General features: G+C 32.8%; 9 protein-coding genes and 1 long non-coding RNA gene across 13 annotated transcripts; 9 read left to right on the top strand and 1 right to left on the bottom strand.

Moving 5' to 3' along the window:
* Positions 1-14,264: 14,264 nt before the first annotated feature.
* LOC110717760 lies at positions 14,265-20,812 on the top strand. The gene is made up of 7 exons (XM_021896524.1): positions 14,265-14,788; positions 15,679-15,778; positions 17,152-17,211; positions 19,232-19,349; positions 19,687-19,769; positions 20,073-20,137; positions 20,312-20,812. The coding sequence occupies exons 1-7, from the start codon at positions 14,580-14,582 to the stop codon at positions 20,424-20,426; spliced, it is 750 nt and encodes a 249-aa protein (XP_021752216.1). The 5' UTR covers positions 14,265-14,579; the 3' UTR covers positions 20,427-20,812.
* Positions 20,813-29,313: 8,501 nt separating this feature from the next.
* On the top strand, positions 29,314-33,294 carry LOC110717728. The gene is made up of 11 exons (XM_021896488.1): positions 29,314-29,942; positions 30,029-30,176; positions 30,457-30,593; positions 30,686-30,888; positions 31,002-31,322; positions 31,424-31,482; positions 31,616-31,652; positions 31,746-31,817; positions 31,926-32,076; positions 32,227-32,370; positions 32,455-33,294. The coding sequence occupies exons 2-11, from the start codon at positions 30,053-30,055 to the stop codon at positions 32,860-32,862; spliced, it is 1,656 nt and encodes a 551-aa protein (XP_021752180.1). The 5' UTR covers positions 29,314-29,942; positions 30,029-30,052; the 3' UTR covers positions 32,863-33,294.
* Positions 33,295-39,356: 6,062 nt separating this feature from the next.
* Positions 39,357-44,757, top strand: LOC110717901. 2 transcript variants are annotated; one of them, XM_021896689.1, is made up of 11 exons: positions 39,357-39,629; positions 39,899-40,092; positions 40,180-40,240; positions 40,344-40,392; positions 40,654-40,708; positions 40,793-40,880; positions 41,854-41,972; positions 42,725-42,850; positions 43,354-43,422; positions 43,763-43,917; positions 44,539-44,757. In XM_021896689.1, exons 1-9 carry the CDS (start codon positions 39,401-39,403, stop codon positions 43,366-43,368), a joined length of 936 nt encoding a protein of 311 aa, XP_021752381.1. In that variant the 5' UTR covers positions 39,357-39,400; the 3' UTR covers positions 43,369-43,422; positions 43,763-43,917; positions 44,539-44,757. The 2 variants fall into 2 exon arrangements, with proteins under 2 accessions (XP_021752381.1, XP_021752382.1); XM_021896690.1 differs by having other exon boundaries at positions 43,336-43,422.
* Positions 44,758-51,460: 6,703 nt separating this feature from the next.
* Positions 51,461-53,221, top strand: LOC110717890 (protein SHORT-ROOT-like). The gene has a single exon (XM_021896674.1). The coding sequence runs from the start codon at positions 51,673-51,675 to the stop codon at positions 52,993-52,995; it is 1,323 nt and encodes a 440-aa protein (XP_021752366.1). The 5' UTR covers positions 51,461-51,672; the 3' UTR covers positions 52,996-53,221.
* A 5,417-nt stretch (positions 53,222-58,638) lies between these two features.
* On the top strand, positions 58,639-60,500 carry LOC110717896. The gene is made up of 3 exons (XR_002510818.1): positions 58,639-58,789; positions 59,376-59,559; positions 60,276-60,500. It is a non-coding gene; the product is annotated as an uncharacterized LOC110717896 (long non-coding RNA).
* A 12,913-nt stretch (positions 60,501-73,413) lies between these two features.
* On the top strand, positions 73,414-79,180 carry LOC110717447. The gene is made up of 5 exons (XM_021896147.1): positions 73,414-74,173; positions 74,693-75,712; positions 76,064-76,375; positions 76,896-76,987; positions 77,838-79,180. Exons 2-5 carry the CDS (start codon positions 74,741-74,743, stop codon positions 78,733-78,735), a joined length of 2,274 nt encoding a protein of 757 aa, XP_021751839.1. The 5' UTR covers positions 73,414-74,173; positions 74,693-74,740; the 3' UTR covers positions 78,736-79,180.
* Positions 79,181-84,084: 4,904 nt separating this feature from the next.
* Positions 84,085-91,567, top strand: LOC110718082 (calreticulin-3-like). Of its 2 annotated transcripts, XM_021896881.1 has the most exons (14): positions 84,086-84,292; positions 84,842-84,949; positions 85,891-86,083; positions 86,999-87,257; positions 87,543-87,599; positions 87,713-87,760; positions 87,994-88,080; positions 88,191-88,248; positions 88,423-88,490; positions 88,959-89,054; positions 89,861-89,917; positions 90,016-90,099; positions 90,708-90,740; positions 91,182-91,567. In XM_021896881.1, exons 1-14 carry the CDS (start codon positions 84,190-84,192, stop codon positions 91,191-91,193), a joined length of 1,263 nt encoding a protein of 420 aa, XP_021752573.1. In that variant the 5' UTR covers positions 84,086-84,189; the 3' UTR covers positions 91,194-91,567. The 2 variants fall into 2 exon arrangements, with proteins under 2 accessions (XP_021752574.1, XP_021752573.1); XM_021896882.1 differs by lacking the exons at positions 90,016-90,099; positions 90,708-90,740; positions 91,182-91,567 and having other exon boundaries at positions 84,085-84,292; positions 89,843-89,917.
* A 230-nt stretch (positions 91,568-91,797) lies between these two features.
* LOC110718083 (hydroxyacylglutathione hydrolase 2, mitochondrial-like) lies at positions 91,798-98,198 on the bottom strand. 2 transcript variants are annotated; one of them, XM_021896884.1, is made up of 9 exons: positions 98,044-98,196; positions 97,291-97,326; positions 96,921-97,106; positions 95,294-95,497; positions 94,066-94,189; positions 93,185-93,285; positions 92,786-92,860; positions 92,610-92,708; positions 91,798-92,195 (listed from the first exon to the last, which is right to left on the bottom strand). In XM_021896884.1, the coding sequence occupies exons 1-9, from the start codon at positions 98,089-98,091 to the stop codon at positions 92,049-92,051; spliced, it is 1,020 nt and encodes a 339-aa protein (XP_021752576.1). In that variant the 5' UTR covers positions 98,092-98,196; the 3' UTR covers positions 91,798-92,048. The 2 variants fall into 2 exon arrangements, with proteins under 2 accessions (XP_021752576.1, XP_021752577.1); XM_021896885.1 differs by lacking the exon at positions 97,291-97,326 and having other exon boundaries at positions 98,044-98,198.
* Positions 98,199-103,468: 5,270 nt separating this feature from the next.
* On the top strand, positions 103,469-103,999 carry LOC110717986. The gene is made up of 2 exons (XM_021896787.1): positions 103,469-103,607; positions 103,713-103,999. The coding sequence occupies exons 1-2, from the start codon at positions 103,469-103,471 to the stop codon at positions 103,997-103,999; spliced, it is 426 nt and encodes a 141-aa protein (XP_021752479.1).
* A 28-nt stretch (positions 104,000-104,027) lies between these two features.
* Positions 104,028-104,567, top strand: LOC110717985. The gene has a single exon (XM_021896786.1). The coding sequence runs from the start codon at positions 104,028-104,030 to the stop codon at positions 104,565-104,567; it is 540 nt and encodes a 179-aa protein (XP_021752478.1).
* Positions 104,568-109,301: the final 4,734 nt, after the last annotated feature.

Raw genomic sequence — 109,301 nt, 5'->3', positions numbered from 1 at the left:
TAATTATTTGAACTTAATTATCTTAATTTATTTGAACTTACTATAACTTATTTTAATTGTAAATTGAAGTAGAGTAACCCTTATTAATCTTTATCTAAACTGGTCATAACTTATTTTTCCCGAATAAGTGAAACTAAGACGAAAATATAACCGTACAAATTATCCATGTATATATATTTTTCGTAAGATATTTTTTCAAATTATTATTATATATTACGTAGCTTTATTAATGAAACTAATTATTTATCCAACGATCCAATCAAATAAGGCCTAACTTTTGCTTGAACGTTTTAATCCCATAAGTGGGGTCGGCTACATGAACTAACATGAGAACCTCTCAAGAGGCCATCCATCCTAGTATTACTCTCAATTATCGTTGTTCATGTCAAGCGATGTGACAAAGCTTTACACTAGTTGTCACTGGCCTACCATAACTCTCCTCCTTTATCCTGGGTTGGGACTGGCAGCGGAAAACCCACTGACGGAGTTAAATAAGGCCTAAACAAAAACAAAATTTCAGTTAATGGAACAAAAGGTTTTCTAAAAAGTTGATTGAATTAAGGATCCAGCTTGGTGTCTCCGATTTGCCATACTTTTTGAGAGATAAGATCCTATTTGCCATCTTTGCGCAGTACATCTATTATTGTATTAGATTATACAAGTATTCCCTCCTTCCCTTAACTATGTGAGTATGTGTTTATTTCTCTTTATTATGTGAGTAATAAATATTAGAAATAGGCACGTAGTACGTTAAGGGACGGAGAGAGTAATTTTTTTTATTTGCATAAAAATGTGAACATAATTATTATTATTGTTCCTTAATTAATTACACCAATAGTATATTAGTATCGGAACTTGGAAAAAATGAGAGATTACTTGTACGAAAGGTATTCACATTGGCCACTGTGTTTTTAACACTCTCCTGAGACGCCATGTATGTTCAGCTAACGTGCATAGCACGGGCTATTCACATGAAATTTTAATTACTTGTATTTTCATTATTATTATTATTATAGTTTCATATGCATTTAATCCTATTTTATTTTTGGGATTTGTTATTCTAGTTTTGTTTGCTTGGCTAGTTGGCTTTAAATTACATGATATATATGTACAATATGTACATATTTACAATGACACGGTTGCTTGGTTATATAAAGGTAGTGGGAAACGAACAATTAAATTACTTGTCATTTGTTTTTCTTTTTTCCCTTTTCTTTTATGAATTATATATTAGCCAAGAAAGTGATGTGGTGGCTCGATAATTACATATTAAGCCAAAGAAAGGCAGGTTTTATATATTGGAGTAAATTTTAGAAGAACTCAAGTGGGTAGTAAATAATGCGATTTCAATGGAATGGAGTAGAGAGAATGAGAGAAAATGTTCAAGAACATGCATGAAATTACTCTCAAGTGTAAAATGGGTCTACACGCATGACTGACATGAACAAGCGAGATTTTTAAATCAGACGGTGCTAATTACAAGATAATTACACTTGATTGTATAATGAAAATTAAAGTGTATTAGTACTATATAACTTGTGAGCTGAGTCAATTAGCAAGCCAACATTCTTATGGCTTCAATTATATCATATATATGCATGCCTTACAAATGAAAACAAAAATTAAAGATTACATGTTTTAAGAATCTATGCATAACAATAACTAGAGTCAAAAAATAATTGTGTGCCCAATATAAGACATATGATTTACATGGTCCAATAATTCAAATATATATGTCCAGAATCTTCTACCTAGAAAATCTGCTTACATTGTAAACTAATTAATCATCAAAAAATATTAATTTCTTTCTAATCAATTTCATTCAGTTTCTTAATTAAAGCTCAAAATATTTCCTACAAGTTCCCACCGTCGTCATTAGACTTACATTAAAGAACCAAAAAAGGTGTAAAATAACTTGTATTATAAAGAAATTAAGTTTCAAGCTACGACTACATGTCTAAGTTAAGCTTAATATGCCTAACATGCCTTATTTTTTTCCCCTTATTGCTAAGTCAAACTGGAAATCTAGTATCTCCCATGACGAGTCATAGACAACTAGATTTTGATATCATAAGGTTCCCATCAAAAAGTGGATATAAAACGAGCATAAGGAAAATATTATGTACAATGTGTGTATTGCGTGCATGCATTGCAGTATACTTTATTTTTTTTTGTTGATGAGGAGAATGTGTCCTATCGGAATTGGAGTTTCAAACGGGTAAGCAAAGCCCTTTAATTTGGGTGTGGATTGGAGGGAGAAAGGTAAGGAAAGTCCCACCCAAGTTACCCCTAGACGGCTCTAGCTAGTAGGGATTGCAATACACATACCATTATGTACTTCGTATAATAGAGATAATTAATCACATATACGTCAATGTTATAAAGGACGCTCTGACTTTAATGTGATTTGGGTGTGAATGTGTGATAACTAAATTTGTTTTACAAGATTCATCCGTTGTATACAACGGATACAGAATAAAGAGACACCAAGCGGTATAAAATCCACCTCTAAACTATGCTGCGCAGTTTGCTTACCATGCACAATCCCTGTTTGCTAGTTGTTATGCAAGAATAATTTGACCAATTGGTTGTCAAAAAAATAAGTTTGACCAATTTTATATCTTCATTATCAATTCATGAACGAAAGAAAAAGTCGTCTTTGTCTTAAATTTTAGCAGAAAATTTTCACCTGATTTTTAATTGTTCTCTGAATTTTAGAGTAAATGAGGGGAATCATATATCGTACATTCGTACACGTAGTAAACTAGTACTCGTAATAATATCATATAGTTGATCTTTAAGGAAAAATTAATCCTTTGTTTGAGCTAATTTTCTTTAAAAAATATTAGTTTCTTTTTTCCCGGAAATTTAACAGACTTTTGTCAACGTAATTCATAGTGCATAGCGGCATACGTTTATAAATCTATTCCTAGTATATAAATCTATTCCTAGTATAGAAATAGAACAAAACCCAGTTAATACCCTATATTAATAAAAGTACTTCTTTATATCATCAAATTTTCTCACATTATCCCCTTCTATGGACACTATTTTCTTCTCTCTGCTCCCTCCGGCTCTCATGGCCATATCGGCGATCGACCACCTTCGCGGCTTTAAACTGATCGGTCGGTCGAATACAAGACACTCTAATAGCAAAGTATGTAAAGTGGGCCTATACTAATAACCCGTTAGAGAAAGACATTTGCTCGCACTAAAACAGCTGATTTTCGACGGATCAGTTCCAACGGATGCGTAATTCCGTCGAAAAATTCGGTATTTCCTATGGATTTTTATTCTGTTAGATATTTCCGACGAATTCAAACAATAATTTTCGACGGATTTTTCGTCGGAAATTACATTACTAAAAAAAAAAAAAGGTGTCCAAAAAAGGGGTTGGAAACTAATTAAAGAATTTTTTAAAAAAGGCATAAACCCTAATTACCAAATCCGCCACACCCCGCTTCATTTCCCTTTGTCCTCTCTTTCTCTCTCCTCTTCCTTTCTCCTCTTTTTCTCTCACGATTCTCTTTCTCTCTCCTCGCTTCTCCTTTTTCTCTTTCCTCTCATCTTCTTCTATGGATCTCGCCTCCCCTCACTTCTCCTATGTTCTTCTCACTTCCTTTCTTTCTCCTCAATTCCACTTTCAATTGGACCGCCATCGCACACAACTCTCATTTCCTTTTCTCCTCACTTCCCATGAAATTCGAGTATAAATTAAAATGAAGTATGGTTTTTTTGTTCAAATTCGCCCATAAAAACACTAGATCTAGAGTTTTCATGGTTGAATTTGACCTTGTAAACCCAAAGTACATGATGGAAGGAAAGGTATGTTGTTTTTCTTCGTTTTTCTGGGTTTATGTTGATAAATTTATGTGGTTTTCTCGTTTTTTTAGGTTTTATTTTCAATTTTTGAGGGTTTTATTTTCGAGTTTTGGGGGTTTTATTGTTTTTGATTTTTTGGGTTTTTATTTTCGATTTTTGAGGGTTTTTATTTCCGATGTTTTATGGTTTTTATTTTCGATTTTCAATGTTCTGTGTTCGATTGTCTGCATTTTGGGTTAAGGTAGGGATGGTTAATTAGGGATTTTATTTTCTGGGTTTAAATTTCGATTTTCTGGGTTTTGGTTTAAGGTAGTGGTGGTAAGGGGTTTTATTTTCGATAATCTGGGTTTAGGTGGTGGTGGTTTTGGGCTAAGGTGGTGGTTTTGGGTGGGGAGGGGTTACGAGTTAGGGGGTTGCTGGGTTTTTTTTTTTACAGCTTTTTCCGACAGAATTTCCATCGGAAATCTCCGGCGGAAAAAAACTGTCAGAAATTTCCGACGGACTATTCCGAGCCGGAAAATAAATTTTTGTTGGAAAAACTTTTCTGACGGAATTTCTGTCGAAAAAGGTCGATTTTTCTATAAATACGCTTACGACAACAGTTTCCGACGGAAAAAAGGGCGTTTCCGACAGAATTTTTCCTTCGAAAATCGCTTGTTTTCTAGTAGTGTTGTGCGGGTGGTGCGACGGTCGAATGGTGGTGCTAAATAGCTAATGGTCGTGCGGCGGTCAGCTAGTGATCATGCGCCTGTGCGGTGGTCGGCTGGTGATGCTAGTGGTCGTGTAGTGGTCGACTGGTGGTGCTAATGGTCGTACGCTGGTGTGACGAGTGATACTTGTGGTCATGCGGTGGTGATAGAAGAAAGATAAAGGAGATACAGTGTGGCTGCTGAATTTACAAAATAACCCTTGATATAAACAAGTTTTGCTAGAATTTACAAAATAACCCTTAATACAAACAAGTTTTGTTGATATAGGATATTAACTTGTATTATTCTCTATAAACACTAGCTATATATATACCACATGTCATTCTTTCTTTCTTCACCATTTGATCATGAATTTATTTTATTATTTTTTTTATGAGAAAATTTTATAATTCTTCTTACCTTAACCCTCCATCTTTCCCATTGATCTTTTCTTCACCCTCTCCTTTATTAATTGATATATTTTCAATTGCACAACGGTTACAATATTTTCCTAAAGCACCCATTAAGATTCCAAATTAGCAAAATATTGTTTTTCTTTCCAATGTTCGTTTCTATATAATATAGACCGTGTATGGCACAAGCCAAAAATATAGTTTAATATTAAATGAATCAATATTCTTAAATTATATTAGGTCGATCAAACACAAGGTAGCTTTTTTTTTTTTTTTTTTTTTTTTTGTTTGTTTAGAAAGCCACAAGGGTGGGAGTGAAAATCGAATCGATCCTAAGATCCTATTCAACTCCTCACTCTCAAAACAATTAGATCGATAACTATTTGTGATTATTGATTGAATATTTTACTTTATAAAAATTACCTGGTCCGAATTAACTTACATTGATGGAAATAACTCAGCATGTACCCAAAATTAAATGACTCGAATTCATTCCTAACATCACGTAATAGATATGTGGATTATTCGATGTTAACATTACTAGAATTGACCCTATTACTCTTTTTTTTTATTCATGTGGTCTAAATAAATTCATTTGACCATATATTTTTATTTTATTTTTACTTATTATTATTTGCTTCATTTCTCCATGTACGGAGTTTTAAGAGATATAATAGAAAGTAATAAAATCGGAAGAAAGTGGAGTTGGTGGGAAAATAAAATATGATAGTTAGGAGGAGAAAGAATATGGATATATTAAAATATGATAGTTGTGGACTTGTGAAGAGAAGAAATTAGTAAAATATTATGAAAGGTTTCCAAAAAAAGAAAATGAAGCAAGTAATAAAATACAGCCGTAAAAGGAAAATGGAGCAAATAATAAAATATGGAAGGAGTATAAAACAAAGTACTTTAGCATGTGAATATATTGTTTCATTCAACTCAATGTAATTTATCATATTATTAGCTTTTTAAATTTTAACTTATATTGTTATACACCATCAAAGATATTAATGGTAAACAAGTGAGTTGAAAATTCAAGAACATAGGGACTTAGGGATCGGGGTAATGAGTGTATGCAACCGCAATTTCTACCTTACTCCTGTATGGTACTCCGGAGTAATAAAAATACACATTTTGTTTTTCCTCATTTTCATTGCTACTATGCTTCCCTCTATTTTCTCTCAATTTCAATTTTGTTTCTTCAAATTTGTGAATTCAATCAATTTTCTCTTCCAATTGCAACAATTTCGTTCTGCTTAATCCAATCATCCATTCTTCTTCATATCAATTTATGTGTCATTTAAGAATAACATTAGTTTAAAACATAATAACATTATATGTGAATAAACAACATAGGTTTTAAAACGTAACTATCATAAAATATGAATAAAATATCATAATTATATAACATAATAACATAAAATACACATAAAATATCAAAGGATTAAAACAAAATCACAATAAGATCAACTTTGTGACAAATAACATGAAGTTTAATATGAAATAACACAAAGTTTAATATGAAATAACATAATCTTAAACTCATTAACCAAATAGCAAAACAAAAGTCATATAAATAACACCACAAAATTGAATAACAGAAACCTAAGAAGCAAAATAACATTAGGTTTTAAGTAAAATAATTTCAATTACAAATTAATATTCACCTCCACTACTTTCAAAGACTAAGATGACACAGATTAAACACAAAATAACATAAGATCTAAAAAACAGTAACATCATCTTGAGATAACAGTAACCTAAAATCAAAATATACTGTAGCCTAAAATCAAAATATAGAAGTGAAATTTGTTTATCTCCTTTTTCATCTTCATCTACTACATCATATCTCCATGTATTAATTGCATATTAAATGTTTTTTTTAAAAAAAAAATTAGCACAAATTCAACACTAATTAGCAAAATAATTTACAATTATTCAAAAAACTTTCTTCTCTTGATGCTTTTGAAAGTATTTTATGTTAGCTTTGGGCTTGCTTGAGTAGAAATTTTGTGTTCAATGGATGCAGTTGAAAATTTTTCACTCCATTTTAAATGGAGAAACTATAATTTCAAACGGAGAGAGAAAAAAGAAAAGTGAGTAGAGAGAGAAATAAAATGGTTTGATTTTTGGTCCGCCTTTCTTTTATATAATTTAAGTTATTTCGTTTTCTTTATCTGTTATTTCATTAAATGAAATCTCGCACGCGCTTCTTTTAGTTGGATTTTTAGCCCATTAATTTAGATAAGCCCTGGAGTATAATATTAGGTACTCTAAGAGTACCCTATACTAATTCGTACGCAGCATTCATGACATCAGTACTTGTTATATTTATAGTTTGCCTTTTTATTAAAGTCTGCTGAATTTTTAGGATATTATTGTTAGTTTTCATGAATTTTATCTTTTATGTTGTTATCTTAAGATAGAGTTGTATCAAGTAGGATAGAATTATTACTAGGCTAGGAGATCTTTAAGATTTTATTAGCTTATTTTAATCCATTACTAAGTTAGTTTTGATTTTTTTGAACGTCATTGTTATTAGCTTATTTATAGTCCATTACTAGTAATTAGTTTTATTCATTGATGATAATTAATAAAAAAATTAAATAAAAATTTGACCCAATACGAAAAATTGGGCACTATACTATGGAAAGTGGAAGATTGGAAATTGATTAGGTTAAATTTTCCATTTTGGCAATAAGTCTTAGGTGCAGCTAGAGTAGATGCACCACGGCCTATAAAATGAAAATGTAGTAAAAAAAAATATGAACACGTAAAAAAAATGCACATCTAATAATAAAAATTGAACACGTAAAAAAATGAAAAATTAGTACGAAGTATTAAAAAGTGAATACGTTTAAAAAATGATCATATAGTATATTAAAACTAAGCATGATTACTATATAATCATAGAATTACTAGACCACGGTCTTAAAAATGAACATTAAGTAAAAAAAAAATATTATGAACACGTTAAAAAAATGAACATTTAGTAACAAAAAATGAACAAGTAAAAAAAATGAACATTTAGTATATTAAAAATGAACATTTATCATGCAATCATAGAATAGCTGGACCATATACATAATAAAATGAACATTCCATAAATATATGAACTTTAAAAAAAATGAACACGTAAAAAAATGAACATGTAAACAAAAGTTATGAACATTTAGTATATTAAAAATGAAAATAATTTTCATATATTCATACAGGTTCAAATTCCCGAAAATAAAGATAAAATAAATCGTTAAAATATGTTCATATTTTCTGTACTAAATGCTCATTTTTAGTGTACTATATGTTCATTTTGTACTACATGGTCATTTTTAAAGTACTACGTGTTCATTTTTTTTTACGGAAATTATACTCAAGTTCGATTGTAATTATTTTAAATCTAAAAATTTAAATATCCACCCTAAATCTTATATTGGTTCATCGTGGAGAAAATAATTATTAATCTATAAAATGATAGATTATGAATCACAAATGCAAAAATTTATAGAAATCAACAATTTTATAACATTCACTTACTTATAAACCAAAAAAAATAAAATTCAAAATTACCTCACGATTTACGATCGCGATGAAGATGATGATGATGGAGGATGCTACAATAGTGACAAATTGGAGAATGCTCGAAGTAGAAGGACAAAGGAGAATAATGATTGAAGGGAAGTGAGGTATTCACATGTTCATTTTTTTATAGAGGTAATAAAAGAGAGAGAAAGTTTCAAAATGAGAAGAAAACATAGGAGAGAGAAAATTAATAGAGGTAAGAAAAGAGAAGAAAGAAGGAGTTAAGAAATAAGGAAAGAAAAATAAACGTATGTTCATTTTTGAACTACTATATGTTCATATATATGCTGGTGGTGCAGCTAGCTAATTTGCGCCATTTTGGTGAGCAAATACTACAGATCTACAGTACTCCGTATAAGGTTGGCAATCTCGGCATAATCATACTAAATAACTAGGCCACTTGGGATTTTCAAGCCCTAGGCCCAATGATGGCTACATACGAATCATGATGAAAAATTTAAAACTACAACGTATTTTAAAGTTAAGTTTCTAATGACCCCTTAAGGCCTAAAATGAGGCATTTACAGTTCTTTTTTTTTTTTTTTTTTTTTTGTTAATTTCAAGTTCAATTATAACCTTAAGTGCTAAAATGACCCCTAAAATCTTACCCGAGCAACATTGTGGCAAAAAGTTATACGCAAATCGATATATTTTTGACACGCAAAGCGAGACACTTACGTTATTGTTTATGCCAATTCCGAGCTCAATTTGGTTTTTTAAGAGCTTGAATGACCCCCTAAATCCTTAACGGAATATTTTTCGACACGCAAATCAAGAAAGAAATTTAATGATTGACTATTAACGGAACCCTAACAGAAACAGTTAAGTGGTAGCAAAAAAAAAAAAAAAAAAAAAATTGTGTGTTTTTGGTGGTAGTAAAATAAAGTAAAATTTTTAATAGGTAGCAAACTAGCAAAAATCAAAGTGATGCTTTACGGCTATTTCATGAAATGCCACTGAGTAATTGCGAAATTCACCAAATGCCATCCAACTTTTCAAAATTCACCAAATGCCACCGAGTTTTAAGAAAATTCACGAAGTGCCATTAATGACTAACGGTTGTTAGTTGACCGTCAGTTCACCCACCACTTGCCACGTGTCACTTTTTGATTAGTCTTTTTTTAAAAAAAAAAAATTAAAGCCATCACCCCTTCCACCCACCCGAAACCCTGCCCCTCCCCTTACCTTACCGGAAAACGGTCAGCCTCCTTCTTAACCAGCAAAAATCAGCCGGCCAGTCCTTTAGCACCCCACCTGACCCACCGCCAACCCCCAAAACCACCTACCCAACCCACCTCGACCCTAAAACCACCAACTAATCTCTCGAAATCAAGCGCCCTCTCCTTCCTCTACCGCAAAAAATCGAACACCGACGAATTTGTGGGTTTCGAAATCTAAGGTTTAACGTCCTCAGTGGGTCGCGACGGGAAAGAGGGGGAGAAGGGGATGGGGGTTGCTTCGGCGGTCACCACCATTATACCTAACCTGTCGCTATCATCGCCTAGCTTGCAACAACTTCAGCCGGTGACCGATTTTGGTTCAGGTGGGGGCAAGTGAGGGCGTCTTTGGTTCACGTGGAGGCGAGTGAGGGCGTTTTCGGTTTAGGTTGGGGCGCGTTAGGTGGTTTTGATTCAGGTAGCTTAGAGGTTAGGGTTCCGGGTGGGTGTAAGGTTTCGGAGGTGGGGGTGGGGTGGTGGTTTCAATTTCTGGTGGAGTGATGGGGGTGGTGGTTTCAATTTCTGGTGGAGTGATGGGGGTGGTGGTTTCAGATTAGTTGGCACGGTTGGTGGAGGCAATGGTTTTGGTTGGGGTAATAAGGGTGGTGCTGTTGAGGTGATTTTTTTAATTTTTTTCTGTTTTTTTTTTTTTTTTGGTTTTTGTTTAATTTTTTTTATTTTTGTTTAATTATTTTTTTTAAAAAACGGACCAATCAGAAGGTGACACGTGGCAAGTGTTGGGGTCAATTAACGGTCAAGTAACGACCGTTAGTCATTTATGGCAATCGGTGAATTTTGTTAAAACTCGGTGGCATTTGGTGAAGTTTGAAAAGTTGGATGGCGTTTGGTGAATTTCGCAATTAGTTAGTGGCATTTCATGAAATAGCCGGATGCTTTATAGTGGTAGTAAAAGTCAAAATTTCCTAAACCAAATAGCGAATTATACACTATTATTGTGTTAATTTTTAAGTTTTATTTGTTTTAAGTTGTTAATACTCGTAGTTTTTTTTAGATAATACATAATTATGACTCATGTAAGGTTGAAAACGATGCATGTATGTTATCATTCTATTATGTTTAGGACTTTAAACCTATATGTTAATATGTAATATAGTATCTTATTGTGTTTTAGGATGTAAAATCATTACAAATTTAAGTATGTTAACAATAATAGGAATCCAAAAAATTTAGAAAATTAATTTTCTTCAAATTTCTGTTCTATTAAATTGACATAATGTATTCATAATTGGTTAAAATATATATGAAGAATATGGATCGTGTTTAAAATCATTTTAAAATGAAGTTTACAAAAAATTAGTCCCTCTGTTTCAATAATAATCGCAACACTTTTTATTTACATCCGTTTTATAATGATATCAGCACTTTCTAATTTGGTAAGGACCCACAACTATATTTTATTATTTCATTCTCCTTCTAACCCCACTTGTATAAATATTTGATCATTTCTCTCTCCTACAAACCCCACTTAATTTCTCTCTCCTACTAACAATAAATATATCTCCATTAACTATACTTTATATTTCGTATAAAATTCATCCTATGATTCCTTACCCTATAAATTCCTACAACTTTGTGCAAGGCCTACTATTGCAATTATTATAAAACGAATGGAGTACAATTTTATAGAATATGTATTGAAAGTTACGGAGTATATATATTATTTTATGTATGTGAAAGATTAAAGTTTATCGAAAATTAAACTCAAATTACCTTTTTATCCAAAAAAAATCTACTGTCTTTGATATTGCTTACATGTCATCTAATGTGGTCTGTTTATACATTACCGCAACACTTGACGAAAAGGTGGAATGTCAATTGTTAATGTCTCGTGGTCTGACTACAGGACTCGGCTTTATTTATTAGTGATATGATACATTATAGATATCAAAATTATTGTATGTGTGTTGAAGATGGAAGAAAAGTAAAAGTCAATATTTTAAATTATTAGGTCTTTTGGATTGAAAGGAAAGTAATCAAAATCCTGATACCATACCATATATATATATATATATTGAAATATTATTGGTTCAATAAGAACTTGAATTTATTTTTGAAATAGTTAGTTAAAATTGAAAAAGTTTAATCTTCAAAAAGTCCAAAAAAAAATAAAAAAATATTGGATTTAGATCTGGAATGGAAAGTAATCATCAATCTTGAATTCTTGATTCCACACCATATAGATTATAGAGTATAATATATGAAATAAGTGTCTAACACAACTACAATCGGATAAATTTAGTAAGAATCTGTTCTCTTCATCTTAATTTTTTTTACAGTAAAAACAATTTCAGTTAAGTAAAAATAATTTCACTTTAGTATCAATAAGTTCGATTAAGTATGAATAAGTTCAATTCAAAATAAGTTCAGTTTAGTAAAAATAATTATATCCAGTAAATCAGTAACTTTATAGAAGAAATATAATAGATAATCAGTAAAAATAATTTTAGTTTCTTCATAAAAAAAAATAGTTTAGTAAAATTAATTTTATTTCATTAAGATTAATTTCAATTCAGTAAAAGTAATTTATATTCAGCAGAAGTAATTTCAACTCACTAAAATAATTTCAGCTTGCCAATAATAAGATGAAGATAACAAGACCTAAATCTAGAAAAAACTTTAGTTTAAGGGGAATACATCTATAAAAAAAATAATTTTTATCACTTTAGAAAACTTCAAAAACCAAATATAACTAAGATTTCAGTAAAGTAAAAAAAAAAAAAATATTAAGTGAAAATAATTTTAGTTTAAGGGGAATATATCGGTAAAAATAATATTAGTTTGGTAAAAATACTTTCATTTTAGTGAAAATAATTTAAGTTTGATAAAATAATTTCAAGTCAATAATAACATAGAAATCTATTTACAAACAAAATTACAAAAAATACATTATTATACAAATATAAGCCATATGATATCCTACGTCTAAAAATCCTACACTATCCGAACGGTTATTTGACTGTATTTAAAATTTTATCAACCATCTGGGCATCTCCCGGACGCAAAACTAATATCATTCCCTAATAAATAGAGCCGGTCTCGCACCCAGACCATGAGACATCGACACTTGACATTCCAGTTTTTCGCCAAGTGTCAAGCCACGTAGGCAAAAATTAGGTATTATTGTGACACATATGATGCTAAGTAAGCGAATTTTGGATAGATTTTTTAAGATAAAATTGTTGTATGGAGTTTTATTGTCGATATACTTCTAATATTTCATATATACACATTTAATCATATCTTTTAATAAAAATCTAATAACTCGGTTCTATTTGCATCATAAAATTCGTTTTAAAAAGTTATTTAAAATAAGATACATTTATAATATATTTAAAACAAAAGAGAATTAGTAAAAATAAGTTTTAATCGGTAAAAATCCTTTCAGTTTAATAAAAATAATTTAAGTATGATATCGCATGTCTAAATATCATGCATTATCAAAAGTAATTATATAATCGTATTTAACATTTAAGCCAAAAATTTATCCTAAAATTCAATAAACAACCTAGGCATCGCCCGGGGAACAAAACTAGTATATATAAAGGGGAGTTTTTTCCCGAGTTTTTAGAGAGCTAGGATTTAATTTTCTTAGCGTGCCATGTATGATTATAAATTTTAGTGGCAGCCAATTAAATAAGAGATTATTAATTTCTTTTACAATTAAATAGTTCAAATGTCACGTCAGTAAAATTAGTAAATGAGATTTTTAAGTTTAAATTAATTAAATATAAAATATTATCTTTTGATATTAGGAATTTTATCTAAATATGTAACAAATTTTAGCACATAATAATACAAATAAAAAAAAATTGTTTTTTTAAAAAATTAAACAAATCGTGCATCGCACGGGTTTCATCTAGCAGGTATTAATACAGAGTATTGAGTTTTGTCTAATCAACTTATTTTTTTTTTTACAAATATTTAATTATACGTATATATATTTAATGCCAAACTAGTGTAATCCATGTCACATCATGCGTGTCAAATTTGAATACTCGTATGTCACTTATATTGAGACAGAGAGAGTAAAATAAAAATGTTAACCACATGCTTTCAAAATCACTTATTGTAAAAAAAAATCAACTATTCCATTAACTTTTTCAATATATTTTTTTCCCTAAAAAACCCTAATACGGTATTTAAAATTGTTTTTCGTCTCACTAATTTTGTTAGCACGGATATGTTAAAGCCCTTAAAGGGCAAATTAATATCGGAGTCGAGTTCGAAGTAGAATAGGATAGCTAAAATTCAGGTAGCTTCCATCCATCCGCGAGTTAGCCAGCAATTCCAGGTTAACTAAAACACACAAAAATCAATCATTTAATCTCGTTAAAAAACAAAAGAATCTTTTTATAATACTGTATGAGTTTGATTTTGATTCCAACTAAATCACTCTCTTCTACATCTGTTTTTATTAGCCCCTTTTCCTTAATCACAACAATTATTTACTTTTAATTAACAAAAACAAACCTTTGATTTCTTTTTAATTTAATTATTTATTTTCATTTAACAAAAACAAAAACAAATCCCAAATGAATTGAAACTCTCTCTTCCTCCTTTTCTTCTTCTTCCTCTTTCTTCCGTACAATCCCTTAATTTTCTACTCTCTTTCAATCTCTTCCAAAAACTTTGTGAATTTCCCTCACTTTTTCCACCCCTTTTCAATCTTCTCCCAAATTCATCGATTTTTTCTGCAAAATTGCAAAACCCCATTTGAAGAAATCAAGAAATTTGACATTTTTATCATCTGGGTATTCGATTTTATGGCGGGAAATCGAGTTTTTGGGTGATTATAAAGTGGGAATTTGTTGAAATTTGTCTTGAATTTGGTGGGAATGGCAGCAAGTGCAAACCCATCTGGGAATCAACACCACCAAGAACAATCCTCTTTCAATGGTGGTGGTCCCGCTGCATCCACAAGTAATGGTAATTCGGGTCCGGGTCATGATAATTCGGGCACGGGTTCTGCTATGAAGCATAATCCTGGAATTGCTACAGATTGGACTGCTGAGGAGCAAGCAATCTTGGAAAATGGACTCACCCGGTTAGTTAATTCGTTCAATTTTTTGTTTTTAATTTTAATTTTTAATGAATTTTAATAATATATTTGGTTGAATTATTATTCTTGGTTGTGAGAATCTTTGAAAGGCTATATTTTGAAAACGGTGCTTTAAATGTTTAGTGTGTTTTTAGTAAAGATTCTGAATTGAGTTGGGGAATTTTGGTGCCACTTAGATTCTTTTAGTCTTGAATTCTTGGTGGAATTTTTGTTTTTGATGAATTTAATTATAATTTGCTATAGATTCGGATTTGGGTTGAGATTTTTTTATCTTCTTTTTGGGTGTCCTTTGGTTTAAGAATTGTAGTGCCACTAATGAACAAAATATTTTCTAATGAGCATACTGTTTGAAATGTAGTAAAGAATTAGCTCCATAGTTGTGTTTTTTATGATATTTGAGTTGGGGTTTGGAGGCGGAATTGTAACAAATGTTTAGTTTGCTGAGTAGTGATTTGAATTCGCAGCGGCAATGTGTTGGAACCTAGTTTCTTGGTGAATTTGTATTTTAGTGTGTTAGACTTACAATACATAGTCTATAGAGTGGAAGTAACTAGGTCTTTGGAGCTAGTTATGATGAAAAGGAGGATGGTTGGTTGGTTGTCTGGTAACTATATGAGGTTGTTCAATTGGTCTGTTTTCGTATATTTGTGAAGCTAATTTGCAATCATTGGTGTCCTAAATTTCCATGCCTCTTGTACTGGTGGTAATGTTTCTGTGGAGGAACTACGAAAATTTGATATTTGTTAAGCCTTTGTCTCGTTTTTGAAGTACAGAGGCTGTAAATCCCTTGTGCGTATTAATTTTTAATGCTAGGTGCTGTGCACAAACTTGCTTCTCTATATGATATTTAATCCTCCTTTGCTTTATGCGTGCAGATATGCTTCAGTATCAAGCATTATTCGCTATGCTAAGGTTGCTATGGATCTTCCAAATAAGACGGTCCGTGATGTGGCACTACGCGCTAGATGGATGAATGTAAGCCCTTAACATCTGTTTTAGAGCGAGATGGTAGATCTTGTAATTTGATTTTGTCTCAATATTTAAAGCTTTTAGATGCTGGTAGTTTCTATCTGCTCTTGATGCTGATATGAGCTTTCAGTAGTATAGTTGGAGGAAGGATGGCCTGTTTATCAATATTGTCTGGATCAATTTCAATTGGGAGTGAGGATAAGAATACATACTGACTTACTGAGGCATCATCACTTTCCAGTTAACACCCTGATGCTGCCTTTGTTCCACTGTTACATTATGGTTAATATAATACCTTATCCCTTCTATAATAGTATGGTGGGTTGGATTTGTGTTTTTCAAACCTAGATCTGCAGATTTGGCACTACAAGAAATATTAGAAGAACTTGGATTGAATAGCTTTCCTATAGGATCTGCTTGTAATCCAGTGCCAACTGTAGGAGAGGTGGAAACAGCTATCTTTTGTAGTTGTCTAGGACCTGTATTTGAATATAGTGGATGTTAAGTAATGGCCAGCCACTTTTTCTTATTAAGTTTGGGAAGAGACCATAATATATCTTTAGGGGGAGCAGGGAGCTAATTGTTACCTTTACTGAACAAAGTATCACTTGCTGCCTTTGTATTGGTTCTTATATATTTGTAGAGATTAGAGAAAAGTTACATGTTTATATACAGAGTAACTTTTTTATTTTTCTCTCTATTATCTAAGATTCAGTGAATCACACAACTTTAATCGCTTTATGTCAACTGTGAAGATTTTTGATCATGAGTTGGCTCAACTCTATGCTCCATCATTGCCGCCTATTTTGTGAAGGATATTTAATCTGTTTCTAAAGCTTGAATTGGTTTGTATGATATATTTCTTTAGTCTTTCAAACCTAAGGGAATGCTAACCTAATATAAACAATATGAAGCTATGAACAACTGACTGGCATCAATACTCCCTCCCCACTCCCTTTTCTGCATATGTATAGGAAGTTGTGAATGCGTGTATCATGAATTCGAGTGGGTGAGGGTGTGAGGCTAATAAATTTTTTTAATTTCCAAGGATTGTGTTAGTGACTTGATATGTAGACAGTGCTATGATATGGTTTGGACTTCTCATACTGAATTTTCATTGTGGATTTGTCCCATACTCCTTAGTTAAAATTGATAATATTATAAATATCTTTCTAGTTTATGTGAGATGATCTCACAAAAGTTATTGAAGAAAGCAAGATATTGGTTATCAGATCAATGCCATTGAAGTACACAATTTTAGGAAGTAGATTTCATTTGGGGAAGAGGTTTGGGGGAGGGAGGGTTATGGATTAAGTTATCTGGATCAATGGTGACTTGACTTTTCTTGCTGACTTGACTTTTTAAATTTTGATGTCCAGAAAAAGGAGATGAGCAAGAGAAGAAAAGATGATCATTCAAGGAAAAACAAAGATAAAAGGGTATGTTAGTTTAGATCTTGTTAGAATCAATAACTAATGATCCACGGTTTTTGCTGCATGCTCATACTTTGTAACTTCTGTCTTTCACAAACATTATTCCAAAATCTAGAAGAATAGATTACTTATTCCGTCTATGCATGAAATATGCAAAACCCTTTCCTCTTGGGAAAAGCCCTTGTATCAGTAAAATTCTTTCCGTGCTATTAAATGCTGCTTTCTTTTAACCTTAAACTCTGTATTAGTTTTTTCTTTTCTTCTATTAATTTTATTTTCAAGTTTTTGGTGCTATAACTCCTTTTATGTTAAAGTTGACTGCTGTGCATAGTGCTCCGCCATTTACAAGGGAACACGGCACCGGATTTGTTCTTCCGCTTGCAGTTATACATTTAGGGTGTAAAATAAGATTTAAAATGTAAACTAAATCCTGAATATTTCCAATGAAACATCGCCATTCAGTATCTTTTAGAATAAACTCTTCTTATACAGGAGACATAATTGTTACTGAAAGTGTTGACTATAAGAAATTTTGAGAATGCTGATTGAACATAATGGCATTGCTGTTGTGTTGCGGCCTTGCAGGGTGAAGGTGAGGCTGTGTAATTTCTGATTTACGTAGGACTTGCCTTAGGTGGGAGTTGAACTAGTTTGATTTCTATTCTGTTCTGATTGTACCACATAGAAGTGCTGGAGCTCCCTAAATCTCTATTGTTATATATGCCAAGAGATAGAAAGAATAAAAGATAGGCACACATGTGATGAGAAGAGAGATAGAGCGAATGTATGTGCAAATAGGGAAATGTTGGAATATTTGTAAAACTTCCTAAAATAGTTATTGTTGCAATATTTGAGGACCGGATGAAGTATCTTTTTAGGTATCTTTATCTACCTTGTTAGTTTGCTAGTATAATTAGGGCTCTCATTATAATCCTATAAATAATAATCAATGAAAATCACTCTATTAGGGAGATTTACACAATCATACATAGTATCATTCTCAAACTTCACCTAAAAACACAATTTTTATTATATAGCTTTCGCAATTACATGTTGCTTGCTGCCTTATTTAACAACAAATCTGATATGTGGAGAATAGCTTTGCCTTTACCTTCCTTCTTTTGGGTTGATTACTACCCCCTCCCCCCTCTTTTAGTTTATAATGAAGACAGGAGAATTTATTTGTTTGAGAGATGAAAAGTATGATTGTAAATGTAATTGAGTTCTCTTTCTCGGGTCTAATTCTTAACAATCTTGTTGCATTTCCTGAGCTGTAGAGTGCTAAAAACCTTTGTCATTAGCTATTTTTGAATTGTTGGAAGCTCCTAATGGTGCTATTTCTGTCTTTGTTGATAATTAAACTCCTTGTGTCTTGTTTACTATTTGCAACTTCCATCTTCTTGGTGGCTTAATGGGTATTTGGATTATTTCTTTCTTATTAGTGGCTCATTTAGAGTCTTAGACTGCAATCTACTTGGTACTGTTAATATTTATTTTCTTTATCTTCATGTTTCTCGTACTTTATTAATTGATTATATTCTATGAGTGATGCTACTTGATATTTATGCTTTTAATTGTTTTTTCTTTCCCTTATGTTTCCTTTTCACTGAACTGTGTTTTGCACTTTTCTCTGTTTGATTTGTCTGAGTTAATTTGCACTTTCAATACTATGCAATTTGGTGGGGAAGCAAACATGCAGGCTGGCGACAAAAATGTTTATATTGTTTTGTTCCATAGTTTTTTTTTTCTTGTAAAAAAAATAAAAATAAAATAAAAAAATCTTACAAACAATTATGAAGTCTATTTACCAATAATTGGTTTATGATATTCTTATCGCATGGTTGCCAATTTGGTTTTTAACATGTCCTGAAAATAATACTGTTTTCTCTATATCCTGTCTGTACATGGTCGCCCTGTCCAGCTCTTCTGCTTTTGCATTTTTCCTTTCCCATCAATTTTTGCTTTGAAATATGCATAACCTGTTTTGTCTATACTATAACTTGGATGAGTATTACATTATATCCAGGAGAAAGTTACTGAATCTTCGTCAAAGTCATCTCAGTTGCATGCATCAAGGCCTGGTGGTCATACTTATCCTGTGCCAGCAGTTCCGTTAGATGATGAGGATGGTATATCTTACAAAGGTAAAGTTATCTATTTTGGCCTCTACACGCATTGCTTACTGATGAATGTATTATTTAGAATACTATACATCACTCGTCTCCTCTATTTTTACTAGAATCTATGCGATATAGGCATACTGGTAACATATATCTTCTTTATGCGAAAGATACGAGTATCTTGGGATGATTTTTATGTTAAGTTTTTTGTTCTAACTTGAGTTTATTATGATGCTGACCTAGGGCTTTTTTTATAGATTTATTTCCTTCTACTAGTCAATCTCCATGCTTATGGCATGGACATTGGGCTAACTAAGATTATTTTCCTTTTAACTCTAATTTATGTGGCCGACCCTTGCAGCAATTGGTGGCCATGTTGGGGAGCTACTTGAGCAAAATAAACAGTTCTTCCAACAAATATCTGCCAACTTTTCATCGTATCAGGTACACGTTTTACAATAAATACTTTATGTTAGGATAACCTTGCACACACATGCTGTTTACACTGATGAAGGCTATTAATCTCATTTATGGCTTAGATCAATCTCTTATATAGGATGCAAGTTATTGTATTCAAATCCTCAGGTTTTGGGTTGGGGTTTTGGTTGTTAATTTTGTATACTGATGTGGGATATTTATGTTATTTTCTTAAGAAGAACAACGCTTTAACAACCACCCGTTACACATTATACTGTTGGTGGCTAAGCTTGACTTTATTTTATTTGCCTTGTGCCTTTTCTGTCTCAGATACAGGAGAACATCAGCCTCTTTCGCCAGGCGTATGACAATATTAAAAAGCTCCTGAATAATAAGTAAGGCTTCAACCTGTTTTGTGCTTCTGCAGCTACTTACTTTTGTATGTACTATGCAGTATACTTTCTTACACTGTTTTAAACCGCTTGAGTAATGGTCAAATAATTGAAGGTAGTATTCTTTCTTTTCTATACTTGGATCTAATCAACTCATCTGTGCCTCTTTGAATCTAGTGGCAACGTGGACGATACTCCAGAAATAATGAGACAAATGCCTCAGTTGCCGGTGAAGCTGAATGAAGAACTTACAATGGCCATCATCCCTGCTTCGAATCACTCAAAGCATTAATGATTGTTTATCAGCTCGCCAAATGTAGCCAGTTAAACCAGTTAGCAGATTACATCATCTTCCAGCCTCAATGAAGGGGAAATAGGAAGCAAGCTAGCAAATCAAGTAGATGCTTTCTTCTGTTCATTACAATTTTACAAATGTGAAAATTTATAAGATTTTTAGTTTTTTTTTTTTTTTTTTTTTTTTTTTTTTCTTTTACAACTTTCATTCTCAGTTTACATAGTTTGTGTAGTTGCCAATAGTAATATTATTGGATATTCTTGGAAGTTAGAAGCTAGTAAAATAATAAATTATCATGTAGGTCAATTTTTAGCCTATTATGTAATGTTAATTTTTTTTGGTAATTGTCTATTTTGAAATGTTAATAAGTGCATTAATTTTCAGTGCTTTTGTAAGTCTGTTTTGTAAAGAAACTTAGAATTTGCTGATGCATTCTTCTCAGTTGGTATGCAAGATCTTGATGCGAGGTTGTGTAGCGAAAAATAAGAATCTATTACTTCCGTTTTCTTTGATCAATCTTTTCTTCAGTTCTGTTCTCATACTAATAGGTACGACTTCGTGTCCGAAGAGCTTCCATGAACGGTGGCTAGTAAAGTAGTAACACCATATTTCTTGGATATGGTGTTCAAGTCTTACTGTTTTTCCAAGATTTGTATGATAATTTTGAGTTTCTTGACATCTTTAATTGTTATTTTCACTCTCCCTCTTTGAATATAACTGTTTTACTAACAAAGTTGGCCAATTCTCTTATCATTTTCTTCATACTTCGTTGCCAGAAAGGTGGGGTGTCGGTTGAACAAGCTATGTACTTGTGTTGGAATTTTAGATTTTTTAGTAATTGTTTGTAAGTGCCATTTAACTATATTTTATTAACGAAATTATTTTTCTTTTTCTCAAAATGTGAGATTTTGTTAGATTTGTGTTTTTGAAATACTATATTTTTTGAGGTTGTCTCAATTAATCTCCGTTATAAACAAGTTTCGTTTATCACGGAGTAAAACCGCTACTTGCGTCATAATCGCTAGCTCAAGTAACGATTTCACTCATTTTCACCGTAAAATTACACTTTTGTCCCCATGTTAAATTTTGTTTATCACAGAGATAAACTTGTATTTCCTCATTTTAAAAATACTTCGTTTTAATTGAGATATTTTTAATAACCCGTATATTTAGTTATCTTCCAACGTGAAAAGTATCTTCCAAAGTATAAATAGAGACGTTTTTTGGGTAATCAAGTGGTTATTGGCCCAATAGGGGTATGGAACAATTTAGGCCACCGATTTGCTACAAACCGTGGTACAAGTTGAGTTTTCAACAACGGATCTTTGAAGTCGTTCTCAAAAGATCGTTATTATTATGAAGCCGGTAACAAATACTCCCTCTCTATTTTATTACTTGCTCCACTTTTTTTTTTTTTCGTTAATTTTTTTACTCTAAGTGGACCCATCAACTATTATACTTTAATATTTCTAAATTCTATGTCCTTCCAACTATCATACTATATTCTTCTACCAACCCCACTTCCTTCATATTGTATTACTTCGTACTTTCTACTATTTCTCCTAAAATTCCGCGCATGAAAAAGTGGAGCAAGTAATAAAATAAGAAGGAAGTACTTTTCTGTTTTATTAGTTGACATGATTTTTGTATCACACTAGAATAGATCCCGTGCCATGCACGATAATTATACTACATTTAATCAATAAAAGAAAAACAATTGTATTTAAAATAAAATAGATAAAATACAACTATGACATATTTATTCTCTTCTTATTTTGTATATATAATGAAATGAAATATAACAAAAAATTCGATTAGACAAATGAGTATATTTAAATTACATGTTAGACGGCCATATAGGTGTTTTAAAAATTCAATTATAAATTAGTATCAATTTTTTTTATTAACCAAATAAGTATTCAAAATTATATATGTATTACATACACCTAATTTGCAGGAATTATAACTCCGATTTAATGATATTTGGTTAATTTTTTTTTCCGAATATATGATAATATATTAAAGTATTAGATACAAATAAGAAAAAATTAAATTTTAATTAGTCAAATTTTCTTACATGATTACATGCATAGATAAATTGTTTATAATGTTACTCTATGTTGTTAAACTCCCTTCGTTTTGTTTTTCTTTCGTATTAGAATTAGGCGAGAAACCAATTATAGTATATAAAAAAAATAATTCAAAATGTCCGTTTTATCATAATAATAATAATAATAATAATAATAATAATAATAATAATAATAATAATAATAATAATAATAATAACAATAATAGTAATTTTGTGTAGTACGAATTTATTATTTTGTGTAAATATTGATAAAAATTATCTTATTTAAAATATATTAATCAATTAAAGGAATAAAATATGATTTATTAAAGATAACATACAGAGTAATATATATTATGATATATTGTCCTATTATTAAAAGATATGGGATATGAAGTAATAGGTATAAAGGAAAATATGTATTATAAAAGATGCGTATAAATGATTTGGAATAATATTATGGTAGTTATATTATACTAAACTTCTCAAAGAATATTTTAGCAAAAAAGAAAAGTGGTAGGTGACAATAAAGATTATCGACCAAGGTGGATTATATGTAACATCATATCATATCACTAATAAATAAAGCCGGTCTTGAAGCCTGGACAAAAGACATCGACACTTGGCATTTCAGTTTTTCGCCAAGTGTCGTGCCATGTAGGCAGACAAATAGTAATTATTGTGACACATATGGAGCTAAATAATTGAATTTCGGATAGAATTTTGAAGATAAAAATGTTGTAAGAGTTTTATTATTGATACATTACTAATATTTCATTTATACAAAATTAATCATAACTTTGAATAAAAATCTAATAACTTGGTTCTATTTCCATCATAAAATTTATTTTAAAAATTTCTTTAAAATAATATCCATTTTTAATATATTTAAAATAATAGAGAATTAGTAAAAATAAGTTTTAATCGGTAAAAATACTTTCAGTTTAGTAAAAATAATTTAAGTATGATATTGCATGTCCAAATATCCTACATTATGTGACCGTATTTAATATTCAAGCCAAAAAGTTTATCCTAAAATTCAATAAACAACCTGGGCATCTCCCGGGGCACAAAACTAGTAACTAATATATAAAGCTAAATTTTTAGCCAGACCAAGAGACATCGACACTGGACATTTTAACTTTTCGCCAAGTGTTGCGCCATGTAGGCAACAATTATATATTAGTTGGATTTATTTGAATGTATTTTTATAGAAAATAAAAAAGATAGATTTTTCTATAGGATAGAAAGTTGAATAGATTTAGACATTATGTAGGATAAAAAGGTTAGTTTAAAGTTTTATTCTCAATAAAATTTGGATAAATTTAAAAGAAAAAATTGTTGGTTGAGTCTTATTTTCGATAAAATACCAATATTTTATATGTACAAAATAAATTATCACTTCATTAAAAAAAATATTAAAACCGCCCTCAAATCTCTAATTAACGCCCACAAAATAAAATTTACTTTACGAATTTACCCTTATATATAAACAAAAATTCACCATCACAATTCACAAACATAATATCTAACCCACCCTCTAAACCACCACCACCACTACCTGATTTTCGCGCGGAAATGCTGAGGAGGGATAAAGGGAAGGCCGTCGTTAATGGCGTCGCCGGAGGCAAGGTTTTTTTTTTTTATTTTATTTTCCGGTATGGGCTAAACACCTTTTTTCGGAAATCTAAGGCGGAAACACCTAAATATTTCGAACCACCACTAGACGTTTGGGGTGAAACGCCTTGTTGTTATTGTTGTTGCTATTGTTATTGTTATTATTATAATTTTTATTGTTACTTATTATTGTTATTATTATTGTTATTGTTATTGTTATTGTTATTATAATTTTTATTGTTACTTATTATTGTTATTGTTATTGTTATTGTTATCGTTATTGTTATTATTATTATTATTATTATTATTATTATTATTATTATTATTGTGCTAGTTTTGTTGCTATTATTATTATTATCCAATTTTTGTGGACGGTGAAATTGGTAAGGTGAGGTAAATTAAATTTTTTTATAACAAGGGTTAGAACGTAATTTCAAGTTATAAATGCGGGCGTTAGTTGGAAATTCGAGGGCGACATTTAGCGTTCCACTTTTTGTATCATATTAATCTTATTAAATAGTATTTCAAAAAAAAAAAAATCATTTATGATATATTTTAATAAGCGACTTAAAAAAATATTTCATTCATTATTAAATATATAAAGTTGTACGATTAGTTAAGTTACAAAACAACAAAACTAAAGTCGTATGATTAGCCTAGGCACGAGACATTAGAACTTGGCATCCTAACTTTTTGTCAAGTGACGTTACACGTAGGTAACAACTAATCATTAGTCTGACATGTACTCCATCCGTCCCATAATATAGTTCCCATTGTGTTTTTTTCACGGTATTTAAGAAATGAGATGAGAAGTGGAAAAAGTACATTAAAAGTGGAAAAAAGTTAGACAAAGATACAAGGCAAGTGGATAATTTAAGGGTAAAAAAGTGAAAAGTACAATTATAAACAAAAGTTAGAGAGAGAAAGTGGAAAAAAGTACAATGCAAGTAAATAATTTAAGGGTAAATTAGAAAGTTCAATGAAAAAAGTTTTTAAAAAAATAAGGGTATAATGGTCTTCACATACTATCCAAATTTAGAAACATGAACAACATTTTGGGTCTCCAAAATAGAAAAACAGGAATTATATTGTGGGACAGAGAAAGTAGTATAATCTATTTGGGTAGATTTTTTAGGATAAAGAGGTGGATATAGGTGTATTATTAAGTTTATCAAACCTGAGTACAATTAAGACATTAAAATTACAACTTATTCCACAAATATCACCCAATAATATGAAAGTAGGAGTAACTCCAAACTGATTTCTTCTAATTGCTGCTCTGACCATGCTACTTACGTCACTTTCTAGAACTACCAATCTCTTTCCCAATATCACCACAACTTAATGAGCGGTCATAATACTTTTTTTTTATTATTTTTTTTTTTATTTTACAAGTATGATTATCAAGTGATTATTAATTTTTGAGTAGAAAATTTGAATAACATAGATATATTGATCATATATAGAGTATATTCCTATAATATATAGTGCGCTCTTACAAAAAAACAATGTTATCTTACAATATATCTCAAATCAAAAGTAATATAACACTGTGTGTATCTATAATATGTTTTAAAATTTGATAAATAGATAAAAAATTTATCTTAAAATTCAATAAACAATCCGGACAAAGTTTATCTTAAAATTCAATAAACAACCCGATTGTCCGGACACAAAACTAGTGTTAAATAAAGGTATTGGAAAAAAGGCCTAAAATAGGATTTCTAGAAATTTAGTAAAGTAGTCAACTCATCATCTTTTTCTCTCTTAGGTTATCCCACAAATATAGGATTAACTAGATTTAAGATTTACCCCCTAAAAAAATATCCATTAAAATAGTAAAATATATCTCTAAATTCCTCTAATTTTGTGCCGAAAAAATTGGTAATTCACTTGATCTTTAAGAAATTGCTTTAGGAAATTATTATAACAAAGGGATTTAATTCATTTTATTTGATAAAAACATATAGAGTAATAATAATAAGGAAAAAAACACACCCAAAAAATGTTGAAAACAAAGAAAAATGTTAAGGTAATTTTGTTTATGGTAGCAATAATGTTAATGATGATTGGCATTGTTGTGGCTAAATGCAAAAATGAGGGTGATGTTTGTTTCTTTGCTCATGGATGTTGTCATCCCTACAAATGCAACAGTGTTATTGCTGGGTTATGCCTTGAAGAAGGTAAACGAGATCCTGGAGCTTTTAACTAAACACTATCATTTATGTTTATGTCAAAAAAAACATAAAAAAAATGTATTTAAATTTGTAGTTGATATTTATTTTCTATTATTTTGTATGGTGAGATATACGAAATATTTGAATAACAATAAGCACACTTCTTTTAAAAAGTGTACGTGTTACCTATATTGTTGTAATTTTGTATGAATTGTAACTCGTACAATTAGAAAGACATCATTATATATATAGGGTTTGTACGTAAGACATGGCCATATGGGTTGACAACTTGATAATGTCCACCTCTGCTTATTTAATGTGACAATTAACCTTATAACTCTAGTTTATTTTCCATCATTATTGTTTCTGATCTGATCTGATACATTAGGTGTTTCCCTCATGAGAAGGGTTTCCTTATATTCTTTTTTTCTTTAAAAAAAAAAAAAAAAAAACCGGACGGATTGATAATGTCTTTCGTTTTCTTACTTGCTTAATGTGACAAATCAACCACATTAGTCTCTATATAACTCCGGATCCAATTGTTGATTTACGGGCAATAAATTCCATCGAGAATATATTGAATTACAAGACCACCATGACTTATGCACTAAAGCACAAAATGAGATTCAACTTTGATGTGTTTATTGCGTTGATAGATTAAATTTGCAACAATACAAGTGGTAGAAATATTGTGACAGATGCTCAGACATCTAATTTAACTTTGCAACAGATGGAACAAACCATGATGTTTTGACCATTTTATAAGGCATATAGCTTGATATTATGCCTACGAAAAACTTGTTGGTGACAATGTTAGGCTTTCAAGTAATTCAATAACAAAAACTGCTTTAACAATTGTGGGAACAAAACCTAACTGTGTATAATCAATATCAAATTATACAAAAATCCAAATACAAACCAATGTATTTCAACCAAACACCAAATTACCAAAGTATTACAGAAAATACAACGGAAAACACTAGTGTGAAAGATAATATACTTGCCTCTACTCCAAGCCTTAACAAACGCACATGAACATGAGAAATTCAATGACCACTTGAGTCTCAATCCTTGATACACTGTCTTAGGCGTGTAAACACTTTCCTAAAGAGTTTAATTTCCCCCACAATGGTGCTTGGGTTTGATCCGGAAATACTCTTTGAGATACAAAAGACAGTCAATCGTTCTTTGCACTAAGAAACGAATTGAAGATGAATAATTCACAAAGAAGGCAAAAATCAAGAAGATTTCTCACAAAAGTTTGCAAGATTTTTGAGAGAAATTATGGAGAATTTCTTAGGGAGAGAATGAGAGAAAAATCTATATCTTCCTTAACGAAAAAACCAAGCCTTTAACTTAACCGTAAAAAATTCGCGAAAAACAGATGGTGCGGGGGCTCCACCGGGAGGAGCGGGCGCTCCTCAAGGTGGAGCGGGCGCTCCTCTTCTGGAATCCCAACTTTCTGATTTTCCAGAAAGTTGACGCGATTTTGTCGCGATTTAGGCGCGGGCCGCGCCTAATAGTGGTGCGGGCGCGCCACCTGGAGGAGCGGGCGCTCCTCCAAAGAATTGCCAGATTTCCAGAAACTCTTCGCGGTTTAGGAGCGGTTTCATTGCGGGTCGCGCCTAGCTAGTGCGAGCGCGATCAATCAGTAGAGCACGCTCCACTCCGACACTCTAAATATTCCAACAGACAATTGGTTGTTTCTTTTTGCAACAAGAAGTTAGATTTAAGCAATCGAAGATAGCATAACCTGTTGTATGTAATAAGTCGGGAGCTATTATGATATTGAAGTGGCAAATCTTGGATTAAAAAATGCGCGAGGATGGAGGGGAGGCAAGGTTCAAACCTTTAACTTCTACTTACAAATATAACTACTTAACCATTGTTAAGTTTTTTATATTCAATTTAAGGCTACGTTTTTTTAAATAAAAGAACTTTATAGTTTTTTTTTTGAACAAAAACAACTTATAGTTGGTCTAAACTTTAACAATACCCAATTAATGGGGTTCATGCTAAATTTAGCCGAGAGGTAGTTATCTTTGACTAGGTTCACACTTCTTAAAAAAAAAAAAAAAAAAAATTGTTTTTGACTTAACGAGCAAGAAAATAGACTAAATTATCAATTATCATACTTGTAATTAGCCCTTAATGTTAGTTACACTTTTTGACAAACCTCAAAAGTAATACCCAATTTCCATTTAAATACATAAAGTGTTATCCAAAGACCAATACCCGTAAGACATAATAATTGTCTATATTAGTCCCCTTTATGTATTAGTGTCCTTATAAATCCAAACATATACAAGTATCAACCCCACTTAATTGAATATTTAGGTAATCTTACTAGATATAATTGGAGCTAATCTATCTCGTGTCAATTTATTGGGAGATATATTAATGTAATCCAAAAAAATTAACAAGTCATACTTAATCTTGAGTATTAAATAATAATTTTACGAATTGGTTGATCTATAGCAACAAGTTAATGTAAAGATTTTTCCATGAATATTTTACCAATATATATACGAAAGGAAAATCTTTAAATTATTGAAAATAACAAATTAAACTCGAGATCTTTAAATATCGTCTATAATTTCCTTACACTAACAAATAAAGTTCTTTGAAATGAGCAATCGACCTTATAGCACAAGGTACAAGTCTTACTTTATTATGATAACTAGATATTATTCCACTCCTATAATCCTATTACAAGTGTAATAATTAGTGGTAATATTTGACAAAAGCTTGCTAAAGTAATCATAGCCCTAGTAATCAAAGTATGACTCGGAAGGCTTTGCTTTAGGAGTCCTTTTCATAGCCAAAAGATTAATCACACTTACACATTAATTATACATAATTAACTATTAACAATTACACTTATATTGTCCTAATCTATCACAAATTAAAGTGTTGCAGTTGAGTCCAAAATCCTGTCCTATTGCTTTTACTTGTTTTCATGCGTAATTGCACATCGCTTCGAATCCATAACGCTTTTCTTTTATTTATTTATTTTTTGGGTCGAAAACTCGAGATTGGGTTAGTCTTAAGTGTACTTTCGTAATTAACTTTCTGCTAATAATCTTTCAAATCAGCAAAAACTAATCAAATTTAGTTGAAAATTTCTGCCTACCTTAACTCTTAAGGTAAATTTAAACTAGACTACATGCTTTTCTTGAATTTAGACATCTTTTTCATCCTTTTTACTTTAACTTTTAATTTTTTTTGTTAATGTAATAATTGTTTGGTTAATAAGTGGGGAAATTAGATGAGATGGAAACAAAATATTTGTGCTTTACTTGTACAGAAGTCATTCTCTGCACTTGATGATTCACTCTTCTTTTCTTCCCTTTTGTTTTGGGTGGGGAAGAGGGTGTCCTTTATTTTTTGGGATCCTCTAGTTTAAGAACTAGTATGTGGATTAAGCAAAGGAAGAGCTTTTTCAAGCGAAACCGCGCTTTTTACGACGAGCTTAGATAAAAGGCCAACATTCCTTTCTCTTTGAACTAACACTGCTGCTTCTTTAAAAAAAAGTTCCCTTGTTTCTATCTATGCCTTTATATAACTTGTGTACAACTTCTGATCATTCTCAAGTACTCTACTCTGTTCGTCTCTCTTTCTCTCTGCAGGATTGGCGAACCACAAAAGTTGGTGAGTTTCATCTCTGTATGTACTTGAATAGTTTCATCTGAATAAATTGGTTTCATGATTTGGGTGCATGATATTTTAATGGGCAGATTGACACAATCTAGAGGGGGAAGATGGGTACAGCGCAGGTGCAGCGTCTGCAAACGAGTTGGGTTGTGTTTGCAATTCTTGCATTGACCATCAGCTCGAAGTTGGGTGTTTCTGAAGCTCAACTCTTACCGAACAGCAATGAACCAGGTACATATTGCAGAAAGTTTGCCTTTGATTACTGGAATAACCTGCTTAGAATTATACTTCCATAGTTAATAAAGAATATGCAAAGCATGATATTAGAATTTATATGAATTTTCTTATCAAATTCAATCAGCAATAGTAAATATGAAATAAAATTAGGAGGCATGAGTTGTAACAAACATAGTGATAGTGAACTGATAGTCGTACAATATACAATGGCGGGACTCGAGGGGTGTACAAGGTTTGTAACAAATATACTAATTGGTGATCATGGTTCATGCAGGAAGTACATCGGTGCCAACGCTAGATACCTTCAGCCATACCACATACAAACCAAAAGATATAGTACGGGTAGATCCACTGGAACAATTCAGCAACTACAGAGGCGGCTATAACATCACAAACATCCATTATTGGAGTGTAAGCCCACCATCTCTTTCTACAATAACTGTATTAACTATGTTCCATCTATTATAATTTTAATATGTCTAACATAGTAACTTGTTTTGCAGTCGACTTTATTTACTGGAATTTATGGATATGCAATCGGACTGTTATGGCTCATCTCAGGCATTGTGTATGCCATATATCTAATAACAGCTTCTTGCTGTAAAAGTACAAGCAAGAACCAACAGCTGAAAAACAGAACACCATGTCACAAGCCGTGTTATCTCTTCCCTCTAATTTTCACCACATTTTTCGCTATCCTAGCAATGTAAGCCCTAAAAACATTACGATATTGCAAACTACGAAATATATGCCAAAATCCAAATGCATATAATAAGTACCTTCCTATGTCGTGTTAATGATATAGAAATATAATTTCAGAATTGCATCTGGGATGGCTCTGGAAGGAAATATGAGATTTCATTCGGAAGCAAACACAATAATGAGAGTTATAATCCACACTGCAGATCAGGCATCCAATACCATATACAATGCCACAGGACCAATGAGAAAGATTGGTGCAAACTTACAGCAACAAGCAATGGATAGTATTGATGGTGTGGATGGGGCTGATACTACAGATATGGCTGCTGCAGCTAGCTTCTTGGCTTCAACATCCGACAAGCTCGATTATGCAGCAACTGGCATAAAAAGACAAGCTCAGAAAAACAGGCTCTTAGTAGAGAAGGGTCTGACGATATTGTATGTAATATATTCCTAGTATTTCTCTCGCCCCTGAATTTCTTTAGCACAGTCTCTCTCTCTCTCTCTCAGTTTTCTTATCCACGTGAGCTTGATTGCAGGTATATCCTGACCATCGTCACCATATCCATAAACCTAGCTGCTGTGATAGCTCTTACAGGTAACTGCTTCAGATCAAATAAACATGTAGTATACAGAAAATGACAGTAGAATCACACTTAACCAGAAATAAAGAGAATGTCAAAACTTTATTCTTTTTTATCATCTGACAATAACTTGTCTTCAACTTGCAGTTTTTGGTATACTGAGATTTCGACGAGTACTACACATGTAACTACATCAAACCTTTAGAATAACCCAACGTGTTGAAACAACATATTTCCAATGCTAGAAAGTGCTTACTGGTTCCTTAAATTTCTGCAGGCTAGTCGTATTCTGTTGGATTCTAGCAACCCTCTGCTGGCTATTCTTTGGGGCATATTTCTTCCTTGAAAAGTAAATTTCCACTCTTCTAATTGATTATCAAATCTCAATACGTGTAGCTAAGTGAAGATCCCATATTTGTTTAACCTAAAGAGAGTCAATAATTAAATAACTATGCAGGTTTTCCTCCGACACATGCCGAGCTCTTCAAGACTTCCAACAAAACCCAGACAACAGTAGCTTAAGCTCAATCCTTCCTTGCGATGAATTTCTTTCAGCAAGAACCGCATTATCTGATGTTGGCATTGGAGTCTATGAAATTGTAGACCAGGTAATACATAATATAAAGTATATTGAGATGAAACCATACAATCAGTGATGCTCATCACCTTTTTCATAAAATCGAGTAGCACCAGCAATGCCAACTTACTCATTAAAAATTCAGCTAGACACCATTAATCCTGTGCATATTATATGACAGGTGAACACAAATATCTCTCTTGTGAGGAGTTCTTCATTCCCAAGTCTCCAATACGTATGCAACCCTTTCTCTGGACCACCTGATTTTACGTATCAACCAGGAAACTGTGCAGCTGACACAATTAAGATAGGAGATATTCCACAGGTATGCCAAGAACTATTAACACCACTCCACAAGAATGCAAATACTTCATTAATTGGTGGGCTAAAAAAAGGCTCATTTTTGCAGGTGCTGAAGATGTTTACTTGTTCAGACACCAGCGGGACAAGTTGCCAGGAAGGAATCATAACAAGCAGTGTTTACAATGTCATAGAAGCTTACTCAACTTCAATACAAAATCTGCTAAATGCATACCCAGATATGGAGAATCTAGTAGATTGCCAACTCGTAAAACATGCATCCTCAAGGATCCTAGTCAAACACTGCAAGCCATTGAAGAGCTACGCACAGACAACCTGGGTTGCAATGTTGGTACTTTCAGTGGTGATGGTGATCTTAGTCCCAATATGGGCAATTACTGGTTATCATGAACGAAAACATCATTTTGCAGATGGTTCTATACAGCCAAATACCACAGGTGCAAATCATGTGGATCCTGAAGCAGCTAAAGCAACTATTGCACACCAAATCCAGTAGTCTGATTGAGATTCAACCATAAAGCAAGAATTTCTTAGCAAAGCAAGAGAATTAAGGCTCTGCAATAACATAAGAGTACGAGTACAGTAGGGATGCCTGGAAGCAGAAAGCAACCCAGGAGCTCCTACACACCTTAAACAAGCTAGGAAAACTGGAAAAGTAACCCAACAGCACCAAGCTCTCCAAGTAATTATAGACTTATAGTGTTGGAGAGAACTAAAATACACTCCTTACGTCCTTAGCATAGCCTGACAAACAACATTTTTGTTCAGAAGAAGTGCGCAACAATATTTTTTACAATGATTGTTGATAAATTTACAATATTATAATGTACATAAAATACTGGGACCAACCCCATGAAAGGAACACAATGTGTTGTAATTGTATTTTGTAACACTATATTCAAGAAGCTACTCAACTTTTATCATGAAATTAGTCTGTCAAAGAAGTAAAACGGAAAAATAAGATAGGCTGTGGGAGGGATAAAAGCCACATCACAACGCATAGTCTGGCAGCAAGAGATTTTACCAATTTCACTGTGTGGTGCAAAATTTGTATGAGGATTAACTATGAAACATTAATAAGGTAAGTAAGAAAGCAAGTTACAGAAAGAGAAAATGCATTTGATTGGCTGCATAGAACATAGGTTATCAGAGACACAAGGATGGGCAGAGCTATGAGCACAGAAAGAAGCACAAAGATTGTACAATATTTGAGACACAGTTAGCTTCTCTATCCTTGATTAGAATTATAAGAATATTGCTCAGAAAAAGAGAATAGCATATTATCTGCTAATAATAGAAAGTTATGCAAGATAAAAGTACTCGCAACTTGCAATAAAGATCTAGCGAGGTCAAGTATTTGCAATATCTAGTTGTAGATCAGAACAGAGAGAAATTTAGAATGTTTGAGAAAGTAATGCTTATTCTTATACTTAAACAGGGGTATCAATTATCACACTTGATCAACCAGAGAAGACAAAAAAAGAGAGAAAAAAGACTAGACACTGATAGAAAAAGATTGTGCCATGTAAATAAATCATGAGAAAGATTTTCTCATTAGAAATGTATCAAAGAAGTTGCAATGAGCCAGCTGTAAATTTCATTAATTCCACGAAGACAAAGTAGCTATGCCGCAAAACCTCAAGCTAACAATTCAGCTCGAACCACCTCCTTCCTGCAAAATAGGTGCAATAGATAATGAGTATGTCATCCAAATATTTTGCCTTCTTTTGGTGCTGTTATGGCCTTATGGGGAGGGGGTTACCCAAAAAAAAAAGTAAAATTTTGCAGCGAACATGATTCAAGCACAATGACCAATTACTGTGCATTTTGTGCCCGAATGCGGGTCCTTATCATAGGAAAGACTCAAAATGTTAAGATTATGGATCCAACTATAAAGAAATTCCAAAGCAAGCTATGTCTAAACAAATATTTCTGTCTTAAACAGAAAGCAAAGGTAGCTGGAATCTTTATTTAAGCATAACCTTTTCAAAGCCCATCAAAGAGTAAGAATATGTTTATCATTTTACTAAACCCTCACTTATTAGAACATCTCTGAAATCACTTACCCTATAACCCAAGAATATCTTTTAAAATTCATTGGAAATTAGTTAAATCTGATAATCCAAATTGATAATATCTTTGCCTCCATAAGGACCACTGGGATGGCTATGATCCCTATTTGTACGCTTCCTTCGTACTAGATTCCTACTTTTGCAAGTGACAAGTGCACCCTTAACATTTGTTGATCTACAAACCAACAAGGAAAATTGTAGTGCCAATATTACACAGCCTAGAGATGAACCAATAGCTAATCAATTATTTTAATCATCGGAGACGCATCTTCTAAATGGAAGTTACCAATGACAAAAAAGACATTAAGAGTAAAGATTTGGTCCTCTAAACAGCCTAAGTAGGAAAGATAGGAAAACCTCCATGTTCAAAGCTATGGAGTCACTAACTCATGCCTGCTGAGCCCCTAGTTGCTCAGTGCTCACTTGACATCACGATTCACGACATGCTTTAATTTCTCAAGTAAAAAGTCTATGACACCTCCCAATTTCCTACACTATACCAAAAGAAAATAATCGACATGAGAAATGTGACAACCACAAAAGAAAGCTAATCACAAGCATAGTCCACAATATATGCCAACGACCAATACATATTTCTACGGAGTAATTCTATTGATGTCAAAGCAGCTCATCGCATCACAAATTTACGAAAACATCTCCGTGTAAGTATGTAACATAAGTAAATAATACTCCTACAAACCTTAATTCATTCCATTTCACAAAACCTCAAAATTCGTGCATAATCCAAAATTAAAGACAATGCAGACACCAATATTACAACTTCCACTCACATAAATTGAAAAATTCTACTCTATCAAAGCAAAAACCATAAAAAAATAATAAAAATAAAAACAGTACCTGAGCATTTGAATGATGAGGAACAGATTCAAGAGTTGAAACCCTAGCTTCAAGAGCGCCAAAATTATCCTTCAACTGCGAATTCAAACGAAGAACAACAAAATTAAATTAAAAATTAAATCTAAAAGCAAATTGAAAACCCTAAGAAAAATGCATGAAATCAAAGCGAAGAAAATAGGAAGTTGAAATTGGGAAAGTGAAAGAGAGGAGAGAGAAAATACTTGATTGACGAGAAGGTAGCGATCTTTGGAGAGGTCTCGATGAAGGTAGTAAGCAATGGTGCCGCCGGTGAAGAGCGCGCCGGAAGTGAACCATAACAGCCGTGTTCTCATCATTTTCCGATCAAATTTCTTTTGATCCTAAAAAAACAATATTTTTGTCTAAATGTAAATTAGAAAGTCAATTTGGAGAATTTTGTAATTTAGGCCTTGTTTGACATCGTTTTTTGTTTTTTTGAAAACTAAAAACCAAAACAGGAAACAAGAAAAAGGTGTTTCCACTTTTTTGTTGTCAGTTTTCAAAATTATCATGATTTTAATAAGTTTAACTAATTTTTATTCATTATATGATATATATCATATGATTTAAAAAAACAAAAAACCAAAAAATAGAAAACCACAGTGATGCAAAACGAACCCTTAAGAGTGAATTAAACATTGGGTAACAGCCTAACAGGTCCTGAACCCAAAACTGGTCTAGCTGGGACTGGTTTCGAACCAAAAAGTACCATTTATGTTTTTAGTTCCGAATCAATCAATCAATATCAATCAATAATATAATACTAAAACAGACACCAGAAAAAAAAAACAGACACCAAAAATGACACGTGTCATTTACTGGTGCTGTTTTTTCCCTCCATTTTTTTTTTAAATAAAAAATTTAAACAGCACTTTATATACTATATGAAATCTTATTTAGTAATTTAAGGAAAATTAATAAAATCCTACTATAAAATCACCACCATACTACTATTTTAGGTGCAAAATATGGAATAATTGAAATCTTTCTATATTATTTTAAGTGCAAAATATTAAACTATTACCTTGCGAATATATCCTATCTTTTTTTTCCCTTAAATTTTGTATACGGTATATAATTGTGTATCATGTACAAAAATAATATTCAACGGAGATTTTTTTGGGACACATGATTATATGAATACCTTACTCTACATGTTAGGTATGTCTTACATAACTTGATTGATCTAATTGACTATATTATATATATACATATATATTTTTATACAATTTAAATATCGAAAATTATTCTAATTGACTTTCATAAGATATCCAATATTATATAGTATATGTTATGCTATTTAAATTTCAAAATATTTTCAAATTGACTTATATAAAATATTCATTTGCCAAATTTAATTAACATAATTTACGCTATATAAAAGCCATAAAATACAACTCTATTAGTCACAACGGTTTTTATTTCGTAACTTTAATTTTCACAACATTTCCCCATACTTTTTCATTCATAGCCGGATATTTCTCCTTCATCAAAGACTACCTACCACAAAAAGTGCAAAAGCGATTTTGCTTATATGCACTAATGTAATTTATTAGGCTTGATGTAAAGTGTTATTTTTGATAAGAATTGGTGTGGTTTTGTAGTCTAATGAAAAGGAAAAAGAATTGGATAGAAACTTAGCCTTAGGGAGGAAAAAAAGGTTAAGTTGTTCAATTACATGTTGTTAGATTTAATAAGCTAGTGAGAAGTACAATATTTAGTACATTTTAAGAAACGAGATTGGGAAAAAAGTAAGTATGGTTGACTTATAGCCTATGGTATAAATTTGGTTGCCGTGCTATTGAATGTGTGGTGATTTTAAGATATGATACTTTGAATTCAAAGTTTTTGATTTTTTTTAAGCATGACCTTACGAAAAAAATATGGATAGTGATCTATTTTTCTTTTTTTGATAAAATAGTGATCTATTTTAGGTGTTTAGATTTTATCATTTATTTGGTTTGTTTAAGTACTCTATAGAAGAGTGGGATTTAAGATTCTATAGATAGCCGAGGGTTATGGTCGCATAGAGTAATAAATTGCATTTTCATTTATGCCTTTTGTTTACAATCACTTATAGTTTCACGAGGTTTCAAGTCAAACATTAATGTAAAAGGTGTTATGACTATTAATTGCATGTTTGCCTTAGGTTTAGAGTCTTATATTGTGAAGTGATGAGTTATTGTATATAAATTCAACATTATTGTGAATGGTTTTTTTTGTGTTAATTAATTTCATAAGGATGTCGAATACAGATAGTAATTATAGTAAAAGGCGTGGGCGTGAGCCTTTGATACAAGGATCTTCATCGATGATGATTGAGGCAAATGCTTGGGCGAATACTATGTCAGCTAGCGTTGAAGGGGCATATTTTCATTTTGTATTTTCTAAATCCTATCATTCACAGGGAATTCTTTTATGTCTTGTTTTTGCAACCTTTTCACAAATCTTTTTTTTTAAAACCCAAACCCAGGATTAAAAAAACAAACAAATAATTATCCAAACTGAGCTAAGCCAAAATCAGCAAAGAGCTCAAAACCAATACAGAAACAAAAAAGTATCACACCACACAGAAAGCAAGAATATGTACCTTTAGCAGCCTGAGGAAGACACCAACAAAACAATAAAGGCCAAAAACTACAGCAATGTAACCTGAACAAAGTCCAAACACAGCATGAGTACACCAACCAAAATACTACTCACAAAACCACAGAACCTTGCAACTCAATAGAAAGAAAACAATAACAGCTCCACTGGAAATTCTACATTGACCTCTTCTATTCCCCAACACCATGCAAAATATACATCATGAACACCAACATTCAAACCTTCTTTTTTTCAAACACAAAACATCACACTAATTCAAGATCCTAAGTTAAAAAATCCAACATCAAACAAACAACTACTTTCTAACAACTCCCTTGTTAACACACAACATAACATTGATTCATTTATTTTAATCACTGGACATACTTTATTATACAATTATATAGTTGTATTTCCCATCACTTTATTTTCAACTTATAAATATTATAATTCTTTTTTTTTTTTTTTTTTTTTTTTTTTTTTTTTTTTTTGTAAATTGTTGTAGAACTAACTAAATGTTGTAATTAAGAGATGTTGCATGGGTACTAATCTTTGTTAAGTATAGGTATAAGATTAAGCAATTTTGTTTATTTGGAAAAAAAAATTAACTCTTTCTTTATGTAAATTATTGTGTAACTAATTAAATATAATAATTAATTATAAAATTTTGTTAATCCGTGCAATGCACGGGATTTAATCTAGTAGTTAACCATAATTACCACATTTTAACTAAACCATACAAGTATTAATTAGCGTTCTATACACCTAAAATGAACTTATTAGACCTAATTAATTACATACAAAGTACATGTATTAATTTTTCAATTTATGTTTAAGCTGATCAAATTTGTGTTTTTAGTTCACCTTATTTGTGCTTATTTTTTCTAACATGATTTGATTGTCTTATTTGAATAAATTTTAATTTTATATGCACACTAATTTAATTATAAGGGAAAAAAAAATCAAATGGGTCTTGTTAGTTTCGTAATAATGAGTATTTTTATTAATATATATAATTCTCATAATTTTATTTATTACAAACCTAAAGATAGTTAGCAATAAAAAGCCGCACATAAAATAATAAAAGTGTGATCATCGAACTTATTTTTTCTGATCTGATTTAAAATACTCCGTAAGTAAAAACAACGTAAAGTAAGCATAACCTAATTAGGTCACTTTCTTTTCACCTTATTTTTGCTGAATTGGAATTATTTTTACTGATTAAAAATTATATTTACCGATCTTGATTATATTTACTCTTTAAAGCTACTGATTTTTTTCACTAATTAATCAATCAAAGCCTTGTTCCCATAAATGAAAACTGATTTTCACTAAACTTAAATTATTACTCAAATTAATTTTATTGAATATTATTTTTTGTAAAGAGACGATAACGCCCCTTTAGTCTCCATTATACCCTTATATCCCCAAGTAAGTGAATGGAACTCCCAGCGAAAGTCAGAAAGAAGTATAGAGGACTAGAGGTCAGAGGAGAGAAATATGGAAGAAAGTGGAGTGAATCCAACTTCTCCAGGGGTCTCCCCTGTTCAACTCAGCGATTGCCTCGAAGATCTTCTCAAATTCATTCTTCAATCTTCCATTAATGGCACCCTTGCTTTCAACCTTGGCTTATCTCCTGATTTTTGTTCAGGACTTCTTAACAATGATCATTATAATAATGAAGATGTTAATCATCCTTCTCATCTTCAAATCTCTCCCTCTTCTAATGGTAAGCTGTTTCCAACTTTTCTTTTACGGGTTAATAATGTTATCGACTTTTGAAAACAATTACCTTTTTTCTTATCGGGTTTTGAAAAACTCGCAACATTTTGACTTTTTACCCTATTCACCCGCATACTACATGAATTAACTCCCTACATTATCAATTTTTGTCAAAGAGACTTGCTATTTACTACTATACTAGAATTATAATTAACTCAATTACTATAGTATTATAGATTGTTGTTTCATTGCTAAAAATTAATTGGGTTAATGCAGATATTTCAGAAGGGGTTCCATCATATCCTTTATACAAAAAATTTGCTTCTGCTTTGCAACAATGTATTATTTCGGGGTCATTCTTTTCAACAAGTGAAAAGGTACCTGAATTAGTATCTGAGGATGAATCATTGCAAGATATGAAAATTCAATGGAATGAGTTGATATCTCAAAAAGGGTCTGAATTATTACATGTAAGTTTCCTAATTGAAAAAGTGATGTATTTAGGATTAGTAAATTTTTTTTTTTTTTTTTGTTTGATGAAAAGTTAATTTCTGCAGATGTTGAACAGCATCAAATTTGAAATTCATGTTCAGGAGCCTTATTTTTCGCAATTGAAAGGTATAATTGGATTAGAAAAATGTACATTTTCTATTTCTGCCTTGTTATATATATGAAATACTTATGTAGTTATGATGGTTTTGAACTTTTGATGATGTTGCAGATGGCATGAAAACAGTTGAGGGAAGGTGTGCAGTTGGTAACTATAATCGGTATACACCCTTGCCGTTGTCAGTTTTGATTGTGTGATTGAATGTTCCGAAAGTACTTGGTATTCTAATTCCTCTAGGGTGCTGGAAATGATATAATTTCTGTTATACGAAGTATTAAACAATGCTGACAAAGACACATGGGAAGCTTTATCTAGTTACGGAGATTAATTAATCATAATGATATCTGATTCCACTTCATGTTAGGATTTCAATCATACTGATGTTTTGTATTTTGGTTTATTTGCCTTCTTGCCTGTTTAGGATTCAATCAGGAGATTTGGTTTTCTTCAACAAGTGCTTGATGCTTGAGGTTCAGGTATTGATGTACTAGTGACGTCTTTATATTTTATTTGTGTGATCAAATTGTATATTGAGAGCCCTGTCATGTGAGTACTTCTAGGATGTTCGTCATTATTCTTCATTCTTGGAGATGTTGAAAGCAGAAACTTTGAAGGTTGTACTTCCAGGTTTACTAACCATTGAAGAAGGTAATACTTCGCAACTTATGTTACTTATTCACTACTACTTCAAGGTTATTCTACATGTATAGGCAGCCAATAGTAGGATGAACCAATCTAAGGAAAGAAACTACTTTGCATTAGAAAGTATTAGAACTTTTATTGAGCTTTTCATATCCAAGTGAAAACTACTGTGAACTTCCTGATGTTTATATGCTGTATTTAGCGGCAAAAGAGTAAATATGTTTTTTTGTTGACTTATCCCTATCTGATTGCCAGCAGCCTAGAATGGGTAAGGTTTTATTTGTGATCATTGTGAGAAACTGGAATGGTCTGGCCTGGGTACTGCCGTCTATTAATTACAAAGAATAACTGAGTTTTGATGTAGACAGTGGAAAAAAGCTAACTTGGCGCAATGTAATTACTGCATTATATTGGTGCATGTGGAAAATAAACACTGGGCTCTTTTCTAACAACTCGATATTGGTAGCAATGTGGCATATATATGTATAGCATAATTATGGATGTCAGCAGAAAGTTATTTTTTTTTCCACGCGTTTCTTTTACATTCAACACAAAAGGGGGAATTGACTTTTTTTAATCGATCACAACAGTGTATCTTCCTATGACATCTTGCATTAGGCACATATGGTATTGGGGCATCCTCATTCTTGCAACAGAGATTCTAACAATTTTAGAGGATATAGATGCTATGCTGTAGGGAACATTTCTAATATGGTATATTATGCCTTGGCAGGAATTATAATTTGATTGGGAGGAGTACCGGAGTTGTAACATTAAAGTTTAGGTCTTTCAGTAGTGTTACATTATCTTTTGGCAGGTTTAAGATTGTTTTGTGACATTATGCACTATGATAAACGTGGGGAAAGGAACTTCCCCCACCCTTGGGAGTGACTAGTTATACTTCTGAGGTTATGTCAAATCTAATATCATTTACATACATGCTATGAATATTTACGATTGTTAGCCATTCTGTTTGCAGGTGAGAAAGTTTACAGAAATTTCTACACCAAGGAAAAGGAGCAGTCAAATGGCGTCCTTGCAATATGTGTTGGCAGACCAGCTTCTCAGCCTTATACTGTCTTATCTGATGTTATTACGGCAAGTTTTTATCCTTCCCTATCAGCCTCAATTTTTTTAATGTTCTTGTATCTATTCATACCTATACAAAACCTCATCATAGAGTGCTAAGTTCCCATCTCCCATAAAGTACTACCCTCCTTAGCTCCCTAAATTTGTGAATTAATTGAAGTCTTCTAAAAAGGAATTAATGTGCAATAGATGGATAGAATAATGCATTATAAATTTCAAAAGTTGTCTTATGTAGTACGTTAAATAGCAAAGTTAATTTCACAATAGCCTTAGTATTGTAGAGTAAATTTAGTAATCGGATCAAGCTATACCTCAGGAAGTTGCATGTAGATTATGACTAAGATTGGTTGCATATAGTTGGAGTCTAATATTATATTATAAGTATCATTTAGAACTTCATTTTTTTCAAGCATAATTGAACACGGATATTGCCTAATTTTTGGAGTGATTTATTTGATGAATCGAGAACTGGATTCTCTGTTTCACTTTTAAGAATTACCTTTAATTTTAAACTGTGTATTGTTTTATATTGTTGAATATAAACAATCTGGTAAACCTTAGCATAAAAAATTGGTTGTTGACATGAAGATACCTGTTCGTTTATTTCTGTCTTCTCATATTGGTACCTTTTTTTGAAATCATGTAAATAGTACTATGTTGTAGGTCTTGTAGCATAGTGACTTAGTGGCGTATTACTATGTCGGAACTATTTTTACAAAGATTTGTTCCACTCCCCTTATCTTTATATTTTCTCTGATCAGGGCCTTGGTCATAAGGGCATCCAGAGCCTTTTAGGACTTAAGCAAACTGTTGGGACAATTTCAGAGGCACTCCCACCTCCAAGATCAACGCTCCTCTCATCTTTTGCATTGCCGCATAAATCAAATGTATGGATAGTTAATTATGGTTTTCCTCTTATGTTCACCCATTTACATGTACTGTCTTATTTAGGTTTCAACTTCTTGTGATTTTCGCCAGAGACTTGTTTTGGAGATGGATTATATAGATGATAGTGATGTTATCATAGGAGCAGAGCTAAAGGTCTTTGATGCTGTATATAGGTTTTATGTAGATGAAAAGGTTTTTTACTTTTTCAATAGCATTATATCTCCCTCCTAAGAGAAAGGCTTTATATCTGATACATCAAAGTATCTGAAAGGTGACTATCCAACAGTTACTTTATGTTAAGCCAGAAACTTTGACTATATGTTAACAAAAAGGACCTCCTGAATTTTGATCACACTATAATATCTGTATGTGTTTCTGTGGTTTAATTTGTCCATCAACTATATATTTGTAAATCTTAAATATGCCTGTATATTTTGATCATTGCTGCATATTAATCGATTTCTTGGTTAACTCGAGATTAAAGGTTGCACCTTGACTGAAGGTGCAAGAGCATTGACTAAGCATGTCAATAGATGCAGCAGCAATTATTGGGGTAAAGTGGAAGGAAATGGTGAGTACAATTTGCATGTGACTTTGTCTACCTTTCGATTACATGAATCTTATATAAAAGTTTGGTTCAGGATTATGGTTTGAATGTTGGATGTTCTGGTTTGTCCTTATATCTAACCTGTATACTTGATTCTCTGATTTATTTTTATCAGTATGAGACTAAAACTCGGTCCACAATTTGCTTCCATGTTGCTTTAAATGGACAATTTGGTTATATTTAGTTCAATTAAGTGCCAGGCTGAAGGTTGCATTCTAGAGTTTCGTTAACCTGAAGAATGCTCACTTTCTGAATCTGCCTCAAACAAGCAGTCCATAATTTTGAATTCTTCTTTTACTTTCAGATTTCAATAAGAACCAGCTTGCCAATGAGGTCATAACACATATCATAGGTCATTGTCAATGGTTGAATGTGCATATTGTCCAACCACATGGTGCTGTTTTTGAAATACGAAATTCTCAAGGTTATGGTGCCCGGTGGTCTGCAGATGGTACCAAGGTAATGCTTTTATAGTTTCATGCATTTGCTTATATACAATTGCAGCTGGATTGTGAAATGAGCCAAATTATGGCTTTATCCATTTCAAAATTAAGTCAATCAACTTGTCATCACATATTCCTCATACGTCTTAAACTTGTTGGAAATTCTTGAAGAATATATGTTAGACTATTAAAGGTTACACCAACGTTAAACTTCCCGGACAAAATTTAGTATTCTGCCTCTATTGACTTTATATTTCCCTACCTGGTCACATGAGAAAAGTCTACACCACAACCCAACTGTGGCAAATGCCACATTCCACAACCTACCTGTGGAGTACACTGATTACGCTCTAGATTTGCAATGCAAAGCCATAAAAGTTGTCATTATACCAACATAATATCCCTTTCTCTGTAAACCTTCATTGAAAGAATGGCAATCTGCTTTTTGCTGCAAAAATCCTAATATAATTTTGACATTTCATCACAGCACACGGTTTTTTGTTAATCGATCTCTAATCAGCTTTGAATGCTTAATGATTGCACTGAAATTTCTGTGTCAATTGTACAGGAATTTTATACTTGTCTCATCTTTGTGATGATACTTTGTTTTGACTCTGAATACCTTGTTTGTAATCAGTTCATAGGCTATCTGGAACCATACATGGATAATGGACATTTGAAGAAATGGAGGCACTAATTCGTTTGTGAGAAATGTAAACTTATAAATCCGCTCCCAATTAATACTTCAAATTACAGAATGTAAACTTATACTGCATCTGTTTGATACTTTGATGTGCTGAGACTGATATTTCTTCGTACAATAAAATTACTCTTGAAAACCTGCTGTCTGGCTTGCTATGTCATGAATTTGCTCTTGCTTGATTTGTTTCTGAGCATTGTGCTAATTTCATGCAATGTTTTGAGCTGGGACGTTCATATGTGCATCATGAAGATAGATAATAAAGGAATTATAAAACATCTGCATGGCTGCATTCTGTAGTGAACTACTAACTAGTGATGATAACTTGATAAGGTTTTCAAGTATTTCATATTCATAATTGTGACTAGGTGTTTATGGTTTTGTTTGGTAAAGTCCCGTAAATATAGTAGATATTCTGTATTAGGTATAGTAGTATTTGCACACGGCCACACGCTAGCATATTTAGCTATAGTAAGCTTGAGACTTAGATCCCTCCAAGGGTAATGGGGCGGGTATCTCCGCCCCATGAGCTGGCAAATATTCGCCCATCCCTGCCTAAATGGCGCGAAGGTGGGGGCGGGTTTCTACTAAAACCTGATCCACTGACATCCCTAGAGTAGAAAGTCGTCCTTCTCACTATTATCAACTGTTGCTTCTATAAGGACAATACACCCCACTCCACTTCAAACTTGCTAATTGAGTTTACATATATGAACAGGCCTTGCAAACATAAACACTATCATGTTGTTTCTATCAAACTCTGTCCAAATCATAATCATAGGTCCAAGTCAATTCTAAGAAAAGCAATTGTATTAAAACCTAAAAGGGATAATTATTACTCTATCCGTTCAATAATAATCTATACATATGACTTTTCTCACTATTTATATAATAACTTTAATTTAATTTTGATTTTACTAATGTATAATACAAAAAAATTATCATGTAAAATGTTTTTAATTAGATATTGATATAAGTTACATAATATCAACTTTTTTTTTAATATAGTTCTTGTTTGTGTTTTTTCACGATATTTAAGAAATAGGAGGATAAAGTACATTAATAAAAGTGAATAGTACAATTATAGACAAAAGTTAGAGAGAGAAGGTGGAAAAAAGTACAAAACATGTGCAAAATTCAAGGATAATTTAGGAAGTATAATGAATAAAATTAAAAAAATGAGGGTATAATGGTCTTTACATATTATCCAAAAATTAAAACAGGAACAACATTTTGGATATTCAATATAGGAAAACAGGAACTATATTTAGGGACGGAGGGAGTATATTGTAATACCCCGTATTTTTATACGTATATCAAATTTAAATAAGTATTTCATGAAGTATTCAAATAATACGAAATGAATTATTTAGGGTTTCTTCAATACAAAAAGAATGATTTTAATTAAAAATATATTTTATTATTTAATAATCTTGAAAATATTGGATTTTATGATTTAAAATATTGGGGCACGTTATTTAATATTAAATAATTTAAAAGTCAAAGTTTTAAAGAAAGTCAAATCCTAATTTGATTAGGAAAGGGATTATTAAGGGAAGTAAGTAGGAGGATTAAGAGAGAGGGTATAAATACCTCTTATGTGCCTAGGGTGGAGTTCACCCGAAGGTAAATTCTCTCTCTCCTCTTATTTTATTTTCCCCCTAATTTTCCCCTTTCCCTTTACTTAATTAATTTAATTATTTATTGTTTAACCACCACACACCACCACCACACACGCCGGCCACCACCACCAACCTTCGCCGGTGGCAGCAGCCACCAGGCAGCGTGGCAGCGGCGGCCAGGTGGTTGCGTGTTGCGTATTCTCCGTTCGTAATTTTCTTAATTTCGATGTAATCACGTTTAAATTCTAACTCGTCCGATTTTTACAAAAAAAATAGTGTTTCTCGTGTGTAAACAATATTCTAAACAAAACTCACTACCTAAGGTAGTGAGCACCACCCTTTCATGGCCAAATTCAGCCTCTAAATATGGTTTTCGGGCAGTTTTTTATTTTAACGAAAGATTTATGTTGTTTTTTCTTATTTTAATTAAATCTACCCTAAATCTAATTATTGTTTTTGGGTTTTGTGATGATTCTTAGGGTGTTACATATACAATTTTTACTAATGGTTAAATATTCATATTTAAGGTCAAAATAGTGCGTTCGCAAGTGTGTCCATTTTATCTGTGTCAATTAATATAGAACAAAGGGAGTAAAAATAAAATTTATACTCCGTATAAGGTGATCTTCAACTTAAAGTGTTCTTCTAAAAGACTAAAACTGACTTTCATATAATTGCTTTGTGCTAAGATAAGTGTCAATTCGAGTATTTGGGTCGGATTCAATAAGGTAAGGTCAAGTCACGTATATTTCAAATTTGAGTCATGCTAAATTATCATGTCCATATAAATTGAAATCTGAATCAGGTATTGTTCATGTTGGTTTCAAATTGGGTCAGCTTTAAACACTTCTAATTGTAGTGTCAAATTTTTCCCAAAATAACCTTAATATTAGTAAATAATAGGTGAATTTATCAACACTAGCGTTTGGGTATCTATTAAGTAGCTTTTACTGGATCGAACGTTAATAGTATAGTTGTTTTCAAACTAATCACATCAATGTCTAACCATAGTCAATTAATAGAATTATAATTCGTAATGTCATTACAATAAAGTTACTTTACGAGACATTTTGATAAATCTTGGTTATTTTGGAATTTTCCAATATACTCGGACAAAGTACTTCGTACTACGTATTAGATATATGGTACAAATATTATAGAGGAACACCTTTAATTTAGGGTTAACTCGAGACCCCTGAGTATGTAGTTTTCCCAACAAAAAATGAACACAAGTTGGTGAGGAAGAGAAAGGAAAAAGGGCTTGCGCAAGACTTATAAAGGGTCCTATATATTACAATGATAGCAATTTCATTATCGATCATCATCTTCGTTAGTACTTCTTGTCTATGTTTGAGATTGAAAATGATGGAGAGGGTGCCATTCAAATTCAATTAAAGTCTCTTTTATTTAGTATTTACCAACCAATATTACCAATTTATCACACACAAATGACTTTGATAATTGAGTTATACTATTTTTTTTTTTTTTTCAATTTCTTCATCATAAAGTATAGAAATAAAATCAAGTATATATGACTGCCACATGACTGCCACCACCTTCACAACTCAATATTACTTGAGCGGCTTGATGGGTGGTAGCCGGATGTTGCACTTGATAGGTGGTGGGCTTATGTGGTGGTCGGATAAACCAACGACCAACATCAAAAATATTATTTCCTCTATTTCATCATTAAAACCCAATGATTCAAAATATATATTCAAAACTAATACTCGTGGTAGAGATTTGAACATGTACAAATATTACAAACCAAGAAAAGGTTAAGAAAGATCTTCACTTTGTTTTTCTTTTTGAATTGTAAAGGGTACAATGGGATGATTAAGAAATGAGTAGGAAATACAACTAGATTGTCACTTTCTTATGATATTAAAAGGATCATAAGAATTACCAAAAGTACACATCCACTTGATAAATGACTAGAGTGAAAATATGTGTTATTGGTAGTGGAGACATGTTATATCATGCCACACGTAAATATTTTGTGTTTTTCTGCTTAACTTATATATTTGAGACATGGCATGTGATTATCTAGAAAGTATAATGTTTTTATATATTTTGTAATCATATTAATAGGAGTTATGCTCAAATGAAGCATAATACAATTGCTTCTTTCTTTTGACATTTTGGCAATTAATCAATTATTTAATTAAAATGTTTAATAATTCTATTGATATGATTTACTCAAATAGTTTTTATATTTATCCCTTTTCATTTAGCTAGCTAAGTTGGGGTCTAATTCGGTCGGTTTTCTTGATTTGCCTACAGGATGAATAACAGTGTTTGTCCTGTTTGAAGCCCAATAGATATCTGTAATTACTAATTAGTACAAGTTGTACTTAAGTTGGCGCAATTTGCTAATATTATGATGTCGTGCCCCGTAATATAAAGCCTATTAAATTTCGAATGGTTCATATTCGAGTTTGGACATATCCTACTAGATTGTTATATACATTTGGGTGCACGGTGCACCCAAGGATTTTGCTCATTTAATGATTAAATGAGCAAAAAATACCCTTTGGTACCATGGACTCGGGTGTATATAACTATTTTCAATGCTTAGTGGGGAAAGCTTTATAACAAGCGTTGTTGTATTCTATGGCTTTAATCTAAAACCAACAACTGGTTAAGCTAGAACAACCCCTTACTAAATGCTCGTAACACTTGATTATTAATCAATTCGAAAGCTAAAATTTTTTAATATATGAGGTTACAAAAATTAAGTTTAATTTATTTTAACCGTTATCGCTATATATACGCATTGTGTGGAGCACGTAATTGCCTTGATTTAATTTTCGGGGGCGAAGAAGGTTGTATGTATTGTTAATGACCTTAATGTGGTGCTATCGTTATGTAGATGGCTGCTTCCTCAACTCCTCACCCATCCAAAGTTCAATGGTTACATGTGGCACAACAAATAAATGAGTTATTTGATCATCACTTATTACGGATTAGTTATTACTCTCTTTTATTTGGAATTGTACTCGTTTACTATAAACGTGATCAAAACTAAAAATCTTTTACCATGTCTTTAATCTATCTGTAAGGAAAAAAAATATATTATCAAGTGCGATTTTATAGGATTTAAAAGGCCAAATTAGAAAATAACACCTGCAAAAAAACCCGATTTTGATTATAACACCAAAACATTTTGAAATTTTATTATAACTCCTACAAAAATCCCAAAATTTTGGTTTCACCACCCACTAACGGACTTTTGGATGGAAACCGTTAGTGGGGCCTGCCATGTACACGTGTCAGCTGTGTATTGGTTTTAAAAAAAAAAGATAAATTAAAAAAAAAAAATAAACCTAACCCCCTTACCCAGCCAGCCCCACCACCGGCCACCGGCACCACCTGCCCAGCCGTCGGCATCACCTGCCCTCGCATAATCCGGCGAAACCAGCCCCAGCCCAGCCCTACCGCCAGCGCCACCTTAACCTAGCCCCTCACCTGAAACCACCCTCTTTCTCCTCCCGCCAGAAACCGACCCCCTCCCCTAGCCTCACCAAGAACCCAACCTCAGCAGATTCCGGTGGTGTTGCTGCGTAAAAACCGGCTGAAATCGCTGCGAAATTCAGCAGATTTGCAGGTGGTTCTCCGTCAATTCGCAGGTAGTTGTCTGGAAGATTTCGTGGCTCAAGAAACCGGCTGAAATCCTGCAGAATCCAGGGAGTTTCGTTGGTGAAGTTTCGGCGATTTCGCTGCTCAGGAAACCGTCAATTGCAGGCGTTTTCGCGGAGGGTTGTGGTGGGTGGGGGTGATTTTTCGGGGATAAGGAAGGGGGAAGGGGATTTACGGGGGGCTGATGTTGGTGGGGGTGACGGCCGGTGGTTTCGCCGGTGAAGGAAGGGAATCCGACGACAGTTGGGGTCTCCGGCAGTGTAGTGACGGTCGGCGGTGGTGGGGCTGGTGGCTGGGTTAGAGTTTAGGGGTTTTTCTTTTTTTAATTTTAATTTTAATTTTTATTAATTTTTATTTTTATTTTTATAAATAACTGACACGTGTTCCTAGTGGGTCTCACTAACGGTTTCCATCCAAAAATCCGTTAGTGGGTGGTGAAATCAAAATTTTGGGATTTTAAGTGGTGTTATAATAAAATTTCGAAATGTTTTGGTGTTATAATCAAAATGGGGTTTTTTTGCAGGTGTTATTTTCTAATTTAATATGCATTTTTACATTTTAGTTTTTTTAAAGATATTATAATAAGTACACTCCAATTAAAGATATTATTGGTCAAGTTTGAGTAGAATTCAGGGTAACCGAGAATTTAAATATTATAACTTTTTAACAAACATGATTAAAAGAATCTTTAAAAAAGTATATCCAAACAACTAGTGTTCTTCTCAATGTTTACTCAAGTCAAACAACTTTCATTAATAATTGTAACATGTTAAAACTCAGAAAAAGTGAAAATAGTTACAAATATGAATGATTAAAAAGATTCCATATAATATCTCTCAAAAGGTATTTATACCAAATAATTAATTAGATCGAACCAACCTTAACTATTCATAATAGGGGAACAAAAGAATGGCAGAAATCGTTGATAAGCATTATATCACAACATACATGACATAATTTGGTTGAATAATTTGCCAACCTTGACATTTTTAAATTTTGTTTTCTTAAAGGTAATGAGTAATTTATACGATCTAATGTTTGGTACAATTGCTGTTGTAAACTACTCCAATTACATATTGAAATCAGTAAGTCATCATTTCATTGATATAATAATTTTAGCAAATTCCTCTACAAATCATCTTAGTTATAAATTTGAAGTATGTATTACAGCAGTTCACTACAATATATACATAATAACATTTTTCCTCAAAAAAAAAAAAAATATACATAATAACATCTATTGATTAATAACATTCAATTTATAACTAGCTTAGCTGTATACTTCAAGATAATATATACTCCCTAGTCCCTCATCTCATGCAACATTTGACTTTTCATGTTACAAGTCTCCAAAAACACGATTTAAAATGTAATTAATATTTTCAATTTTGTACACATACAACTTACTTTAAAAAGTTACGGAGTATACTGAAACAAATCTAACAAGATTTCACGTGACTGTATTATTTCTTATGAAATAATGAAAATTTGTGATCAAATAATAAAGTTTCTAAGTTTATAAAGGACAAAGGGAGTAGTAAATACATGCATATACTATATGCACTTTATAGGAAAACACATGCATATATACTTATTAACGTACAAATTGTAAACCATGCAATCTGAATTTAATTTGAATAGAAAAAGAAAATTCCATGCAACTAGGATAATGCTGTTAAATCATATACATTAATAGGAAAAAAAAATATCATCATATACTATAAATGTAGGCCTTTTTAAAACCAATGATTCTTTATTTAGAAACTATTCTTCACATTCTCTGAAAAGGGCATAAGCTAAAATTGTTAAGATGCCTCATAGTGACTCTCTTCTACCCAAAAGAAGTACATCGTTTCCACTACAACTTCCTGGAAAATGGTTGATGAACAACCAAACCATTAAAAAGCCCTTGAAAAGCTATGGAGAGTCAAGTAGTTATGTACCGCGATCTACTAATAATTCATGTGTAGGATGGGTCTTAACACTACTCCATGAGTGTGCAAAAACGATATCTCAGAAAAACCCTAGTAAGTGCCAACAAATTCTATGGGTGTTAAATGAGGTTGCTTCCGCGTATGGAGATTGTGATCAAAGATTAGCATATTACTTCTTAAAAGCCCTTTTTGCCAAAGCCAACAACTCGGGACTTCAACTCTATAACACCCTAAAAATCATTGAAGAAAAGAACTATTGCTTCGATACATATGTGAAGCTTATGTTGAAGTTCCAAGAAGTGAGTCCATGGACAACTTTTGGTCATGTTGCTTCAAATGGTGCAATATTGGAAGCCTTAGATGGGGAGAGCAATTTGCATATAATCGACTTAAGCAACACCCTTTGCACCCAATGGCCTATGTTGCTTGAGGCTTTAGCCACAAGAAATGATGAAACTCCACATCTAAGGCTCACACTAGTTGTATCTACTAGCTTAGAAACAATCATAATCAAGGAGATTACCAAAAAGATGGAGAAGTTTGCTAGGTTAATGGGTGTTCCCTTCAACTTTCATGTGATTGGTGGATTGGATCACCTTGGAGAGATCAAAAAAGAAGATTTGGGTTTACAAGAGGGTGAGGTGGTTGTTGTAAATTGTATTCAAGCTCTGCAAAGAGTTCGTGTGGAGAAAAGAACAGATGTAATTGACATGATTCGATCCACCAAGCCTCGTGTTGTGACTATTGTAGAGGAAGAAGTTGATCTTACATCCACAAGAAGTGACTTTGGTAAGTGCTTTGAAGAGTGCTTAAGATTCCATAGGCTATACTTTGAGATGCTAGAGGAAAGCTTTCTTCCAATTAGCAATGAAAGGCTCAAGCTAGAGAGAAATAGGTCAAGAAATATTGTTAACTCCCTAGCTTTTGATGATGGTGAAATCGAAGAGGAATATTGGAGGCCAGATAATGCTAGTCAATGGACTAAGAGGCTCAAAGAAGCATTTTGCCCCTTTCATTTCAACGACGAAATTCTAGGTGATGTTCAAGCATTGTTAAGACGATATAACACTAGTTGGAGTCTAGCTTTGCCACAACGAGATCATGAAGTGGGAATACACTTAAAATGGAGAGATGAAACGGTTGTTTGGGCTTCAGCGTGGAAACCTAACCTTGCTCCATCACCTCAAAATCCATCCTAGGGCTTTTGGCATACTTCTACAACCATTTCTCTCTATTTATGCTACTTCAATTATACTGTGCCTCATTGTTTGAAGGTGGTTTATAATTAGTTATTGCCTTTATTTCTTTGGATTGAACTAGTTTGTTTCTTCTTTTCTCTATTACATTATATTGAAGTCTAGCTATATATCTTCAAACATGAATTATATAAGAACATTCATGTACTATTTCACACATGATCCCAAAATGTGTCATGTATATCACATATAATAATGTATATCTAGCTAAATTCAATTATTTTCTTCTTGAGTTTATGAAGAACGAAGTTACATTGTTAATCAGATCATACTAATAGAAAACATGAGATCCCTTTTTTTTTTTTTTTTTTTTTTTTTGCCATCAATCACTTACATTTGTGTGTTTTTGCAAACCATCTATATGATTTGGCTGCTTTGTGTTTTAGCTTTTATTGTTTGAAGGTATTTGCACCTTTTCATAGAAACACAAACCATGAGATCGATGGAATATTTATTTATCCATTAACTCCTCAACTTTATATGCCAAAGATTTTATGTCGGCAAAAGAATAACTTTGTAACAAGATATCAAATGTTTTGATTTCACTTGACATACATCTATATTTAATCATGCTCCAATCATGTAATAAATATGTGAAACATATAAGAGCACTATAAATTAAAACGTTATTTCTTTGTTAATATTTATCTTTTAGATTTTGAGTATTTGATAGCTATCAGTGTAGCGGATAGTTGTCAATTAGATAATAAAAGTTAGTTGTCAAAATAGTTGTTGGTAGTGAGTGTTTAATTAGCCAAAAAAATAGGTATTGAATTCTAAAGGAATAATTAATTCTAATAATTCAGTCTTTGTGTCATTCACTAATAATAATTCAACCTTTCGGTTATTTTTTAATAATCCAATTCTAAAGAAAGTAAAAGTTATCAAATTTGTTTAAAAATTTACTTAGCTTCAATTGATCAAACACTAATTACTTGGTTAAGTTTTACTCTCTTAATTGCCCTTAGACAAGTAATTAACGAGGGAGTGGAGATACATCTTTAAAATGCTAATATATTTAACGTGTGATAAATACCATCCAAACAATACCGCTAGTTCGCTACCACTCTTACCACATAAAGAATCAACTGCTATACCTTTTCCGGACACTGAACTCCTAATATTTTATTTATGTTGTGTTTTTCAACCTAATCAAAACGCCAAATACTATATTTTATATAAATCAATTACTACAGCAAAACAAGACTTTTTGCAACCTTTGGCATTTCCTTTATTTAAGGGGGAGGGCCGGGGGGTAGGGTTTGTATTTACGAAAGCTTTAGAAAAGATCAGGAAAGAAATAGGGAATAGAATGTTTTGGTTAGATTCATCAAAGTATGAAAGTTATAGTGAAGCAAACAAGCCAACTCATCAAGCTCACAATTCACTTGTGGTCGAGTTTGACGTACAATGTCTAGATACTAGATAGAGGCTATATAATTGCTTATACTTGGGTTATTCATTTGGATTTATCTTGCATGATTCTACAAAGCTTTTCAATTAGTTGCACAAGGTGCAAAAACGGGGGAAAAATTAATACATTATGCTTCATTTGTTCTTGACATGAATACTTGTTGCATAGCCTGCATTATCCGTGCATGCACATTGGTAATCCAGTCATTCTTTCCCTTTAATACATTATTTTTTTATTTGTGTGCAAGGGAATTACTTGATAAACTATTTGGCTACAAGAGGGCCGGAATTACAGAACTTTGTGATACAATCTCTCATTCAACTGTTGTGCCGGCTCACAAAGTTTGGTTGGTTTGATGATGATAGATTCAGGGGCGTGGTTAAAGAGTCCATCAGCTTTCTTAGCCAGGTTCTTATTGTTGTAGATATGCTCGTTGATTTCATTTGTAAGGTTGACACAGTACTCAAGAGCAGATGTTAAGTAGATAAGTCTTGATGTTAACATAGCAGCTTCAAGGAAATGGTCTTTCCTGTCCGAAAAAACAAATAATAGCATATGGATTGGATAGTACAACTTACAGGCATTTGATACTCAAGATGTCTCTTTGACAGACTTAGGATTTGAGTCCACGATTTGTGATCCATGATATACAATTTTAATCTTCTTAAAGTTAAAGCAATCTCAAATTCACTGAAAATGTTTGATAATACTCTCTATATTCCGAATCTGGTTTCAAGTGTTGGTGACTGTTCTCATCTGTAATCTTATTAAGGGTCTTTATTTGTATTACTTTGTATGCTGGCAAATAAGTCCTTTGGCGCCTGTTTTATGATTTGAATAATTTAGGTATCAGGCTCAGCTGCAGAAAAACTTAATGTATCACAGGGTTTTACTTTATAACAAACTGATTGGATATTGTGCATTGCGATCTTATTATGAATATCTGTCAAATAAATAATCTGAGCCTGTTATCAGTGCTTTGTTTCTAGCTTATTGTTATAGAAATTGGAATGTGATGAGCATATCATTAAATCAAGTATATCATTAAATCAAGTGTTCAACTCACTGCATCAGTTGTTGATACCTTGGAATTTTAGGCTGAATGTGTACTTACAACAGGAAGTCTATATTCCTTCCCTACCTCCTAGGCTGCCACCTCTTCATATCTTCCCCCGTCCCCTCTTTTTTCCTGCTTCTTTCGAACCTTTGGCAGTTGGGAGGTTTGGGTGGAAGAAAAAATTGACTGTTGCTTTTTTAGTAGCCTCTGCTGAGTAATGTCTCTGTGTTGTCAGATTTTGACATATGTGTTTTGTAAATTCTAATACATATGGTTTCAACTTGGATGATTATGTGCAGCTAGCGTACATATACTTGGAGACTTGAGTTTGAAGAAAGCCAAAAAATGGCGGCCAAAAGCTTAAAATATGCCAAGGAAATTGCTGAAAATCATGAGATAGAAAAAGCAACATGGAAGAAGGAAAAAATGGCTATGCACAAAACATTGAAGGATATGACAACACTTGTCCAACATTATTGTCCTACTAAGCCTCCTACATCTACTCTCACCCGCTCTCGTGATGCAACTAGGTGATTTTTATTTTCTTGGTGGTAATTTTGTGAACAACTGATTTTAAAATTTGGAGGCATATTTGTATATCGTCATTAGTTGTTATTGGAAGTAGCTTCCTTTAAGTGGGAGGTGATTTTGAAACAATTAGTCATATGGTTTTTAATACATTGATACAAAATTGATGATAATTTGGTTATTTTAATATGGTTTGGATATTTGAGTAAATTTGACATTTTGGTTACTTTAATTGGTTTTTATTTTTATTATACTTGATCAAGGGTTACTAGGTCCGTCGGGGGTTACTAGTGTGTTAGCTGGCCACACGATGTGGCCAGCTACACACAAAAGTTGCTGTATAAAATATCGGCCCTTAATTTGTAATATAATTTTTCCAACCGTAATTGTTCAAGGCTTTACCTAAGTCAATTTATTTTGTTTGAACTAATTGAAACTGGTTTATATATGAACTAGATGGAAGCCCGTACGATGCACGGTTATTTCAACTAAGATTTTTAATTATTTGATTTATTGTATTTAATAATTTCATACAAAATTACAAAATATTTTTTCCGTTATATAAAATCTTTAATGTGAAATGATAAATTTTAATAATTTAAATCCTAAATCATTATTCATTGTTTTACCATATCTTTTATTTCGATAGAATCACCAACCTCGTCCACAACCAACCTACTATATCAATGGATAAATTGAACCGTGAAATGTTAGCCAAACCAAAATTGATATAAATTAAATCTTTACATTTATATAAAATAAATCAATATATTTACCAATAAATGAAAAATTGTTGCGATATAAAATCAAATCTATGCACTGGAATTTTTTCATCATCACCAAAAATAACCAAAGCCATCCATATATTAAGTATACAACATCTAATCGTATGTCATTACATAAACAAATAATTGTTAAGTATCCTAAATAAATACAATGTAACTAATAATTACAAATATAAATTTAAACATAAGATTTTAAAAATTACCCGGACATTAATGACCTAAAACAAACACAAAATTACTAACACAAAATTCGCTTGATGGGGTTTTGTATTGATACGAAATTTTATTTGTGTCGTATGATGTGTTAGTTCTGCATGTAAAAAAATATTTAGTAAATAAAACCATAAACATATAATCATTGAGTATCCCAAATTAATACAATGTAAGTAATAATTAGAAATACTAATTTAAACATAGGATTTTAAAAATTAAGCTTAAAATTACCCGGCCATTGATGACCAAAGATTAACACAAAATTACTAACACAAAATTCGCTTGATGGGATTTTTTTATTGATGCGCTATTTTGTTTGTGTCATATGATGTGTCAATTTATAATGGTAGGTATCACAAATTTTAATTTAACTATAATTAACGAACAATTTGTTTTTCTTATCATAAATACTATCAAAATTTACCTTATAATGATAGGTATCAAACTTTATTATAAGCGTTTATCATTTAAATATTTTTTTAGTATATTTTTTGGATTTTGTTATACTCGTAGTATTGAATTAATAAATTTATCTTTTCCTATATTTTTACTTTATTTTTTTTTATTAAAATAATTCAATTCGTGGATTATAATCTACGTGGCATTAAAATTTTAGATATATCAAATTTAATTCGTTACTTTTATCGAGGTGGCAACATAATTTTTTAATTCAAAAATAAAATACAAATCTTTCTTCTTCTTGGTCGAAATAAGTATATTTCTTACGTGGCGCTCTGAATACTCTCCAAAAATGGCTACTTTATTTATATATATTAGATTGGTTTATAGCAGAATTTATACATGAATTTGAGAAAACTTATTATTAGCAAAACTAATTTTGTTAAAAAAATATCTTTTAATTATTATGCACTTTTTTTTTTGAGGAATAATTATTATGCACTTCGCATGATACAGGTTAAAAAAAATTTTAAAAAAAAAAAACCCTTTAATTAAACATGTTAAAACAAAAAACCAAAGAGTATAGATGGCCAATGACTTGTTTAAATCATTCCAAATTGAATCTAGCTTATTTCAACTCTATAGTCAATCATATTTATCCTAAATATCTATCAACATTTTTATATGGTCTAGGTGTAATCAAATCAACTTCGAGACTCAATTGAATAATCAATAATGTCTGGTCAATTGTATGAGGTCAATCATATTCTTCCTCCATTTTTTATCGCAATGTTTAAGATTTTCCACAATCCACGCAAACTCTTCTAACCACCTTTTGTGATTTGTACGTAAGCAAAAATATAATCATGTGAAATCTTGTTATAATTATCCCAATTTATACTTTCACAACAAAAAAAAAAAAAAAAAAAAAAAAAAAAAAAAAAAAACTTTTTATAATTTTCATTAATGTGTAATCAAATATATATAAATGATATAAATGTGATAAAAACTCCAACATAGCGATTTGTAAAGATAGAGGAAGTATGAAGTAATATAAAGGGTGAAAAATAAGATAATATTTGAAGTGCAAAGGAGAAACTCAATAGATTGAGACCAAAATGCAATTTTCTTCAAAAAAAAAAAAAATGCAAGTAGAGCCTAAACTTTCCTAATTTTTCATTTTGGCAACAATAGCTCAAGAGTGAAAGCCCAAAAAGCCGATAAAGCCCAAACAATAGAAAGTTGAGAGTTTTATTAACCCTTTTCCATCCCTTCAATTAGGGTTTAAGCTACTCGACTGCGGATCTTCGGCATTTCCCTACTCTCTGCCTTGCAACCATGGTACTCTTTCTCTCTCTTTTTCTCTCTCCTTAAATTATCAATTGAATTGCTTTCTTTGTTGATTCAATGTTATTGCTTCGATTTAATCTGCATTTATCATTTATTTTATTTTTGCCAAACTTTCTGCTGTAATTTAATTGTTTTGATTTTGATTTTTGCTGTTAAGTTTTAGTTTGCTGCTGATTGAATTATTTTTGAAATTTTTGTTGGTGATATATGGAATCTGTGGAAATAATTGTTCTGAATCAAGCATATTTATAGTTTATTTTTACAAAATGCTAAGTATGATTAATTTGAAATTCATCTGTTTTATATGGTTGATTCGTTAATATTGATATTATAGCTATTGAAAAAGATCAAATCTTTCTAGGTTATTTTAGAAGTGATATTTTTGTTGGGTTTATTTGGGGTTTTTGCTGTGATGTTTTCTAATCATATATTCATATTAGTGGTTGATGGTAAATTGGTAATTAGTATTGTAATGTGATGCATTATGTAAAGAAATGTGAATTTATGGGTTGGGTTATTGATTTTGTTGGAATGGTTATTTATAAGGGCTAATTTTGGGGTTTATGTTGAAATGCAGCCGAAGCAAATTCATGAGATAAAGGATTTCCTTCTGACTGCCAGAAGGAAAGATGCGCGATCTGTGAAGATCAAGAAAAGCAAGGATGTTGTTAAGTTCAAGGTCCGTTGCTCCAAGTATCTTTACACTCTTTGTGTCTTCGACTCCGAGAAGGCTGACAAGCTGAAGCAGTCTCTTCCCCCTGGTTAGTGCCTTGTCGATTTCCCTTGTCCTCCATTTACTTGTTTCTGCATTTTAGGTTGTTTTTTGGCTGTGTATTTGCATTTCATTCGATGATTTGCAAGTAATGACTGTATGAGGATAAGATTTGTTTGAGCTTTCTAAATCATTGTGATTGAGATATGCCACAAAAGCTTTCATACTTCTGATTGCTTTGCTGTTGGTGGCTGATTGAATTCTTTTTAGAACACGCATGCTTTGTTGTGTATAGTATTGAGAGTTAGACTTTTATATTATCAATTTGATGCTTGTTACCTGTTGGCATTTTCTCCTTTCGATTCTAAAGAGTGGACAATAGAGAGGGAGGGAGGAAAGTGGCATGCCCTAGTATTAAATGGCAACAAATTCAGTAGCCTTGAATATTGCTCGAGTGATGCCAATCCGTCATACCTAGAATTGTAGGTTATGTCTTTTTTTGTTCGTCATGTAAGCAAGTCACTAATACTCCTTACGTTGTGTGTACATTAGTTTAGAATTTTCCTAGTAGAAAGTTGGAAACTTTATACAGGACGAGGTGATATGCTGATTGAATAAACTTTTATTTAAAGTACACTATGTTGCTTTAGGTAAATTTTGTGATTAAGGCTATAGGAGATGAACAAACTATTCTTTTTCTTTAACGGTTTCTTTGAATGCAAGTGATCTGGGTTTGTTTTCTTATTATCCTCATCCGTTGTGCAGGTTTGAGTGTCCATGATCTTTAAACAAGAGGAGTTGCTGTTAGTAGCTGTTAGGCAATTGAAACCAGCTGTTTTTGTTTTATCAAGTTTTGCTATTAGTGAAATGCTTTGTAATCCTTTTGAACAAGCTGCTTGAGAGATATGATTTGGCCCCTAAACTTTATTGTATTGACCTTACAATATTTCGATACATGCTTCTGGTTTTTATTGCTTTTGATTGTGAAAATGGTGTGTTGACCAGTAACTGGTAAAGCCTCCTTGGCTTACATTGTGAAAATGTCATTTTGCATTACATTTTCCTTTGGCAGTTTACCACTGACTGGTTGATTCTTTGAACAGTGTTTCGTTGCTGCTATTGATCTTTGGACTGCACAGAACTGCTTAGGTTTTTCCATAGTGACTAGTGAGTTAAGTTTTCTTTGTATGAGAATGATTGGATTAACCACTATGTCTTGGATTCCAAAATCTGGAAAATTCCAGTATTGACTTGGTAAATCTCTGACAAGTATCAGTGCTCTTATATAAAAGCCATTGAACTTTTTTAACCGAAATGGCTAAAATAGTTGGTCTAGTTAAAAAACTAGAGCTATCAAAATCGTTGGCAATTTGTGAGTAGACTAGGTCTAGATGATAACAAAATGTTACACAGACCAACTAAAAACTTGATATGACAATGCTGTCTAAAACCTAGGAGCTGTAATTGATCCCTACCTGACTTGACTGAACTTGAAACCGACTCGAACATCTGATTTGACGACTTTAAATCGAGAACAAGTTAATGTAGAGGCAGTGGAGCAAGCATCATCGCATCTTATCTTATGCCAAGTAATGTTGTTCCTTGATGGAAACAAATTAAAACTTCACGACGACTATTCTTTCGAAAAGTTTCTTAGGAGAATACCATATTTGTGGCATGATATTTGAACCAACACTCTTGAGTCTCTGTTATACCCCCCCCCCCCAAAAAAAAAAAAAAGCTCCTCCGACCTTCTAAAGTGTGAGCCTTTTGGTCTTGGAGCTTGTCACATTGGACCGTGATCATAACCCTTTCTAGCCATACTGTTCTAATATCTGTTAGTCTGTTACTAAGTGTTGCTTTGTTCTGCGATATTAGCCATGTTTCATGCTTTGCATTGAGTGTTAATCGCGCTGCCTCTTCTTGTTGCCAAGTTGTTCTCACCTAAATCACTATACTGCTCCATGGTTGCCTTGTATAAGCACGACATTAAATTTCAGACATTACCTGCAGGAACTAACTAATTAACTATGCATCAGCAGAAAAATAGTACTGAACTACGAAGTATATACAGCAGTAGTTACAAAGAGGCTTTTGTTGTTCACTGCCCACCAAATAATCCAACTACTTTTACCTGTAACAACTAACAAGCTTTTTTTTTTTTTTTTTTTGACAAAATCAAGTTCTTTTTGAAAACATTGTATTTAATCTGTCTTGTATACGAATTATTGACTTGGTTACTCGGTTTTGACATGACTATGTGTCTAAGTATTTGACTCGGATTTTTATGTGAGGTAAAATGAAAAGTTCGAGTAGCATAGCTTCTATATAGGGGCATAGGGCATCTACTCGGTATTATTAAGTTTGTCAGTAGTCTGTTTAAGTATTCTTGAGGCTCTTATTAGTGGGGGTGATCGACACGATCCTGAAATTAATATGCATATACTAATTCACAACGAAGTTTTTGAGAAGTACCAAACTAAACTTCAGCAAAAGAACAATAAAATGGGCTATCAATTTAGTAAACAGTCCACAAGTTATTTCTTGAACTATTATGCATGATTCTACAAGGGGAGATACTTGAGTCCATAATTCTGATCCATACAATTGCAAACCTAAAAATCACCTGGTATATGTGGTCCTCAAATTCAAAATTATGAATATCTATTAATTATATTAGTAATGTTTTCGTACATGTATTAAAGGCAAAACTGTTTAAAACGCTAAAATAGTTATGAATAACTGATTTTTGTTGGGCATTTTGTTTTTTTGTTGTTTAGAGAGCCACAAGGGCGGGGATGAGAATCGATCCCGCGATCTTTTGGAACCGGGAGGGAAGCTCTAAGTACTTGAGCTATCCCTCACTCTCTTTGTTGGACATTTTGTACAGTTATGCTGTTATTTTTTTCAACCATTATATGTAATCAATTGCACTACTCATTATTTTGTGGATACTTTTAGGTCTTCAAATCCTATTTGATCTCTATTTTCTTATAAATATTGCCATTTTCTAGTGGTCATCAGTCATCACTCGAACAAACATCCAGGGTAGTTAATTAAACGAATCATTAAATTTCAGTAAGTCATTCACTTTAATTTATTTCGAACTTTATAATTTTTTTGGCATGTACAAGTATAAAACAATTTAAATCATAGTAGAAATATCATACGAGTATTAGAACAAAAAATTAATTTTTGTTTATTTTTTTCTAAGATAAATATCTTTAATTACGTAAAATAAAATTATATATATATATATATATATATGATCAACCTGGCGCATCCAATCCAATCAACTTCTGATCAACCTTAATAAAATCGTAACAAAACATCTTATTTCATGTGAGGATATGATAATATGTTAGTATCAATTTCAACTGTGAATATTTTAAGAAAATACTTCCTTATCCAAATTAGTGAGTAGTTAGTTATACATACTTTTAATAATGTTTATATAAAAATACAAATACGTCACATTTTCTACATGCATTTTTATAATCATATTCATTTGTGGATGATTATTACAATATGTCACTACTTAAATTAATTATTTAATACTCCATAAGAAGTTGATAGAAATATATTTAAAGACAATTTATATAATATCTTGAGTTTTTTTTTTTTTTTTTTTTTTTTGAGGGATAAAATCTTGAGTTTAACCATGTTGCAAATTGTTAATTTTACATTCTAAATTTGTTTAAGAAATTTATTATGTCTACATAAAATCTCAAAACATTAATTCTAAAAATAGTGATATAAACAAGATTTAATACTACATTTCCACATCAAAATATTTATTACAGGAGCTTAAATCTCAACCAAACTCGGCCAAAATTATCCTAACCAAATCAGATTCGAGACAACTTTAAATCAAATTGATCTTAAAAAAGCTAATAATCCAACTCAATTGAAATGACATCCTTATAAAGTGCCTAAAAAATGATGAAATGAATGGGTGGAAGTTGTTTGGAGTGAGTAGATCTAAACAACTAATTAATGCAGCTTAAGTAGTAAAAACCGTCGGTGGTGATTATGATTGAAATTGGAGGACCCAATTTATAAATTTATTTATCTTTTCAAATCATAGTAATAATTAATTTCAATTATAAATTGTGTACCATATTCCTTCAAAAATAAATTGTGTACTATATGTTTGATGTTTCCATTAATTTAATACGATTAGTATTTATTCTAGGATACTGCTATATGTAGTTCTAAAAGGTATATTTAAGCATTAAATACACTCTTGAAAATTGTATAAAATTATGAATTCATGACAAAAACACGTATAAATCAGTATAATTAGTGTTTATATTTATATGATTTTCTAACGTTATACGATTTTCTAATGTGTATTTAATGCTTATATGTAATCTTAAGCACTATATATAGCATTTTTCATTATTCTAAGTATGATGTTGATATTTTTGCATTTGGCGCACCAAAGATGCCACGATAATGTTGGGTTCGTTGCTTCACGTTTATTGCAAGATCCAAGGAGAGTAATTAAGAAAACATGGCTTTTAAGGGTCTTGGATGAGTTCACAATTACGGCACACACGTGTGGGGTAGGACCTGTAATTTGGCACTTCTACATCAATCAATGAGGTATTAAAGTTAAGGAGTATAAATTGATAGACTTTCAGAATATGAGTGAATGTCAAATAGTTTAATTAGTAAAATTATTGAAAATAATGCATGAAATTTGCTTGTCATCATATAGACCTAATTTAAGACTTAAAATTGGATTTATAAAAGATCTCAAATCATTTTTAAAAAAATTAGAAATGGCAAAAAAATCAATATTATTGTAGAGTAGACCATGTCAATATTAAGTGTTTGTTTGATTTACATGAAAATTTAATTTCTGTAAGACTTATTACTTCAAGAGAAGTTACTTCGTTTATGCAATCTCTATAATGATCAGTGGCCGGGGTGAAGATGGTACTAGACATATGACGCAATATGAAAAAAACATGACACGACACGACACGTTATTATGCATGAAAAATATGAGTCATGTCTAGGCCACCTTAGGGTTTGACATGACAAGTACACTAAAATGATTTAAATTTGGCATATGCGTACAAGAATGATACAATGACATGTGTATTTAGGTTTTCCTTTGAAATTTTGGCCAACCATTAACGATAGGTTAGGCCTAGCCAGGTCCAAGTAAGACCTAGATGGCTCGACCTAGCAAAGCATGCAACCATCTTTTTTTTTTTGGGGGGGGGGGGTGTTTAGAGAATCTCCATCCATTTGGAACTTAATAGCCAATTAAATTATTTGGCATGCCACTTAATTAAACTACTATACATCTCAATATCTCATAAAGTTCAAACATGCACTAATTCGAAAGTTGTGTAGTATCACCTAGTATGTAATTGTTATGGAAGAAAATTACAAATTAAATATATTAGTAAAACTTGTTCTCTTCATTTTATATAAATAATTTAAGTTCAATAAGTATAAATTTAGATTAGTAAACATAAATCTAAATCAATAAAAATTAATGATTTTAAAGAGCAAAAAATTTTAAATTTCAACAATCATCCATTCCAAATAGTATTCCTCCATATCTTAATCCTAAAACCAAAGCTCGCACTATAAGCAAGACAAAACAACTCTCAGAAATTAAGTGATAAGACTGGGTTCAATTTAGTGTTCAATAATGGCGAATACAAAAGTAACTAAAAATGGAAAATTGGAAGCAAATAAAACAACTAACAAGTTATAGCTAGCATCGTGTTAGGTGGGATGCCTAAATTAGGCTGTTCTTAGCTTTGCTAAATTGAGTATGGTGGAGCTATTATTATTAGTGCAATAATTTGAAATTATTTCATTGTAATTTATTGTACAACGTTAATAGGGATACTTTGAGGTCTATGATGATGATAATCATATTAGGTTTTGTAGAGACAAATATGCATAATGTTTTTGGGTGAATAATTAAATTTATAGTATTCTAGTATAAATGCATAATGTTCTTTGTTATCAATTGTTTTCATCATTTGAATACTCTATCTAGATACGCAATTGTGTCTCCCGATGACTCTAATTAGTGTTCATAACAAAAGATATATGAGTGTTTCGGTATTTAATATAGCATATTTAATATGTACGTGTCACCTATTGAATATGAGATACGTACAATACATTGTCTAAATTGTGTCATTGTGTGTACGTGACCTAAACATACCAAGTATATCATGTTGAAGAGGTATCTCGCTATATCTTGCATGAAGAAATGCATTTGCATATCTAATCAATTTCACATAATAAAAATGGTGTGTTGAATGCGTGAACCTCATAAGGTATACGATAATGACTAAGCTAGCTATGATGACGGCTACTTGCTATCTAAACACGAATGTTTTATCACACAAATGTAAATCTTGAACAACCTAAATAAAGATCCAATATAGTAAAAATATATCTATTCTTGACAAGGAATAGTGATTGATATCCTTTCTTACTCATACATTGATTTTTACTACATGAACTAATTTCTCCGTTCTCAATTGTTTGGTTGGGTTTAGTTGATGTGAGTCAAATTTATTGGCACTAATAGTAACGTATTTGAAATATAAATTTAAGTTGTCCAAAACCCAAAAAATAATTAAAAATCAGGTCAGGTCCAAAAGGTTGCCTAAATTCAAGTACGGAGTATTTTTTAGGCTGAGCTGATCTTAATCACCTCTAATATTTAAAAGGATTAAAAGGAAAATACAACAGGTCTCGCAAACTTTTTGAAAAAAATCGGGTGTACTATAAAATATATTACATCCATTGTAAAACTGTCCTAAAATTATCAAAAGTTGTCTTAAAATAAATTAAAGTTACTCGATATAAATAAAAGTTTTCTATACTTTATTAATTAATTTACTTTCTTAAGTACTCCGTATTAAATAACAAATTTTAGTGAAAGTAAATATATTAACACCCTCTCATTATCTATTTACATTAAAATCAAATCAGGTTTAAAATTACCCTGAATAAATTTAAAAAGCTGGAAGGTATGTTGGCCTAATCAGAGCATGCTGGCAGAGTTTGATAGACAACCTTTTATCGCCTTTATCAGGTGAAATGTACAAATAATTACTACAATGATTAATTATTAAAGTAGATTAACTAGAACCCTCATCAATAATTATAATACTGTAGATCTTTGCTTCTTCATGTGAATAATCATTTATATGATCATGCAAGCGTCAAAAAATAATTCCATACCACAACTACTGTAATTATTGTGTCATTGATAAAATGATAAATGAGATAATCCATATTAATTTACACTAATTATTAAGATTAAAAGTGGCCCACCAATTAATATTTTAAGTGTTGGTTTATAAATTAGATTCTCTGATCGAATTATCTAAGCTTGGCGTCATTGTACTACTTACTCGATTTGGAGCTATTTTCATGGTTTGAGCTTGGAAAAATACACTTTAATAATTCCAACTATAATCAATCTACTTTTAATAATCCCAATTAAGGTTTTTTATCTAATAATTCTAAATATTGGGTATGTTTGCCTAGAGTAATCCCAACCAGTCAACAACCTTTAATTACAGGTTACCAAACCACGTGTCAACACGTGTTTGGTCCAAAAAAAAAATGAATTATTTTAAAAAAAAATAGAAAAAAAAACTTCAAAAAATTTATAATAAAAAAAAAAAAAACCCATTCACTGCGCCAGCCACCGCACTGCCACTGTACCCATGCCCAGCCTGACCCCCTGCCTCTGACGGCGATTTCCGACCGGCGAAAACACCCAGTCACTACCTCCCCCAGCCCCCACCACTGATTTTCGACCACCCCTCCTTTACCCGAACCCCGAAAAACCTGCCCACACCACCGATTTCGCACCTCCCTTCCCTTCCACACACTGCATCAAATTCTCGATAGGAGAGGAGATCGATTTGTCGATTTGGGGGGGGGGGGGGGGAAGGGGTTTAGGGAAGGGAGAATGAGGTCGGAGCTTTTGGCAATCTAAGTTCTCTTTCTATTTTTCCTTATTTTCTTTAGTTTTGCATGACCTTTGATTCCAATTTTGTTTAGAATTATGACATGAATTCTAACAAGAAGTAAAAGGTTGAAATAATAAATGATGCTAATTAATTACAATGATAAATGCTTAATTTTGTTATACATTCATTAAAAAAGGGAATATATTGAATGCTTATTTGCATCAATAACAGTTACATACTTTCTTCGTTCTTTTTTACTTAACTCGCTTTGACTTTTACACTATTCACCATCTCTCTTTTTTGACCATCTTTTGTGAATAATATATAAGGAAAAAAAAATATTCATGTGAGATCTTTTTAAATTCGTCTCAATAAGTATACTTTTACGGCGATTTCACCAAATGTCACTGAGTTTTTTTTAAAATTCACCAAATGCCATGAAGTTTTCACAAATTCACCAAATGCCACCGAGCTTTTAAGAAATTCATCGAATGCCATTAATGACTAACGGTCGTTAACTTTGTTAGTCATTAGGATTAAATCATGACACGTGTCATGATTTAATCCTAATGACTAACGGAGTTAGCGGCCGTTAGTCATTAATGGCATTCGGTGAATTTTTTTATTAAAAGCTTAATGGCATTTGGTGAATTTGTGAAAACTTCATGTCATTTGGTGAATTTTTAAAAAACTCAGTAGCATTTGATAAAATCGTCGTAAATTTTATAATTTTTACTTATGGAGAATTAAAGTTATTAATCGTTAAAGTCTGGCAAGTGTGATAAAAGAACAAAGGGATTTTTTATTATTATTATTTTTTATTGCAACATTGAGGATTCTACGCTTGCTAATAAAGTATATAAACAGATCTTGGGCTTCAACTCTTAATCATTTTGTTGAATTGATCCTTTAATGTGGTTTCGGACGAAGCCAACGTAACACAAAGGTCACGGGTTCATATCTCATCCACCCCTCCTTCCAAAGTGAAATTTAATTAACGTTGGGTATAAGGAGGCCCAAGCCGCATCCCCATTTGGGCTTTCGTGTGAAGGGGCATTATAAATCAATTTTGGGTTGTCTTAAATTCCAGTGCTAGCTATAAATAAGTTCATATAACTTCAGATATGAATATCTTCAGATAAGATAAACTTTAGACTAATAAGATATATATATATATATATATATATATATATATATATATATATATATATATATATATATAACGCCATACGACATTTCTAAAGAGATTTAAATCTAACAAATTCATGACAGATGAATCAAATAAAAGCATTCTTTCAACAAAGCTGAGATTGGTATTGCAAATTGTACTTTTTCATACTCTCTTTTATTATATTGTTGTGATTTAAAGCCTTCCTCGATAAGGGAGCCTACTAATCAATGCAATTATAACAGTGAAGAAAATTCTCGTTTGATTCATCTAATGGCAATCAAAGGATTAATCACTTTTTCGATCCCATATTAATCTTTACTCATGAAGTAACTTGTAGTAAACTAACTCAGAAGGTAGTTTTATCAAAACTAATAACAAAATCATAAAGAAATTAAAGAGAAAGGGTTGGCAAATTATTTCTGAAGAAATTTGACTATTTTTCAGCTTATGAAGCACTAATTTTAAAGAATTCTAAGTAGAAAATGGAGAGTGAAGAAGGGGCGGTTAAAGTTTAGTCTAAATACAAGGCAAGGTTTTGAATATAACACTACCTTATCATCAAGTAAGAGTGTAAGACCTAAGTCGATCCAATGGCTATAGACTTTTCCGCTTATCTAAGTGACTAGTCAATCTACAAAGAACTGTTAAAGAACTAAAACCATGAGTCCATCACATAATTCACATATAGTATCATAAAATTTTGTAGCTTAGATTTAATTGTATTTGAAAGACTTGAACATGATTGAATGAAATAGAATGAGTATATATAAGGATAAACAATATTTCTACATGTAAATTGTATTTGTAAGAGCATGTGCACAATCATACATACATAGATCACACATTAACACTATTATAAGTGTAGAAATACAGAGAAGAAAAGTTAGAATTTTGGTGTTTGCCCATAAAACAACTATTGCATCCCCACAAACATAGAAAACACTATACACCATCTCAAGCAACCGACAAGCTTCTCTGCCATCCACATGCATCCCAGTTGCACTCTCCAATAAATATTGATTTTTGAGAGCTAAATACAATGTTAATAATTATACTTTGGTATTTGTTATTTTATCACAAAAATTGTGGTGAAATTAGACTTTGGTATTGGAATTTGTGTAATTTGTTTCAAACATGGACAGAATATTTGTAACTTCCAAAAAGAAAAAACAAAGGGTTTTTTTTTTCTTTTCAAGAACAGATGTAAATATTTTTATTTTTATTTACATAGCTGCGACTAAATTATATATAAAAAAAAAATTGTTTTTCATTTACTCTTATGTCAATGTTATTTTAACCTTATTTAAGATGTTATGGTCACCAAATTGCAACATAAATTAATTTGGGTCACGTTCTCTTAGCCATATTTAAGGTGGTTTGGTCTAAATTTTTTTAGGTTTCATATGGTTTGATTTGATCTAATCTATTATGATATAATCTAATTCTAATCTTGGTTTGTTTTAATTATTTTTTTTTTTTTTTGTTGACATCAAAATTACTAATTTACTAAAAGTGATAAATAATACTCCCTCTGTTTTTTTTTTTTTTAATTGCAACTTTTGCCATTTTAGTCCGCTCAAAATTAATTGCAACTTTCTATTTTATTTCTATTTTGGGTAAACAAAATCCCTGAAAATTACTATTTTACCCTTACTTTCCCACTACTTTCCCAAGTGGTGGGCCAAACTTTCTCTCTCCACACACTTTAATCACCTTTAATTAACCCCACTACTACACACCCCTTAACTTTTGCCTCGTGAACCGCAATTCCAACCAAAGTTGCAATTAAAAATAAACAGAGGGAGTACAAAGTAAGATTATTTTTTTATTTTTTGACAACATTGAAGCAAAATAAACTAAGTAACAAAGCTGGTAAAACTATTCCTGCACTCATTTGCAACTTGATGTGCCTGGTGAACTTGTTCCCTGCTAACCTTCCAAACAACACAAGTTTGGATCATGCTTGCTGTCTTCTGAATATCCTTAATCGTGAAAAGAATCCCTATCTCTAGTTCTTGTCGTTTTTCCAGAATGCTGACCAGATTAGCACAGTCTGTAAGTAGAAAGACCTTCAGGAAACCCTTTTCTTTAGCCCACTTGACAGCCAGCAAACATGCCATAGCTTCCGCGTGGAGGCTTGTAGTGCCTTCCCCCTATATCGGCTTGTTCTTGCTCTGTTGCTAAGGTCCAACCTAGCCTTGCATTACCTGTTTGCTTCTGCCACGAGCCAACAAAAGCGATCTTCACCCCATGGGAGCTAACCAGATTGTGATGAAGTTGGTAGTCTTCCATCCCCAAAGAAGCATAATGAAAACCGTGAGGTCTTAAAGTAGATCCCCCCCTCTCTTATAGAGTTTCCATTGCGAGTGTTTGGTGTAACTCTATAGGTGTCCAGTTCTTTCTTTGCTTTCTCTAGATGTCGATTAAAGTTAGCCAAGTCACCTTCCTCCCCTTTAAACACCTTTCCATTCATGTTGATCCATAAGCACCAAAGATTTACTATAAACATATTAATTCTATTGCTATGAATATCATCCTCGCTATAAAAAAGCAGGATATTACTTTGAATCCATTGTCCCATTGGAGTAGATTCAGTCATTTCTGAGTTGACAACAAGTGAGCAGTTGTCCCACATTCTTCTAGCTACCATACATTCCTTAAAAAGATGTGTCGTATCTTCTCGGTCTCCACCACACAATTACAAATCACAAGCTAAGACCACTGGAATTCCTCTATGATGTAAGTTAGCCTTTACCACTAGTCCATTCATGACTAATTTCCAGATAAAAAGGCTCCACTTTGGAGAAATATTAAGACGCCACATAATTTTACAAAAAACTGGATTAGTGAGATTACAAGCTTCTCGATCTTTCAGAGTTTGGAAGAAAGCATACCCCGTCTTAGTAGTGTAATTGCCCGATTTATGAGAGAACCAGTACATCAAGTCATCTTGATGCCCCTTCGAAAATTCCAAGTCAGAATAAATTGAAAGATAACAAAACTTTGCTTGATAATTGCTTAAGAAAAATAAATCATCAATTTGGAAATCCAACCCTTCGGGTTTTATATTTGATAGAGTATATACACCAATCCTAAGCTTCAAACATCAGGTTAAGTTTTGGTAAAAATAATTCTCTAACACGGTATCAGAGCTAATGTGATACAAAAATCACGGGTTCAAATTTCATCCACCCCTCCTTTTCTAGTGTGATTTATTTCACAATGGGTATGGAAAGACCCAAGCAAAAAATCTTGCGTGGACCTGAGGCTTATACGCACACAACTGACATTATATTGAACATAGTGACCCTCATTTTTACGAAGTAACCTTATTTTTAACATAGTAACCTTTATTAAAACTTGTGTGACCTTTAATATTATTGTGAATTTAAAGTACGACGTTATATTGAACATAATGACCTTAAGTTTAAAATAGTGACCTTTATTACTCATATTGACCAGTATATAAAAAAATTTCATAAAAGAACCCCTTATAGCCTTTATAATACCAAAATGACTTTTATTTCAACATAATAACCTTTATTTTAAAAATAGTGACCCATTTTTATTTTTAATAAAACAACCATAGTGTCTCTAATGTTAGTGTTCCACAATATATTATTGTAAACCAGGTTCATATAAGAGTTTACCAGACCCAAGTCATATCCACATTTCAAATCCAACGGGATCTTAACGTTTAACTATTAGCTTAATCTTTTGATTGAGATAGTGCTCTCACAATATCATTAAGTATATTACAATCAGTTTTTTTTTAAAAAAAAGTATACTACAATCTACAATTTAAAAAAAAAAATAAAAATAAATCAAGAAGTCACAAATTTGACAATTTGACGTTATTTCCAAAACACACAATTTGACCTTCCAATTAATTCCAATATTTTCCATCTTTTATTTATTTTGTTTATTTCTTTCCTATTAACATGATTATTAACTAACATCATGTGCACAAGCAAGATCAAAAACTAATTGTTACTCCATATTTGATTAATGAGGTATTTACATATAAATTTTTATCACTTAATGTGTGTTCTATTCACTTGATTTTCATTTATCTGAAATTAAGCGATCTTATTTGAACTTATTAAAACTTATTTTAGGTTTAATTTGTATTTGGGTAACCCTTATCAAAACTTATTTTTCCTAAACTTAACTTTTCCGAACTTAACTGAATTTATCTGAACTTATTAAACCTGAAATGAGTAATGGGCTAATGGCCATGTACAAAGTCTACCATTTTTGTTATCAAATTTGCTTGGTAGAGATAATGGGAAACTCAATTTAAAGTCACAAGTTCGAGCCATAACAAATTTTACTTTGACTAAATATTGCGATGTATATTTATGATAAAACCTAAATATGTAAAATTTTGTTATAATTGTCTCAATATGTACGTGAAGGGTGCCACGTGACATATATTCTGTATTACAAACACTTTTTAATATATGAATAAAAGTATAGACTTTTAAAAAAAAAATTCAGTATTTAGCCTTGCCTACTTGATTGAACTCGCTTCTTTTAATGATTGATAATTAGATATACGAGTCGTTAAATTTATGTGTTGACAAACATAATAAAAGAAACGTATCAAATAGAAGACAAAAAAATGAATGAAGTAATTGTTACTCTGTATAAATTTGCTAGTCTATACTTTCTGATCCTTTACCAATTTTAAATTCATACCTTATACCCAACTTTTGCGAACCAAAAACCCTCATACTTGTATAGTCCTTGTCCACGTTAAGATGCAAAAGAGGAGTTAACACCATCCAAGTGATATGATTGGAAGTACCTAAACTGAATAACAACAATTTAATTTAATATATAAGGCCTTAAATTAATAAATAGATAGAGAATATCCAAAACAATCCCAGCCTCCCATGTAACCCTTACGCTTAATTATACTCCACTGCTTTAAACTGCTACAAAAATACAAAGAAAAATTCTGGTTAACTGTTACAGATGTACATTCATAATAATACCAAATTAAATTCAGATTCCTCTGGAGTAAAAATAAAATTATGCTGCAAAATATTTCAGAAGTGTTCATAAAGTTTCTCTGCTTCATTACTCAGTAAGCTTCTTCTGCTTCATTGGCTTGCAGGTGCAAAAAAAGGACCCTCATTTCTGTAATTTTGTGGGCCAAAAAACTTAATTTTTTTTTTTGTGATCTTACAATTTTTATGTCTTCTTCTGAGTTGTAGTTCTCAACCCCCCTTTCTCTCTCTAAATCTCTATCTTTCTCTCTCTAAATTTTTTGCATTCAAACCCCACTTTCTTCTTCTTCTTCCTTCAATCTTCCTTTTTCTCTGTTGAAAAAAAATCCCAGGAATCAGAAGTTTCAATCACCATCTTATTTATTAGCTACTATAAAAAGTTGGGTATTTAATTAAAAATATAATAAAATTCTGGGTGTTGAGAAAATCACATGATTTGAGTGACTCTTAAGCTTCTTGCCAACCTTCACAGTTTTCATCTGGGTTCTTGGGCTTTGTAATTTGGTGAGTAATTTTTAATTTCTGGGTTTATTGCATTTTCATAGTTGATAAATGAAATTTTTTTGGTTGAGTTTTTGTGATTGATCTTTGTTATGTTATTTTTGTGGTGTTTTTCTAAATGGGTTTTTGTTGAATTGTCAATTTCCTGTGAATTTGGACCTCAAGATCCACTTTTTCAATCTGGCTTATTGAGCTTTTTTTCAACTTTTCTTGATTTTTTTCCCATTGAATTTTATTGGCAATTGTGTTATGTTATGTCTCTATCTAAGCTGTCAGAAAGCTGCTTTAACCACTGCAAGTTTCACATGTTAAGTAATTTTTGGATCATATCAATAGAGAAATTAATGCAATAGGAAAATTATTATTGTTAATTGACCCCATTAGAGATATAATCTTGGTTAATGTAGATTTTGGCATTGTTGTTATTGTAGATGTATGTTTCTTTTGTTTATTTATGTTTATTAATGAATATCATCTAATTTTTGGTGTTAATTGTGATTTTTTGTTCAATTGAATTTTTAGATAGTTTGTGGGGTTTTGTTGGAGTGATGCACATTGAAGGTTACAACAATGGCTACTTTAGTACCTGGGATTTTGTTAAAGCTTTTACAGCATATGAACACAGATGTTAAAGTTGCTGGTGAACATAGGTCCTCTCTATTGCAAGTTGTGAGCATTGTTCCTGCATTAGCAGGTGGTGATTTATTTCAAAACCAAGGGTTTTATTTGAAGGTTTCGGATTCGTCTCATGCTACTTATGTTGCACTTCCTGATGAACATGATGATCTAATTCTTAGTGATAAGATTCAATTGGGTCAATACATTCATGTTGATAGGCTTGAGGCTGCCTCCCCAGTCCCTATTCTTCGAGGTGTGAGGCTGGTTCCCGGGAGGCATCCTTGTGTTGGTACCCCGGAAGATATTGTAGCAACTCATTCTTTAGGGTTCTTAAATAATTCTTCTCCAGGGTCAAAAACTAGTGACAAATCGAAATCAGCTGCAAAGTCATTGTTTGGCAGTAAAGAGAAGGCTCCTCCTTCTAAATTGAATAGTTTTGGAAAAGATGAGCAGGTAGATAAGAAAGTGTCGATTGCTCGATCAAAGTCTATATCATCGAAAACCTCTGTGAGTTCTGTGGATAGGAAAGAGGCTTTGGGAAGGTTAAAGACTTCGGGTTCACAGTCTATACCGTCATCACCTACTAGTTGTTATTCGCTTCCTACTTCATTTGAGAAGTTTTCGAGTGGGGTCAAGCACCAGGCAAAGATCAAGAGTGATAGAGGGACTCCTAAGTTGGGTTTAATGGAGAAGGTATCTGCTAAATTAGGACTGTCTGAGAAGTCCAGTTCTGCACGTGCAGCGAGTCCAGTGACTAAGAGGCAGCCTTCTGTGTCTACACCGAAGAAACTGGCTCATGTAATTGATATGGGACCGAAAGCATTGAGGAGGAGTTGGGAAGGGAGCATGGAGACAAAGAGTAGAGATAACTTGAAAATAAAAACTGGGAAGCCTGATGCGAGCCCTGCAGCTCGTTGTACTTCTGTAAGTGCTTATGTTTATCAACTTTGGTTTCTGCAATAATTAATTTTATCAGCATTGAAGTTGTTCGAAAATGTCGAGACACTGGACTATTCTTGTCCAATCTTTCCCTGCCTTTTGGGCCTTGTATGAGTGGTGTCTTATACACTCTTAACAAGTGGTAATATCAACTAATCTAAGCTGATTGGCTGTAAAAACTGCATTTATACAGCTTTGATACATAACTTGTGATTCTCTGTTCATAGCTCTACCATTTGTTCAAATGTACCTCCGATTTCTTGTTTGCAGACTGCATATATGGCATTGATAGTCTGATTAATTTTAGTGGAAAATAATTTGCTCATTTTTGTTCAGGTGCCTAAGAAAAATCCATCAGATGAGCGGTCATCAACCAAAGCAGAGATTAAAGTCCAAAAGTCCTCGAAACTATCAAAGGTGGAAGCTAAAGATCAAACATCTGCGAGAACTTTGACCTCTAATGGAGCAATAGAAGATCTTGATAGATCAAGCAAACCGAGAAATTCTATTGGAAGGAAATCAGTGGATAATAATGCTAGCAATGGGTTTCCAAACAATTTGGTGAAGGTCTCTGCCGGTAGTAGGAAATTGATAGATGCTAGTGTACTGTGGTCATCTCTTCCTTCCTCTGTCACGAAGCTCGGAAAGGTATTTCCTTTGCAGTTGTCTGGGATTGCAAATTATCAGATTCATCTCATAGTAATATTTTTCATTACGTTACAGAAAATGATATGGTTTTAGTGATTGTTTGGCTCTTATTAATAAATTAGGAAGTTGGGAGAAAGATATTTTGGAGTTTGGTAACTTAAATGATAAGAACACAGGTTATACAACATTACAACTTGAAAAATCTACTAATCACAACATGGGTAAAGTTGCTTACCTACTCCCCCAAGCAGGACTAATTTTCCATTAAAAGCTTTTCTCGCTGTCAACCAAATAGTTTTATATGAAACGCTCTGCATGCAACCAAATGACCACTCAATTTGCCGTCCTTTTGTCTTTTGAGACTTTGCTTGGTCTCTTTGTTTTTATTTTCTGGCTTACTTCTGATGTTATTGGTGCAGCTTATTACTTAAAGTTGTGTTATTATATCTGTATACAAATCTTCAATTCAGATCAGAACTACTATAGTGTTTTAAAGTTCCTTTTGATACTTTTCCTTCAGGAAGTTCTGAAGCTTAGAGATTCAGCACAAATGGCTGCAATAGAGGCAATGCAAGAAGCTTCAGCCGCAGAGAGTATACTTCGTTGCTTAAGGTAATTTTACCTATAAATTAATATGGTGGTATCTTAATATTCTGTATTTCTGATATCTCCGTACATGCGAGGGATTTCCGTTGATTGTAGTGTTTTTCTTTTGGTGATAAGCTGTGTTTGTTGACATAGACTAATTAATACCAAGTTAAGCTTGACCTAATGGTAAGTATTGCACCTTCCCATCTTGAGGTTGGGATCCTTTACCCTTACCCCAACTCCTAAAAACCTAGCCCGTTAACCAAAGCTGGGTTGACGTGTACAAGGTTATGGCCTGGTAGGGCAGTTTTTAGTCTTCTTACCAACCAGAAAATTTATAAAAATGAATAATGTAGACATATTAGGAGGCCAATTGACCCTGATAATCAATAAGTAAAGCTACATTACTCGGACTTGAGTATAGTTGTCGAGACTCGAGACCCTTTTGAATGCAATGTGTCCCAAGTGTCAAAACGTGCAATGCAATAAATAATATTGATTATTATGTGCGATTTGTATATGTATATGAAGTAGCACATAAGAAATTTAGTTAAAATTGTCACTAGCACTGCCTTTGAGACAGGGTGTCAGTCATGTGAGAGTTAGCTGTAGATTGAGTACACATTAGCTCAGGCTGATGGGGGTCTCAATATAGATGATTAACGTTCTAGTTCTGGGGTTGAGTTCACACATCCCAAGCCGCTAAAAGAAGACAGTAGTTTTCCCTTTGATTGTGGTTGTCTTGAATTTTTCACCAAGTATATAACATGATGTTCAAACTTAGATATTGTATTACACTATCACTTTGTGGTCTATATTTGTACTCTGGTAATTTTGCTTGCTTTACTAAATCCTTGTTTCTTCCCGATTGTAGTAAATACTCCGATTTAAGCTCATCTGCCAAGGAAGATGACCCACAACCAGCAGTGGAGCAATTCTTGACTCTACACTCAAGCTTAAAGAGTGCCCTTCTCACAGTCAATTCCCTGTCTAAACATACACCAATGGACTCATCACCAGATAGTCAAGAAGCCTTGTCTGAAGAAACACAAAAAATAATGTCAGAGAGGAGAAAACAGGCGGCCTCTTGGGTTAATGCTGCCTTAGCCACAGATCTATCACCATTCTCTGTATATAGTGATCGACCAACATTAACATCGCTTCCAATTTCCTCCCAGTCTCAGAATCCCAAACAAAATTCAGGAAATCAAGCCTTTATAGTTCTTGAAAATGCAAGCAAGAATGCATCACCGAAGCCCATATCTAAACCTCGCTTATCAGTTAGCTCTAAGACATCTTCTCCTGGGACTCCACGTCGAGCTAGTGACCAGCTGTTAATTAGCCAAAAGGCTCGTGCCCCGCCACCTCCTCCAGAGTGGGACCGAGGAAATGGGCTTGATGAGTACGTGGACTTGGCTGAGAAACTTCAGTCTGAGTCACAGAATTGGTTCTTGGGGTTTGTGGAGCGTTTTTTGGATGCTGATGTGGACTCTTCTGCATTGTCAGACAATGGTCAAATAGCTGGCATGCTTACTCAGCTGAAGAGTGTCAATGATTGGTTGGATGAGATAGGTGGAGGCTCAGCCAAGGACGAGGAGCAGGAAGAAGAGGAAGAAGACGTGGCTCGTGTATCAGGTGAAACAATTGATAGGTTGAGAAAGAAGATATATGAGTATCTTCTAACACATGTCGAGTCAGCTGCTGCTGCGCTTGGTGGTGGTTCACAAACACTCCCACCTGTTCGAACCACAGAAACTAAAGGAAGAAGATAACCATTTTTATTTTTTCAGATTTGGTTGGAACAAAGTTCCCAAGTTCAGCTAAGATGCAGAAATACTGATATAATTGCTCCCCTAGCCATCTTTTATGTGCAGAAATTTTCCCTTCTTTTTTCTGTATAGTAATCACCCCTTCGAAAATCAAGGTATACATGAAGTTTGTGGTCGTCTATGGTGTTGAAACGGGTAGTTTAGGTCAGGTTTACGGCTTCTATGGGCTTTATTTTGTGGAATTTGTATGCCCATTTGTACACTGAAAATAGTTTCAAGGAGAAAATTAGAAAGCTTGTTTCTCCAAATTCAAGCCTCTCCTGTATTGGTTCTGCTAGTAATTTGGTAGATTGTTAGAATTTCATTTTAGATTGCAGAAAGAGTGCATATATTGAATTGATTGGATATATATTAATTTTATCAATGAATATTCTCCAAATTACATGCAGTCTCGTGTTTGATTCTGCTATGTCATTGTGCTCATAAAAGACATTGATGTAAGCGGGACTCCATCCTAGAATTTGTGTTTTACTTTTAAGGTTCTATCAACTAAACTAGTCGACATTCATGTTCCTTTGTAACAAACTGTAATATAAATATAGTCAACTATATTCCAATATGTAATGTTGGGGAAATCTGACCACCGGCCAAAAATTTAACTTGAAATATTTTCGAAGTTCAAGTGTGGTCCAAGGCTAAGAATGTGATCAACTCTTTACAGTGGTCCATGAGATATGCTGTAAAATGCAACTCTGTATCCTGTTTGCACCTTCTTTTAAGGGAGATTTTTCCTTGGACCAGCTTGGGTTTTCATTGAATGGATTAAATGGTGTACTAATTTGAAAGAATTCTTGTTGTTTCGTTCACATTTCAATGTATCCTAATTTCATCTCTTTAAGACCATAAATGTTTGAATCTTGTTTATCTTCAACTCTTCAAGAGATTTTGTTGTACTTTATTAATCCCCCCATTTGGCATTCATAGCAAAAGCTCTAAATCTGGAATTTGGGAAAAGTCACCAAGTCTTACTCGGTATGGTTGTACTTGTACCAATTAAATCAGGATTACTTATTAAAGAAAAAAAAATCGAATTTTAACTTATCAAAATATTTATGTCTATTTTTATTTAACATATTCTAAGTTAAATATATGCAGTATAATATTATTGAAGTTGACGTTGATGTAACTTTTTCAAACTAATTATTATTATGTTTTGTTTTCAACAAATTCATCTATTTAAGATTTCTAATTCTTATTCATTTCCTCAAATGATTCTTATTCATAGTGATATCTTTGACTTGAAATAGAAAAATGGACTTTAGGAACCCTTGGTTGACTTTTAGATCATTGTACCTAGAGGTGGCCAGTGGGCCGGGTTGGACCCAGCCCACCCTAACTCGCACGGCTGGTGGGTCACGTGGGTCCGACCCGGTTTCAATCCGGCACAGCCCGGCACAGCTCGGATTTAGTCCGGGTTGTGTCGTGGGTCCAAAATTTTCGACACAACCCATTTCAACCCAGCTCAGTTTAACCCGTTTGATTCGACCCAAATCGCACAACCCGTTTTGACTCATTTAATTCGACACACCTAGCCCGTGAACCCACCTAACCCGACCCACCTGGCACAACCCAGCCCGCACGGCCCACCCGCACGAATGACCCACCCAACCCGCACGAGCCAACCCACCTAACCCGCACGCATGACCCACCCAACCCGCACGCATGACCCACCCAACCCGCACGGCCGGCACAACCCGCACGGCCCGCACAGCCCGCACAATTCGCACGACCCGCACGGCCCGCACGGCCTAACATCCATTTTAAAAAAAAAACGGCTAGTTTTTTGTATCTAACGGCTAGTTTTTTGTATCTAACGGCTAGTTTTTTAAGTGTATGATCATCCATTCTATTTTTCCTATAAATACCAATTCCATTTCACTCAAATTTCCACACAAATTCAAGCTTTCTTTCTCTCTTACTTAAAAATTCTTATTGTTCTCAAATTCTCAAGTGTTATATAGAGTTATATTTTTGTTAAAAAAAATCTCCTTAATATTATTATTAGTATTCTTAAGATTCTAAAAAAAAAAAGTTCTTCTCCATATTATAATTAGTAATCATACAAAAAAAAATGAGCTCAAGAGGAGGAATGGGAAGGAGTCAAAGTGGTGGTCGAAGTGGTAGCCAAAGGAGTGGTGGTCGAAGTGGTGGTCGAAGTGGTAGCCAAAGGAGTTGCAACCATTGCTAAACCCAATTAGAACAGTTATAAAATGGATTAGGATTACTCAGTCAGTTAGAAGAAAGTACATAGCTATGTGTAAAGAGAGAGGTCTTAAGAAAAGACAATGGTCTATTGATACCCCTACCCGTTGGAATTCTACTTTCAAGTTGTTGAGTGATGCTATAAAGTATCGTGATATTTTGACCCAACTTTACAATGAGACTCGTGTTGATCCTACTGAGTTAATAACCGAAAGTCATTGGACTAATGCTTCTTTTGTTCGTGATGTTTTAAATGCTTTTGATAGTGCAACTCATATTTTCTCTTATATTTATGAGCCTAACGTTCATTTAGTCATAATTGAGTGTGTTAAAGTTGTTCACACCATCGAAGAGCATATGAAGATTGATGGACTTCGTCCCGTTCTTGATAGCATGAAACGTAAGTGGCATACTTATTTTAGTGAATTTCCAATCATTTATGGAATTGCTGCTATTCTTGACCCCGGTGTCAAAGCTGAAGGTTTGGAAAATCTTTTAGAATTTTATTATACAAGTTTAAGTATCGATTATGATGTTAGTGAATATATTAACAAATGCAAATCTGTTTTGGGAGACCTTTATGATCATTATGCATCTATTTATGGTTTTGATTTGGCAACACCAACTACTACTAGCACTTCCGATTCTAGATTTGGTTTTCTTGATAAAGTTATGAAAAAAAAACACAAAGCATCTACATCATTCTCATCATCATCTTCTTCAACACTTGCTATTAATGATTATTTGTCATATCAACATGAGACCAACAACAACTTTCAAATTATAAAATGGTGGCAAGAACATAAAAAAAGTTTTCCTATATTGGCGAGAATTGCAAAAGATATACTTGCAGTTCCCGCTTCATCTGTTGCTTCCGAGTCTGCTTTTAGTGCAGGTAGAAGAGTGTTAGATGAAAAAAGATCTCGCTTAACTCCGGAAAGCATTCAAATTTGTGTTTGTAAGAAAGATTGGGATCAAGCTGAAAGAAGAACTCAAGGTTTAAAGGAAGACGAAGACGATGAAGATGATCCTGTGATGATATTGGAGTCGTCAACGGATGATGCAGCTTCCGGGGATGATGATGCAACAAACATGGGTGGCTAGAAAAGTCTAAATCAGGTACGCTAAGAACTACGTGGGCTTTGATTCTTTCGGGATACGTAGGCAACTTATTTTTCGAAAATTACAATTTAATTGCAAAATTAAATTTTAGTTTTCTAAAGATAGGTCCAAGCCCCCCCCCCAAATTTCAAAAGAAGTACAATATAAGAACTACGCTGGCTTTGATTCCTTATTTTATAATATAAGGATACGTAGGCATCTTAATTAAGAGCAAGCCATCAAATTGTTAATTTTGTAAAAATTAAAACACCACACAACCCACCCGACCCTAACCCACGAACCCACCCGACCCTAACCCACAAACCCACCCGACCCTAACCCACCTAACCCACAAACCCACCCGACCCTAACCCACTAACCCACCCGACCCTAACCCACCTAACCCACAAACCCACCCGACCCTAACCCACTAACCCACCCTTCGACCCACCCTAACTCACTAACCCACCTTGACCCGTCTAACCCATGAACCTAGCTCGACCCACCCATGACCCGTCTAACCCACAAACCCAGCTCGACCCACCCACGATCCGTCTAACCCACAAACCCAGCTCGACCCACCCACGACTCGTCTAACCCACGAACCTAACCCTGGTGTGTCCAACTTCTCCGACCCAACCCACGACCCGGCCCACCCTACCCTACGTGTGTCGTGCCGTGTGTCATGAAACCCCAACCCGCGACCCACCTAACCCTAACCCAGCTCGCACGACTCGCACGGTGGACACCTCTAATTGTACCTCTTAACTTCTTAAGCACAAAGTAGAATAGTACAATCACTACAGTTGGTAAATAAAAATAAGAAGAGTATATCATTGGTAAAGCTAATTTTAATAGGATATCAAGTAGAAATTATCTATACTAATATATTAAAAGACGTTTCTAAAAACGTCTATACGCTACGTATATCCCCTCATTTCGCCACGTCACTCACTCAATTTCTTATTATGCCACGTCATCCAATCAACATTTCAATGTGCCACGTCATCCACACAACAAACAATACTCCAAGTTGTCTCAACTATATTGGAAAAAATTGTGTATGAGAAGGTTCGAACACTTGACCTCTTAAAAAAAAAGTTATTGTTTAACCATCTAGGCTAATTGTCAATTATGCTTTAACCTTGCACAATAAATAATATTATAATACAAAGTATTAGATGCTCTTAAAATTAGCAGTTGCACAACAATAAAAGTAGTACCCCGGGGCAATGCCCGGGTTAATCACTAGTTAAATTATTAATATATGTAATTTTAAAACAAACACTTTTTTTTGTAATTGGCAGAAGTTTAATTTCAACAACCATTACTTAATATTTTGTTTCCCCACTTTTTTGGTGTAGAGAGAACCACGAGAAAAAAATAATGTAGATGAGATTCAATCTCGAATATTGAGTATCATTTCTTTAACCAACTAAACTAACTATCATCTACACTTAAAATTTTAAAATGTATAAATATTCAAAGTGCTAGGATCTTTGATCTCAATACACTCATTGAGATAAAGGTCAAAGTCGTGTTCTATAAATCTCTTCACTTTAATTTTATTGAACTTGAATTAATTTCACCTCACATTAATAAATGACTTGAAAATCAATTTTATATGGAGGATGTCAAGTAAAGCATTTGAGAAATATTTAGTCAACTCACATAAAACTTATAGTTCTTTATGTTAATCAATTTATTTATGTCAATCGACTTCTAAGTTCTAACATTTAGTGGTTTGTTTTTAATAAATCACTAAACACTAAACAATACTTTAATTCTATAAATTTAATTACTCTCGAAGCTTTCTAAATTAGCTTATAATTTCCCATTGGTCCATTAAGCAATAACGTTGACTCAAGTAGTAAATCTCCCATCTCAAATCATCAAACATCAAAACGTGACATATTTTTTTTTCCAAAAGAGAATAAAATACAAAGTTTCTAGACTGTTCGAAATAGCATCAAGTCACAAAGTTGAACCAACTAGTCTATACAATTATAGCAATCAATTACCCTTTTTTCTCTTCTCCAACTCACTCTTGAGTCTTGTCCCCACTCACTAAAATTTTCTCTCTCCAACTCAAAAATGGCGGAATTTCAGCTCTTAGTCTTGCTCTTCTACTCTTCTTTGCTGTTGTTGCTACTTCCCTTTGCTCAAGCTGAAATCTTTTTTGAAGAGACATTTGATGGTAAAACTCTTTAACTGTATCAATTTTTTAAATTTCCATCGTTATTAATTTCATTAGCTGAAATTTTTGAAGAGACTTCGTATGATTTTTGTGTTTTTTTTTTTTACTAATCTTGTTCTAAACTTCTAATTCTTGGGAAAACTATCTTTGTTCATTACAGTATGATTTGATCGCTTTGGGTTTTATGGAAGTCGGGCTACATATAAGAAGCTAAAAAACTGAAATTTAAGCATTGAATGAACAGTAATAACACTTATTGATGCGTGATTTTGTCATGAATTCCGAAATAAATGTTACGTTGCTCATACTTAGAATTATGATATTTGGCCACCCGGCTAGGTGTACCCTAAGGGTAAATTTTTTTTGATCATTGGTTCAATTCTTGCTCATTTGTAATTCTCCAAATGATAAAAAAAATGGGCTAATGAGAGAAAAAAAAAATACCCTCGGGTGTACCCAACTCTAGGTGTTTCCGGGTGCATATTTGTGTTCGAATTTGGGTACTTACTGATGTAATAAATGGTGTTGTGAATTTCTGTAAAAGTGAAGATGGATGGAGGGATCGTTGGGTTATATCGGACTGGAAAAGAAGTGAAGGAAAGGCAGGTACATTTAAGCATACTGCTGGTAAATGGGCTGGAGATCCTGATGATAAAGGTAATAACTGTTGCTTTCGAATTATTTATTTTTTATTTATTTATGGCGTAGTGAAACTTTGTATGAATGTATTGATCAAATTGTCTCTAGTACTATTGAGCATTCATTGAGTAGGCTGTTTCATGTAATTTATTCTTATGATGACCGCATTACAATATACTCGATTTCATGTTGTTTAATTTATGATGATCAGTTAGCCTTTGATTCGTATCATCGTATTTTTGGCAAATGGTTTTGATTAGTATCACAGCATAAAAGGTTGCCAAAATGTGTCAATGAAAGAACTGTGAGAGGGGACTTTGAAACACGTGAATGTGAGAAATAACTTGCATGATAATGCTTCACATACACTTGGAGGAGGGGGGGGGGTGGTGCAGAGAGAAAGCAGATCCAAAATTTATCAACGGAAAATTGATTTAGGTCAAAGCAACACGTATTGTTAGTCTATGGGAAACAAGTACTTCTGTTGTCATGATCTTTTGATAGATTATGTCAAAGCAAATTTAATGCATCTATGTATGACTGAGAAGAGTAATGTTCACCAATCGATAGGGTAATGTAAAGCTCAGATTTATGTTAAATCTACCTAGGACTAAATAAGAAAAGTGTTTGTTTGGTTGTTCCCAATTACCCCCCTAAACATTTTCTCAAAATCAAGTGATGAATTATATAAAACATAACCTTGCTTGCTTATATCTTATGTAAGCAACTAAGCATATGGGAGCTGCCTAGAACTGGCTGTTTTGTCCATAATCATATGTCCTAGAAGATCATAAAGCTGAAAACATCCAGCTGGAGACTTGCTTATGTCTAGCACTCCAACCTTTATATTAGGTATTCAGATTGTTAGCATCCACCCAACTGATTTGATGATCCTGACTCCCGCTCATGTATGCTTTACTTCTTGTGTATTCATTGAAATGAAGTTTTTAATCTTGCAGGTATCCAGACTCATAAAGATGCAAAACATTTTGCTATATCAGCAAAAATTCCTGAATTTAGCAACAAGAATAGAACTCTTGTTTTCCAGTACTCAGTGAAATTTGAACAGGATATTGAGTGTGGGGGAGGTTACATAAAGCTTCTTTCTGGTTATGTGAATCAAAAGAAATTTGGCGGAGATACACCATACAGGTTTGTTATCTTCTTGGGAAGCTATTTTTGGGTTGGCTGATTTTATCTTTTGAAAATTATCAGGCTGTCAATCACACTACTTGTTAAAAAATATTAGTAAGCTTTATGCTCACATATATACTTCAAGACTTTGCTAAAATTACAATAAAAAAAATAAAAAAAAAAAAACCTGGAGGGTAGTGAAATTGAAGCAAAATAAAGAGAGGGAGGAAAAAAAGAAAAAGAAAAACTGAGATCACTTAGATAATTTTGCTCTGTCGCATTTATATAGAAAAAACGTAAACCATGATGCTTTGAAGTACATAAATACAGGCACAATTCCAGAATAAAAAAAAATTCACAAAGTAATTATCCAATGATTTGTGTGATATCTGATGAAATTTGACCCTTTTTTTTTTTGAATAAATGAAGTTTGACCATTTAGAATAGTTACAACTTACTAATGAAACAGAAACCCGACACATTAAAATGAATTTATCTAATGGCTAAGGACACCTCTTATTCTCCACATTTTGAGAAAAGGTTCAATTTTTTTCTTGTTAACTTGATAATAGTTCCTCAATTCCACATCTTTGTTACTTTTCAAGTCTACACAGTTTGAGTATAGATTTGACATCTAGTGAAGAACAATGTAGCAGTTGTTTTCTCAGGCATGTTTATTAACTTGGTTGTGCTTGTATTGCCTTTTCAATTATTGCTCATACCTTTCTGAATGATTAGCACATTTCCTGTTAAGTGAAACGCTTTGGACTCAATAATTTTCAGCCATTACAAAGCTCGATAGATGCAGCCTAGGTCTTTCTTGTATGATGTCTTTTGCCTAATCTCTTCTCCCAGTTTTATTGGATGATTTGCAGTTTTTGTAATTTTTGATCATGTGATACACATTTCTTAGTTTCATTTTCCTTGTTGTAGTTTGATGTTTGGACCAGATCTATGTGGCACACAGACCAAAAAGCTTCATCTTATAGTGTCCTACCAGGGGCAGAATTATCCATTCAGGAAGGATCTGGAATGTGAAACTGACAAACTAACACATTTTTACACCTTCATCCTTCGGCCAGATGCAACATACAGTGTACTGGTCGATAATCGTGAAAGAGATTCAGGAAGCTTATACACAGACTGGGATATTCTTCCTCCAAGAAAGATCAAAGATGTTAAAGCAAAAAAGGTATGAACTTGTAAATAGTGAAAGCTAAAATGAATCTTGAGCTACTTGTTTCAAGAAGCAAGTATAAAACATTTCCTATTTAAATTGATCAATATGTTTTTTTTAGAAGCTTCGATTCTTCATGTTGCTATGCTACCTTTTTATAATTGTATATGACCAAAGTTTAACAGTGTTCATTTAAAAATATTTTGAAGCAACCTCTTTTACTCCTTTTCCTTATATATGAGATACTTCATAAGCTGGCAAGGTTGATCTTTAACACACATCTCTATTATTGTTGTTCAGCCTGCAGACTGGGATGATAGAGAATATATAGATGATCCTAACAACGTTAAACCTGAGGTACAATTCTGTCTACAGTAAATAAATAGTAATCTGAAAATTTAAATCATTTCGCCTTTCCTTTTTATTTTTATAATGTAATTTGATAAGGGATAATTTTGTTGATGTTGCAGGGCTATGACTCAATTCCACCTGAGATACCTGATCCTAAGGCCAAAAAGGTTTGCAGCTTTAGCATGGCTAGCACTATTGTATTTACTGTTAGGATTTAATATGGTTATCTGCTTCTAGTCATCCATAAAGTTTAGACGTTTTCATCCAACCTTTTTATTAAGAAAAAAGTTGTATGTTGCACATTCGAAGCTTGGGTGGTTACATTGCAGCTTTTCGGATACGTTGTGCAGAAAAATGAATGATCACAATTAAACCTTTATGACTTTGTACTACTTTGCAGCCTGATGACTGGGATGAAGATGATGATGGAATTTGGCGAGCCCCAAAGATCCCAAATCCTGCTTACAAAGGACCATGGAAGCCCAAGGTGATGTCGTGTGCTACTTGTACATGTTTTTAATGTTTCGCAAGTATTTGTAACTGAGGTTACCTTGGGTATCTTGTCTTATGTTAGACTAAAAAAATTATTTGCTGCAGAAAATCAAGAACCCCAACTACAAAGGAAAGTGGAAGACTCCATGGATTGACAATCCAGGTATGATTCCTTCTTTTTCAAAATTGTCAAAGGTGTCTGGAGGAAGGAGCATATCCTTGGTAATAATCTTTGAGGAATTTTCTGTTTCTATGGGTTGTGGGAGCAGGCAGAATGGTGTTCTTATTTATCTCTGATATGTTCACTAATAATTGTATTCTTTTGTGTTAATGACAGAGTTTGAAGATGACCCAGATATTTATGTGATAAGGCCCGTAAAATACGTTGGCATTGAAGTTTGGCAGGTTAGATTTTGAACTTAATGCTACTTCTTTGGAGAATGGACCTAAGTTAGTTTCCATTCTCATAATACTGATAATAGCGTGTATTAAAAAAAACCTTACTTTTATTTGCTTGCTAAATGCTGATTTGAAGAGCTTTCATTGTTTGTGCACTTGCATGTCCTATGAGCTGTGGCTACCAGCTTTAGAAATTAATATGCAACTTTAACTGCTGAAGCTCTCAGTTAAAGTTTAGAAATTAATATCAGTAAAACTTAATGTACGAAACAAGTATATAATAAAGCTATCTTTGTTTTGTACATGACTTAAGAATATCAATACTGTTTCAAATGTGATAGGAAATAAATCTTTGATACTTGTGCAAAACCCTTATATGGTTGAGTGCAAAATTTTCTGTTTCTTTTCTCGTTTATAGTGATGGTTTCTGATGTGAGATGCTGCCTTGACATTTGACATCTATTGTAATTGCAGGTGAAGGCTGGTTCAGTATTTGACAACATTTTAATCTGTGATGATCCGCAATATGCAAAACAAATTGTTGAGGACTACTTTGCTAATAACAGGGAGGTGAGTCGTAGCTTGTTTTGGCACTTCCTAGCTGTATTTTAAGCTTGGTACTAACCTATTTCTTGTAAAACTGAAAATAGCAATTGAATAGCTTTTCGTCATCAAACAATGCTTACCTTGGGGCTTGAATTACCCCTATATTGGCCATTTTAGGGTAATGAGCCAACATATATTGATTGCAAACTGCATTTGGTTTGTTTGACAGCCGGTAGTGTTAGCTATTTGTATTGGCTGGTGTAGCGAACAGTAAACATCAACCTTTTTTTTATAAAAAGTTTTACTGAAATTAGTTTTTGGCTGATAGCTCTTAGTGACCTATTTATTCAATTTTAGGCACTTACGCTTTAAAAAGCTGTTTACAGTTTGAGATTTTGACCTTTCCTCAAGGATAAACTTTAGTTGTCTTAATGCTGTAGGTGTTACAACTTGCAACTAAAGCAGACTGACAATTTTTTCTTTGAATTACTGGAAACCTTGTATATTACTCTTGAGGAGAATAAAGTGAATCACGATCAAAATGCGGATAAAATACATTTCATATTACAGTTGTTGATCCCATCAATCACCTCAATATAGATGATAATTATTGATATTGTATCAATTGATCCGAAATTTCGATTAGTTACCAGTAAATATCAATTTATATAATATCTTGAATTATACCATCGAATTGCATTACCTGATGATAATAATGTCAAATGACCACAAATTTTAGATTCAATATCTACACTGAAATCTGTTTGTTACCTTCTGCGATATGGAACTGTTTGCCGTTGCATTAACTGCAGATTGTGAAACAATGATAGGCTGAAAAGGAGGCATTTGAGGAAGCTGAAAAAGAGAAAAAAGCTCGGGAGGAAGAGGTGATTATAGTTTTTTTTAACCTACTGTGGCCAATGGCTAAGAAGGTAGCTGCTTGTGCTTGTTAATTTCTGAGCTGGTTAGTACATCTTATGTACAGGAAGCCCAAAGAGCAAGGGAAGAAGGTGAAAGGAGGAGAAGAGAAAGAGACCTACGCCGGGGAGACAGAAGGCGACATAAAAGGGTATTGCATTTGAAACTCTAGCTTAAAAGTTTTTGTTGTTCACTTGTTCATTAGATGGTGTTCACGGTGGATAGATATTAGATCACATAAATGTTATGGATGTGCTTTTGTTCAATTTTAGATGTAATTTCAACAATGCTAAAAGTCAACTTGAAAAGAGGCTATATTACGGGTGCAATCAATTCAAAGCATGGGATTTAACACCTTTAAAAACCAAGTTTCAGGAGAATAAGTTCATTTAGAAGCTAAGAAGTTGAGCTAGTTTAGATAAGTGTAAGTTCTGTTAAAGGCTACCAAGTTCATTTCGCAACTAAACATGAATTCAGATGAGGTTGAATAAGTAAAAGAGTTTTCAAGTGAACAATAGGATGCTTCAGAGGGGATCTAAGTTGATATGTATAACATTAGTCTTATAATCACAAAAATAAACTGTTTTTAACACTTCTAAAAACACTTTTCCTAGTTTGCTAATTCACAACAGCATAATCAAGGACTCATAGCACAGTTTATTTAGTTATTGTCTTTTGTTCGAGGTTCAAAATCAAGATTTCTAACCTATCAATTTTTTTTTTTTTTTTTTTTTTTTTTTTTTTTTTTTTGGTGTGCAGCATGACCCCCGTGATTACTTGGATGACTACCATGTAAGTGGAACTTGATTTTTGTGTCTTGACAAAATTGTTGGATTTGTTGACCTCCATTTTAGAATGTTCTTAGCGTTTACTGTTTAGTGTATATACACACAAACAAAGTCAATTGGAGATAGAATGTTGATTCGGTGATTGGGTATAAGAAAAAAGTGGATAAAGTAAGACAATGTATAAAAAGATAGAGGAGGGTTAAAATAAAAAAGGTGGATAAAGTAAGAGATTGAGTGAAAAAAGTTTAAATATTAGGGAAATAAGAGATGGATAATAGAAGGGGTTTGCCAAAAATGAAATAAAGTGAAAGTGTTGAGAACTATCAGAAACGTGTGTGAACAGAAATTTTCAAAACGGAGGTAGTATGTGAGTATATGTTTTATTGCTTGATTCACTTTGTGTCGCCTCTTTCGAGCTACTATTAATTTACCGAATTCTTTGTAGGATGAACTATGAAGACTTAATCCAATCATTCTTCAAAATTGGAGACTTTCTAAAACAACGGAGGCTGTTTACAATGCTGAAGTTTACATGGTGCTCTGATGATATGATCTCCATTTGTATCGTTTTAATCTTAATTTCTATGCTTAATCAATTTATTCAGAAAGATATCCTGCTGCCATTTTGTGGCCTTGAGGATCTTCTTATGAACTATGACTAACGTATTTGTACTCCGAAATTGGGGTATGAAGAGTAGACTGAACTATTTGATTATTTCCTTTTTCTCAAGTGTAAATCTGTAAGCTTTGATTGTTGATTTGATTGTACGGAGATAAAGTTAAATAGAAGTGAAAATAGAGATATATCCGAGGCATTATCCATTGCTTCCATGAAGATCTTAGTATACAGATAGAGGTTTGATTGGGTGGAAATGAAACATAGAAAGTCTGGGATACATGGATGTATAATGTATGTATAAAGTATGGTAGCTTGTTTAAAGCTGCAGGGCTACCTGAGTTCAGATCTCATCAGCAAATATCAGTCTTTTGGAGTCTGAAGCATCCAAAAAAACAGGTTATAAAGGTTCGAAGACAAAAATAAACCTGAACAACCTAGAAAGTTGTAAGAAAATCAGCAGAGCTTTGAAAAGGGAGGATGATCAGGCCTTTTTCTTTCAAGAAAATCCAAAAAACAAATGTTTTATGGAGCAACGGCATGAACATTGCAATTCCATGGATTTGCCATCCTCGTATAGCCCAAGTACAAACTAAAAAAGAGCTCTATTTAGTACATTATAGCAACAAAATCCCAAAAGATTGGAACCAACTGCTATAGCTTATCACACTGCTTTATCTACAGACAAATGATAAACTAAAAATTATCCTTTGCTTGGCGGATGATGCGCAAAGCTTCAGCATCGTCTGCTGAGGCCGGAATATTTAATGATTGCCTGATCTCAGTACTTGAAGCCCGAAGGAAAGGATTGCAGGACTTTTCTAACTTCAGAGTCGTGGGTATCTGTGCAAAACAAAATTGCTATGCCGTGAACTATGGGTATAGAAATTGATTACCAGTTGTAAACCTTAAATGACTCATTGCAAAGTGTAACTGCTAGAATAGTGATTTAAAATTTTAATTTTAAGTAGTTCAAATCAGTAACTTAAATTTTCTTATAAGGAGTAAACAATCAATATAGTAAATATCAAGTGACAAGAAGTGCCAAGTACTCAAGTAGTATAGTAACAGAATTCAAGGGACAAAAATAATATTACGATCAATTCCTTGAATCAAATTTATAGCAACCGTTACGCATATGAGTTTAAATCAGGTTGTACAATGTAGGTCAGTATATTACTTCTAAATAAGATAAACAAACAGAAAATGGCAAAGATCGGTCAAATTTAAATATCGTGAACAAGATCAAGACATTACCGTTGGCAACCCTTTGTTGCGCAATTGTGCCACACGTGAAGCATAAGATTGAAGGACTTCATTATTTGGCTCTATAGACAACGCGAACTTTGCATTGCTCTGTAGAATAATAGTCTTAATCATTAGCTCCACCACATTTACAATAAACATATCAAAACAAAGGAAATGGAGCTTACCAAGGTATACTCATGTCCACAAAAGATACTTGTATCATCTGGCAGTGACATGATCTTTTTAAGAGAAGCTAACATCTGGAATAGAGAAACATGTATTACATTAAAACATCAGTACAACAATAAAATAAAATTTTAACCATAAACATTTCAACCACAACTAAGATAAATAATTCCTCATAACTCAACTCTCAAGTTAAAAACACTAAAATTCACCAACTAATGAAAGCAGGCAACAGTACTTTGGAGCTTAGACAAGCTATAAAAAAATGTATAAACTTCTGGGGAAAGATATGACACAGTGAAAAGTCTTTTCCAGAACAGATTTCTTCCAAGTTTCAACCCCCGCTATTTCAAAATCAACAGCACGGAATTCACAAGAGAGATGTCATTAGAAATAACCTCTTCAGGTGTTCCTTCAAAAAGCTTCCCGCAAGATAAACTGAACAAAGTGTCTCCAGTAAAAATTGTTCCAGATTCAGGAAAATGGAAGTTAATGTGCCCTGCCAGAACAAAAATGGCATTACTTTTCTTGTTAGGGCTAAACTCGGACAATAGCCAACAAGAAATCTCAAGAAAATGATTATATTTATATATATTGTTCATCTAAAACCACTTTTTGTACATTTAATAAAGAAACCAAGTCAATGAATATCAATAATTTTCCAAACGATCCACAGCATCATGCATCCCTATGCTGTTCAAACATACAACTTAGCCTAGAACAAAATCAATACGAGACAATGAGCTCTGATCTGAAGCGTTCCTACATTCCTTCAATATCTGGTCATACTTTAATTCCTTTTATATATATATATATATATATATATATATATATATATATATATATATATATATATATTGGATTTATAAAGTATGTGATGCAATGTAACTGCAGTTCACAGTCCCCATAACTTCCATACACAGCCAGAATACGAGCGTAAAATGAATTGATAAGCATTCCAAAACCTTAATACTGACACTCAAAGTCCAAAACAACATTCGTTACATACAATCTTCAAGAGCTCAAAAAATCAGCATGAAGCAGGGAAGGTAACCAGCAAACTTTGCCAAAAGCTAACTCAAACTCACCACTAGAACTAATCATCATTCATGGTAAAATGTAAGAACAGCAACAAGGCTACAACAGTCAAGAAATACTTTTATACAATCACCAAAAGATGAGCATATATAGCATATGCATTGGATTGCAAGTATAACTATAAAGCACTAGCCCAAAATTAATATTTACAGCAACAAGGCTGATGCGGGTTAGAAAATACCTTTTGTATGGCCAGGAGTTTCAATTACATGAACTTCATGGCCTGCAAACATCCACCTATCACCATCATTTAAGGCGATATCAATTCCAGGAATTCTATCTCTGTCTTTTCCTGAGCCAATCACCTACAAGTAAAAAAGAAGACTGATGCATCATACATAGAGTTGAAAATAGGAACTGAGTGTTTCCTGTCAAGATATCACTGTACTCTACACAGCTACAATTTACTGAAATGAGATCAGTGATGACTGCTTTAAAATCAGAATGACAGAGATTTGCATTTTGTAGTAATTAAATTAAGGGCTAAACATGCAAGTGTTGGTACTTGTTGAAAACTTAGCACCATATGCTTGCTTTTGCAAGTAACCAGAGCAATGTATGCTTACATATGAGAATGATAACAAGAAAGACAAATCTACGATAGGTCGATGGCCAAACTGCTAAACACTTATCAGAAATTTGATTTGCAAAACAATAAAGTTAAATAAACAAAAGCAATTAATAGTTTAAAACTAGGACGCTAGAGATCCTCCTCTCCTTGAAAAAAGACTTTTTTATACTAAAATTGGACTTTAGATAATTAATAGAATCTTAAAGCAAAAAAAAATAATTTAGAGTTGAAATATTCAATATTTCAATGGCACAAATATGAAAAGAAAATCAGTGATGAAATAAAAACCTTAAGTGGTCACTAGCACTATGTGACAATGCTGACAACTACTATAATCTTCCAAACTTAAATATATATACAAATAAAAAGCTCCACTTTTACTGCAAGACATAGGCCTGTTAACATTTGTCATCAATATCCTCCAACAAACAGATTTTGTCCTATGTTAATGAGAGCAACATTGCATGAAACACAGCTTGGCTGCAGAATATGCAGACATGCAGTTATGCACAGTTCCTCACCCTACTTTGACCTCTATGCAGAAAAAACAGTGCAAGAAGATGAATAGGATTGAAGGGAAAAGGATAGATAGTGGCCAAGATAAAACATTTATGAGATTAATTCTAGGAAACCTTCAGTCCTTGGTTCACCTTTTAAGGCAAAAGATCCTCTTACACCACTCTGGGTAGGATCCTCTTTAGGAAAGATCTAACTGACTATGTTGAAAGACTAAAGATCAACTTCTACTTGGTTGAATCATTGATTACATTTATCATCACAAAAATATACAATTACAAGCTAATGCGTCATTAGTATAAACATGTGCCACATTTCATACCTTTGCACCATACGTTTCTTTCAGCTCAATGTTCCCACCAGTGTGATCATGATGATGATGAGTATTCAGTATGTAATTCAAATTTCTATTCTTTTTTGTCAGTGCATCGATAACAGGTACGGCTTCAGAAGGATCAACAACCCCAACAGTCCCAGTATTCTCATCATGTATGAGAAAAGCATAGTTGTCCCTAAGACATGGAATCTGAGGAAAGAGTATATGGATCAATGTTAGTCATAAATATATAGTAAAATTGAGTCAAATGAATTAGCTAAAACAACAAAGGTTAATTATAACAAGGGCCACTATAGGGTAGCTTTAAATACCAAAAGGGGCTACAGTGAACAATATATGCAACCCCTTTCATAAAGGGGTCATAAATATTGTGAAAATGGCAGAAAATCCAATGTCATTTGCAAACAAAGCTGTTATTATGAAAGGATTGCAAAATTCTCACCCCATAAACAATACAAAAATACAAATAGAAGGATTGCAAAGCAGTAGAAGGCAGCAAATGACCCTATATACCCATAGCCACACTGGCCATGTTTAAAATTCTTTCTGTTCAGAAATCACTGAGCCATTAATTTATAGTTGCAAACTGATCCATGAGGTTCCATGCATCTCTCCCAACCAATAAAATAAAATTGGATGCCTCTTAGACACTCTTTCATGTCTCAACTAGGGAATCTGAGGAGGACTTCTCTCAGGTTTAGAACATAAGCAAACCTCTAAAAAGTTAAGAGACAGATCCTGCTATTGGCCAAAGTTATTTAGCCCCCTTAATTACATGACACATGCCTTGCAAAGATTATTCTAAGCTAACAGATGACGTCTGGACAGGATTAGAATATTTCATAACTTCTCCACATGGATACAAAAAGGTAGCATCAACCTCCTCCCTAGCACATATTAGTATTATATTATACTAATCGTTGAAAATTTATATATAAGCTCAAGGCATCCAGCAACAACAACAAAGCCTTGGTCCCCATATTGATTTCTTACCTATGAGTTCAGCACAAAACCAATTAATTGGATACCGTTGGCTAGCACCTGAAAGAGATTACCCTACTTTATATCATTTTAACACCAAGACTATTACTCTATAAACTGCCACTTTTTGTGGGGAGAGGGGCATGAAAAACCCTCTTCCTACAATCAACAAATACTCTGTATCAAATTCCACTTTGTTGCCGCAGTCACAAAAGACCTTATTTGCAAAATTGCATCTTTAATGAATTGCCTACCATCCACAAATCCTTTAAGACAACTGTCTAAGTCTACTTGAAAGAAACTCAGATGACATCTTCAAATGCTATTAGAAAAAGGCAGTGTGTTGGAAATATCTAATCTTGATGGAGTGCCACTTCTAGAAGATAAGAATCTGGTCATACGCTTTGTATTGTTCCTACTTCCTATAAGTAAATCCTATCACCCCATTCTCAAAAAAGGCTTGAGAAGCCATCACCAAAGAAACTCTTTTCAAAAAAATTGATGCAAAATGAAGCACACTTCTCACAGAAGCATATGATCAATGTACCACTATGCACTAGCCATCAAATTCGACACATGTTCAGACTAGTTTCAACCGTGCACATTAGCAATCATTGCGAGATTATCTCACCAATTCAATTTGCAGTGCAGTAGATATACAAGAAACATTGCACAGAAGCCGTGTAACTCCGAGGGACTGACCAGCTCCATGCAATGTCTTAAATGGAATAGATAAGCAGCGCATTAATCCATACAAAAGACCTTTCCTGAGGCACAGTTGCCTTGCTCCAGGCCATAAACTAACCCCACCTCGTACCTGAAAATTCATCACAAAGATAAACCACATTAGTTTTATTGCACTGTCAATAATAGCAACAAACACTTCCATTAAACCTCAATTATACAATTCACTAACTACTTAGACACGACGTACACTAAGCCAATCACTAGAAGAATTAAGCCAACGGAAAAAAAAAAATCATAATCATTCAGCAAATCACCTTGCATTTCCAAAAACCATATACAGATGTTGCCACCTACATAAGCCAACCAACCAGAAAAACATGATCTTTGTGGGAAAAACAAACACTACATTATACAAAAAAATCGAGATCCCACTGAAATCCGAAAAATTGCACGGGATCATTCCCATTCGACTAGGGTTTCCAATTTCACTGTTATTACGAAATTCAAATCACAATGTACATTATTAAAATCAAATATAAATCAAATAAAAACCCTTCAGGATACCAATTTTGCTCGTTTTCCACTGCCAGCTAGCACTTATTTTTGTACTGTTAAACCCAAAATAAGATTAAAAAATTCATAAAACATATTTCAAAAAGTCATCTTCCTAGAAAATTTTAAACAAACCCAGTGAAATAAAATCACAATTTCTTAAGATTCCAAAGTCACATTACAAGCAATAATGTCATAAAATACCAAAAAAAATAAAAAATAAAAAGTGATTAACATGCAAATATAAAATTCTACAGAATTTTGACTTAATGCAAAGTATTTATGTCAAAAAGGGTCAAAAATCCAAATTAAATTCAACCGATCCCAAACTTAGAATAATCAAAACATCAATTTAATGTCTTTCAAAAAAAAAAAAAAAACATCAATTTAATGATAATTAAACGCAGAATTTTCAAAATTAAATTCAAAGTAATAAAAGCAGTAAATTTTAAAAAATAAATGGAGTGCTTGTATTAAAAAAGAATAAATGAAGAAAAAGAGAGAGAAAAACGAACCCTAGAACAAGGAAGGGAAGCCATAGCATGTGGAACCTTTGAAAACATCTGCTCCCACGCACTTATGACCAACCCCAATCAGAGGAGAGAGAGAGAAACGCGGGATTAGATGAAAGTTGGGAAGGAAATTATGGGTATTTACTTTTGGCACGTCTATTTTTTTTTTTTTTCTTCTAACATATACCCCTAAGGTAGTCGAGTTTTTAAGGTGTATTAATGTTTTTTCAAGTTTTTAAGCCGTGTCCTTCAACTGCTTATCAATACTAAAATGTACCCTTATTAGTTGTTTAAAATTTAATTGAGAGTGTGATTTTGTGGCTTCAGTTTTCGTTATTCGGATTCCGGTGGCTAAAATTTCTTTCTCCTATCATTTCCTTACCTATTATCATATTTTTATTAAATTTATAGTAAACTTTAGGTGACGTGGAAGTCCTAAGGAGGGTACCACTCATTCATGGTAATGAGTTGAGTGGCACAACTTAGAAATTTGAAAAAGCATAGGTACACTTTAGAAACTCAATTGCCTAGGGGCATAGCTTAGAAAAACCCTTTTTTTTGTGTTTTGGTTTCCAACACTCATTTTGTACCGATTATGAGTACAAGTACTATGTCAATTATTTTGAGACAAGAAAATGTAGCTTTTACTTATACTTCGTATATTTTACAGAGATGAGTAACTTGGAGAGTTGTATCCCTTGTAGGAGTTGTTTTGATAAAAAGAATACTCATTATAAAAGTAGGATAAAATAATGAAAAAATAGGTACGATGTGTGTGGATTAAAAAATATGAAGTATGTGATTGTGGGAATATAAGGCATCATAGGCTTGGCTTGACTCGAAAGTGAAGGCGTAGCTTGTTTTGGGATGTGTTCAAATTTCTCAATTGTAATTTATATTGTCTTTTGGCTCGTTAGGAAAAAAAAAGAAAAGAAAAATAAACCATAATTTAGAAGCTTAAAAATATAAGCAATTAAGTTGTTTGACCATATGAATATCTTGCCGACTTATTTTATGAGTATAAAAATATCCCTCAAAAATATTTTCATACGTCTAATGATTATAATACTTATATTTTGTCATTTATTTCTTCCTTTTTGAGTGAAGGACATTTTCACTGATTTTAAAATATGGAGTTTGGTATGAAACAGTGATGATCATTTGATGAAGTGGGAGGTGACCTAAATGTGATAGATAAGTAAAGAGAATCCACTTTTGGTTGAAATTTTGAGACGGGTGACCAACTAAAGCTATCATTATATTTACATCTTTGGTTTCTTAATTAAGAGTAATCGTAACACTTTAACTTTTACGTTATATAATTTTTACGATACTTGTAAGAAGTACAATATATTTGTTTATTAAGAGAGGAGAAATGATTTTATCATGTGAATCCCTCACTTTTTTTTTTTTTTTTTTTTTTTAATATAAGCTTAAATACACAAACTAAACAACATTATTAAAAGAAGATAAACTATTATTAGCCGTGGTTGGGAGGATGTGCGTCTTGTCTACACGATCTCTCTGAACCTTGTGTATGCTACACCGTGCAAATGTCTTACTAGCTCGGCGCATGTGAACCTCTCACGGCTTAAGTCGGCTCAATTATGTCTTAGTAAGTAATTTGTAGTTGAAGTCGTCTCAATATATCTAAGAATATCAACCTTTTTTACAAAAAAAATAGTTTAAAATATTTATGGTTAAAATTTTCTATTGACAAAACATAATAATCAAAGGAAAATGATAAGAAGCTAAAAAAGGAAATATTTAGAATAAAGTAACATTAATTATTTAGAATAAAGTAACATTAATTACACACTTAGAACAATCAAACATAATCAAATTAATAATAATTAAACATAATCAAATTGTTGCTAATATTTTTTATATAAAAAAAAAGGATAAAAAAAGAGAGAGAGAGTAGTATAATCGTATACAACTATAATTAGATTATGCAATGCGTCGAACTGGTTCATGTTGGATTATATAATAACTTTATATATGGAAAAAGTTGTATTCTAGCTAAAAATTTAAAATGTTTACAAGGTATTCTTATATCCGTCTCATAATATAGTTCCTGTTCGTGTTTTTTCATGGTATTTAAGAAATAGAAAGATAAAGTGGATGAAGTACATTAATAAAAGTGAAAAGTAAAACACTTTTAAATGTTTGTCAAAGCTTCTCTTTCTATTACTCGAAACCACCCACATAGCCACATAGGTGCACTACGCACATAGATAAGGAGCATAACATTACTCCGTATCACATTTTTAGCTAGTTAATTACGAGTATACAGGTAGGTCTTCCGATCCTATCCATACTCAAGCCAAAGTGAGCTTCTGACATGATTCCTGAAAACAGTTTGCTATCGAATTGATTGTTAATTCGTTATTCCTTATACCTATTACGGAGTAAGATGATAACTGTAACTCCAGAGCTAGCGATTATTAACAAAAATTACCCAACTGTGCATTGAACTCTCCAAAAAAAAAAAAATGTATCAGCTGCTTTATTAAAAGCGTGTTTCTGAATTCATTATTAGAGATTTTGGTTTTCATCATCACCTTCAACAGCTTTTGGCTTGATCTCTGTAAAACCAAGAGGCCTGACATTGCGCGGAACTGCAAATGTGTTGTTTTCCTTGAGTTGAATTTGGTCATTGTCAAACCCCTTACTAGAGAATGACTGTTTAGCAGATGGCTCAGAAGAATTATGAGGGGGCAACTAAGCTCAAAGCTTTTCCTCTTAATGGGTGAATTTAACAGTCTGTTCTTCGCCACAGCAGTATCATCACAAAAGTCGACATATGCAAGGCCCTATTACACATTGATCGATGATATTAGATTTTTTCCATTATAAAGCATAGCATCACTAAGGAAATTTAACCAAAATTAGCTTCAGTTTCTATATAAATATAAATGTACGAGATGAAGTTGCAAAGAGCAAGTACAGAAGACAGAGAATTACCCTTGATTTCCCAGTATCCCTGTGCTTTAATAGTTGGATAGATTGAACTCCACCAACATCACTGTTTAACAAAGAAGACAACAAAAACACCGGTGTTGATCGTACTCGTACCTCATACATTTTCTTTTCTGGTTATTTAACCCAGGAAACCAAATTCATGATCATAAGATAAGTCAGTTCCAACTAGGTTTTTAAGCTCTTGCGGTAGTTGAGCTTCGTTGTCATCGGAATGGTATTTCTTAGTTCGGCATTGTTGGGATTATGTGACATTACTGTCAGCTACTCTAACAAGTGAAAAGTGAACCTACTGTATTTTAGTCGATTGAGAGTTTGAGACACATCAGTAACGAGCTGTATCCGGCTAATTTCGTTTATTAGGATGGCAATTTGGTAATAAATTGCAGGGAAAAATTAAAACGATCATTAAATAAATACTTATCGTTAAAACGGAGTTCACGAGAAGCTTCAATGGAGAACCTTCATTGTCTTTCTCCTCGGCGCGCAACCATATAAACAAAACACCCTAAAAACAAATGGAGAAATGAATGACATGGTTAATTTCATAGGATAGCGATGTTGTCCTCCTCTAATTTCCCTATTCAAGTTGGTTGTTGTTAGAGGTTAAAGTAGAAAAATCTAAATGTGGTATGAAAAATCTAGCGTGTAGATTAGAAAAATCTATAATGACGTAGGAAAGTCAAGAGAGGTTTAGGAGTATCTTGTAAAATATCTAAGATGAGTGATGTAGAAAAATCTAATATGAGATAAATATGTTATGTGTACATGAGTAAGAAGTGAGCTAATAATGAGCTCCACCAATAGTTGATAGAAATTCAAGGTTTTATCAAGAGAGTGAGAGACATGAGCTCTCACAAACATGTTTGTACAATTTATGATGAAATTTATGAAATCATAAAATTATTATATGATATTGGGGTCCATTAAAACTTCTGCGTGTGCCCAAATTCTATCATGGTATCAGAGCCGGAATGTGATTACGAAGAATTTGAAGATCGAAGTACCGAGATATAAAGGATCTCAAGATTAAGAGGATATGGAGGAAGAAAAAAAAAAGACAAAGGTTGTTGAGAAATATGCAAATGTGAAAGTTCACATGTATTTAGATCAATTATAACTATCAATCCTATACTAGTAGGTACAATAATGCCTAATATTTTAATGTATAATCTTACTATAAATAAAGCCATGAAGTAATAGTAAAGTGGACTACATTTTCCACCCATACTCTTTCTCTTCTTCTTTACTCTACCTTTCACTGATAAATATTTCTATCGGTGAAAAATCTTTTAACACGTTATCAGCACCAATTCCTAATCAGGTATATTCTCAAAATTATAACAAATAAATACTATTTATTTCTAATGTTTTGAGGAGTATGCTCTATATTTGCCCATATTTTGGGATCCTCTATACCAGAAACTCAAATATTTACTGTATTATATATCACAAAAAAAAGGAGGCAAAACATCGGTGGAAAATATTCTCTTACTTATAAATTTCATTACTATCCTCACTTGTTTTATTCATGTTGATATCTTGTTTTTTTTTCATGCATGTTGATATTACATACTCACCTTTTATGTAAAATTTAATTTTAGTTATTATAATTGCTTAGTAGCAACTTTGCATACATATTATTAACTAAATTGACAAAAAAAAAAAAAGGATGCAGCCTTTTTAGATGTATTATTTTTTCTTTCTTTTACGTACTTTTTGTGTTTCTTTCAGTTTTCGAACCCATGATCTTTTGTAGATATTAGGGCTCTCGGACCACTATGACTTGCATTCCCAGTGTGATAACCTTTTACAATTGTAAATATTTATATTTGGATCATAATTTTGCCAGTACATTAAACTATTATATGATATTTTTACAATTGTACAAAACAGTAACAGATAAACCTATCTCTATAAAAGGTAGATTTTCCCCCGATTTTCACCACAAATCCCTTATCCTTTCCCATTTTTTTTTCTTTGCCCAAAAATCACCCGAAAAAAAATCACTCCTTCTTTCCCATTATGTTCCCCGACGGCAACCAAAACACTCAAAACACCCTAAAGCATGTTTTTGTTTTATTATGTTGTTTTGTTGTTAATCATCATTGTATATTACCATTATTATTATTATTATAATTATAATTACTACTGTTGTTGTTGTTGTTGTTATTGTCGTTTTGCCATTTATGTGACTAATATGATTTATTTTTGCCTAATTATATAATTACTCACAATAATAAACCAAGGGGGAGAAAAGAATTATATTATTTATGGTTTATTATTGTTAAATAAATTTAATTATCACGTGTTTCATTAACAAACTATAAATATGGAAGAATTAAACATATGTGTTATACATATGATTTATTATTTTTATTTTTTTTGAGGAAAACATATGATTTATTATTATAAGCAAATCATCACATGATTTGTTGTAGTTAAAATGGGAGATCTTATGAAAAGACAATTCAGCATCCTAGATTTATCTGGAAAGAAATTTTTGGAATGGAAAGTGGATGCCATGATGAATTTAAAAGCTCAAGGGTTGGAGCACACTGTTAAAGATAATAAAAGTCCCTCTGGTTAAACAACTGATACTACCACTTATACCATAACGGTTGAAAAACCTGTTACTGAACAAGAAAAGGCAAAAGCCTTAGTGTTACTAAGGCATCATTTACATGAAGGCCTTAAAACTGAGTACATGATGGTTGAAGATCCCAAAGAATTATGGGATTGTCTTAATGAAAGATTTGGACACCACAAAAGGGTGCTCCTTCCTAAGGCATTATTTGACTGGACAAATTTACGATTCCAAGATTTCAAATCCGTAATTGATTACAATTCAACCATGCATGAGATAGTATCTATATTGAGATACTGTGATCATCCAGTCACCGATGAACAGATGATTGAAAAAAACACTCACTACCTTTCATGCAAGCAACATACTGTTGCAAGAACAATATCGTGAAAGAGGTTTTAAAAAGTTTAATGAATTAATGAGTGTATTGCTTGTTGCGGAACAAAATAGTGATCTTTTGTTGAAAAATCATAATCTTAGACCAACTGGGTCTTTGGCCACTCATCATGAGGCAAATGCAACAAGTTCTTATCCACCCGAGGCAAATGTTACACGAAGAGGTGGACGTGGAAATTACAATGGCCGTGGAAGAGGCCGTGGAAATTATCGCGGACGAGGCCGAGGACGTGGTAGAAATAATTTTCAAAGAAACAGTAATTTCAAAATTTTTGAAAAGCAGAAGGGACAGTCATCTGTAAGCCACAAACAAACTCCTTCAAAAGGAAAAGACACATGTTACAGATGTGGCATGACAGGGCATTGGGGACGTACTTGTTGTACGGCCAAACATTTAGTAGACCTTTACCAGGCTTCTGTAAAAGGCAAAGAGAAAAATGTAGAAGCAAATTATGTTAATGAAGAAAATGCTCCTTGCCCTACCCTTGATGTGTCAGATTTTTTCATGGACAATGCTGAAATTGGAAATGATTTCATCTTCAGAGAAAATAACAATGCTTAAATAATCTATCTGCTAATGTAATATACACTATGTTTTAATATATTTTCTGTTATGTACTGTATTTTAAAATGCCTAGTCATGTATTTTTAATTTCTATCATCAATAAAAGTTTGTATGATATTATTCTAGACTAATCTCATATTTATTTTATGAAGATATGGATATGCCTGAAGTTGGTTCCGAATATCAATGCCTTTTGGACAGTGGAACAACACACACTAAGGATAGGAAATATTTTTCACAACTAAAGTTGTTTCAGGCAAATGTAAACACTATTTTTGGGTCAGCAAAATTAATTGAAGGATCTGGAAAGGCTTGTATAATGCTTCTAAATGGAACAAAATTGATGATCAATAATGCTTTATACTCGAGTAAATCTCGAAGAAATCTCATAAGCTTTAAAGATGTACGCCAAAATGGCTATCATTTAGAAACAATGACAACAGGTCAAAAGGAGTATTTATGCCTCACGGCAGGAAAATCTGGCAAGAAACACATTTATGAGAAATTGCTAGTATATTCTTCGGGATTATATCATATAAACATACGACCTGTGGAAATCAATATGGTATCTAACCAGAAGTTAGATGACAAACATTTGATTATTTTATGGCATGATCGGTTGGGACATCCAGCAACTGGGATGATGCAAAGAATGATAGCGAATTCAATTGGGCATTCAATAAGAAATGTCAAAATTCCTCGATTGGATGAATTGACATGCTCTGCATGTTCACTTGGCAAATTAATAATAAGACCATATATGAACAAAATTGCTATTGAGTCTCCAAAATTCTTGGAAAGAATTCAGGGAGATATTTGCGGGCCAATTAATCCAGCATGTGGACCATTTCGATATTTCATGGTTTTAATTGATGCTTCTACACGATGGTCACATGTCAGTCTGTTTTGAAGCAGAAATGTTGCCTTTGCAAAATTACTCGCCCAAATTATCAAATTAAGAGCACAATTCCCAGATCATACAATAAAGAAAATAAGACTCGACAATGCTGGGGAATTTACATCGCAAACATTTAATGATTATTGTATGTCAATCGGAATTGATGTTGAACACCCAATAGCTCATGTTCACACACAAAATGGTCTAGCTGAATCACTAATTAAGAGATTGCAATTGATTGCAAGACCATTATTAATGAGGTCAAAATTGCCATCATCTGTTTGGGGACATGCTATAATACATGCAGCAACACTAATTAGATTGAGACCTACAGCTTATCATAAATTCTCACCACTACAACTTGTTTGTGGTCGAGAACCAAGTATCTCACATCTAAAAATCTTTGGTTGTGCTGTATATGTTTCCATTGCTCCACCCCAACGAACAAAAATGGGTCCACAAAGAAGGCTGGGAATTTATGTTGGGTTTGAATCCCCCTCTATAATTAAATATCTTGAACCATTGACTGGTGACTTATTTACGATTAGATTTGCCGACTGTCACTTTAATGAAGCAGTATTCCCAGCCTTAGGGGGAGAGAAAGTGGACCCACGCAAGAAAGAATAGAACTTATTTGGAATGCAACACAACTGTTGATGTTAGACCCACGAACAAATATGTGTGAACAAGAAGTCAAGAAAAGTGTTCACTTACAAAGTGTTGCAAACCAATTGCCTGATGCATTTGTAGACACAAAGAAGGTGACAAAATCACATATACCAGCAGAAAATGCCCCTGCCCGTATTGAAATCCCAACTGATAATAAGGCCATTGAGAATGAATCCCAAGCACGCAGAAAGCGTGGGAGACCACTTGGTTCAAAAGATTCTAAACCAAGGAAATTGAAAATATTGGATGGAATAGAAAATGAGACTAATGATATTTCCCCGTCAGAAGGTCAAGAAAGACAAAATATGGATAAAAGAAAAGAAAATGATGATAATCCAAAAGGGGACGAACAAGAAGACAACCCTACGGGGAATGAACAAGATGTTAAAACGTCGATAACAATGAAATTTCAATGAATTACGTCTCTACCAAGACTCATTGGAATAAGAAAGAAGTTATCGTGGATGAAATATTTGCTAATTCCATCGCAATCGACATTGTGTCCGATGAAAATGATGTTGAACCAAGAACAGTGGAAGAATGCCGACACGGGATTGATTGGCCAAAGTGGGAGGAGGCAATGCTGGCTGAGTTGAATTCACTTGAAAAACGAGAAGTTTTCGGAAAAATAACTCTTACACCAGCGGGTATAAAACCCGTTGGATACAAATGGGTATTTGTGAGAAAACGTAATGAGAAAAATGAGATAGTTAGATACAAGGCAAGACTTGTAGCCCAAGGTTTTTCTCAAATTCCAGGGATCGATTATAAAGAAACATATTCTCCAGTAGTTGATGCAACTACATTAAGATTTCTGGTAAGTTTAACAGTCACAAAAGGACTGCAAATGCGATTAATGGATGTAGTGACTGCGTACTTGTATGGGTCACTCGATACAGACATTTACATGAAAGTCCCCGAAGGATTAAAACTACCAGAGAACCACAAACCTAGACAATTACTTTCCATAAAACTAAAAAGGGCACTTTATGGATTGAAACAATCTGGAAGGATGTGGTATAACCGTCTCACTGAATACCTTATGAGAGAAGGGTTCAAGAACAATCAAATTAGTCCTTGTGTTTTCATAAAGCGATCACAATCAGGATTCGCTATTATTGCAGTTTATGTTGATGATTTGAATATCATCGGAACCCCAAATGAATTTGAGAAAACTGCAAAATACTTGATGAAAGAGTTTGAGATGAAAGGCCTTGGAAAAACTAAATTTTGCCTTGGATTGCAAATTGAGCATTTGAGTCATGGTATTTTTGTCCATCAATCAAACTATACAGAAAGAGTTTTGAAAAGATTTTTCATGGACAAAGCAACTCCAATCAACTTCCCAATGGTTGTTCGTTCTTTGAATATGAAAAACGATCCATTCAAGCCCCGAGAAGAAAATGAAGAAATTATGGGTCCAGAAGTACCATACTTAAGTGCAATTGGAGCCTTAATGTACTTAGCTAACAACACTAGACCCAACATAGCTTTCTCTGTGAACTTGCTAGCCAGGTACAACAATGCACCGACATACAGACATTGGAAAGGAGTCCGACACTTACTCCGATACCTACGAGGGACACAAGACCTTGGTTTATATTATGTACCGAAACAAGGTGCTGCTCTCATTGGATATGCAGACGCTGGATACTTATCGGATCCTCAAAATTCCAAGTCACAAAATGGATATTTGTTTACTTATGGCGGCACAACAATATCATGGAAATCAACAAAACAGACATTGACCGCGACATCCTCAAATCATGCAAAGTTGATAACACTTTATGAAGCAGGACGAGAATGTGTATGGCTGAGGTCGATGATTAGTAATATCCAAAAGGAGTGTGGAATGAAAGCAATAACAGAAAACCCAACAACCATCTTTGAAGACAATACAACATGCATCGCTCAAGTAACTGAGGGATATATTAAGGGAGATAGAACAAAACATATATCCCCAAAACTATTCTTCACACATGATCTGCAAAAGGATGAGGAAATAGATATCTAGCAAATTCAGTCTTGTGACAACTGATGCGTTTCTTGATTCGTTTGGTCTTAGGTTTAAACAAGCTTCACTCGTTTGTTTTCGCCTAAGGGTTCTAAATCTGATTTCAAGGCTTCACTCACCTTAATCTCGTGATTTAGGGGTTTTTTGAGGATAGTTTGAATTAGCTTCACTCACTAATTAATCTAACCTCTCTTAAATCAGGTTTCACTCGCCTAATCTAAGGGTTTTTATGTTTAACTTCACTCGTCAAACACAAAGAAAACTTGGAAAGAAACGTTCCAAATTAACAAGCAATAAAGCTTTAATCAACAAAACAAACTTGTATAATTTGAAGTTTACAACCTTTATTTATAGACTCAAAACTAATCCTAAACCTAATCAAATTAGAAGACTAATCCTAATTGAATTAGAATCCCATTTGACCTAGAAAACCTAAGAAAACCGAAACTTGATCCCCAAGTTCCTAATTCGGATATGACTAAACTAACTAAGTTTAATTCAACTTAGATTAGGTTATTCAATCCTCCTAAAACTCCTAGACACGCCTAAAAACCAAAGTCATGTCCTAATCCACTTAGGAACTTACTTTGCTAAAAACAAGTCCTAATTCAAATAGGAACTCTCTTTTGCTAAAGACAAGTCCTAATTCAAATAGGAACTTTTTAGACCAAAACAATTCCTAATCAAAATAGAAATCCTAACGCTTAAAACGAGAAAAATCCTTTCAAGTGAAAGGTAAAAACTTGTAAGCCAAAATCTAATCTAAGAAACATTAAAGAAACGGACCAAGAAAGGAAACCTTGAATGCTCCCGCATCAACAACCTTGCCGACCTGTTCACCAAATCACTTCCTTCTAAGAAATTTGAGCAATTAGTTCACAAAATTGGAATGCGTCATCTTCGTGAACTATGTTGAGATCAGGGGGAGTATTATATGCACCGCACTCTTTTTTCCTTCGATCAGGTTTTTATCCCAATGGGTTTTTCCTGACAAGATTTTTAACGAAGCGGTATACCAAAGCATATAATACAATAATATCGTTGTGTTTTTTTTTAGCTATAGGTCTTATCCCATAGAGTCTTACCTAGCGAGATTTTTAATAAGGCAACTCACACCCCATTTCATGTGAACATTCAAGGGGGAGTGTTG

The sequence above is a fragment of the Chenopodium quinoa genome, unplaced genomic scaffold, assembly GCF_001683475.1.
Source record: "Chenopodium quinoa cultivar QQ74 unplaced genomic scaffold, ASM168347v1, whole genome shotgun sequence".
NCBI classification, from domain to species: Eukaryota; Viridiplantae; Streptophyta; class Magnoliopsida; order Caryophyllales; family Amaranthaceae; genus Chenopodium; species Chenopodium quinoa.
The sequence above is the reverse complement of the archived record's forward strand: the minus strand, read 5'-3'. Positions and strand labels throughout refer to the sequence as shown.

Coding starts and splice junctions, on each gene's coding strand:
- LOC110717901 (XM_021896689.1), top strand. CDS start 39,401: ATGGAAGAAAGTGGAGTGAATCCAACTTCTCCAGGGGTCTCCCCTGTT. Junction 39,630..39,898: donor AATCTCTCCCTCTTCTAATG/GTAAGCTGTTTC, acceptor GGGTTAATGCAG/ATATTTCAGAAGGGGTTCCA. Junction 40,709..40,792: donor GCTTGATGCTTGAGGTTCAG/GTATTGATGTAC, acceptor GAGTACTTCTAG/GATGTTCGTCATTATTCTTC.
- LOC110718082 (XM_021896881.1), top strand. CDS start 84,190: ATGGCGGAATTTCAGCTCTTAGTCTTGCTCTTCTACTCTTCTTTGCTG. Junction 87,258..87,542: donor AAGATGTTAAAGCAAAAAAG/GTATGAACTTGT, acceptor ATTGTTGTTCAG/CCTGCAGACTGGGATGATAG. Junction 87,600..87,712: donor CTAACAACGTTAAACCTGAG/GTACAATTCTGT, acceptor TTGATGTTGCAG/GGCTATGACTCAATTCCACC.
- LOC110717986 (XM_021896787.1), top strand. CDS start 103,469: ATGGGAGATCTTATGAAAAGACAATTCAGCATCCTAGATTTATCTGGA. Junction 103,608..103,712: donor AGATAATAAAAGTCCCTCTG/GTTAAACAACTG, acceptor ATTTACATGAAG/GCCTTAAAACTGAGTACATG.
- LOC110717890 (XM_021896674.1), top strand. CDS start 51,673: ATGCCTCATAGTGACTCTCTTCTACCCAAAAGAAGTACATCGTTTCCA.
- LOC110718083 (XM_021896884.1), bottom strand. CDS start 98,091: ATGTTTTCAAAGGTTCCACATGCTATGGCTTCCCTTCCTTGTTCTAGG. Junction 97,107..97,290: donor ATGGTTTTTGGAAATGCAAG/GTGATTTGCTGA, acceptor ATGAATTTTCAG/GTACGAGGTGGGGTTAGTTT. Junction 92,196..92,609: donor GCAACAAAGGGTTGCCAACG/GTAATGTCTTGA, acceptor TGTTTTGCACAG/ATACCCACGACTCTGAAGTT.
- LOC110717447 (XM_021896147.1), top strand. CDS start 74,741: ATGGCTACTTTAGTACCTGGGATTTTGTTAAAGCTTTTACAGCATATG. Junction 75,713..76,063: donor CTGCAGCTCGTTGTACTTCT/GTAAGTGCTTAT, acceptor ATTTTTGTTCAG/GTGCCTAAGAAAAATCCATC. Junction 76,988..77,837: donor AGTATACTTCGTTGCTTAAG/GTAATTTTACCT, acceptor TCCCGATTGTAG/TAAATACTCCGATTTAAGCT.
- LOC110717728 (XM_021896488.1), top strand. CDS start 30,053: ATGGGTACAGCGCAGGTGCAGCGTCTGCAAACGAGTTGGGTTGTGTTT. Junction 30,594..30,685: donor CAAACATCCATTATTGGAGT/GTAAGCCCACCA, acceptor CTTGTTTTGCAG/TCGACTTTATTTACTGGAAT. Junction 32,371..32,454: donor AGATAGGAGATATTCCACAG/GTATGCCAAGAA, acceptor TCATTTTTGCAG/GTGCTGAAGATGTTTACTTG.
- LOC110717760 (XM_021896524.1), top strand. CDS start 14,580: ATGGCAGCAAGTGCAAACCCATCTGGGAATCAACACCACCAAGAACAA. Junction 14,789..15,678: donor TTGGAAAATGGACTCACCCG/GTTAGTTAATTC, acceptor TTATGCGTGCAG/ATATGCTTCAGTATCAAGCA. Junction 19,350..19,686: donor GGATGGTATATCTTACAAAG/GTAAAGTTATCT, acceptor CGACCCTTGCAG/CAATTGGTGGCCATGTTGGG.
- LOC110717985 (XM_021896786.1), top strand. CDS start 104,028: ATGAGTGTATTGCTTGTTGCGGAACAAAATAGTGATCTTTTGTTGAAA.